Here is a 144,179-nt window from a genome sequence, read left to right as displayed (position 1 = left end):
GACTGGGGACAGCAAGGAGTCATCATGTCAGGTAGTCCTAGGGCATGGTCCTAGGGCTCAGGTCCTCCGAGAGAGAGAAAGAGAGAGAGAAGGAGAGAATTAGAGAACGCACACTTAGATTCACACAGGACACCGAATAGGACAGGAGAAGTACTCCAGATATAACAAACTGACCCTAGCCCCCCGTTATCACTGCATTGTCGGAACTAAAAGCACAAGCATTTCACTACACTCGCATTAACATCTGCTAACCATGTGTATGTGACAAATAAAATTTGATTTGAGATTTGATTTGATTTAGGCCCAGCCTCCCATGCAGCTACCTCTCTGAGATTCTGGAGTTGTAATCCAAATCCAGAATGGCTATTTTGAAAATATCTGCTTTTAAGACATTCATCTCAGAAATGTTGCTTCTTGTTTGATCTAGGAATTTGTATTTTAGAATTCACAGTGAAATCATGAAAGTACAAATAATGTAATCTCAGAATATTTAGAATATAATTCATTTTCATTTAAGATCTTAAGGTTTGTGTTCTAGTAATTGAAGCATCATCATTGTTAGGAGCATTATGTAACTGTTGCACACAACATCATTTGTGATTTTGGGAGCTGGGCATATAAACATGTTTTAATGGAACCATATAAGACAAATCTACAGTACTGGCCTAATTTTAACCCCTGACCCCAACATTCATGGATCTGTCTACACTCTCTTGTTTGATATATTTCACATTTGATGCTAAACTCATATTAAACTATATAATAAAACATATGGTTTTGCAGGTAGAAGCCATCTATCTCTCTCTATCTATCTATCTTCCCATGCCTATTCCAAATGATACAGCCAGACAGACACCTGTTGCCCTGAGCACACAAACACTTCATTAGAGCAACTGACAAGCCAACTGACAAGCCAAAGGCAAACTTGTAGTGTATTTGAGGTTTGAAAAGGCAACTAAAATGTGTAATTCCCACTTTAAATTTCAGACTTGATTTGTTATAACAAAAAAACATATCAACCCCTACAAAAACATTTCCATTAATTCTAATATAATAATTCACCTTTCCTGTTGCTGCAGGGTTATTTTACTGCTGTAGCAAACTGGTTAAAATTAAGGTCCTAGGTGTGTACAGCTTTGGTTGTGGTGTAGTCGTCTGACCACGGCTGGGCCTATAGCAGTCTGCATGGTCCTGAAGAGCTACTGCCCCCTAGAGTTAATTATGTCTCTGGTCAGTTATCATTTTGTTCTGATGGCCCACAAAGCAATTTTAGGTCCACTTTGATTTTACAAGACCTACTCACTTTTATGTTATAACGGGGCATAACAATAAGCTTTGAACAAAAGAAGTCTACGACTACAGAGTTTATGTTACTCTAGTTTCTATGGTAGGAAGGTCTTTCCTTCTTAATTAGAATCTTTACCCGATCAACTACACACTATCCACACATAGTTCAAAATCAATGTAGGAAGTATAATCATGTTTGCTCAATGCACAATCTGATCTGATTTGTCTTGCCATAACCATACTGAACGTAAACCTAAAATGCGTAAAAATGATCTTAAATATATTTAATGTTTCATGTGTAGACAACAACCAGTCTCAGTGGTTTGTATGTTGGAGCCCTGTGGCTGTGCTTTGCTGTCTATATCAAAGGAAAAAGGCCTTGGTGCAGATGCCAGAGGAGAGAGGTGTCAGGACATGAGCAGGAGGAGAGGAATGGGAGCAGCCGGTCCTTGTTTAATTAGTGATGGCTCCTTTCAATTGACCAGCGGAGGATTTGCCTTGTTTATAACCCAGATCCTGTTTTTCTAATTCTCCCCCTTTTGTTTCTTGGACAGGCAGCGGATCTGGCTCTTTTTAGACATTAAATAGAGAGCTAATTCAATCGGAGGAGACGCTCTCTCGCTCCCTCTCTCTCTCTGTCTCTCTCCATCTCTCCATCTCTCTCTCTGGGCCACGTCTGCCTTGATGCATAGCCTCTGCCAGACTCACTGAGGCCTATTGTATCCTAGCCCTCACTGCATGTGTCTTCACTCCCCGGGCTGGTCAGATTTTATTTGTCTTGTGGGGATAATCAGCTTGGAAGAGTGCAGTGTGATGTGGTGGGAACTGGAGCTGCTCGAGGGTCCTCTCTGAAGGTGTTTGTTGTTAAATAGAACAATTCAGCTCGCTCTTTAGAAAGCCTGACAAAAGCAAATACTCCCTGCTGAACATTTTCTTAGCCCGTCACACAAAGGCTCAAGTTTGTTTAAGAAATTGCTGCTAAAGAAAGCGTCAACCCATTAAGGTAATTATATGGAACCTGTGTCGTATAAAGGCTTAATTGATGTTAATGTTTGTCTAATTGGGGATTCAGGGAGAGCAAAGGACTAAAGGTCTTCATAGCACTTTCAGGCGAGCCTCTCACAAGGGTCTTTCTGGTTTTCACACTTTCCACAATGGCTACCCGTCTTTCTCACATTACAGCCTGTTTTCAGCTCCTTCCAGCATTCTGCAGTATTACTTAGAGCACAAAATAAGGGTGAAGAGCCATTGTCTAGTGCAAGCACTTCTCAAAGAGTGTTCCTGACAGGAATTGTTAAGGGACTCATGTAGGAGACAAGGGGGTGTGAGGGTGAAAGCCACAGTCATCCACTCCTGTCATGTCTCCACTGCTGCAGCAATAGGCTCCTAATTGCTGCATCTGTTTTTTTTTCTCCATTCCTCTATTCTTTTAAACAAATACTTCACCCAGGCTAGGAACCTCATGTTCTTCTACTCAGATTGTACAAGTTTTCTATTGTGACTGTCAATGTATTTGCATGTTTTTGTACAATGTGAATGTATAAGGGAACATTTGTTTAATTAAATGGTACATTTTCCCCCTTCGTTTTTTTTCTCCATATCTTTTAATGGGGAAAGATATTTCTGTAATCTAACACAGCAAGAAACAGAGAAGAACTCTCAAACTCTCTCACACACAAAGCAATCATTTTCTCTGGTTATTTTTATTCAGAGACATTACGTGACATAACGCTTATCTGCCTCTAGTTTGTTGCTGCTACATCATTGATATACACAGCTACAGAGTGATTAGTGGGGGTCAGTTGTTATTCACAAAAGACAATCATCATCAATGTGAAATATGTTCACCGTAAAGAGTAGTGTTAAAAACAAGAATTAGAACCCAGAGTAGTGTTAAAACCAAGAACTAGAACCCAGAGCAGTGTTAAAACCAATTATTAGAACCCAGAGTGGAGTTAGAACCCAGAGTTAGAACCCTGAGTATAGTTAGAACCCAGAGTTAGAACCCAGAGTGGAGTTAGAACCCAGAGTATAGTTAGACTCCATAATTAGAACCCAGAGTATAGTTAGAACCCAGAAATAGAATGCAGAGTGGAGTTACAACCCAGAGTTACAATTCACGGTGGAGTTAGAACCCAGAGTTAGAATTCACAGTGGGAAGTTAGAACCCAGAGTTAGAATTCACAGTGGGGAGTTAGAACCCAGAGTTAGAATTCAGAGTGGAGTTTACAACCCAGAGTTAGAATTCACAGTGGAGTTAGAACCCAGAGTTAGAATTCACAGCGGGGAGTTAGAACCCAGAGTTAGAATTCAGAGTGGGGAGTTAGAACCCAGAGTTAGAATTCAGAGTGGAGTTACAACCCAGAGTTAGAACCCAGAGTTAGAATTCACAGTGGGGAGTTAGAACCCAGAGTTAGATTTCAGAGTGGGGAGTTAGAACCCAGAGTTAGAATTCAGAGTGGAGTTACAACCCAGAGTTAGAATTCACAGTGGAGTTAAAACCCAGAGTTAGAATTCACAGTGGGGAGTTAGAACCCAGAGTTAGAATTCAGAGGGGAGTTATACAACCCAGAGTTAGAATTCACAGTGGAGTTAAAACCCAGAGTTAGAATTCAGAGTGGGGAGTTAGAACCCAGAGTTAGAATTCACAGTGGAGTTAAAACCCAGAGTTAGAATTCACAGTGGGGAGTTAGAACCCAGAGTTAGAATTCAGAGTGGAGTTACAACCCGGAATTATAACCCAAAGTGGGGGTAGAATCCAGATTACACCATACTCTTGTCTAATTCACCAGTTCCATAGTCTGTTTTGATCGACAGAGCAGGAAACAAAACAAATAAATGTTTCCCACATTTTACCCTAACCTGTCTTCATCTGATTCTGAAACATCTGTAAGGGTAAATCCAAGACGCTAGCTTAGTCTCTTTCAAATATTTCCTTTCCGTCTAATTGCTATAACCATGTGTTAAAACCAGCGCATGCTTTTCTATGTTAAGCTAAAATAGGAGCCGTGGTGAATGGAGAGGTGATTGTGCGGCTGTCAGACTCCCGCAGGAATCTCTCTTTGCAGACAGGGAGGAAGTGTGAGGGGAGGAAAATGAAAGGCACTTCATTTAACTTCCACCAAGCTGATTGGAGTGGAGAAGGCAATTCAGATCTTAAGTGGAGTTCACATCACAAACCTGACCCCCTTACCTAACCCCACCCCCTCTCACCCGTCTCACACTCACCCTGTCAGTCAAAGCTCACAAGGGAACCTTGGCCAAATTCAACTGTCTCCACCACCACCAACAGTGAGTAATGAATGGCCACTGAAGAACACCCTGTGTTGATCCCAAATGGCACCCTATTCCCTATATAGTGCACTACTTTTGACCAGGGTCCATATGTAGGGAATAGGGTGCCATTTGGGACATAGCACCAGCCATGGAGGTAACCCTGGGCCCGGGCATGATGCCGCTGTTCCCCTTCTTGATTAATTTCACCCATCAGAATGAGAGAAAGAGGTTGACAAGCAGTTTCCTCTACCCTCTCTCCTTCATGACCTGGAAACCAATACGTTACTGAGTGGTCAAGGGGATGTGAATTCATTAGTAGGCGAACAGAAGAGTGCCCTTCCCTCCTCGATAGCCAGCTTACATCAAGGATAGTCATGTGTATCCTACCTGAGTCCTTCATGGAAGAGTTTGCCATCCCCCCTTTGAATCAGCTCTCTGTCACGACTTCTGCCGAAGTCGTTGCCTCTCCTTGTTTGGGCGGTGCTCGGCGGTCGACGTCACCGGTCTTCTAGCCATCATTGATCCATTTTTCATTTTCCATTGGTTTTGTCTTGTCTTCCTACACACCTGGTTTCAATCCCATTCATTACCTGTTGTGTATTTAACCCTCTGTTTCCCCTCATGTCTTTGTCAGAGATTGTTTTATGTCAGTGTTGTTTATATGGTTGTATAGGTGGGCGACGGGGTCCTCGTACCCATGTTTATTTATGTATGTACATATTAGTGTTTGGAGCATGTTATGTGGGCCTTTATTAGAAGACATTTAGACTCCGTTTGACTCTCCTGCGCCTGACTTCCCTGCCACCTATACACACGACTCTGACACTCGTTTTGTCAGAGTAGAAAAGCATGCACACGTTTAAAAATGATATGCTACTTAGCATTTTTTCGATGTCTTCCCCAACAAACTTCATTTGTTTTGATAACTTCATACATTTATCTTGGGATCCCCCCATACAAACGCCATTTGCATGATGATGTGTGAGTGTGTGATATGTGAGTGGAGTCTCATTTCATACAATCACATTTTCGTCAACATTCCCTCTCTTCAATTACCTTTGAGCTTTTTCAAAAGGAGGCGAGAGAGGACGGAGGAGAGAGGACGCAAGAGTTGAGCAAATCCAATTGAGAAAAGGCCTATGTGTCTGCTTGGGCTATTCCACCTCCCTGGCTTGGCTGCTTGTCACAGCATGAAGCACAGACCTTGCTGCTGCTGGGCTGGCTGGCAAACCTCCATCTCCAGGCGAGAAGGGATTTTGAGACTCTCTTTACATTGACTGGCTTGCCACACCTGCGCCACCTACCCCTGTATTAGAAATATGTCAAATGCCTGTCACCAACACAATTACCAAATAACCAGGTACATTCACTATGCCTGGAAGAAAAATACCCTCAACTTAAAAATAAAAAAATCCATCAAAAAAATGTATTCTTGCAAGTTTAGGTTTATAATGACCTACTGACTAAGTGACTGTTATTCATGCCAAACTGTTAAATTTGTCAACAAGCCATGAGGCACTCTACCTACTCGGTGACAACAATCTCTCGCCATGAAATGAATTAAAAACATGGAACGTCATTACAAGCAGTTTGCACAATTCTGTGACCACAATGAGCCTTCTGATAGGTGCAGGCACTGGTTTTATACCCATGACATATTATTCATATTTTTTGATTGATTTGAAAAGCATATGGACTACTTAATACAAGTTGTTCACTTCCCCACCAAAAGTGTTTCTATCAAAATGTAATCCCTGGCAACAAGGAGTAACATAATCACAGTAGTTTGTTTGGAACAATTATCTGCAGACCCTTATCTACAAAGTGTCATGTTACTCATCAAAGTACTCTGCAGGTGAATAATGACCACAGGTCGCAACCCTTGACCTGTCTGGATGACCTCTGAGAATCTGCGAGTCAATATGCCCTGTCCATGCTGCTGCCTCCTCTTCTCCCCGAGCCCTGCCTCACTCCACAGAGAGAAAGTTGACTCCACATCAGCCCTGTAATCACGTTAGTACTGTTTTTGTTCATTTGGATGATCTAAAACAACTAGCAGGTGTTTGGAATCTCCAGCTTGTCTCAACATAATGAAGCATTCTGTAAACAAAAGCAGAGTTGTTATGTTGCTTCCAGCATGCTGGGGATATGCTCAAATGAAACAACTCATTTTCTTGATAACATACTGTAATCATGCTATTCCTCTACCCTGCACTGTGCTGCCCTGGATGACTGGAGAAAAAGCCTATTCATTCATTCTCCAGCAGTTCTCATGTAAAGAGAAAGAGGGCCCTCCTTCCAGGGCTAAGCTGCTATTAATCATTATACACATAGAGGAAAGAAGTGAACAATCATCAGGCTCGCCTGGGAAGAATGAAATTATTGTGATTATTTATTTATAATGCTCACGCCTCTGCATGTTTTTGTGTGGGGGATGCAGTCCACTTTTGACTGGTGCAGTGCTCCCTGATCAAATGCTATTTAGTAATGATCAACGCTGCTGAGCAGTAAACACCATTTGACTTAATTCAAGGTTGGTCCAAAAATAATATTGTGGCTATTTATTTGCCATGTAATTACCATCCGTATAATAGCATTTATAAAACTAAGAGTGGGCTGGTACACACTCTTAGTTTCAGAACACTTAGAAATTATTTAATCAACATTTTTTCGTTTAGCCTTTTTGTATTACTGCTTTTTAGCTAAGTGAAAATTGAATTATCCGAATAGGACAAATATAATGCACCATAACATCAATGATTTATATAATTACGAATAAAAAGTTTGATTTTCTATAATTATAAGTTACCAGCACTTTCCACTGATCTAAGCTTTGCAACTGTGAATCATCTTCAATAGATTGATGGAGTAGAGAGAGTTGGTTATCTCACCCTTCCATTTATCTCTCTGTCCCCTAGTCTGTCTCCCACCCTGTCCCCCAGTCTGTCCCCTAGTCCCTTTCATGCCCAGTCTTCTGTTCCCCAGTCCTACTGATGTCCAAGGGAAGTTCACATGGCATCAGCACAAACCATCCCAGTCTCAAGAGCTTCATGTCTGCCTCTTCACCTCCTTCAGGGTGTAGTTTAGAGAGAGAACAATAAATCTGTGGGTACTTAGTATCTCCCTTGTCTTGCTCTTTGTCCTGCACCTGTGGAGAATGGCCCTTGTGAACCAGTGGTGGAACAAGAGTCAGGTCAACGGTCAAAGGTCAGGGCACTGTCAAGAGGATGTTGTCTCTCAGAATAGAGAGTCACATATCATTCATCTAAAGTGACAGCCATCTGTCAATCAAGGAATTAGTTGTCCACTTAATGCAGCATTGTCACAGTAAGATACACTTCTATGTGCCTGAAATATGCTACATGAGCTCGACCATGGTTCATGTAACATAAAAACAGCAATTGTCTTGTAACTTCATTTCATTATTTATTACAGTTTTTTACAATCACTTTGGCACTAATTTCTGGAGGTCATTTTTCTAAACTCTAGACACAAAACTCAACGGTCATCACTTGTAACACAGGCGTCCAATGTTCAAAACATTGCATTGTGCATTCATATCTTTAAAGAAACCTTGGACTTGCAGAATCATTGGTTCGTACAATCATTAAATATTGTAGTAGAAAATATGTGATACATGTTCGTTATGCCACTACACGTAAATACATCACTGTAAAAGGACTAGTAGAGAGAATACTACAAACACAGTGGAATCATTGAACAAAATATGAAATGTATTGATGAAATACAATAAAATCACAGCATAGGTTTCTTTGAATCAAAGCAAAAATAATTAGCTACAAAAAAAGAAAAAAACTACAGTAAAACGTCAACTGCAGTGTTCCTCACCTGGCTTACTGTAAAACATCAACTGCAGTGTTCCTCACCTGGCTTACTGTAAAACATCAACCGCAGTGTTCCTCACCTGGCTTACTGTAAAACATCAACCGCAGTGTTCCTCACCTGGCTTACTGTAAAACATCAACCGCAGTGTTCCTCACCTGGCTTACTGTAAAACATCAACCGCAGTGTTCCTCACCTGGCTTACTGTAAAACATCAACCGCAGTGTTCCTCACCTGGCTTACTGTAAAACATCACTGCAGTGTTCCTCACCTGGCTTACTGTAAAACATCAACTGCAGTGTTCCTCACCTGGCTTACTGTAAAACATCAACCGCAGTGTTCCTCACCTGGCTTACTGTAAAACATCAACCGCAGTGTTCCTCACCTGGCTTACTGTAAAACATCAACCGCAGTGTTCCTCACCTGGCTTACTGTAAAACATCAACCGCAGTGTTCCTCACCTGGCTTACTGTAAAACATCAACCGCAGTGTTCCTCGCCTGGCTTACTGTAAAACATCACTGCAGTGTTCCTCACCTGGCTTACTGTAAAACATCAACCGCAGTGTTCCTCACCTGACTTACTGTAAAACATCACTGCAGTGTTCCTCACCTGGCTTACTGTAAAACATCACTGCAGTGTTCCTCACCTGGCTTACTGTAAAACATCAACTGCAGTGTTCCTCACCTGGCTTACTGTAAAACATCACTGCAGTGTTTCTCACCTGGCTTACTGTAAAATATCAACTGCAGTGTTCCTCACCTGGCTTACTGTAAAAAGCAAAACAAAGGATTGATTACTGTACTTCTATATTTCCCCCAACCCTGTCTTGTGGATTTGGCCATATGTTCTCATCCACATCACAATGGATGTTTTCGTTAGCCAAACATCTTGGGAAGAATCCAGGCCTGACACTGGTCTGCCGTGATGTCATTGTATGCGTCATCTATGGCCTGGAGAAGGGTGCCTTGTTCGTGAGGCGCCTATCATATACTTTCCACCTCCAAGGAGAGAAAAATTCCTCAATCGGGTTAAGCAAAGGAGTATATGGGGGTAAGTACAGGGTGGTAAATTGTGGATGGGCCTGAAACCATGCTTGCACCATTTGAGCATGGTGGAACCTGACATTATCCCACACAATGACATAGGTCATGTCATCAGCTCTACAGACCTGATTTAGCTCATCAAGGAAGGTTACATTCGAACAGCGAATCATGTGGCTGCCTGCAACTCAATATATAGAGTATATAGAGTATAGAGCTTTAGATGTTGTTCGATCAAACATTTGAACAGGGAAGATGAGTAATCTAAGCAACTTTGGCCCTGGTATCATTGTTGATGCCACACATGGTGATTCCAGCATCCCAGAAACAGCTGCCTTCCTGGGATTTTTATGCACTACAGTCTCTAGAGTTTACAGAGAATGGTGTGATAAACAGAACACATTCAGTGAGCGGTAGTTCTGTGGTCAAAAACACCTTGTTAATGAGAGAGGTCAGAGGAGAATGTCCAGACTCATTCAAGCTAACAGAAAGGACACAAACGCTCAAATAACAGCTGTTTAAAACAGTGGTGTGCAGAAGGGCATCTCTTAATGTACCACACCGTGAATAATTCAGGCTGATGTGGAGGCAAAAGGGGGTCCTGCCCAGTACTAGATAGGTGTACCTAATAAAGTCAAATCTGAAAACATGGTCTGGAAAAGTGGTACATGTGACCATAGAAACAGTGTCTAATAAAGAATGATGATGAAATATTACATCCATAGATAATGAAGTCCAAACGGTTCATGTTCCACGGTAATTGATGTCAATGGATCTTGTTATCCTAAAACGTTCACGATCTAAACATGGAATATTGTTTGTCAGTTTCCATAAAACTATGCATTAAGAGTAAGGCAATAGTTACTTATCATTTTGAGCAGTTGTATCAATTGATAGTTAGATCATTGTAATGAAACGAATAGACAGTCATCTCAGATGTAATGTGTGAATTGATAGTTAGATCATTGTAATGAAACGAATAGACAGTCATCTCAGATGTAATGTGTGAATTGATAGTTAGATCATTGTAATGAAACGAATAGACAGTCATCTCAGATGTAATGTGTGAATTGCATTTTGAAATGGTAATACATTGATGTTATGTTGTGTCATTTTGAACAGGTCATTTTAGTTCAATGAACAAATGATCTTAGCTTTCTGTGTATTGTATCCAAGCAATTGGAAAAAGTGTTAGAGCTTTGAAAAATTTGCATTTTGATCATTGGTTGTGAGTTTTGTGTCTAGAGTTTTGAAAAAATGACATCAAGGTTCAGAAATTAGTGCAAACCCATGTTGTGATTTCATCAATAGTAGTAGTATTGTAGTATTCTCTCTACAAGTCCTTTTACAGTGATGTGTTTATGTGTAGTAGCATAATGAAACATGTATCACATATGTTCTACAACAATATTTAATGATTGTACAAACACCTACACAGTGAAACTATCAGTATCTTGTGTGTGGGTGATCTAAATGATAATTGAGTTATTTGAAAAAAAAAAATCTGCAAGAGTGCATGGTTTCTTTAAAGATATGAATGCACAATGCAATGTTTTGAACATTGGACACCCTGTGTTACAAAGTGATGACCATTTTGAGTTTTGTGTCCAGAGTTTTGAAAAATGACCACAATGTTCTTAGTGCCAAAGTAATTGTAAAAAACTGTAAAATCCCCTGTTGAGTGCAGTGCAGACGAGTGGCAGCACGGCAGAGCGTCAGGGGGACCGTGGGAAAGGATCTGACTTGTCCCCTCCCATCAGGCAGGCAGTGTGACTGTGACAGACAGGGGTTGAGGCTCACTGAGTGTGTGTGTGCGTGTGTGTGCGAGCCAGCAGGCGAGTGAGACAAGTCAGGTAGACAGGAGAAGACAGATCAGCAGCTGGGTGTTCCTCCCTCCCTCTCCTCCTGTATTTGCTCAGGTGGCATACTGGTGTCAGGTATAACCTTCACAATGCACCATGTTTGGAAACAAACATGACTCTCCAGCTTCTCAAATGAACTCTCATTAAAAGGTGTTAGGGAACTACCTCTGGCTGGGTGAGACAATACTTTGAAGTGACCATACCAAAAATAACCTATCATACTAATTTCTATGTCCTGGACTTACAGTTGAAGTCAGAAGTTTACACCTTAGCCAAATACATTTAAACTCAGTTTTTCACAATTCCTGACATTTAATCCAAGTAAAATTCCCTGTCTTCGGTCAGTTAGGATCACCACGTTATTATAAGAATGTGAAATGTCAGAATAATAGTAGATAGAATTATTTCTTTCAGCTTTTATTTCTTTCATCACATTCCCAGTGGGTCAGAAGTTTACATACACTCAATTTGTATTTGGTAGCATTGCCTTTAAATTTGTTTAACTTGGGTCAAACGTTTCAGGTAGCCTTCCACAACAAGTTGGGTGAATTTTGGCCCATTCCTCCTGACAGAGCTGGTGTAACTGAGTCAGTTTTGTAGGCCTTCTTCCTCGCACATGCTTTTTCAGTTCTGCCCACAAATGCTCTATATAATTAAGGGCTTTGTGATGGCCACTTGACTTGGTTGTCCTTAAGCCATTTTGACAAAACTTTGGAATTATGCTTGGGGTCATTGTCCATTTGGAATACCCAAGACCCATTTTTCCTCCAAACCTAACGATGGTCATTATGAGCAAACAGTTCTATTTTTGTTTCGTCAGACCAGAGGACATTTCTCCAAAGGGTACGATCTTAGTCCCCATGTGCAGTTGCAAACTGTCGTCTGTTTTTTTTATGGTGGTTTGGAGCAGTGGCTTCTTCCTTGCTGAGCGGCCTTTCAGGTTATATCGATATAGGACTCGTTTTACTGTGGATATAGATACTTATGTACCGGCTTCCTCCAGCATCTTCACAAGGTATTTTTGCTGTTGTTCTGGGATTGATTTGTACTTTTCGCACCAAAGTACATTAATCTCTAGGAGACAGAACGCGTTATTCATAGTTGCGTACTATTGTTTGTACAGATGAACGTGGTACCTTTAGGTGTTTGGAAATTGCTCCCAAGGATGAACCAGACTTGTGGAGGCCTACACTTGGCTGATTTCTTTTGATTTTCCCATGATGTCAAAGAGGCACTGCGTTTGAAGGTAAGTCTTGAAATACAACCACAAGTACACCTCCCATTGACTCAAATGATGTCAATTAGCTTATCAGAAACTTCTAAAGCCATGACATCATTTTCTGGAATTTTCCAAGCTGTTTAAAGGCACAGTCAATTTAGTGTATGTAAACTTCTGACCCACTGGAATTGTGATACAGTGACTTAGATGTGAAATAATCTGTCTGTAAACAGTTGTTGGTAAATTTACTTGTGTCATTATCAAAGTAGATGTCCCAACCAACTTGCCAAAACGATAGTTTGCTAAGAAGAAATTTGTGGAGTGGTTAAAAAACTAGTTTTAATGACTCCAACCTAAGTGTATGTAAACTTCCGACTTCAACTGTACGTTTACCCTGTTACATCTTGTCTTGTCTCTAGAATAATGACTGTTTAGTTTTTTCCAGACTTTCCATCTCACATTGGATTGAGAGTCTAAATAATTAAATGATTCATCTTCCTTTGCTGACGTGTGTGTTTTTATCAATTGCTCCTCAATTAAGAACTATTTCTGATCTCATCTCAATACGAAATGGTGATCAAAACAGGCACCTGTGTAATTATTATTGACGGCACCCATCGGCTGAATTAACATTTGCTGTGTCTGGAAATCAGAGAGGGAATTACTGTGATGTGTGATAATAACATGCAGATGTGTTTTCCTTCCATGTAGTCAGTAATCAGAGCATAGAGAACACGGCTCAATGGTGCACACACACGTACACACATATATACATACACACACACACGCACACGCAAGCACACACACACACACACACACACACACACACACACACACACACACACACACACACACACACACACACACACACACACACACACACACACACACAATGAAAAAAGGAAATAAAAAATTAAAAGGAAACAGGTAATACTGCATGTTCATGACTGAAACCATCATAATGCAAGGAGAGTGATAATGTGTTCCATCATGTCACACTGAAATCGTCAATATACGAGGAGAATGATAATGTATTCCATCATACGAGGAGAGTGATAATGTGTTCCATCATGTCACACTGAAACAGTCAACATACGAGGAGAATGATAATGTATTCCATCATACGAGGAGAGTGATAATGTGTTCCATCATGTCACACTGAAACAGTCAACATACGAGGAGCGTGATAATGTATTCCATCATACGAGGAGAGTGATAATGTGTCCATCATACGAGGAGAGTGATGATGTGTTCCATCATACGAGGAGAGTGATAATGTGTTCCATCATACGAAGAGAGTGATAATGTGTACCATCATACGAGGAGAGTGATAATGTATTCCATCATGTCACCCTGAAACCGTCAATATACGAGGAGAATGATAATGTATTCCATCATATGAGGAGAGTGATAATGTGTTCCATCATACGAGGAGAGTGATAATGTGTTCCATCATACGAAGAGAGTGATAATGTGTTCCATCATACGAGGAGAGTGATAATGTGTTCCATCATACGAGGAGAGTGATAATGTGTTCCATCATACGAGGAGAGTGATAATGTGTTCCATCATACGAGGAGAGTGATAATGTGTTCCATCATACGAGGAGAGTGATGATGTGTTCCATCATATGAGGAGAGTGATAATGTGTTCCATCATACTAGGAGAGTGATAATGTGTTCCATCATGTCACACTGAAACCGTCAACATACGATGAGAGTGATAATGTGTTCCATCATACGAGGAGAGTGATAATGTGTTCCATCATGTCACACTGAAACCGTCAACATACGAGGAGAGTGATAATGTGTTCCATCATACGAGGAGAGTGATGATGTGTTCCATCATACGAGGAGAGTGCAAATGTGTTCCATTATACGAGGAGAGTGATAATGTGTCCATCATACGAGGAGAGTGATAATGTGTTCCATCATGTCACACTGAAACCATCAACATACGAGGATAGTGATAATGTGTTCCATCACACGAGGAGAGTGATAATGTGTTCCATTATGTCACACTGAAACCGTCAACATACGAGGAGAGTGATAATGTGTTCCATCATACGAGGAGAGTGATAATGTGTTCCATCATGTCACACTGAAACCGTCAACATACGAGGAGAGTGATAATGTATTCCATCATACGAGGAGAGTAATAATGTGTTCCATCACACGAGGAGAGTGATAATGTGTTCCATTATGTCACACTGAAACCGTCAACATACGAGGAGAGTGATAATGTGTTCCATCATACGAGGAGAGTGATAATGTGTTCCATCATGTCACACTGAAACCGTCAACATACGAGGAGAGTGATAATGTGTTCCATCATGTCACACTGAAACCGTCAACATACGAGGAGAGTGATAATGTGTTCCATCACACGAGGAGAGTGATAATGTGTTCCATCATGTCACACTGAAACCATAAACATACGAGGAGAGTGATAATGTATTCCATCACACGAGGAGAGTGATAATGTGTTCCATTATGTCACACTGAAACCGTCAACATACGAGGAGAGTGATAATGTATTCCATCATACGAGGAGAGTAATAATGTGTTCCATCACACGAGGAGAGTGATAATGTGTTCCATTATGTCACACTGAAACCGTCAACATACGAGGAGAGTGATAATGTGTTCCATCATACGAGGAGAGTGATAACGTGTTCCATCATGTCACACTGAAACCGTCAACATACGAGGAGAGTGATAATGTGTTCCATCATGTCACACTGAAACCGTCAACATACGAGGAGAGTGATAATGTGTTCCATCACACGAGGAGAGTGATAATGTGTTCCATCATGTCACACTGAAACCATAAACATACGAGGAGAGTGATAATGTATTCCATCACACGAGGAGAGTGATAATGTGTTCCATTATGTCACACTGAAACCGTCAACATACGAGGAGAGTGATAATGTGTTCCATCATACGAGGAGAGTGATAATGTGTCCCATCATGTCACACTGAAACCGTCAACATATGAGGAGAGTGATAATGTATTCCATCATACGAGGAGAGTAATAATGTGTTCCATCACACAAGGAGAGTGATAATGTGTCCATCATACGAAGAGAGTGATAATGTCTTCCATCATACGAGGAGAGTGATAATGTGTTCCATCATACGAGGAGAGTGATAATGTGTTCCATCGTACGAGGAGAGTGATAATGTGTTCCATCATACGAGGAGAGTGATAATGTGTTCCATCATACGAGGAGAGTGATAATGTGTTCCATCATACGAGGAGAGTGATGATGTGTTCCATCATATGAGGAGACTGATAATGTGTTCCATCATACTAGGAGAGTGATAATGTGTTCCATCATACAGGGAGAGTGATAATGTGTTCCATCATATGAGGAGAGTGATAATGTGTTCCATCATACGAGGAGAGTGATAATGTGTTCTATCATGTCACACTGAAACCGTCAACATACGATGAGAGTGATAATGTGTTCCATCATACGAGGAGAGTGATAATGTGTTCCATCATGTCACACTGAAACCGTCAACATACGAGGAGAGTGATAATGTGTTCCATCATACGAGGACAGTGATGATGTGTTCCATCATACGAGGAGAGTGAAAATGTGTTCCATTATACGAGGAGAGTGATAATGTGTTCCATCATACGAGGAGAGTGATAATGTGTTCCATCATGTCACACTGAAACCGTCAACATACGAGGAGAGTGATAATGTGTTCCATCATGTCACACTGAAACCATCAACATACGAGGAGAGTGATAATGTGTTCCATCACACGAGGAGAGTGATAATGTGTCCATCATGTCACACTGAAACCATCAACATACGAGGAGAGTGATAATGTGTTCCATCATGTCACACTGAAACCGTCAACATACGAGGAGAGTGATAATGTATTCCATCATACGAGGAGAGTAATAATGTGTTCCATCACACGAGGACAGTGATAATGTGTTCCATCATACGAAGAGAGTGATAAAGTGTTCCATCATACGAGGAGAGTGATAATGTGTTCCATCATACGAGGAGAGTGATAATGTGTTCCATCATACAAGGAGAGTGATAATGTGTTCCATCATACGAGGGGAGTGATGATGTGTTCCATCATACGAGGGGAGTGATGATGTGTTCCATCATACGAGGAGAGTGTTAATGTGTTCCATCATACGAGGAGAGTGATGATGTGTTCCATCATATGAGGAGAGTGTTAATGTGTTCCATCATACGAGGAGAGTGATGATGTGTTCCATCATATGAGGAGAGTGATAATGTGTTCCATCATACTAGGAGAGTGATAATGTGTTCCATCATGTCACACTGAAACCGTCAACATACGATGAGAGTGATAATGTGTTCCATCATACGAGGAGAGTGATAATGTGTTCCATCATGTCACACTGAAACCGTCAACATATGAGGAGAGTGATAATGTGTTCCATCATACGAGGAGAGTGATAATGTGTTCCATCATGTCACACTGAAACCGTCAACATACGAGGAGAGTGATAATGTGTTCCATCATACGAGGAGAGTGATGATGTGTCCCATCATGTCACATTGCTGTCTGCTTTTAATTGATTTTGCCCCAAATGGTTGTCGCCCAAATGGCACCCTATTCCTGATTTAGTGCACTACTGTTGACCAGGTCCCTCGTCTTCCGAGGAACAAAAATATAAATTAGCCAACAGGTGAAGCAGGTCAGAAAGTTTGAAATATTTCCAACCATCACACGACGAATACAAGTGTAATACAAGACGTGCATTTTATCTGATACAATATTATTTTTTATCTGATTCTATTATAGTATTTTGTTTTGTTACATTGAGTACTGCTAGTCATCTGCAAAAGAGTGGGACCCTAATTGGGAGAGTGTGGTCTGGTACACCCACTCTACCACCAATATCCGTCACCTCTAATTGCAGTTCATGAGGGAATATGTCGGGGGGAGATCAAGCAAACTTTTGCCTCACCATTATTTCATTTTCCCTCCGCATTTCCACTATGTGATTCCATGTTGCTTGACAGCAAATGGAAGGAGGGGTGGGAGGTGGTGGGGGGCTTGGAGGGCTGTGACACCTGCAGCTCGTCTGAAAGCCATGTTGTTTCAGTGCACTGTGGAGCCTGCTGCAGTACATTGTGTTCAGGGGGAGAAAGGATCAGACCCCCTTTACCTGACCAGCTGAGGCATTTGGGCCGCACAGGGACCCTTCTAACAGATTGGTAATGAGCCCCCTGGTTGTATCTGGGGTTTGCTAAGGCATTGCAGATTGTCGTCTTCTCCCCCCACCCCCCAACCTCCCTCCCCTCTCCACACCTCCAGGGAGACTGTGGTCGAGGATAATGAGAGGGCTATGTGTCCATGATTCACAGAGACCATCCGTGCGGATTAGTTTTCTCACCATGTACACAATGTCAATGTGGATTCCCAGGGTTTGGAAGAACACAGCCAGATTGGCCTGGTTCAGCCCTGGGGGTAGAAGGCCCTTTCCCAGAGTAGAAAAAACACCTCTCAGTGGGCCCATGTAGTTTGATGGTAAACCATACATACCTGTTGGCCCCCCAAAAATGGATTCGACAGATTCCTTGGAACACAAACACAAATACTACCTGCTAGATTAGCACATGAGACAGAACAATGGCCTCACCTTGCAAGCATTCACTATCAAGTTCATTTAAATGGATGGTGAGATAGAGTCAAGTGCAGTAAGTCAACGTCCCGTTAAGACATCGTCCGTGTGTCTTGAAGTATTAGCAACAATGCCAGTGTCACTGTAGTGTTCATCACTCTTTTCTCACTACCTTCTCCCTCTGATTTTCTCTACAAGGTGCCAGCAAGAAAAAAATGCAAAGGGCCTGAGGGACAAAGGAATGTGTAGGATTCAAAACAAACTCTCTCAATATGCTCCTTAGAACAATATGTTTAGGGTTTGGATTTTGTAAACAGAGACATGTCTTATCAAGAAGAATGGTTGTGCCAGTTATGGCCTTTGTACTCGGGCTATTAGAGTTACTTCTACAGCGGTTTGGCTGTTAATTGTCATTATGTTTGACATGAATTGGACTCTCTCACAATCCATCAATTATGTCCACTTTGTACTTTGATAGATTACATGATTAACTTACACAGAAGTGAATTAATTTCTACACTCGTCCGTTATCATTATGGAAGTGGTGGAGATAGACAACGCTGTGTACGGCAGCATTTTAAATCTATGGTTACAATGACTTTGTATTAACCTTAAAAATCTTCAGGTAATCACAAATATCCTGAGAAAAGCAATGAGACATCTATTTGTATTGTGTGTTGTTGAGAGCGATCCATGTCACTACAAAAATCTAAGTGATAGATATTCAGTTGTTAGAAGTCTGAAAATGTCTCAGATTTAGTAAAGGCACTTATGTGTGTGCGCAATCCATGAGTATCCACAGTAGCAACTTTCTGCATCCCTTTTTAAAATCTGTATAGGTACGATATCTTATGCATAAATACAATATTCTCACTGCATCATTCCATTCCACCTTTTATTCGAAAATTCATTAAAATCCCCATTGCAGTTTTTACATACTTCAGATACTGTGCAATGTGATTGCAATGGTGGTTTTGTCGCTCGTTGTGACACTAATTTGGTGAATATGTAATAATTTACCAATATCCCTCAAGGAGGAAATGGACTCTTTGATTAGCACTGATTTGCACAGAAAGCACAGACAAAGGGCCAGTGTAATATTATGATGTTCAGACTACATACTCCAATTATTTAATAGCCCCTTACAAGAATGAGAGATTGTGTTACCACCCTCCTCTCACAGTGCAACTTTGGAACACATACAATACCTGTTAAGATCACAACAATAGAAACAATAATAAACCTAGTTTACAAGACTCTGCACTACATCCTTCCAACCTGCTCGCTCTGCTCTCGATGTTTTTGCATAGCTGAACTGGAATAGGCTGGCCTGCCCTAGGCACAATAATAATCATCTTAATACAGCAGCTACTAAGCCGAAATAGAGTAGGGTAGGCCTAGGCTAGTTTCCCACTGCATGGCAAGGAGTTGTGGTATCCCAGAATTACTTGCTAAGCCCCAAGGTCAAGATTATAATCAGGTTATAAGGCAGAGAATCAGTCAGCTCCTAGATAACTCTCTCTCTCTCTTTCTTTATCCCCCCCCCTTCTCTCCCTCTCTCTCTCTACCCCCACTCTATCTCTTCTCTCTCTACTCCACCCTCTCTCTCCCACCTTTCTCTCTCTACCCCTTTCTCTCCCTCTCTCTCTCTACTTCCCCTTTCTCTCCTCTCTCTCTCTATCCCCACTCTTTCTCTTCTCTCTCTACTCCACCCTCTCTCTCCCACCTTTCTCTCTCTACCCCTTTTTCTCTCCTCTCTCTCTACCCGCCCCTTTTTTCTCTCTCTCTACCCATCCCCCTTTCTCTAATTTCTCTCTCTTTTTCTCACCTCTCTCTCCAGCCTCTCTCCTCAGGCTGAACTCATCGTGAGCCACCAGAGTGTTATTTATCTTCTCTAGCCAGGAAACCAGTCTCTTCAGATACCTCTGCTGGCTGTTGATTAATGCTGTTGGACTGCTGCTATAAACAACCATGACCAAGTCAACATGCCTGGGATCAGAATATTTGTAAACAGTCAGGCGTCTAGATGACATTGTCAGCAGTAGTGTCAGTTCACCTCTAGCTCAGTCAGCTGGGGAGAATATGGCTGCCGATATCTCCAAGGTAGACAAAATAGCTAGAATATTTTTTTAATGTTATGTTCAGGTCAAATATACTCATCATTCAATGATGCTGATGCAAAACCTGTAATAGCTGCAAAGATTTTATGTTAGGTAATGTTCACGAAGAGGTCAAATACAGAGTACTTGGATTCAAATATGCTGAGGCAAACCGGCAATCAGGTGAACCATTCCTATTATCAGTACAGTATACAAATCACACTAATGGTGCTGTTGTTCCCATGGAAAGTCTGAAGTTATAAAAGTCATCATACAGACCATCTCTTGCGACAAGAAAAACGTAACATGGCATAATGAGAATGTCGGAACGAAACTATCACACAAATATTTACAGACTAATAAACATCCACCACAAACCCATCTGAACAAACCCCAGGTTAGTTCGTATCAAACTGTCCAGGCTACAAGAGGGAGGTTGTCAAAGCAGTCGTTTGAAAAGGTGTTTGATATGTTGAAACATCAGGTAAAACCCTTCAGTCACAGAACCCAACCGCTGTTTCTAAGCCATGTGACACGACTTAAAATGAAGAACACAGAGGCTTTCTTCATGTGACTGTCTAATTAGATTCCTCTAAGCAGGAGTAATGTCAGAAAGTGAAACTATTTGTGACGCTTGGTTGAAAAAGAATGTGTTTCATGTAAATAATCATTACTTTGTGGCCAATTACATTGACTTCAAGTCGTTTTATTTTTTTTTAACTATTCTCCTGTCTGAAAATAAGATACAGAAGGTAATCCTGTACACAACAAGAATATAATGACAAGTACATATTGTAACTCTAGCTTTAGCTCCCACCAGAGTAATGTCATGTCAAGTCAGCCAATAAACTGAGAGTGATTTCGTGAAGCGCCCAATTTGGATTTTCAGCAGGACACCATGATGACAAAACAAACCTATTCTTTGAGGTGCCAATCTCTTTTCAGAAAACACAGTACGGCCAAAAGCATGAAGCTTAACGCAATAGTAGTCAGTAATTTGCAAACAAGTCCACTTTTCATATTTTTTTTACAAAAACAAGTTCATGTTACCATGGTTTCTGTATACCCACAGGCAACATATAGAAAGAGATTGTATTGCATTTCTAAAAGTCTTCTTCGCTCAACACAGTCTCCATGCTGCTGTAAGGACCTTAAATTGAAGTTGAAATTGAAGAAACTTGAAGTTGAAGGTAAGTTGAAATTGAAGTTAACTTCAAGTTGAAGGTAAGTTAGTCTTACCTCAAGAAAGTACCCTCTACACAGTTTAAGATTCTAGACAGCACCTTTTTTAGGGGTGTATAAAACTTCATGAGAATGTTCTATTTCTGATTGAAGTCAAAGTAGCACTCTCTCAGTCAGCCCTACTGTGAGAAAAAAGAATAACATTAAAAGACAGCATATAGAGAACAATTAGGTAACCATTTAGAACTCAATTTAGAACTTGCATGCCAAACGGGTATTTTATCCTGAAACGTTATACCAAGGACACGCCAGAGAAACCAATCAAGGGACTTTATTATTTTTCCTTTAGTTCCTGTTCAAATTTGAGCTTTCCTGGGGTCTCTGTAATGGACAGTTATCCAATCTCCCTCACTCTGATTGAAATAATGATGCTCATATGAAAGTAACTCTCATTTCATGCCTTTAGAACATTGGTTTGTAATAGGGGCCCTTTATTAAAGCTCCGGACTAATGTTCTCTTTCTAACTTACAGTAGGGGCTTTTTTTTATGGTTACCATAGACACAGCTTCAGCAAACAGGGATGGTGTCACCGAGGTGAATAAGAAAGATAGCAAGGTGAATTTGACCGGGGGAAATTGCATGCCATTACTGTTAATATTTACTCATTAAAAGATCCAGGGAACTGGAGGGATGCTTGCGTAATTCCTAATTTGTCAAATCAACTGCTGAACATACCCTTCATTGTGACCCTGCCACTCATTGTGCTCTCGCTCTCTCGTTCTCTCTCTCAATGGACATTACAAGTGAGATGGAATTGAGTCCATTACATTATAGTCATTTTTCCCCATTGCTTTTTATATAGAAACAACAACTTTGATGCCAGTGTTTTACTTGTCATCTAAATGATACCGTTGAAAGACTTTGGAAGAATCTGGTTTAATATGTTACATCATTTTAGGAATTGCTATTGGGATTCTTAATTTTTGAGTCTATGCTGTACTTGACAGGCTCACTGTAAGATTAATGTGCAGTGATAGAAAATATAGATGAAATGATCTTTTCAATACTTGCTTTTATTGTGTCAACAATGTATAGTGTAAAATAAACAACAGTTAATGACAATCTATTTATTGAATCAAATCAACTATCTAGTACTCATATTGACTACTTTTCTGGCGGAGGTCTTTTTCAGGGTTCCTTGGGGGTCAAAAACATATTTGCACTCCATCTTAAGTGTGAGACTCAGAGTTCCTACATCGTAAGGCAGCCAAACACCTGTCAAACTGGAGGGAAACTACCCTTCCACTTAAGATGAAAAACAGCTATTTTATACATCACCGCATTCTTATATGGAATATTGCAAATGTTATTTTAATTTAACCTTTGATTTATACGGATTATTCTCATTGAGATCAAATCTATTTTACAAGACAGACCTGTTCTAAGGTTATATTAATGTTCTGTGAAATGTGTATATAAGTTCTACTACTGTATGACATGTGTTTATAGACTCTAGTGTATTTGATGAGATGTGTGACATGTGTATATAGACTCTACTACTGTATTTGATGAGATGTGTGACATAGACTCTACTACTGTATTTGATGAGATGTATGAAATGTGTTTATAGACTACTACTGTATTTGATGAGATGTATGAAATGTGTATATAGACTCTACTACTGTATTTGATGAGATGTATGAAATGTGTTTATAGACTCTAGTGTATTTGATGAGATGTGTGACATGTGTATATAGACTCTACTACTGTATTTGATGAGATGTGTGACATAGACTCTACTACTGTATTTGATGAGATGTATGAAATGTGTTTATAAACTACTACTGTATTTGATGAGATGTATGAAATGTGTATATAGACTCTACTACTGTATTTGATGAGATGTATGAAATGTGTTTATAGACTCTAGTGTATTTGATGAGATGTGTGACATGTGTATATAGACTCTACTACTGTATTTGATGAGATGTATGAAATGTGTATATAGGCTCTACTACTGTATTTGATGAGATGTGTGAAATGTGTATATAGGCTCTACTACTGTATTTGATGAGATGTGTGAAATGTGTATATAGGCTCTACTACTGTATTTGATGAGATGTATGAAATGTGTATATAGGCTCTACTACTGTATTTGATGAGATGTGTGAAATGTGTATATAGGCTCTACTACTGTATTTGATGAGATGTATGAAATGTGTATATAGGCTCTATTACTGTATTTGATGAGATGTGTGAAATGTGTATATAGACTCTATTACTGTATTTGATGAGATGTATGAAATGTGTATATAGGCTCTACTACTGTATTTGATGAGATGTATGAAATGTGTATATAGGCTCTACTACTGTATTTGATGAGATGTATGACATGTGTTTATAGACTCTCCTACTGTATTTGATGAGATGTATGAAATGTGTATATAGGCTCTCCTACTGTATTTGATGAGATGTATGAAATGTGTATATATGCTCTACTACTGTATTTGATGAGATGTATGAAATGTGTATATAGGCTCTCCTACTGTATTTGATGAGATGTATGAAATGTGTATATAGGCTCTACTACTGTATTTGATGAGTGGACTCTCATGATATTTCTACAGCTTTTTCCCTCCAGACAGAATCACCCAGGTCCATCATTATTCTACTGTCTGTACCTGACCTACATTCCCACCAACTGGCACACAGACTTGAGAATTCATCTGAATAAAATAGCTCCATGACATAGTCACTGACTGACTGAGCGGGAGATAGAATGGGTGACTGACAGACCTAAAAGACACCTCAGTGACACGAAGAAAGCTGCTCAGAGTGTATGTATGCAGCCTAACAGGCCCAGCCCAGTTAGAGTTGGGAGGACCAACATTTATGTTCTTCTTAATTGCCGATGAGAAGAAGAGCATGCTTGGGGGAAGAAGCAGGATCAACAGACAGCACTGAGGGCAGATTCAGGCAGACCCGTGCGAAGTAGTGGACCACTAACATTGGCATGCTGTGTCTGTGCAGAGCCAGAAAGGAAGGTTTGTTTAATCCCTAAACCCTCCTCCCTCTGCCAAACCCGTAATCCCACTAATCTCCACCACATTGCCCAAGAACACACAGAGACTCAAAAAATCCCCATACAGCTAGTCATCCAATCCCTGCCTCCCTCAATCCCAGCAGAGTGCAACCACTCGCTTGGTCAGTATTGCATCCCTGGCAGCTAAACACAAACACACAGGGAATTTGTAGTGTTGGTGGTGTAACTGCACAGTTTGTTGTATTGGTGGTGGACGGTGGTGGTGGGGCCAAATAAGGGAAATGTTACCCTGCTCGACCACTTCCGCTCCTGGCCCCTTGCGTGCGAGGCAGGGTGTGCTCATTGATGCCAACTATTGAATTGTAGACACAGAGGGGCTTCTCGCTCGCCGGGTGGCTCTGCTCTGGCTGCCGGAGAGAGAGAAGTGGTGACCCAGAATAACTTCATCTAACCACTACTAGGAGAGTATGGTGGAATAATCAGGGCTATTTCGCTCTCTCGCTCTTTTCTAGTCAGATACACTTTGCAACAGAGTGAACGTTGAGCGATCAGCACAGAAATTCTCTCTGAGCCTCTTAACTACTCTGTTGGCCAAACAGCTAGCACTACCATAACAAACAAAAGTATATGAGCATAAACAGGCCTGGTGTGAAATAATCCCAGGAAAACAGACTTTGAGGGAGAGGGGAGAGAGAGCCTGTGAACCTGAATCTGTCTCTCGATTAATTGACATACAAATAGCTTATTGACTTTCCAGATTCTCTCTCTCCGACTAGAGGCAACAGCGCTCATTGGATAGAGACAACAGCACATTTGTTTTTGGGCTAAATAAATTCCCATGATGCTCTCTGGCACAGTGCGGTGCAGTGCAGCGAGGTTGATTCCCCACCACTAGCTCCCTGACATTTCCATGAGCCATGCACTTGAAATGTTGCACAGTAATTGATGTTGAGCCTAACATGTGTTCAGACTCCACTACAAATTAGAAGGGAAAAGGTTATCATAATATTTAGCTAGCCCAATTTGTAGAACTTGAACTGTTCCCTGTGGAGACATCCAGAGGAAAAATATATGTTTTAAAGTTTAACTTTTGACTAAGGGGATAGCAATATTGCTGAAATATTAAACAGATTAGAGCACTCCAAAAATAATTTGGAGGCCTGACTGTAGGGATGGAAGGCTTGAGCACTCCAACACCAACACCGGAAGGGCTTCTCAGAGGGAGTGAAGCATAGTGCAAAGTTCAGCCTAAAAAAAAAAAACTTTTTGTGGATTGTGTGCTGCCCCTCCCTTACCCAACCCCATTTAACAAACCTCCAACTAATGGAATTAGGTATTCCATCTGTGTATTTTACTACATTTGAATCATAATTATTCTACCAACTATTGTACTTTAAAAATGTTCGTCTTTATTAGATTAAAAACTATTTGACACGTTTTTTCAGAGCTAGGGCATAAGTTACACAAGCAGTGAGTGAGACATTGTATTCAGGTCCATTGGTGGAGTCGTTTAATCTAGGTGATACTGTTGAATAATTGGAATGAACGGAATGTTTATTGGATGTAATATATTTTGATTGACAACACCACTGGTGGAGTGTGTGATTTGTAAAGTTATTCATTCAATTTGTCTGCGTGTCATGCTCTTTAGATGAGCTATTCCTGGTTTCAGTTGGAACCGATGTTTTTATACTTTAGATGTGATCTGTCTTTTATTCGTTCCACTTGTCCTCGTGCACGACCTAGCAACCTCTAGCGCTATATAGCCTATTCATTGGACAAGTAAGTTTCATTTGTGAAACTAATATTAAAATATATTTCCTCTTCTGCAGACAAAAAAGGGAATATTCCATGCACGAATGGGTGTTGTCATATTGTGATCAAATTCAAACAGACTAAAATGTGCAAAATACTTTTTGTCTTCCCAATATATTGGGAATAAGTGTATTATTTATGAAGACCCTATCAAAATCGGCATGTGCAGGAAATTAAGTTATATAGGGATGAGGTCTCATAATTACCAAAAAGAGTGCAAGTTGTAGACAGAATTACAAACGAAAAGAAATAATATGAAAATTCTTTCATTTTGCGAAAATAAATGTAGGCCTATTTTTTTTCTGTGGGATATATTTAAAGAGGGGTGTAATTTAAAACTCAGTGTTATGTGTCGGCAATATGTGTGTTGAAGGCCTGTTTATAAGTTATGCTTGAAAAGTTGTCTCCTGCTGTCGTCGCTCACTGACCGATGCGACCACGGTTGTTGTAAAGAATGTGTTTGGAGTTGCAGAGTGACGGATGGCAGAGTACAACTGCAGGTGTACATTCTTCAGACAGCGAACTGGCATCCACTCAGCACCACGCTATTTCCGCGCGCTAATGGAGTCGTCTCTGTTCACGTGGGCTCAGTGAGCCTCCGCCGCTATAGTACGGCGCTCATGGGCAACCAACACTGATCTATAAATGTACTTGTGATGTTGTGTCAAATAAACACCAACTGACGCATTAATGGTCACCAAGCATTGTATATTCAAAGTTGAGAAACTCTTTTCAAATTATCCTTTGGGGGCAACCTGGAAAGGAAAACAGTCCTGACATAAAATCAATATCAGAGGAGGAATACAAGCCACCACTAAACGGTGCAGGAAGAGAAAGACCACATACTAGTGTAGTGTAGTGTAGCCTACATGAAGAAGTCTCGTTTGGTATAGGCTATGGTCTCAAAATTGACATAACCTCCTCAATTTGCAAAGGGACTTTTTTGGTTCTTGTTGTCTAACAGAAGTACTACATCATTTAGCTTTTTTCTTTTCCTTTTGGTGGAATTATTATTTGTGCCAACAATTTGAAAATAAAGAATAAACGAGTTAGGCTACTAATGCCACAATCCCATTCAGCATGTTATCTGGAAACAGAACATACGGTTTATCATCCGTAGAACTTGTGATTTCTCATTAGCATATACACTAGTCTACATATCTTCTACGGCAAAACCCGCTATTACATAGCCTACACGTTGTCGACAGCTCTATTATTTTGTTAATAAAACGCCACAAACAGAAGTAGAATATGCAGATTAATTCATGAATTTATGTGAATGTGATTTATTTAGGCCCATTTATTTTGCAGACATGGGGGCCACTGCCGATGAGGGCTATTCGAGGTGAGATTTTCATTCACCAGTAGGGCCTAAACATTGGTTCCATCCTTTGTATCATGTTTCATACAGTTCCCTGTTTGAATTGATGATCATTATTGAGATATCTGTTTGATTCTCTTTGATTGATCGTGCACGCTGTGTCGGAAGGCTAGACACAAGATTTGAATTCTCGTTTATTTGTGGAATATCTCCCGCAAAATAAATATCATTATCATGTTATAATGTTTAATGTATTTTTGATGCATTAGTAAATCTTCTTTGAAAATAATGGTATGAAGATTATGATAGCCTATTAAAATAACAATAATGATCTTATAATAACAGCAACAAAAATAACATTGTTAATAATAATGTAGGCCTAATAATAATTAATTATAAATTATAATCAATAATACAATCAGTTAAATGTCTAAGTAATAATAACAATAGGCTAATGGTAATACAATATTTAATAAAAACAATAACAATTACAATTGTGCTAAATTAGTTTCTTATTTCAAGCATCTGAATATTGGTAATGACCGGTGTCTCGAATTTCGTCCTTTAATTAATCAAATCCTCGGGAGACTAAACTGTAATTTTTGTTGCATTATTGTTATATTATTATTATATTATTATTGTTATACCCGAAGAATCGTGTAGGCACACCCAAATTAGAGTATAACCTATAACCAGCCATAACTTGTGAATATCCTGCCTTTCCAAAAATGTATTGCTGACTCTTATCGAATATGGCTACAGTTTACAATTTGTGATATGTTTGTAATAATGTTTGCAGTAAGTCAACAATACTAATTATTAATTATTTCAAAAAGCAATCCTTATAGAGGAGATGGCTTCTCTGCTGCATTTTTCTCCTTCGATATGCCACATACCGGTAGGTAATCTTGATTTGACCAAGCTTTCAAAGAAGGCAAAGTGTACAACCTCGTCCACTATTTTGACAATCATGCCGAGAAGTACACACTATTGCACACAGCATTCCTTTATGTTCAACAGAAACTAAGAGATAAATCAAAAATATTTGCGCTGGTTCTAATCCACTCAATAAAATACTTTTAAGAAATTAACTTGGTAATTGAAGTTTATGGTAGTTTTAGCAGGGTAGTATTTATGGTAGGATGCACTTTTAACGTGTTATTTTCCCTAATAGTTAAATGTTCGATGGAAACATACGTTTTAGCGTTTGCAAATCATTTTACTTGAAGCAATCACTTCTGCTCTTATTTGTTTGGGTTTCCTATATAGTCACAAGGCTGGTAATTCATAATATTCCTATTTTTGTCTTGTATGGAATGCATGTTTTCATTGACCGTCTTTCTTCAATTTGTATGTTTTTCTTGTGGCCCTTGGTGTCCAACTAAACACAGAAGAAGGTATGCGTGGACCCTGATCCATTGACTAACGGAAAAGATTTGGTATTTTTTCTTGTGGCCCTTGGTGTCCAACTAAACACAGAAGAAGGTATGCGTGGACCCTGATCCATTGACTAACGGAAAAGATTTGGTATTTTTTCTTGTGGCCCTTGGTGTCCAACTAAACACAGAAGAAGGTATGCGTGGACCCTGATCCATTGACTAACGGAAAACATTTTGTATTGAGCGCCATCTCATGGTAGAATAGTAATTGTTGTACATTCAACAGTGCGTGTAACTTTCCAATGTGCCAGTATAAACCAGATTAAGTTGTTATGTGCCTTCATATCTCCAAAGTATGAAAACGGATAACTTATCTCTTAAATAATAATAAATAAATAAATGTATTGCTCTGGAAATTGATTACGAATTAGTCCCCAGAATGAATTACCCAACCTACTGTACCTAGGCCTTCATACCAATAATAAACCATCCGATTCAACCAGCTCTCAATCATATAAATGTAATCTCAACATGAATCTCCAAGTGAATGATAGTGTCTCTCTCTCTCATCAGTGGCATTCAGCCAATGTGCATATGGGTTTGTCTCACCTCTGGCTTGACTTTCTTCTCCCAGTATGGGGAATGGCTCTTTTCCCCTCATCTTTCTCCCTGATTCTCCATGCTCATTCTTCATGCAGTCCCCCTAAACTATGGATGAAGATGCAGCATGAGTATGGGTGCCATGTTTAAAATAACTTGCAATTTGCAAACATATGTTCTCAATAACTCCTGTTGCCAGTGTACTCAAATGTAGGTCAAAATATAAGGCATGAGGCATTGGGGTGTATGTGTAAAGCAAACTCACAAATCATGTAATAAATCCATGGTATTAAAGACTTACATATCAGCTTTGAAATATATTTATTTAAATGTGTAGCCAGAGAAAATAATGTATTCCCTGTAGGCAAAAATGCATTAAAGGCTGGTTGCAATCGCGCAAAGAGCACACACATACTGTACAGTAGCCACATACGCAACATTCAGCATCACATCATGAACACATTTCAACACTATAGACTAGAAAAGCAGCTAGCTCATGATGAGAACAAATGCTTACAGGTATTCTACATTCACTGTTTCTCTGTATCCAGGCCTCAGGATTTTGCCTCCACACTCTTGAAGCCGACAGCGTCCGCTCTCTATCTCCCTCTCTGTCTTTGTCTTTCCACCATTTCTGGCTATACTGGTTTTCTGTGAATTCTTATCATGTCATCATATAAAGGTACATTCAAGAGTGAGATAAAACTTGAGTAATAATAGTATCAGTTCTCACTCTTAATACCGCTAAGGTTAGTCCTGAGCTGTCTCGTTGGGTCGCACCCAATCACAGTGAAACACATCTCATTTTGGTTTTGACTAAATCGTTTAGCTGGCTTTTTGGGGGTGATTGTTTGCTGCTGTTGACTTAACATACAGTACACCTGGATGATCCTTCACACCCAGAGTTTTACAGTATAAGAAGTTAGATTGTCTTTCATGAGGCAGGGAGGCAATACACCTGATTGACTCATATACAGACAATTAGAAATTGGATTATTTGTTAGTTAGGCAGTTAGTTTAAAGGCAGAGTTTGGATATTGAGCCCCTAGCTGCTGGCTGGGAATGGAGGGCTCAGTCAGTCAGTCAGTCAGTCAGTTAGTTGTGTTGTGGAGGGAGTGAGACGGCTCTTAAGGGGGCAGAGGCAGCAGTGTTCAGTACTACAGCACGTTGACTCTTAAGGGGACAGTATCCCTGCATTTACAGTATTCACATCACGCTGACTCTGTCGCTGAGGGCCGCCATGGAGTCCACCTCCTCTGACTCGTGGTCAGGCTCTACCCCCTCGCTAACGTCGGCGTGTGGGTTGACGAGGTGGGCGGGGTACGTCAGGCCGTGCTGCTCAGCGTGGCGTTCCCAGCGGGTGTCATCGCTCTCATGCGTGACGTAGCGCTCGTGCATCTTCCATTCTAGGCCACGTAGGTCCAGCCACATTTGGTAGTCCTGAAAAGGGCATCATTAGCAGGGACACAGTAGTTAGCATTAGCCTAAGGTTTCAATTGTATTCTTTTGATTGTGTAAAAAAATAATGTGTAGGATTTTTTGCGGCTGTTGGATGACAAACTCATGTCTCTCATCTCTATTGCTGTAGGGCTTACCTGTATCCAGGAGTGTCTGAGAGACTTAGTGTAGCCAGGGGGGTCTAACAGACTTACCGTAGCCAAGGGGGTCTGACAGACTTAGTGTAGCCAGGGGGGTCTGACAGACTTAGTGTAGCCAGGGGGGTCTGACAGACTTACCGTAGCCAGGGGGGTCTGACAGACTTAGTGTAGCCAGGGGGGTCTGACAGACTTACCGTAGCCAGGGGGGTCTGACAGACTTACCGTAGCCAGGGGGGTCTGACAGACTTAAGTGTAGCCAGGGGGATCTGACAGACTTAGTGTAGCCAGGGGGATCTGACAGACTTAGTGTAGCCAGGGGGATCTGACAGACTTAAGTGTAGCCAGGGGGATCTGACAGACTTAGTATAGCCAGGGGGATCTGACAGACTTAGTGTAGCCAGGGAGGTCTGACAGACTTAGTGTAGCCAGAGGGGTCTGACAGACTTAAGTGTAGCCAGGGGGATCTGACAGACTTAGTGTAGCCAGGGGGATCTGACAGACTTAGTGTAGCCAGGGGGGTCTGACAGACTTAGTGTAGCCAGCGGGGTCTGACAGACTTAGTGTAGCCATGGGGGGTCTGACAGACTTACTGTGGCCGGCCTCCCGAGTGGCGCAGTGGTCTAAGGCATTGCAACGCAGTGCTAGCTGTGCCACTAGATATTCTGGGTTTGAGTCCAGGCTCTGTCGCAGCCGGCCACGACCGGGAGACGCATAGGGCGGCGCACAATTGGCCCAGTGTCATCCGGATTAGGGGAGGGTTTTGGCAGGCAGGGATGTCCTTGTCCCATCGTACACTAGAGACTCCTGTGGCGGGCCGGGCGCTGTGCACACTGACACGATCGCCAGGAGCACGTGTTTCCTCCGACACATTGGTGCGGCTGGCTTCTGGGTTAAGTGGGCATTGCGTCAAGAAGCAGTGCGGCTTATTGCAGCGAGGAGACAAGACTGTAAGTACCAATTGGATACCATGAAATTGGGGAGAAAACGGGGTTAAAAATAAAAAACGAAAACATTATATGAAATACTTACTGTAGCCATGGATGGCTGACAGACTTATCCAAATACAATAAGTCTTCTTACTCCTTTGTGATATGTACAGTACCATTTTATTTATTTGATCTGTTACATTGTCTGTTAAAGTTCTAATTTAAAGGAGTTTTTACCCCCCCACGTTGTAGACACACTGTACTAGTAAAGGCCCAGTGCACTACTTTTGTGATTTTTTGTATTACTGTTTACCATCATTTCTAATTTGAGTCTGATGATTATTTGAACAAAACAGTTGATCTGATAATACTTGTGGAATATAAAAATACTTGCTTGATATACAATACCAGTCAAAAGTTTGGACACACCTACTTATTCAAGGGTTTTTCTTTATTTTTACTATTTTCTACATTGTAGAATAATAGTGAAGAGATCGAAAGTATGAAACAACCCATACGGAATCATGTAGTAACCAAAAAAGTGTTTAACAAATGAAAACAAGCCTCCCGGGTGGCGCAGCGGTTAAGGGCGCTGTACTGCAGCGTCAGCTGTGCCATCAGAGACTCTGGGTTTGCGCCCAGGCTCTGTCGTAACCGGGAGATGTAGCGATGAGACAAGATAGTAGTTACTAAAAACAATTGGATACCACGAAAAAGGGGTCAAATTCAAACAAACAAACAAAAAACGAAAACATATTTAATATTTGAGATTCTACGAAGTAGAACCCTTTGCCTTGATGACACCTTTGCACACTCTTGGCATTCTCTCAACCAGCTTCATGAGGTAGTCACCTGGAATGCATTTCAATTAACGGGTGTGCCTTGTTAACTTGTGGAATTTCTTTCCTTCTTAATGCCTTTGAGCCAATCAGTTGTGTTGTGAGAAGGTAGGGTAGGTATTCAGATAGCCCTATTTGGTAAAAGACCAAGTCCATATTATGGCAAGAACAGCTCAAATAAGCAAAGAGAAACGACAGTCCATCATTACTTTAAGACATGAAAGTCAGTCAATGAGGAAAATTGAGGAGGAAAGTTTATTTCCAGTGCAGTCGCAAAAACCATCAAGCGCTATGATGAAACTGGCTCTCACGAGGACCGCCACAGGAAAGGAAGACCCAGAGTTACCTCTGCTGCAGAGGATAAGTTCAATAGAGTTAACTGCACCTCAGATTGCAACCCAAATAAACGCTTCACAGTGTTCAAGTAACAGACACATCTCAGCATCAACTGTTCAGCGGAGTCTGCATGAATCAAGCCTTCGTGGTCGAATTTCTGCAAAGAAACCACTACTAAAGGACACCAATAAGAAGGAGAGACTTGCTTGGGCCAAGAAACATGAGCAATGGACATTAGCCCGGTAAAAATCTGACCTTTGGTCTGATGAGTCCAAATTTGAGATTTTTGGTTCCAACCGCCATGTCTTTGTGAGACAGCTGATCTCCGCATGTGTGGTTTCACCGTGAAGCATGGAGGAGGAGGTGTGATGGTTTGGGGGTGCTTTGCTGGTGACACTGTCAGTGATTTATTTAGAATTCAAGGCACACTTAACCAGCATGGCTACCACAACATTCTGGCTGTGTAAGGGCTATTTGACCAAGAAGGAGAGTGATGGAGTGTTGCATCAAATGACCTGGCCTCCACAATCACCCAGACTCAACCCAATTGAAATGGTTTAGGATGAGTTGGACCACAGACTGACGGAAAAGCAGCCAACAAGTATTCAGCAAATGTGGGAACTTCTTCAAGACTGTTGGAAAAGCATTCCAGGTGATGCTGGTTGAGAGAATGCCAAGAGTGTGCAAAGATGTCATCAAGGCAAAGGGTGGCTATTTGAAGAATATCATATATACAATACATTTTTAATTTGTATAAGACTTTTTTGGTTACTACATGATTCCAAATGTGTTATTTCATAATGTTGATGTCTTCACTATTATTCTATAACATAGAAAATAGTAAAAATAAAGAAAAACCCTTGAATGAGTAATTGTGTCCAAACTTTTGACAGGTACTGCATGTTATCCAGTTTCTTGAAATACTTCGCAAATGCAACTTCTTTCTACGTGAAAACTGAAAAGTTTTATTCATTCCTTTTCACTAGTGAGTGGATACATTTTCACATGTTCGGTCCCCCATGGGAATCAAACCCACAACCCTAGCATTGCAAGTGCCACACTATACCAACGGAGCCACATTCTCACATGACAAACCACTTATGTCTCAATGTACTCAATTACTGCATTGTGCATTGTTTTTCATCATGGTGATAGAAAGTCTACAGGTCCAAACCTAGATAACCAGCCTATGTACAATGCAGTAACATACCTTTACATTAAGTGGTTTGTAAGGATAGTAATTTAATATTGCACAAAAAGTGATGTTATTTGATCAAGAAAACGATTTAATTTGATGTGGATGTTTTGTGTGTTTGCCCATAACTTTGCACCTTTTGATGTAAATCTTTGAGGAAAGGGTTTTGTTCTTTCTGGATTCCATTAGAGTGACAATAGCAGAGAAAGGGGCATGGGAACTACTCGTACAATATCAACTATTGAATCCTGCAAGATACTGTTCTTAATTATACAACTAAGTGGAGATGCAGATTTTTTTCTCTCCATGCATTACAGACATCTATATCAGTGGAGGCTGCTGAGGGGAGGACGGCTCATAATAATAGCTGAAACGGAGAAAAATGGAATGGCATCAAACACATGGAAACTATATGTTTGATGTATGTGATACCATTCCACTCATTCCGCTTCAGCCATTGCCACGAGCCTGTCCTCCCCAATTAAGGTCCACCAACCTCCTGTGGTCTATATCAGCCCGATAATACTACTAAAGGCCCAGTACTTTTGTGAAAAAAAATATATTTTTATGAATATATGTTTTTATTAATATATTTTTTAAATTGTGATTTTTCAGGGGGTGCTGCAGCAAGCACCCTCAGCACCCATACTTTCCGCAGCTATGGAAGGGTAGCTTATCTGTAGCCAGGGATGGCTGAAAGACAGGCCGAAAATGTCTTATTTTTAAAACTATTTTGTGATATATGCAGTATGGAGTGTACGTAGTAGGGAGAGCTTACCTGTAGCCAGGCATGGCTGAGCGACTTGTCCACGCTGTAGCGCTTCCTCATCTTGACTTGCAGCAAGTTATTAATGAGGTCAATTGCTGGAACAACAAAGCAGGCCGTCAGAGGATAACTCATGGTGGGAAACCTAGAGGATTTGGTGCAGGCCCCTTTCAGAGCCATGCAAGGGCTAATGAGCAAAGCCAACATCATGTTAAGATTATTTCAGGGGTCATGGTTCTCTGAGTCCCAGTTGGGATTCTTGACCTTTAGGCCACTCCTCTATAGTACCAGGGATCGCTTGACATTATGCACATGAATAGGCTGCAACAAGAATTGGTTCTCTCTCTCACACACTCTCTCTCTTCCCCCCCTCTGTCTATTCCTCCCTCTCTCTCAAGCACACACACACTCTCCCTCTGTTGCTTTCTCTTCCCTCTGTCTCACTCACACACACACACACACACACACACACACACACACACACACACACACACACACACACACACACACACACACACACACACACACACACACACACACACACACACACACACACACACACACACACACACTCTCTCTCTCTCTCACTCTCACACACACACACTTTCTTTCCTTCCTTTTCCCCTCTGTCTATTCCTCCCTCGGACAATGACTCTGTCTCACTCACACACACACACACACACACACACACACACACACACACACACACACACACACACACACACACACACACACACACACACACACACACACACACACACACACACACAGCCATCCGCTCTCACTTCAATAGCAGCATAGTTTCTTTCCTTCCTTTTCCATCTCTCGGACAATGACGCATGCCATCCGCTCAATTCAATAGCAGCATAGTTGTTAGGGCCAGGATATGTGTTGTAGGCTTTCAAAGTGGTTTTGTGAGCCACTGAGCACTAGAGGTGAGAAAATTTGTGATAAGAGAGGTTCCTATGCTAGACAGGCCCTAACACAAATCTATTCTAAAAAATCTGCAGACTCCCTCAGATAAACATAAAACTGACTCATTGACCTCGTAAATGCATGTATTAATGTGAAAACATATATTTTTTAATTTATCATTCGTCTCTGTGTTTCATAATTTCTTTTCAATTTGCAAGAGGCTGAATGTATCTCGCCGGAGAAAGCATCTGAGTGAGCGAAACAGCGTCCCTCTGTTTCTGTATGTGTATGACATCTATCTGATTCTGTCTGGTCCTAAAGAGTATGACATTGTTGCCCCCTGTACCATTGAATGCAAGGGAAGTCAGTGAGCATTTGGCCTCCCTTGACAAAAAAGTATAAAGTAATAGCCAATCAGCTTTGAGCTAAACTGAGAGAGCACAACAGTGAATGGTCCTGGCACACTAAAAAAAGTGTCAAGGGAAGCCAGTTTGGATTTTGCTTCACTCCTATTACATTGCTTAAAAAGAAATACGTAATTGATAGAAACAACTTAAATTGTTGCATCTAGTTGTGTTGTGTTCCTCCGGTGGCTAGATAAAATTGTCCCTTTCCTAAATTAGCCATGGATGGAGGTAGGGATTTGGGCCTGTGATTTTACTTCATTCTCAGTACTGGCCAATGATTATAATGCTGATTCGAATCCAACCATAAATTCATACATTGTACCCCTGGACTGAGAGGACGGAAGTTCAATATGTAGCTAGATGTTGAATGCTAATGTTAACTAGAGCAAACAACGCAATTATCACAACACATAGGTTGGAATATGGCTTTTATTTCTGGCTAGGGTTCCCCAGTGATTTTACCAACGCACCGCTACTAAATCAGATTATCATAAAAGGCATTCTGACCGTGTAGCAAACATTCACTATATGATTACAAAATCCAACAGAGACTCAGGAAGAGGCTATTCTAGTCTGATTTTCCGAGTAATGATGTATCATTCCAACACAACTATATCAAATATTATTTTACAGTAAAGGAGTTATCACAGTAATGCATGAGTCATTGCTGCTCGGCAGACACCCACCTTCCTGGGACACCTTCTTCCAGGGGTTGGGCGGGTACATGAAGGCAGCATTCTGGATCTGGTCGTGAATGTCCTCGTCCTCGTTGAAGGGGAAGGTGCCGCTGAGGCTGACGTAGATGATGACCCCCACAGACCACATGTCCAGGGAGCGGTTGTAGCCTTTATTCCTCAGGACCTCAGGGGCCAGGTAGGCCGGAGTGCCCACCACTGACCGGCGGAAAGACTTCTCTCCAATGATGCGGGCAAAGCCAAAGTCGCACAACTTCACCTGAGACACAGATAGGGTGTGTCTCAAATTATATCAGTGACGTTTGAGACAAGGTCATGTGTGGTAGTGAATATTACACAAGATTCCCCACTATGTTGGGAATATCAGTGACGTTTGAGACAAGGTCATGTGTGGTAGTGAATATTACACTAGATTCCCCACTAGGTTGGGAATATCAGTGACGTTTGAGACAAGGTCATGTGTGGTAGTGAATATTACACTGCCACAGTTCCAAGTCTCGTATTCACTTGAACATGAGAAAGTGCGGTGGTAATCAAGGGTTTCCTACTAGAGTAACTGGACTAAGACTTGTTAGAGAAGGCTAATACATAACATCCTGTATGTTCGCCATCCAAACAGTTGGTTCCACAGACATAATAATAATCAGCTGGCAAGGATTACCCAAAAGGCCACTTAACGTTATCACACTGTCTGTTCCACATGGACACGATATGGTCTACAGATGATTTACTGTAGCTACAGAAATCTACCAAAATAGACTTTGGCAAGACTGCAGAGGATGTCAGTTCTCAGCACTATAATGACGCCAGTGATGTTGCCAGAGGATGTCAGTTCTCAGCACTATAATGACGCCAGTGATGTTGCCAGAGGATGTCAGTTCTCAGCACTATAATGACGCCAGTGATGTTGCCAGAGGATGTCAGTTCTCAGCACTATAATGACGCCAGTGATGTTGCCAGAGGATGTCAGTTCTCAGCACTATAATGACGCCAGTGATGTTGCCAGAGGATGTCAGTTCTCAGCACTATAATGACGCCAGTGATGTTGCCAGAGGATGTCAGTTCTCAGCACTATAATGACGCCAGTGATGTTGCCAGAGGATGTCAGTTCTCAGCACTATAATGACGCCAGTGATGTTGCCAGAGGATGTCAGTTCTCAGCACTATAATGACGCCAGTGATGTTGCCAGAGCATATTTGGGGAAATGAAATACAGATATATAAGAACGGACTCTCTTTCTTCCCTTTCAGAAAATATTTGTTGTAAATAACACAAATGCAATTTGTTTAACACCCATCCAATGCCTGGCCATGCCTAAGACAGTGACTCATAGTACAGTACAGACAGAGCAGTACTGGGCTATGGCTATGGAGAGAAGGGCAGTATAATTGGGAGTGTATCATTAAAATCAAGAGACATAGAACATTGTAGAGACACTGAGCGTGCAGTTTCCATAATCATCCACATTATCTTAGAGTAGACTGATAGATGAATGTCTGTTTATGTCTTTGAAATTGATGTTTCTGTTTTGGCTTGTTTGGAGGATGAGCTGGAGGTTTTCCTACTTGTGGAAAAGCGTCTGCGGACGCCAGTAAAACGTTTTCTGGTTTGAGGTCACAGTGGACGATATTCTTGAAGTGGAGATGACGAAGAGCCTGAAGAATCTGAAAAATATTTGAAATGAATGATTTGTACACGTTGAATGATTACTTTAATTAGGGATGATTAAAACATTTAATATAATCTGGTCATTTGCATTTATATACTGTCAAACATTACTGAAATGAGCTAAATCAGGTTCACACTGACTGTTTCTTGGTAGTCTTAAACAAATCTACTTTTAAACAAAAGCATACAACTAAAACACATGGTTATGGGCTTTAAAAAAAGAAGACACCTGTACCATGTCAGATATAGAGTTGAAATCTATTACATTGAGAGTTTGCATCCTAATATTACACTATATACATCACAGAAGTCTGAAATATAACAAAAATATTTGTTTGACATAGAAACACCAGATTTTCTGCGTTTAAAAACAAATCATGTTTAAAAATATGAATAACATTCCAGCCATGAGGCCACTAGGTCATTTGACTACAGCAAAGAGCAACTAATACATTGCATATCATAGTGAAAAGTGCAACAACACGTGATTAAACAAATATTATAATATTATTATCAGAAAAATACATAAGCATACCTGTAAACCTTTTACTTCACTGACTGTGTTTCTATACAGTATACAGTATGTGAGTGTCACAGTAAAAGGAGGTGTGTGGCACTGCTACAGCACATCCGTCCATTGTCTGTGAGCGACAACGCTTGTCAGCCAGGGTTACCTGTGAGACGAAGAACTTGGTGATGCGTTCAGGCAGCCTCCCCTTCTCACTGGACAGGATCATCTCCAGCATGTCTCCGTGGAGCTTCTCCATGACAACGAAGACGCGCTCCGGCGTCTCAAACATGCACTCCAGGTTCACTACCCCAGGGTGGTGCAGGTTCTAGGAAGTAAAAACAGAAACACAGGAGCCTTTTAAAGGAAGCAGGCAGAGAGCTCAACAGGCTCTCCAAACACCCACGGTGTTGTCATGATAATAACTTCATTATTTACCTCCTGAGACAACATCTCTATTTTTGTCTTTAGTTCTGTTGTTTTTCCTCTCATGTGTTCATCATAACGTGTGTCTGGCAACATCTGAGAAAAAGGTTCTAATAGTGTGTGTTTCATAGGAGCACACAGGACCACGCGTACTGGTGTGTTTACCTGAAGGATGGCGACCTCATTGCGTAGCTGGCTCTCCTGCTTGGTGGGGAAGCGTAACTTGTCAATGATCTTAATTGCTACATCCCGGCCAGTTTTTCGGTGCTTTCCTGTAGTATGGAGACATTATATTATGGACAAATCAATGGCAGGTTACAGATTTAAACAGGCTTTACTTCTCTCAAATACTTTTTCAAAAGATAAAAATTGATCTGATGAACACCTTTTAACAATGTACTGCATTATTTCACAATATAATAAACACCTTCTTGGTCATGCAAATATTTTTCTGGCATGAGATCAGGAGAGAATTGTTATAAAAGGCTGTGTCCCTCGTGCAATCAAGTGAACACTTTTTTTGCCAGGTTATCAGTGTGACAAGGAGGTACAAATGCATCACCTCCATAAACAATCCCAAATTGGCCCGATCCAAGGACTTCATCCGGGAATATCTGATACACTGAGCTGATATCCTGTAGGTGTGAAAATCCAGTCAATGGGTTTAAATATGTATACTGTCACAAATATTTAGTTTTTGGTTTGTCTACAACCATTTTTATCTCTTCTCACATGACAACTTAATACCCACTAATCTCATACACGACTGGAAGAATTACCCAGAAATATAATTATAACCAGTGGTACTGTGACTAATTATCGAGAGTAGCTATGGCAACTGCTCGGCTGAGTGGGTAATCAAAATCATCTCCATTTGAGCTACTTAGAAGATGATGTCACCTCAGAAATCTAACCACGCATTCAGCTTTTTTCTTTATGTTGACGGTTGGACAGTCCCAGCCACTGTCATGTCTCGTTTAGTGGATCCATGTCTGTGGAATGTTAAGTTGTCGACTGTCTTTTGTCTATTATTTTTCTACAAAATTATCTAACCATGCAAGAGGAGCAGGCATGAACCGCAATATATTATTACCGCAATATTATATATAATATAGATATATTATGACCAACATTATAGTCACTAAATCTGAAAATAAAAATATACCCAAAGTCGTTCAAATAACGTGAGACCAAATTCTACTTACCACATTCTCTTGAATCTGGCAGTTGGACACTGAAATACTGATTGAAACATCCTCTGTTGGTGTAAGGGAAATGTTAAGAGTATTCCATAAGAGTTAAGAGTATTCCATAAGAGTTAAGAGTATTCCATAAGAGTTAAGAGTATTCCATAAGAGTTAATAGTCTTCCATATTATAACCTTGAGAGTGTTCCTTCCTAATGCTGTAGGGTTACAAAATTCTGGTAACTTTCCCCAAATTCCCAGAAATCCTGGTTGGAGGCTTTAGGATTTCCTGCCTATTCCCCTCCTGATTCCAGGAATCTTCCAAGCAGGATTTCTGGAAAACCTGGGAATTTTGGGAACGTTACCAGAATTTTTCAACCCTAGTGCTGAGTAAAACAAGGTTGCTTCAATAAAATGACATTCATTTCTATAAGAGTCCATCTATCCAATTAACTCTGCTTATACTTACTGTGGCCACTGTGACGTGACCCGTGTGACAGTCCTTTAGAGATGGCCGGCATGAGGGCATGCTGGATGGCCATCTCCCACATCCTGGCCACATCCGGCCCGACCCCGCTGACCAGCATACTGCTGTGGGCCGACATGCTCCCCGGGCCCTCCGGCCTCGCCAGGTTCTCCCCTACGTAGTAGACCAGGCTGCCCGTGGCGATCTCAAAGCAGTGGGCGTTTGAGCCCTCAGACAGCAGGTTGAAGGTCTTCGCTGGGTCCAGAGACAACACCTCTGACAACGGAATTTCCTGCCACACAGCAGAGGTGGTATTGCTCTTTGCTGTTTGGGGACTAGGCCGGGTTACTGTCAAGTGCTTTGGGGCGGCAGGGTAGCCTAGTGGTTAGAGCATTGGACTAGTAATTGGAAGGTTACAAGTTCAAATCCCCGAGCTGACAAGGTACAAATCTGTTGTTCTACCCCTGAACAGGCAGTTAACCCACTGTTCCTAGGCCGTCATTGAAAATAAGAATTTGTTCTTAACTGACTTGCCTAGTAAAATAAAGGTAAAAAAAACAACAGCTGTTGTACAAAGTGCTTTATGAAATACAATTGATTGATTGTTGTAGTAGCAGTGGTTAGAGCACTTGCATTTCAATATAAACATGATATTTCAATCTGATCAATCTTGGTCCATTAACTTCAGTTCTTAGGTTCCATTCACCCTACACCCATAATAATCTATATAACATTTCAATTGATTTCTTACCTTGTAGTATTTGCTGCCTGTGTCATTCTGGAAAAGGGTGATGCATTTGCTGTCCAGCCTCCAGTAGTGTCTTTTCCTCTGAAGTGGAAACAGATAGAGAGCCTTGCACAGACTGGGACTACATAACATATTTTCCTGGTGGGTTCCCCCTCTTGGCAATGGGGGTTTGCCATCTACTCATACAGCATCTATTATGCAATAGGTCAGTGCCCATAGCAGATTTGACTAAATGAAAACAACATTTAACATTTAAAAGACATACATTCACAAAATAACTTACACAAAACACACAAAACATTACAAAAAAACACAGAAAAGATGATGAAGTCTATAAAATGGCAGAACATTACTGTTGCAAATTTTCAGTACATTTTCCAAAATTTGCAGGTTTTCCAGAAATCATGGAATTTTGCCACTCTACAGCAGATTGATTAGTTGGTGTGATAAAAATACATTAATATAATCAGACTTACCAGAGTGTCTTTGCTGCTGAAGTGCACTAGCCAACCTTCCTTCATGATATTGCTACTTTTCCTCTTGGTGTTTTTGACTGACTGGACCACTCGCATAAGTGGGATGTTGTTGCTAGTAGATGGGCTTTGAAATGAAGGGAGTCAAACATAAAAACTCTGGCCGTGTGAATGCTTTTCTTCTCAACTTCAGGACTCAGTTACGGTTACGGATTGGGTCAGGGTTGAGCTGAGGTGTGGACATGAAGTTAGGGTTAGGTTAGAACTGGGATGTGGATATGAAACTATGGTTAGGGTTGTGGTTGTGGTTAAGGCTAAGGGTTGAACCGGAATGTGGACATGAAGCTAGGGTTAGGGTTGTGGTTAAGGCTAAGGGTTGAACCGGAATGTGGACATGAAGCTAGGGTTAGGGTTGAGGTTAAGGCTAAGGGTTGAACCGGAATGTGGACATGAAGCTAGGGTTAGGGTTGAGGTTAAGGCTAAGGGTTGAACCGGAATGTGGACATGAAGCTAGGGTTAGGGTTGAGGTTAAGGCTAAGGGTTGAACCGGAATGTGGACATGAAGCTAGGGTTAGGGTTGAGGTTAAGGCTAAGGGTTGAACCGGAATGTGGACATGAAGCTAGGGTTAGGGTTGTGGTTAAGGCTAAGGGTTGAACCGGAATGTGGACATGAAGCTAGGGTTAGGGTTGTGGTTAAGGCTAAGGGTTGAACCGGAATGTGGACATGAAGCTAGGGTTAGGGTTGTGGTTAAGGCTAAGGGTTGAACCGGAATGTGGACATGAAGCTAGGGTTAGGGTTGTGGTTAAGGCTAAGGGTTGAACCGGAATGTGGACATGAAGCTAGGGTTAGGGTTGAGGTTAAGGCTAAGGGTTAAACAGGAATGTGGACATGAAGCTAGGGTTAGGGTTGTGGTTAAGACTAAGGGTTGAACCGGAATGTGGACATGAAGCTAGGGTTAGGGTTGAGGTTAAGGCTAAGGGTTGAACCGGAATGTGGACATGAAGCTAGGGTTAGGGTTGAGGTTAAGGCTAAGGGTTGAACCGGAATGTGGACATGAAGCTAGGGTTAGGGTTGAGGTTAAGGCTAAGGGTTGAACCGGAATGTGGACATGAAGCTAGGGTTAGGGTTGAGGTTAAGGCTAAGGGTTGAACCGGAATGTGGACATGAAGCTAGGGTTAACTAAGGGTTGAACCAGAATGTGGACATGAAGCTAGGGTTAGGGTTGAGGTTAAGGCTAAGGGTTGAACCGGAATGTGGACATGAAGCTAGGGTTAGGGTTGAGGTTAAGGCTAAGGGTTGAACCGGAATGTGGACATGAAGCTAGGGTTAGGGTTGTGGTTAAGGCTTAGGGTTGAACCGGAATGTGGACATGAAGCTAGGGCTAGGGTTATGGGAAGGGTAAGGGTTGAACCGGAATGTGGACATGAAGCTAGGGTTAGGGTTGTGGTTAAGGCTTAGGGTTGAACCGGAATGTGGACATGAAGCTAGGGTTAGGGTTGTGGTTAAGGCTTAGGGTTGAACCGGAATGTGGACATGAAGCTAGGGCTAGGGTTAGGGGGTTGAACCGGTTAAGGCTAAGGGTTGGGTAACCGGAATGTGGACATGAAGCTAGGGTTAGGGTTGTGGTTAAGGCTTAGGGTTGAACCGGAATGTGGACATGAAGCTAGGGTTAGGGTTGTGGTTAAGGCTTAGGGTTGAACCGGAATGTGGACATGAAGCTAGGGTTAGGGTTGAGGTTAAGGCTAAGGGTTGAACCGAATGTGGACATGAAGCTAGGGTTAGGGTTGAGGTTAAGGCTAAGGGTTGAACCGGAATGTGGACATGAAGCTAGGGTTAGGGTTGAGGTTAAGGCTAAGGGTTGAACCGGAATGTGGACATGAAGCTAGGGTTAGGGTTGTGGTTAAGGCTTAGGGTTGAACCGGTGGACATGAAGCTAGGGCTAGGGTTATGGGTAGGGTAAGGGTTGAACCGGAATGTGGACATGAAGCTAGGGTTAGTGTTGTGGTTAAGGCTTAGGGTTGAACCGAATGTGGACATGAAGCTAGGGTTAGGGTTGTGGTTAAGGCTAAGGGTTGAACCGGAATGTGGACATGAAGCTAGGGTTAGGGTTGTGGTTAAGGCTTAGGGTTGAACCGAATGTGGACATGAAGCTAGGGCTAGGGTTATGGGTAGGGTAAGGGTTGAACCGTGTGGACATGAAGCTAGGGTTAGTGTTGTTGGCTTAGGGTTGAACCGGAATGTGGACATGAAGCTAGGGTTAGGGTTGTGGTTAAGGCTATTGAACCGCATGAAGCTAGGGTTAGGGTTGTGGTTAAGGCTTAGGGTTGAACCGAATGTGGACATGAAGCTAGGGTTAGGGTTATGGGTAGGGTAAGGGTTGAACCGCATGAAGCTAGGGTTAGGGTTGTGGTTAAGGCTTAGGGTTGAACCGGAATGTGGACATGAAGCTAGGGCTAGGGTTATGGGTAGGGTAAGGGTTGAGCCGGGGTAAATTGCTTCATTCTAAGCAGTACGCTAGAATAGATATTTTAACAGGACCTATGACTACTGTACATATCCACAGCCATAGCCATTGGGGGTCCCCCTGTCCTAGTCCCAGGCCCAGTCAATCACCTTATAGCCCTGTTGCAGTCATCCTCTGGGTCATGGAGGTCTCCCAATTCCCCATGGCAAGCCTCCAACAGGCCCGAGTCAGGCACTATGGCCTCCTCCATGTCATCCATCAGACCACTGTTCATGTCACTGTCGTGGTCGTCACAACCCTCCCCAATCCCCACATCAGACTCCGCCCCTGAGCTCAGCAGATCTGGAGGAGGAGGAGCAACAGGTGGAAACACACAAGGTGTAGACAAAGAGAATAGTAGAAAATGAAGTATGACAGAGAAACCCTGTTTTTTAAAAGAAGAAATAAGGAACGAAAAGCGGAAAATACAAAGAATATCAGAGTGGTAGTGTGGGAGAGATTTTTAAATAAAACAGTGACATCATTTCACAGTCATAATTCTGTTGATATTTCAAGGAATATTCTGGTACTTCCAAGAATTCAGCTGGTGTCCTATATATGATTCTCTTCCTACAGTCTCTCATAACTGAAGTAAATGTTGCAGAATTGAAAGAAAAATATCTCAATCCTGTGACATTTCTTGGAAACTACATGAGATGGACCACCACTTACTAGGAAAAATCTGGCACACTTAAAGCAAATGACTATCTAAAGTGAAACTTGCCTTCAGTTTTAGACACTTCTCCAAGGCAGTTGTTTGGCACTTTGGGCGCACATCGTTTATGACAGTTGAATTTGCAATCTGTAACCGTGAGAGAGAAACAGAGAGAGTGAGAGAGTGTGTAAGATGGGAAGGAGAAAGATAGAGAAAGGAGAGAGAGAGAGAGAAAGGAGAGAAAGGAGAAAGAGAGAGAAAGAGAGAGAGATGGCCTGTCCATATGAAACCTGTCTAATAGCACTGTGAGTACAAACAGACCCTTATCTGTCTGCTAGAGTACCTAATGAACCGTCTCACACACGATACTATCACACTCTTTTCTGCTGAATATATAAAGTACAACTCTATTGAAGTGATAATGTCCGAGAAGCCGGTGTTTGGAGGATATACTATTGGAACGGGTGTTGTTAAGCCCATTGGCACGACTCCTACCGAAGGAGGCTCCTCTTCCTGTTCGGGTGGCGCTAGGCGGTCGTCGTGACCGGCCTACTAACTGCCACCGATCCCTTTTCCATTTTCTGTTGGTTTTGTCTGATTTGTTTGACCTGTTTCTTGTTTACATTTTGAGTTGGGCTATTTAAGCCGGTAGGCCCGCTTGCTCTTTGTGTGGGCTTGGTTCTTTTTCCCACTGTGTGATGTGTGGTAGTGCGTGTTGTTTAGTTACCTGTTTTGGGCATTTGTTTTATTACTCCCAGTTTCGTGGAGAGTGCCTCCTGCACCTGACTCCGCACCCACTACGCCTAGTGTGTTACACCCGAGACTAAGTCGAGGGCCGGCCAACCGTTCCAATATTTCCTCCTAACACCAGCGTTGAGGGCGTTAATCACTTGTATACAATGGGTTACCAACATATTCAAATAACGATTGACATATTCTTGTGTACACTGTAGTAACCATAGAGTTACAGTACATCTGTGAATTATATGACGTCTATGGTAGTCACAACACTGTTTCTGCATTTGCAATTACCATGTAATTATAAAGTTACAGGGCTCTCTATTAATCAGGCCACAATAGGTTTTTAAGATGTCACGAAGAAAGCTTGAGGTAGAAACAACTGCCATCTGTTAGCTTTGCCAACTCTGTGACAACAGAGTATTGAGCTTTCCAAAAATAATACCATAATAATATTGAGCTGGCGAAAGCCCACAGGTGAGTCACACAGTATTACAGTATGTACTTTGTGACTCACTATCATGCCCACCTCCTCCGACCAACCACTGGTAACCTCTCTCATTATTTCAAGTTTCTCTGAACCCCTACGGTACCTTTGCATTGCAGGCCCTGACGGAACAGGCCCTTGAGTAGCTTCTTGCAGTGCTGGCAGACGGTGGGGCGTGTGTAGGAGTGGATGACGAGGGTGTGAGGGACCTTAACTTTGGACAGGAGGATTTTGTCTAACTCTATAGGCCGGCCGATGTAGGAAGAGGACCTTCTCTCTCTGCCAGAAAAGAAGTCTGTCTGTGTCTTCTGCTGTGGAGGGTAAGCAGGGTAGACTAGTAAGTGTTGCTCTGATGCCCCACTCAGAGCAAGGCACATGGTAGGTAACAGATCAAAAGCAACAACAATCTAAGCTAAAATTATATTATTCAATCTCCTTTCTTTGTCTTATTTGTCTTATTTTGGCATATGACACAAAAAAACCAGGGAAACAGCGATGTGCTTCTGGTGATAATAGGCGTATTGATACTGAAATACGTGAGGGCAGGGTATTGGGGTACCTACCTCCATGCCGGGACTGACAGGAGACTGAGCATGCAGCGAGGAGAGAACAGGGACACACACAGGGAGGAGGTGAAGAGAGAGATCAGAGTTAAACAATAACAATATTCACACACATGCCTGACTGCTGCTGGAGTAAAGACCTGCTCCAACAGAATTCATAATGAAAACAACCAGCCACAAAGGCCTTCATAATCACATCAGGTCCTTTATATTAGGAACATGCTACTCATCATAATTCAACAATTTGCCATTGAGAGGTTGGGAATGTGTAGGCATGTACTGTAGTAATCTATGGTGTGTGTGTGTGTGCCTGCGTCTGTGTGTGTGTGTGCCTGGGTCCGTGCGTCCATCCATGCCCGTGTGAGCATGCACATGTGTGTGTGTAGCTCTTCATGATGACCCACAGTAACCAGGGTAAACTCACCAGTAACCAGGGGTAAACTCACCAGTAACCAGGGGAAAACTCACCAGTAACCAGGGTAAACTCACCAGTAACCAGGGTAAACTCATCAGTAACCAGGGTAAACTCACCAGTAACCAGGGGTAAACTCACCAGTAACCAGGGGAAAACTCACCAGTAACCAGGGAAAACTCACCAGTAACCAGGGTAAACTTATCAGTAACCAGGGAAAACTCACCAGTAACCAGGGGAAAACTCACCAGTAACCAGGGTAAACTCACCAGTAACCAGGGTCACCAGTAACCAGGGAAAACTCACCAGTAACCAGGGTAAACTCACCCAGGGAAAACTCACCAGTAACCAGGGTAAACTCACCAGTAACCAGGGGAAAACTCACCAGTAACCAGGGAAAACTCACCAGTAACCAGGGTAAACTCACCAGTAACCAGGGAAAACTCACCAGTAACCAGGGGAAAACTCACCAGTAACCAGGGTAAACTCACCAGTAACCAGGGTAAACTCACCAGTAACCAGGGTAAACTCACCAGTAACCAGGGGAAAACTCACCAGTAACCAGGGAAAACTCACCAGTAACCAGGGTAAACTCATCAGTAACCAGGGAAAACTCACCAGTAACCAGTGGAAAACTCACCAGTAACCAGGGTAAACTCACCAGTAACCAGGGTAAACTCACCAGTAACCAGGGGTAAACTCACCAGTAACCAGGGTAAACTCACCAGTAACCAGGGGTAAACTCACCAGTAACCAGGGATAAACTCACCAGTAACCAGGGGTAAACTCACCAGTAACCAGGGTAAACTCAAATCAAATCAAATCAAATGGCAGCATTCGCGTGAAACTGAAAGCGCGAACCACTGCTTTTAATCAGGGCAAGGTGACTGGTAACATGACCGAATACAAACAGTGCAGCTATTCCCTCCGCAAGGCTATCAAACAAGCTAAGCGTCAGTACAGAGACAAAGTAGAATCTCAATTCGACGGCTCAGACACAAGAGGCATGTGGCAGGGTCTACAGTCAATCACGGACTCACCAGTAACCAGGGGTAAACTCACCAGTAAACAGGGGTAGACTCATCAGTAACCAGGGGAAAACTCACCAGTAACCAGGGTAAACTCACCAGTAACCAGGGGTAAACTCACCAGTAACCAGGGTAAACTCACCAGTAACCAGGGGAAAACTCCCCAGTAACAAGGGGAAAACTCCCCAGTAACCAGGGTAAACTCACCAGTAACCAGGGGTAAACTCACCAGTAACCAGGGTAAACTCACCAGTAACCAGGGTAAACTCACCAGTAACCAGGATAAACTCACCAGTAACCAGGATAAACTCACCAGTAACCAGAGGTAAACTAACCAGTAACCAGGATAAACTCACCAGTAACCAGAGGTAAACTCACCAGTAACCCGGGTAAACTCACCAGTATTCAGGGGTAAACTCACCAGTAACCAGGGTAAACTCACCAGCAACCAGGATAAACTCACCAGTAAGGCCTCGTCGGAGGTGAAAGGCGAAGGTTCATTGGACCGTGTGGTGGTCAGTGTGGTCAAGCCGGTCAGAGAGACATTGGACAACCTCCGCTTGCGGATACCACTGCAGTTATTTGGGATTTTAAAGGCACAGCGCTTGTGATAGTTCAGACCACAACCTTCAGGGGAGAGAAACAGACGGTTTCAGAGCAAAGGTGAGTTCACGTGTAACGTGATCATTTTTATACTTGCATCAAACTTGTGAGAGACTGTCTTTATGGAACTACACTGAACAAAAATATAAATGGAACATGTCAACTGTTGGTCCCATGTTTCATGAACTGAAATAAAAGATCCCCATAAATGTTTCATACACACAGAAAGCTTATTTCTCTCAAATGTGGTGCACAAACTTGTTGACATTCCAGTTAGTGAACATTTGTTATTTGCCAAGGTAATCCATCCATCTGACAGGTGTGGCATATCAAGAAGCTGATTAAACAGCATGATCATTACACAGGTGCATTGCCATAGATGTCTCAGGTTTTTGAGGGAGCGTGCAATTGGCATGCTGACTGCAGGAATGTCCACCAGAACTGATGCCAGAGAATTTAATGTTAATTTATCTACTATTAGCCAGCTCCAACATTGTTTTAGAGAATTTGGCAGTACATTCAACCGGCCTCAAAACTGCAGACCACGTGTAACCACGCCAGCCCAGGACCCACACATCCGGCTTCTTCACCTGCGGGGTCATCTGAGAACAACCACCCAGACAGTTGGTGAATCAGTGGGTTTGCGTAACCAAAGAATTTCTGCATAAACTGTCAGAAACAGTCTCAGGGAATCTCATCTGCATTCTCGTCGTTCTTAGGGTCTTGACCTGACTGCAGTTCAGCGTCATAACCGACTTCAATGGGCAAATGCTTACCTTGAATGGCCACTGGTACGCTGGAGAAGTGTGCTCTTCACAGATGAATCCCGGTTTCAACTGTACCGAGCAGATGGCAGACAGTATGTATGGCGTCATGTGGGTGAGCGGTTTGCTGATGTCAACGTTGTGAACAGAATACCCCATGGTGGCGGTGGGGTTATGCTACGGACAACGAACATAAACTATGGACAACAAACACAATGCATTTTATTGATGGCAATTTGAATGCATATAGATACCCTGACAAGATCCTGTGGCCCATTGTCGTGCCATTCATCCGCCACCAACACCTCATGTTTCAGCATGATAATGCATGGCCCCATGTCGCAAGGATCACTACACAATTCTTGTAAGCTGAAAATGTTCCAGTTCTTCCACGGCCTGCATACTCACCAGACATGTCACGCATTGAACATGTATGGGTATGCTCTGGATTGACGCGATGACAGCTTGTTCCCACCAATATCCAGCAACTTCGCACAGCCATTGAAGATGAGTGGAACAACATTCCTCAGGCCACAATCAACAGCCTGATCAACTTTATGTGGAAGAGAGGTGTCGCGCTGCATGTGGCAAATGGTGGTCACACCAGAAACTGACAGGTTTTCTGATCTACGCCATTACTTTTTTTTAAGGTATCAGTGACCAACAGTGAAATCCATAGATTTGGGCTTAATTTATTTATTTAAATTTATTGATTTCCTTATATGAACCGAAACTCAGTAAAATCTTTGAAATTGTTGCATGTTGCATTCATATTTTTGTTCAGTATAAGTAGGAGTCATCTAATGGAACAAGTCATTCATGGATTGTTGAAACTTTGTCTTTGGGAAACTTTCCTTCATGAGCTCGCCACTATTCCAGTCAGACACCACATTATGTAATACTTTTATACATGTTAGGCTATTGTGTGTACCTTCATCCCCTCTATGCACGACCTTTCCAACCACTTTCCAACTGCCTCCAGCCTGACAGAAGACAAATTGTTTTCTTCTTCCCAACACTCTTCAAGCAGGGACTTTGCTGCTCATCGTGGACCCTGAAGAGACCTCTTCGGACCAGAGTACACCTGAGTGGCCTGTATCCAATGTACCCTGATAATATCCCCTCTTAGAAAGTTATGTAATGGTGTCAGAGTGGCTGGAACCTAATTACATTTCTTGAAATAGGTCCACGGCGGTGTCCAAAATTGTACCCTATTCCCTACAAAGTGCACTACTTCTCACCAGAGCTCTGGTCAAAAGTAGTGCACTATATGGGGAATAGGGTGCCACTTGAGACGCAGCCCAGAGCTCCTTCTATACAGTACCTACCTTCACACTTAAGACCCTGTCTCACCAGGCCCCACAGCATCTCTCCACAGTGGTCACAGAAGGCAGGGGACCGGTAGGAGTGGACAAACAAGCCATGGGGACGGATCTGGAAGTCCTCCACTGTGGCAGAGGCTAGAACAGGACAACGACAACGACAACAATAGTCAATGGTTCAATTCCAACATTTTCCTCACACTCCTAGATTTAAACAGTACTCAAGAACTGAGTTGTATTCTGTGAATAGTGATATAATAGTAGTGTAGTGGGACCGTGTTTTCAATGGATTAAAAATGAATGGCCGTTCCCTGGTACAGTATTTGTACATGTTGAGGTAACCAAGGCTTTTTGCTGCATATGGAGTTGTGATTTTCTGATTGGCTGGTAGGTACAGTTAGGCTGCATTGGGCCAATGGGATAGAGTGGAGAGCACAGCATGAGAGTAGACTGCCTCATCAAACACACATATCTCCCCACCAACATGCTTGTCTCAGCACGCTCAAGTAGAATACATTCTGATTAGCCATTCTGCTGGGTAAACTGCTTCAGTTTATTCAAATTATTGTTTTGCCTTTTGTTTAAAGGCCAATATATGTTTGGAAGTTTAACAACATGTAAACTGTCATTACATGCTTCAGAAAATTAGTGTGTATGTGAATGTGGAGTCTAGGTAGTCTTAATCTAAATATGTTTATTTGCATTTCAAAATTTGTTCCTATGTCAAATTAGTAGTTCTAGTGGCTTGCTTAGTACAGCATACTACAAGAACACAAACTTTACTGCGGTGGTAAAGACTGCTCACATCATACACAGTGTATCTACATTCATGTATGGTACAGTATTGATCATTTGACTCTTCCACTAAAGTGTTACAGTGTGCCACATTTCAGTGTACAAACAGGGCAGAAATCATTCTCATAGGACAGAGTTCAAGTTGGGTTCTTCCTCTCTTCCATATTTATGTTTACAGTATGGTGTACTGCTCGCATCCAGTAGCATCCTACGCCAACGTAACAAATGTATGCTGTTCGCACCCTCATGCTGACAACAGAAAAAGTGGTTTTAGCATCATATCCACCTTCACACTAATTAACTTGCTCTAGAAGTTGAAAAGCTCAAACGAGGAAACACAAATTGGGAGATCTTTGACAGTAAGACTGACTGGTGAAAACAACTCTCTGGGATGCAGTGTACCATACCGTAATGTTAATTTACCAACCATAAGCGTTTTTATTTCTCCTTGTACGTAGGAGATTTAACCCAAGTGATGATCTGTGAAGGGAATGAATGATTTTATTGATGAGTTCAATGGAGCTCAAGTGTACTGGATCTGTCAAGTTGGGAAGTGTTTATAGCAGCTGCTCTATTTTAGCATGATCACACTCACACTGTCTTCCCTCATATGTCTTCTAAGACTTATCAAGATTCAGGAACAGAAGAAGGTTATATCTTGTTTTGATCTTTTATCTCAAATGTGAGTGTGAGCATAAACTGAGATTAACTGAATAAAGACAGTAAGTAGTACACAAATAAATCCCCGTGCAGTAAGACATACCAATGTGAACCTTTACAACACGTGACCCTAACATAACACAATAGCTATACATTAGAATCAATGCAGTTCTCTGTTGTGATTCACTTTGCGCTGCCTGGCTGATGCAGAAACAGACACAGAAACACATGTCAACACACCACAGTCAACAGAGGACACATTTTGTTCAGATCAGCCACCTTGGTGGAAATGACCACAATTAATAACCACAGACTGTCTCGTCTTCACTTCTTCTTTCTGACAGTTGTAAGGTTTTCCCTGCGTTTCTTTTAGTGTGCTCACTGATCTATCAGCTGTTGAGTGTGTCATTAAAAAGTGTCATGACAGATGTCGGGGAGCATGTCTATGAGAATCTGTGCATCTGGGCGAGTAAATCACTAAATCACCTGAGCCGTCACCTTCCCAGTGAGGCGTGTAGCCAAGGTAACAGAGGTGTCGTTCTACCCCATGTCTCCCCTGTCGCTGTACCACAGACACAACTAAATGACCTGCCATACTGTAACACACAGAGGGGGAAGAGAAAACCTGCCAAGTGTTTAGAAAAACACTTTACCAGTGTCAAGATTGATACTTGGATCACGTCCTACTCCTGAGCTAAGATAAGCCCACCCCTGATTTCTCACCAGGTGAGGCATTTAAACTTTCCACAACAAGGGGAGCGGGTGGAGAGGGGCAGAACACTGCCAAAACAAAGCAAACCCACTAATCACAATGTTGTTTCCACGTCATTTCAATTCAATTGAAACAACGTAGAATAGACATCGGTGCCCAGTGGGGAGGGACATCACTGGACACACATAGATGAGCAACAATTTGTGTGACAACTTACTGTTTTGTTATTTCCATATTATTTCACAAGAGAGGGGCATCTGAGAGCTTACTGTCTTTGGTAAATGTACATATTGGGATAGCTCCAAATGTCTAGACCTTGACTTGTTCTGATTGGCAGCTAACCTTCTAGAGTTTTTATTATTATTTATTTAACTAGGCAAGTCCGTTAAAAACAAATTATTACTTACAATGATGACCTACCCTGGCCAAACCCTGGACGACGCTGCGCCAATTGTGCCCCTATGGGGTTCTCAATCACAGCCAGATGTGATACAGCCTGGACTTGAACCAGAGACTGTAGTGACACCTCTTGCACTGAGATGCAGTGCCTAAGACCGCTGCGCCTAAGACCGCTGCGCCTAAGACCGCTGCGCCTAAGACCACTGCGCCACTCTGGATATGTGGATAAATGATCTTTGATAGCAGGCTACATCAGCCAGCAGCAACATGCACTATAGTTCTGCATTTTGTCATGCAGACAATTATTCATGTTCTTGTCTGTTGTGTTGACTGACTTAACCATATAGCTATTAGCCAAGCACACTGAATACACACAAGCTTATGTCATGTAAATCCATTTCATAGTAACATTATGTCCTCACTATTATCATTGTGTCGTCTGATTAGTCCATTACTCTGGGTAACATCTCTCTCCTCCCTTTCAAGCTGCTATTATGGAGATGCTTTGTACTCTGTTCACAATCTGTATGAAGCTTGAACATGTTCTGCATTTTGAACACAACAAAAGGAACCTACCAATTTCTGCTGTTATTCAACCTCAAGGGTTCAAATGAGAGTTCACCTCTCTTCCCTATGTCAACTGGTCTATTCCAGAGGCTACATAACTGACAGAAAGGAGAGCTGAATAGAACCAGTGAATGCAATAGGCCTATGTTCAATTGCAAATGAAATCAGATCAAATCCAATTTTATTGGTCACATGCACATGGTTAGAACATGTTAATGTCAGTGTAGTGAAATGCTTGTGCTTCTAGTTCCAACAGTGCAGTAATATCTAACAAGTAATCTAACAATTCCCCAACAACTACCTAATGCACACAAATCTAAAGGGATGAATGAGAATATGTACATATAAGTATATGGATGAGCGATGGCCAAGTGGCATAGAAGTTGAGGAAGATGGTATAATTTACAGTATATACATGTGATATGAGTAATGTAAGATATGTAAACATTATTAAAGTGGCATTGTTTAAAGTGACTAGTGATCAATTTATTAAAGTGTCCAGTGATTGGGTCTCAATGTAGGCAGCAGCCTCTCTGAGTTAGTGATGGTTGTTTAACAGTCTGATGGCCTTGAGATAGAAGCTGTTTTTCAGTCTCTCGGTCCCAGCTTTGATGCACCTGTACTGACCTCGCCTTCTGGATGATAGGGGGGTGAACAGGCACTGCCTCGGGTTGTTGTTGTCCTTGATGATCTTTTTGGCCTTCCTGTGACATCGGGTGCTGTAGGTGTCATGGAGGGCAGGTAGTTTGCCCCCGGTGATGCGTTGTGCAGAACGCACCACCCTCTTGTCACGACTCCGACCGAAGGACACTCCCCTTCCCGTTCGGGTGGCGCTCGGCGGTCGTCGCCGGCTTACTAGCTGCCACTGATTATTTCCTCCCCCTCCTTATGTGTTTATTGAGTGCACCTGTTTTGAGTTAGGTAATATCGTAGTGAGGCTTTATTAGTCAGCCGGCACGCCTGGTTCCTTGTGCGGGATTAATTATTGTGACCGTCTGTTTGGTGTACTTGTGTGCACGTCTATGGGTTTCGTGTTTTCCCATTTTTGTGTTTTTTCCTGGACAGTTTAAGTCCCCCTGTTTGGGGCGTTTGTTTGTTCATTACGCCCTGTGTTTTCGTGGGGTTGGCTTATGTTCGCCGTTTCTTTGTGCATTAAAATAGCACTCCCCTGAACTCTCTGCTTCCTGCACCTGACTTCTCACCCACTACACTCAGATCGTTACACCTCTGGAGAGCCTTGAAGTGGTGGGCGGTACAGTTGCCGTACCAGGCTGTGATACAGCCGACAGGATGCTCTCGATTGTGCATCTGTAAAAGTATGTCAGGGTTTTGGGTGACAAGCCAAATTTCTTCAGCCTCCTGAGGTTGGGTGGACTATTTCAGTTTGTCTGTGATGTGTATGCTAAGGAACTTAAAACTTTCCACCTTCTCCACTGCTGTCCCATTGATGTGGATAGGGGGGTGCTCCCTCTGCTGTTTCCTGAAGTCCACAATCATCTCCTTTGTTTTGCTGACGTTGAGTGAAAGTTTGTTTTCCTGACACCCCACTCAGAATGCCCTCACCTGTAGGCCGTCTCGTTGTTGTTGGTGATCAAGACCACTACTGTTGTGTCGTCTGCAAACTTGATGATTGAGTTGAAGGTGTGCATGGCCGTGCAGTCGTGGGTGAACAGGGAGTACAGGAGAGGGCTGAGCAGACACCATTGTGGGGTGCGGCCCGTCAGAAAGTCCAGGACCCAGTTGCACAGGGAGGGGTTGAGACCCAGGGCCTCCAGCTTGATGATGAGCTTGTAGGGTACTATGGTGCTGAGTTGTAGTCAATGAACAGCATTCTTACATACAGTACATATTATTTTTGTCCAGATGGGATAGGGCAGGGTGCAGTGTGATGGCGATTGCGTCATCTGTGGACCTGTTGGGGCGGTATGCAAACTGAAGTGGGTCTTGGGTGGTCGGTAAGGTGTCAGTGATATGATCTGCATTATTGATATGCGTTAATATACTGTGGACAAAGGTTAAATGAATGTAGCCTATATGCAAAAAGAACACAGGTGAACAGAACTCACCCTCAAACAGGAGCATGCTGCATACTCAAATCTACATCTTGAGAAGTCCCACTTTAAATGATGAAGATAAGGTTGTGCCATGCGTAACCTTCTAAGGAGGGATAATTTTCATTAGGGAAACTGTAACAAAATGTTTTGAAACATTTTGCATCAGAAAACCAAAACAAATGTTTCCTATTGGTCAAGTTTGGGTATTTCCTCCCTATCTCAGTTTATTTTCTTACGTTTTGGGCTAATGGACAGAACCCTATTCTAGTGTGTACTGTAGTCTTATCTGACAGGACCACCTCAACCAGGTAGTGTGTATTGTGTAGTGAACATTGGTCTTACCTGACAGGACCACCTCAACCAGGTCTCCCTCTGTGATGTCTGTAGCACATTTCACCAACTGGAGGATGTTCTCTGAGCCTGGGTCGTGGCGGAACAGCAGGATCTTGTCATACATCCCATAGAAGCCACACTCGGGTAACTGTGTGTGAGAGACAAAAAAGAGTAGCTGCCGTTGGTTAACATTTGATAGGTTTTCTTGTTTGGTTGACTAGAGTTCTGTTCAAACCCAATTTGTTGTTATATTGCTTGTTGACTTAGTGGAGAGAAATGTACAATTATTTCCTTTCAAACTATTATAAAACATGATGTTTAATTGTCACATTAAAGAGGACCTTTTCTGCTTTCTTTGTATGCAACCCAAGAAGACAGCAGTCTCAATATAGGTCCTTCTGGGGGCATCTCACACAGCAGACTAGGACAGAGTGTACACTATAGTGTACGCTATTCTCCACATAGCTCACCCTAATATACATGCTACTGTACATACCATTTTCTTTTCAAGTTATATACCGTCTATACACACCATGTATTTATATTTATATTCTGGATTCTGACACTGCTCACTCTAATATATCTACGTGGAGAGTTAATTGGACTTGTTCTGACATTTCGTTGTTCATTGTTTTATTTTATTTGTGTATTAGTATTGTATTTGCTAGACATTCGACTGAACTGTTGGAACTAGTAACGTAAGCATTTCACTGCACCTGCTACATACAACACCTGCAAATCTGTGTACGTGACCAATAAACTTTGATATGATTTAGATTACATTAACCTTATAACATTTAGAGGAAGAGTGGAAGAGTGATGTTGTCTCTAAATTCAATTTAGAGAGCCCGTAGTTCAAATTTTCACAATTGATGATACTGTACTGTCTGATACCAAACTGACTATTGATGTAATAAATATACTAGCGCATTACTGAGTAGCTCCAATGGTTCTTCAGGGATATTTACAAAGCTGTTCATCACAGCCTCCATTCAGTAGTAATGCAAGTCACAGCTAAGTAATATGCCTCTTCAAAGTGGTTTTACCCTGCTGATTATGGAGCCCTATAATGATGCAGACTGTTATAAGCATGTTACGAGCCCATATTATGTCATATTATGCAGCTTATAATATGTTATATACAGTCTTTACCAAGTGGCAGAAGCCTATAGCCAACAAACAGACATGGCAATTGTCTTCCTTTGGTAAATGTAGGGTAGGTGTTAAACCAAACAGTCTTTTGCCAAGGAGCCCACATTAATTAACAGAGACCTTACTATATTTTAATGGAGTTAGAAAATGACCTGTGCTTAATACAAATAAATACCCAGGATACTAGAAAACAGCCCACAGCAAGGACACTAAACAAACCTGGGGTGATTTCAATTAGCTGAAACATGCAGAATATTGCAGAGAGAAACGCATTGGATAGAAGTGCACATGCTGTAATGTTTCACCCAGCTGAACAGACCCTTGGTATTTAGAAACATAGTAAAAGGAGACTGGTCTGTTTCACCATGTTCTGTAGTAGAACACTGGATTTCTCAAGGTCAGTTTTCACTAATCTATCCAAAGTCAAACTACTTGCACTACGTTTAAACACTATTTCTGTGGTTAGTTACAAAACAGTTTTAGGAATAACAGCCTGCCAATCAATCCAATGTCAAAGAAAAGAGCAACATATTGACTGACCTGTGTAGTGTGGTGAGGGAACCACTGCTGTGCATAACCCGCTATTGATCTACTCTGATGAGCTAGGTTACAGCATGTAGCCAATTCCACTACTTCACCATCTAGCCAAGCTCACATCACACACACACACACACACACACACACACACACACACACACACACACACACACACACACACACACACACACACACACACACACACACACACACACACACACACACACACACACACACACAGGGATACAGTCATTTGATCAACTGTTACCCTTAGAATAGTCACAAAGTAACACCGACAATGGACTGTTGCAATATTATTATTGTAATAACTCTGAGAGATAATTATATGTTTCGCAAAGGGAGCACCTGAGGATAACGATGCAACAGAAACAGCTAGAGGGAAAGAGACCTAGTAGATTTTTTTTTTATCAATGAGAATGAACAATGATAATATATTCCAAATATTGTCTAAGACAAAAAGAAAGAAGACTTCAAGTGGCATGGAAATTAACATATCTCTATCATTAAAAAAAGTTAAGCATCTCACAATTGTACTATGAGTCTAATATGTTAGCTAATCCTATTGTGAATAATGCGTCTTAATAGCAATATCACACATTTTAGGATGTTTTCACACTTGGTCACATTCAGACAATTTTTGTAAACCCAAATTTGTTGTGCAGTGTGAACACTCCAAAAGGAACTCAGACCACTTAAAAGAACCCCTGAAGAGAACCGAACTGAGACCATCGCAAGAGGTGGTCTGAGTTCGGTTCACTTTAATTACAAGGTCCGGCTCACTTTTTTAAGGTAATATGTACACAAAGGTCTCCAGGTTGGCTTGACATTATGCAACACCGTTTCCCTTGCCATAACACCTCTCATTGGTTCTGCAAAAGTGAGAAGATGATGATTCAGATCTGTGGAGAAAAAAAAGTATGTGTGGCGTTTTGTACTGACAAGATGTTTCTGATTATTTGTTTGCAATATGTGAGCTATAGGCTAAAAGAGCTTCATATGCTGTTTATTTGATTGTGGGGTATGAATAGTGTGAGAAGACAACAATATTTTGTGATAATCACAAGATAGGTTACAAAATCAACACTAGCTCTTAAAGGGGTAGTAACCTACATTGGGTTTTCAATTGCAGAAATATTTAATCTGCAATTATTATTTATTTTTCTCTTACCAAGCATATTTACATGTTAATATTATCTTCTGATTATAATTAGTATGTATTGTCTTTGAACTAAATGCAATCTATTAGCATCCAAATTGTAAATACAGTTGAAGTCGGAAGTGTACATACACCTTAGTTTTCACAATTCCTGACATTTAATCCTGGTAAAGAAATCCTTGTCTTAAGTCAGTGAGGATCACCACTTTATTTCAAGAATGTGAGATGTCAGAATAATTGTAGAGAGAATGATTTATTTCAGCTTTTATTTCTTTCATCACATTCCCAGTGGGTCTGAAGTTTACATACACTCAATTAGTATTTGGTAGCATTGCCTTCACATTGTTTAACTTGGGTCAAACATTTCAGGTAGCCTTCCACAAGCTCCCCACAAAACGTTGGGTGAATTTTGGCCCAGTCCTCCTGGCAGAGCTGGTGTAACTGAGTCAGGTTTGTAGGCCTCCTTGCTCGCACACACTTTTTCAGTTCTGCCCACAAATGTTCAGTAGGCTTGAGGTCAGGACTTTGTTATGGCAACTCCAATACCTTGACTTTGTTGTCCTTAAGCCATTTTGACACAACTTTGGAAGTATGCGTGGGGTCATTGTCCATTTGGAAGACCCATTTGCGACCAAGCTTTAACTTCCTGATTGATGTCTTGAGATGTTGCTTCAATATATCCACATAATTTCCCTCCCTCATGCTGCCATCTATTTTGTGAAGCGCGCCAGTCCCTCCTGCAGCAAAGCACCCCCACAACATGTTGCTGCCACCCCCGTGCTTCACGGTTGGGATGGTGTTCTTCGGCTTGCAAGCCTCCCCCTTTTTCCTCCAAACATAACGATGGTCATTATGGCCAAACAGTTCTATTTTTGTTTCATCAGACTAGAGGACATTTCTCCAAAAAGTGCGATCTTTGTCCCCATGTGCAGGTGCAAACCGTAGTCTGGCTTTTTATGGCGGTTTTGGAGCAGTGGCTTCTTCCTTGCTGAGCGGGCTTTCAGGTTATGTCGATATAGGACTCGTTTTACTATGGATACTGATACTTTTGTACCTGTTTTCTCCAGCATCTTCACAAGGTCCTTTGCTGTTGTTCGGGGATTTATTTGCACTTTTCGCACCAAAGTACGTTCATCTCTTGGAGACAGAATGCATCTCATTCCTGAGCGGTATGATGGCTGCGTGGTCCCATGGTGTTTATACTTGCATACTATTGTTTGTACAGATGAAAGTGGTACCTTCAGGCATTTGGAAATTGCTCCCAAGGATGAACCAGACTCGTGGAGGTCTACAATTTCTTTCTGAGGTCTTGGCTGACTTCTTTTGATTTTCCCATGATGTCAAGCAAAGAGGCATTGAGTTTGAAGGTAGGCCTTGAAATACATCCACAGTTACACCTTCAATTGACTCAAATGATGTCAATTAGCCTATCAGAAGCGTCTAAAGCCATGGCATCATTTTCTGGAATTTCCCAAGCTGTTAAAGGCACTGTCAACTTAGTGTATGTAAACTTCTGACCCACTAGATTTGTGATACAGTGAATTATAAGTGAAATAATCTGTCTGTAAACAATTGTTGGAGAATTTACTTGTGTCATGCACAAAGTAGATGTCCCAACCAACTTGCCAAAACTATAGTTTGTTAAGAAGAAATTTGTGGAGTGGTTGAAAAATGAGTTTTAATGACTCCAACCTAAGTGTATGTAAACTTCCGACTTCAACTGTAGGTATATCTAGCTGTCTGATAACACATTCTGATGGAATGACTTTTCCTGCACTTCATAAAAACCCAGAGTGCATTGAGTGAATGTTGGTAAAAGATATTGGTTCCTTTCATAGCAATGTGAATGCAAAGATAACTCAGACTACAAAATAGATGAGGTGAACTAGCAAAAGAGTTGAGTCCTCATTCAAAGGCAAGGGCAGTGTGAATACAAAGATAACTGAGTTATTTGACTCTTTTTTTACCCCAGAGTTCACTTTAATTAAAGAGGACTGAGATCACTTCTTTTAAGGAGGACTTAGCTTACCTTCAGAAAAGGTACAAATTTGACTTTTTAGGGTGCCACCACTGTGACAAAGCTGTGTGTTCCTTTTAAGTGGCAAAAAAATTACCTCTAAAAAGGTTTTTGGGTGTTGCTTTAACACTGTAGTGTGTAAAGCCTTATTTGCATATTTCCCAGGGTGCCTTTCAAACACATTTTTGAGTTACCAGTACCACCCATATGACTATGTGCTAGTGATAGAGATATGGTTGTAGCATTCAATGGCTTTCAGTCCTGTAGAGTGCCTAAATTAAAATTGTATCGTTGAAATTAAACTCTTTGTGACAATACATTACATATATCATAAGGCGATAACTTGACAGCCTAGTTTTACCGCAACACAGTGGTCTGAAACTCCTGGTTTGCAGGCCACATTAGGCAAGTCACATTATGCTGGCTTGCAAAGTGATATGTATTTCCTATTTGAATCCAGCCAAAGTTAGAATATCCATGAATGTTAACTTTTAATCACCTGAATTCTGCATTTATAATGACTGCCAAGGTAGGGAATAATAAAAAATGAGACTACGTAAACCATCTAAACGGGAACAACCATCTCAGTAACGGGTGCAATAAGTCCAAATACGAACAGATTGGATTAGTTTAGAAAAATGTATGATATTTATCTTTGTCTAGCATAAGATCAATCAATCAATGTGCATGCAAAAACACATATTGAAACAAACAAACAAAAATCGACCTGCAATAGAGCATGCTGGGAAATATGATAATGATGGGTGTGGTTTTTGAGAGTGTGTGATGATTGTGCCGTTATATTCAAAATATTGGGTACAAAAATGTACCATTATAGTAGATTATCCACACATGTACCCTAAAAGGTACCGAACAGTAGGCCTACCATGTAAGATTTTATCTGTACATTTGAAGATACATTATGTGATTTTAAAAAATATTTTTTTATATTTGTACTGTACCCTAACCATACCCTTATTTCTAAGAGTGTGGAAAATACAAATCTATATCTCAATTTTCTCTACCTACTTAATGGCAGTAGATATCTCTCCTGTCAGCCTCTAATGAGGTCTATACAAAAATATACAGAGGTAAGTGTGGTACTGAGGTCACCATGAGAGCAACCCCACTGTAATAGTAGGGTTGTCATGGCAGCGTAACCCAAGGCTCGATTCCTGATTGAAATTATATTCATTTATTTGACACAACGGATTCACATATATCTGCTGAATGTCTGAACCATCAAAAGAAAAGCAGAGAGAGACTGAACCTTGTCATTTACCCCCCTATGAGGGAGAGATGCTTATTTTAAAAGCACAGGACATTCACAGGCAACAGTACTAGCTATATTGCCTCTCTGGGGAGACTGATGTGGCACTTCCAAGATGGCCTTTCAACACTGTTATTTTCCTGCTTTATATTTTTTACGGATAAGTGCGATGTACAAAGAACATCAATTTGGAGGCCGTCTTCTCTCTCAAACAATAGGCGCAGTCAGTGGCGTAGCTAGCTGAAGTTCTGTTTTTAACACTGTTAGAAGCAGCTGCGGCTCAGTCTGTCGGCTGAGGGGGAAATAGCCTCTGAAAGCTATTCAGCCTGTGTGAATCACCAATGCAGCTCTAACTGCCGTTCTGCTCTCACACCTACGCCATAGACCAGTCTTATTGAGTTTCCCTTCCTTCTGAGAACATCAACCTAGGCTTTTCTTTCACCTTACACCTTGGTAGCAAACTCCACTGTGCAAAGGTTTAAATCTTGTTGTTGAGGTTTTCAAACAAGATATTTGTGACTACGGTCACTTTTCAAAGTCAAACAACATCATTCTTTCAAAAGGTGGATTGAGAGAGGAATAGTCTGGTCCTCTGTTGTTAGTGGGGATGTGTGTTTTTTTGTTTTCATGAATTCATTAACTAAATATAGGGTTGAATGCATGATGAATTCAAAAAAGCTATGAAAAAATGCAATATGGTACACAAACTGTGAAGTTGAACAATGTCATTGATTCATGACTGAGTGAACCTGTGCTATAAGTGTCTCAAGCCCCGTTTATACCTGGTTCTAACATGCATCCTTTGTCTTGATCTTGTCCTCATTCTGATTGTGCCCACATATTCAGACAGGTGTAGACGATTAAAAGATGCATTCTGATCTGATTGTGATCAGATATTCATGACCAGCTCTGGAGGTAGTCAAGCATGCATTGTGTCTGGATATCTTACAAGTGTAGACAGATATGGACAGTGAAACCATTTAATCATTATAATTATGTCTTAAAATAAATAAATAAATATGATGTTTTGAAAGAATAGGCCCAGGAAATCTGGTCACAATGTGGGCAAAGTGGACAGATATGAGACACATTTTAATACATTGTGTAGACATATTTCTGAAAATGTGTGCACAATCAAAATCCGGATATGATCAAGACAAAGGATGCATGTTAGCGGCAGGTATAAACAAGGCTTAAGTCAAGTTCCAAGTCCAAGTATAATCATGGCGAAATGATCTGATTTAAAATTGAATATGCACATCAGCTGCAATTGAACAAAAAGTGTCTAAGTGGTGGGAGAGCAGTCTGTTGCAGCAGTACTGTATACATCTCAGTGGATAGAAGTGTCTAAATGTACCGTGGTCATAACGTTTCTAAACTAAAGCCCGAGAATAGCAAAACCAAATGCTATACTGCTCTGACAAAGGAAGTACACAATGACTACACAACCTATTTCAAATCAAAACAAATCCAATTTTCACAGTTTTGTGGAAATGGGTGACTAAGCAGAATTGAGTGGGGAAAAAAGACGAAGAATAACACAAGCACTCTCAAAATGGACGTGGGTCGTTCCACGAAATGAGTGACTTTGATATTTTAAGTAGAAGTTGTGCATCAACATTACATTTAATTTTAAAAAGTGCCTTTTTGCATCTATCCAGTATATGTGACCAGAAATAATCATAATAATAATATATTAACCACATGGAGAATCAATCACATTCACAATTCAATAAGAATATTTATAAAATAAAGTGCAAAAAAGTGTCACATGTCCCTCTGTGCACCATCTGTGGACTTCTGGGAAGAGTTTAACCCCCCTAACCCCAAAATGTCTCCAGGTTTTCACCATCATTGTAAAGCCCTAGTTATTTTGTTGCTTTGAAAAAGTCATTTCTCAAGATCATTAGTTATTTGCTATATTGTATTTACTTTGCCACCATGGCCTTTTTTGCCTTTACCTCCCTTCTCACCTAATTTGCTCACATTGTATATAGACTTGTTAATACTGTATTATTGACTGTATGTTTGTTTTACTCCATGTGTAACTCTGTGTCGTTGTATCTGTCGAACTGCTTTGCTTTATCTTGGCCAGGTCGCAATTGTAAATGAGAACTTGTTCTCAACTTGCCTACCTGGTTAAATAAAGGTGAAATAAAATAAAATAAAGAAAATAAAATGTAATGTGATTAGTGATTCATTTGAAGGAGAAAAAAATTAAGTGTCCCTCATTTTAAGATTAACCCTGTCACGTGACCTAAACTCTCATTTTAATATTGTGAAACTATTACTTTTTTCCCCAAAAGAAACATTGAACATCTGATGGTCAAATATTGGCGTAAAAGCAGGTAAGCTGGTTCTACTCTTTTTGGGCATTTCTTGGTGTTTTGTGGTGGAAGACTGAGTGGGTTGAGCATAACACGTCAACCCTGTTACCCATAGATAGACAGGCTAGAATAACACGTTAACCCTGCTACCCATAGATAGACAGGCTAGAATAACACGTTAACCCTGTTACCCATAGATAGACAGGCTGGAATAACACGTCAACCCTGCTACCCATAGATAGACAGACTGGAATAACACGTTAACCCTGCTACCCATAGATAGACAGGCTAGAATAACACGCCCTGCTACCCATAGATAGACAGGCTGGAATAACACGTCAACCCTGCTACCCATAGATAGACAGGCTAGAATAACACGTTAACCCTGCTACCCATAGATAGACAGGTTGAATAACACATCAACCCTGTTACCCATAGATAGACAGGCTGAATAACACATCAACCCTGTTACCCATAGATAGACAGGCTAGAATAACACGTTAACCCTGCTACCCATAGATAGACAGGCTGAATAACACGTCAACCCTGTTACCCATAGATAGACAGGCTGGAATAACACATCAACCCTGCTACCCATAGATAGACAGGCTAGAATAACACGTTAACCCTGCTAGATAGACAGGCTAATAACCCAACCCTGTTACCCATAGATAGACAGGCTGGAATAACACGTTAACCCTGCTACCCATAGATAGACAGGCTGGAATAACACTGTCAACCCTGTTACCCATAGATAGACAGGCTAGAATAACACGTTAACCCTGCCCATAGATAGACAGGCTAGAATAACATAGATAGACAGGCTAGAATAACACATTAACCCTGCTACCCATAGATAGACAGGCTGGAATAACACCCATTTAACCCTGTTACCTATAGATAGACAGGCTAGAATAACACGTTAACCCTGTTACCTATAGATAGACAGGCTAGAATAACACGTTAACCCTGCTACCCATAGATAGACAGGCTGGAATAACACGTTAACCCTGCTACCCATAGATAGACAGGCTAGAATAACACGTTAACCCTGCTACCCATAGATACCCTGCTACCCATAGATAGACAGGCTAGAATAACACGTTAACCCTGCTACCCATAGATAGACAGGCTGGAATAACACGTTAACCCTGTTACCCATAGATAGACAGGCTAGAATAACACGTTAACCCTGCTACCCATAGATAGACAGGCTGGAATAACACATTAACCCTAACCCTACCCATAGATAGACAGGCTAGAATAACAGATAGACAGGCTTAACCCTGCTACCCATAGATAGACAGGCTAGAATAACACATTAACCCTGCTACCCATAGATAGACAGGCTGGAATAACACGTTAACCCTACTACCCATACCCATAGATAGACAGGCTAGAATAACACGTTAACCCTGCTACCCATAGATAGACAGGCTGGAATAACACGTTAACCCTGATAGACAGGCTACCCCCTGCTACCCATAGATAGACAGGCTAGAATAACACGTTAACCCTGTCCCAAGATAGACCCTGTTACCCATAGATAGACAGGCTGGAATAACACGTTAACCCTACTACCCATAGATAGACAGGCTAGAATAACACGTTAACCCTGATAGACAGGCTACCCATAGATAGACAGGCTGAATAACACGTTAACCCTACTACCCATAGATAGACAGGCTGAGATAGACAGGCTGGAATAACACGTTAACCCTGTTACCCATAGATAGACAGGCTAGAATAACACGTTAACCCTGTTACCCATAGATAGACAGGCTGGAATAACACGTTAACCCTACTACCCATAGATAGACAGGCTAGAATAACACGTTAACCCTGACCCATAGATAGACAGGCTGTAACACGTCAACCCTGCTACCCATAGATAGACAGGCTAGAATAACACGTCAACCCTGCTACCCATAGATAGACAGGCTAGAATAACACGTTAACCCTGTTAGCCATAGATAGACAGGCTGGAATAACACGTTAACCCTGTTACCCATAGATAGACAGGCTGGAATAACACGTTAACCCTGTTACCCATAGATAGACAGGCTAGAATAACACGTTAACCCTGCTACCCATAGATAGACAGGCTAGAATAACAAGTTAACCCTGCTACCCATAGATACCCTGCTACCCATAGATAGACAGGCTAGAATAACACGTTAACCCTGCTACCCATAGATAGACAGGCTAGAATAACACGTTAACCCTGCTACCCATAGATAGACAGGCTAGAATAACACGTTAACCCTGCCCACCCATAGATAGACAGGCTAGAATAACACGTTAACCCTGCTACCCATAGATAGACAGGCTGCACGTTACCCTGCATAGATAGACAGGCTGGAATAACACGTTAACCCTACTACCCATAGATAGACAGGCTAGAATAACACGTTAACCCTGCTGCCCATACCTGGAATAACATAGATAGACAGGCTAGAATAACACGTTAACCCTGCTACCCATAGATAGACAGGCTAGAATAACACGTTAACCCTGCTACCCATAGATAGACAGGCTAGAATAACACGTTAACCCTGTTACCCATAGATAGACAGGCTAGAATAACACGTTAACCCTGCTACCCATAGATAGACAGGCTAGAATAACACGTTAACCCTGCTACCCATAGATACCCTGCTACCCATAGATAGACAGGCTGGAATAACACGTTAACCCTGCTACCCATAGATAGACAGGCTAGAATAACACGTTAACCCTGCTACCCATAGATAGACAGGCTGGAATAACACGTTAACCCTACTACCCATAGATAGACAGGCTAGAATAACACGTTAACCCTGCTACCCATAGATAGACAGGCTGGAATAACACGTTAACCCTGCTACCCATAGATAGACAGGCTGGAATAACACGTTAACCCTGCTACCCATAGATAGACAGGCTAGAATAACACGTTAACCCTGCTACCCATAGATAGACAGGCTAGAATAACACGTTAACCCTGCTACCCATAGATAGACAGGCTAGAATAACACGTTAACCCTACCCATAGATAGACAGGCTAGAATAACACGTCAACCCTGCTACCCATAGATAGACAGGCTGGAATAACACGTTAACCCTACTACCCATAGATAGACAGGCTAGAATAACACATTAACCCTGCTACCCATAGATAGACAGGCTGGAATAACACGTTAACCCTACTACCCATAGATAGACAGGCTAGAATAACACGTTAACCCTGCTACCCATAGATAGACAGGCTAGAATAACACGTTAACCCTGCTACCCATAGATAGACAGGCTAGAATAACACGTTAACCCTGTTAGCCATAGATAGACAGGCTGGAATAACACGTTAACCCTGCTACCCATAGATAGACAGGCTAGAATAACACGTTAACCCTGTTACCCATAGATAGACAGGCTAGAATAACACGTTAACCCTGTTAGCCATAGATAGACAGGCTAGAATAAAACGTCAACCCTGCTACCCATAGATAGACAGGCAAGAATAACACGTTAACCCTGCTACCCATAGATAGACAGGCTAGAATAACACGCTAACCCTGCTACCCATAGATACCCTGCTACCCATAGATAGACAGGCTAGAATAAAACGTCAACCCTGCTACCCATAGATAGACAGGCAAGAATAAAACGTTAACCCTGCTACCCATAAATAGACAGGCTAGAATAACACGCTAACCCTGTTACCCATAGATAGACAGGCTAGAATAACACGCTAACCCTGTTACCCATAGATAGACAGGCTAGAAATGTTTTAACGATACATTTGTTGCCCCTCCTGGTTTAACACAACAAGCTTCCATTCCCCTTGTCACAAGGGGATGGCTGATTTAAGCTTTTAAAAATGGTAAACCCTGTTACTTTTTTGGGCACTTTACAAGTATACTATAATACCATATCTATATATTTTTATTTATTTAACCTCTTGATATGGAAAAACTTGTTTTTAATGAAGTTGATCATGTGCTCTTTATGACAGAATGTTAAAATAAGGTTAAAGCAACTGTTTTTTTCCCCTCAAAGTTACAGTACACTTCTCAAAAGGCACCAAATTGGTGGAACGACCCACATAACAGGCTCATTGCTCTGATATCAATTTCCTCTTCGTTTTGTTAATGTATTTTTGTTTCATGTTATGGATCAGTTTCCAGTGCCTGTACCTCACGACTATACTGTGGGCGTATATTGCTGACTATTTCGTTTTAATAATGGAGTTACTGTAAATATAAGCCTTGCATCACATAGAATGGACACCATTTCAATCGAATAGCAACTTACAAATCCTGACAATCTTATAGGATCACCTTCCTCTCATGAGAAATGGCATGTACTCCCAAAATACAGTGCATTACGCAAAAAGTTATACACCTTTCCTTGTGTTTACTAACTGACACCTTTACCCCAGAGATAGTGTGGTCTTTGGTTCAGAGTCCTGACTGAGTTGTGTAAATGGAAAGGAACTCCCTATCAAGAGACAGAGGTGTGGATGTGGCTTGGGTGATACTAAATAGCACACACAATATAGCACATACAGCTAGAGACGCCTCAAGATTGCCTGACTTGTCCAAGCCCTTGTCACCACCGAAGGTGAGATATTGTCAAACTCGACTGTACAAAGCATTACATTTCAAAAGGACCCCAAAAGGGTTCTGTGCAGAGGGATAGGGTTGTGCCGTTTTCATCTGAAGAACCCTTTTTAGTAGACGAGGGTTATTTGTAAGTCAAAGGGTTCTTTCTACCTTAAACAACATAAGAACCGTTTTGGAAGAAAGGGTACATTGATTATTATTTGTAATCCTTTTGAATTTGAATAAGCTTTTTTATTGTAATGTTTTTTTCTTTCTTTGAAATAGTGCCAGAGCATTAGTGTTTACCTCAGTGTTTAAACTTTAACATCAGGAGTTTGGGTAATATGATACATTTAAAAATATAGGTGAGAATGTTTTCAACTGTACCTACATGGGAATATTTGTACATGTATATATTATTCCCTTCATCCTTTTACATATACAGTACTGATGTACAGTAGTTGATATCTTTGCCATGATTTCTGTCTTTCAGTGTAGCACTTTGATGATTTTATTGAGCAGAAAGTAGGAGAATATTGGGCCCCGTTACTAAGATGGTTGTTCCAGTTTAGATGACTTGATTAATCAATCCGCTCTACCCTGGCAGTCATTCTGAATGCAGGTTGAGGTTGATTAAAAGTTCCAATTGTTGGATATCCTCACTCTGGCTGGATTCCAATAGGAATTACACATCACTTTGCAAGCGAGCATAATGTGACTTGCAGGGCTGATGTGGCTTGTAAACCAGGAATTTATAACTAGGTGTTGCAACTAGGTCCTCAAAGAAAGTTTTTATGATACAGTATACAAGATGTCATGTATTGTCATTTTTTATTTTATAGGCAAATAGAGTAGGAGTATGACAATGTATGCACTCACTACTGTAAGTCATTCTGGATAAGAGTGTCTGCTAAAATGTAAACATCTTCAGCCAGGTTATTGTCCCTGTATGGTATGAGCAGAGGTTGATCATGTGTTTCTCACTGTGAGTATTGCTGGCTGTGGTGTGACAACCACTGGTCAATACTGTTACACTTCTGGGCTTTTGTTTCTCTGCCTCACTCTGTACACACAAACCCCTATGACTGGCGGACATAGAAGAGCTGTTGCTGCAGCTATTGCCATTATTTTAGCCCTCAGAGTGATACGAGGTGCAGTACACATAAACGCTCACAACACATACAATTGCAATTCAAAGGCAAACTCTCTAGTCTAGACTAACCCTGCCACGTTTTTTTATTTTTATTATGTGATTTATGTAACTCTTCAGGGATACTAGTGCATTTGAATATAGTTGCAAAATTCCAGTAACTATCTCCAAATTCCTAGGTTTTTCAGAAATATCGGTTGGAAAATTCGCAGAATCAGAAGGGAATAAACAGGAAATCTGGAACCCTTTAACCGGTATTAATTTGGGGAAAGTTAATATTTTATAACTCTAGACTTGAATGCATGCATTAAGAGAGAATGTCTGATATGAAAGCTAGAGAGATAGCTACTAAAGAGCTGAGAAATGATTGGTACCATGGGGTATGATGGGTGGGCGTCCATAACCAGTAGAGAAAAGAAAATCATTGTTATTATAAAGACTAATTACCGGAACAAAATCAATTAACATGTCTCACTGTAAATGAAATTCCTACTTGTTATTATACTGTACTTTTCATTTTACAGTGAATAATCAAGGGTCTGGAGTGCTCACTCACTTAGTTAAATAAGTACGCATACTGTATATGCACTGTATGTTTACTGGATGTACACTGTATGTATATTGTATGTATATAAAACAGATCTTATGCAGTATGGACTGTACTAATTAACAAACACTTGAGATATGTAACACCTGAATCTAACATGGACTAATCTAATGTACTGTACCCTCTACTAATCTCTTATGCTCTTTCTCCCAGACACAACTATAGTCGACAAAGAGAATACGTTCTTGGTTAATAATTTCACACCATATTTAATCATAGTTCTCTTTTAAGACGGTTTCTCATTGTCACCATAACAGAGATACTTTTTAGGAGATGGGAAACTCAATTGGAATCGTTTTCACGGCCATTGTGTATGTGTAACAACCCTTCAAGCGTAAAAATGGTTTGAAGTCTATCTAGTCAACGCGGCCCGTTGATGATGTGTGGCCAACATACACAATGGCCGTTAATAAGATTCCAATGGAGTTTCCCATCTCCTAAAAAGTTGATTCTGGGACAAGGAGTGCACTCCGCAAGGAGTGAATGGGAGTCAATTGGGCATTAGCTCAAAAACCCAACATTAGCATGAATTACGTCAACAAGAAGTACAGCTGTAAAAGCCTCCAGCAACAGGAAAGGTGAGTTATCATGTGGATTATAATTCATGGACATCTTTGTAGAGGTTTACAATTTTTTTTTACACATCGAAAGGGAAAATCACATCTGAAATTCCAAAGTGGAAATGACAAACTTCAGAAGCCTTTTAAAACCTCAAAAAAGTTGTTGCAGGAATGTTCTCCTGCAACACAGTGATCAAAGCTTGGCCCCAGTGATGTACGGGGCCTTACGCATTACCCTCTGTAGTGCCTTACGGTCAGAGGCCGAACAGTTGCTATACCAGGCGGTGATGCAACCGGTCAGGATACTCTCGATGGTGCAGCTGTAGAAATTTTGGAGGATCTGGGGACCCATGCAAATCTTTTCAGTCTCTTGTGGGATAATAGGCATTGTCGTGCCCTCTTCACAACTGTATTGGTGTATTTGGACCATGATAGTTTGTTGGTGATGTGGACACTAAGGAACTTGAAGCTCTCTTACCGCTCTCCTACATCCCCATCGATATGAATGGGGACATGTTCAGCCCTCCTTCTCCGGTAGTCCATGATCAGCTTCTTTGTCTTGCTCACATTGAGGAAGAGGTTGTTGTCCAAGCACCACACTGCCAGGTCTCTGACCTCCTCCCTATAGGCTGTCTCATCATGGTCGGTGATCAAGCCTACAACCGTTGTGTCGTCAGCAAACTTAATGATGACGATGCAGTCGTGGGTGAACAGGGAGTAGAGGAGGGGACTAAGCACGCACCCCTGAGGGGCCCCAGTGTTTAGTATCAGTGTGGCAGATGTGTCGTTGCCTACCCTTACCACCTGGGGGTGGCCCATCAGGAAATCCAGGATCCAGTTTCAGAGGGAGGTGTTTAGTCCCAGAGTCCTTAGCTTAGTGATGTGCTTTGTGGGCACTATGGTGTTAAACGCTGAGCTGTAGTCAATGAATAGCATTCTCATATAGGCGTTCCTTTTGTCCAGGTGGCAAAGGGCAGTGTGGAGTCCAATTGAGATTGCGTCATCTGTGGATCTGTTGGGGAGGTATGCGAATTGGAGTGGGTCTAGTATTTCCGGGATGATGGTGTTAATGGGAGCCATGACCAGCCTTTCAAAGCACTTCATGGCTACAGACGTGAGTGCAATGAGGCTTGTAGTATCGATTTGAATTTTTCCCAACACTGACAGAAACCACAGCTTAATTTTTGTAATTTCAATTATTGAGAGTGCAGTGTTTACTTAACTACTAAAGTAATTAACAGTCAGGCAGAGGTATTTTGTTGCCTTTCTCTACCTGTTCTCAGTGGTGAGGATCAGTACAATGCTCGTTAATGGGGGGGTCACAAGCATAAATATTAAATATTAAAGGGGCAATCCAGAATTGGTATAAATTATTTATTTTTACTTTTAAATGTATGTTATATAGCTATTAATATTATTCATATGTCATGACACTCCATCAGAACCCAAAGGGTAATAATATTTTACTCCATTGTTTGCAAGTGTAAACAAACACATTACTGCATCTCATGGATGGTCAATCCTTGCATCCATAGTGGCATCTATGTAATTTTAGTACAGTTCCATTCCTCCAGTTGTTTACAAGTGTTTTGTTGTTGTTTAAGTTACGGACTGCAGCTTTAAAGGGTGCAACCAGAGAGAATGAATATTAGTCTGTAAGAACACACTAGATAACACAAAGTCGACACTACAGATTTATACTGTACATCCTAGTTAATTAGCAGATGAGACCAAAGAAGGCTTTTATGGTGCCGACACTAAGGGGAGAGCACTCATGAGAGTTCTGGGGCAGAAAAGGTCCATGATCCTCAAAGGGAATGGTGACCCTCTACACAGCATCTATTTTATGCTAATGAAGATGCATGGTGCTTAGAATGCTTTCCAAAACAGCTGCCCCACAATGGCCTATGCACATCGCACAACCTTCATCTTCGGTTCTGTTCTTCCCAAGGTGTGTGTGTGTGTGTGTGTGTGTGTGTGTGTGTGTGTGTGTGTGTGTGTGTGTGTGTGTGTGTGTGTGTGTGTGTGTGTGTGTGTGTGTGTGTGTGTGCGTGTGTGTGTGTGTGCGCGCGCGCGTCTGCTAGTACGTGACCCTGCTGCACATGGCTCTCATCAGGATAATGGCACTCATATGGATACTTCACAGGCAATCAAAATCAGTTGCCAAGCAACTGGGGGACCATTCTCTAACTAGGAGACAAACCTTGGGGAGCTGACCACAGAATGTAATCATTTTGCTAATTAATTTCCTCTTGGGGACACGTATAGTAAACTATAACTTGATAATGTTTGTTTAATGTTTCTCATTTGTATAACACCAGGGATGAAAGTTCAAAACTACCAGATGTATACCATACAGTCGTAGCAAAAAAGGGAAATAGAACTGGCTATCATCATGACATAAAAATCACCATCTTTATCTCCAAATACATAACATACATTACTTCTGTTTCTCAAACCATATTCACGACATTATGAATTCATGAGAGCATCCCAGTGTTGAATATGAGTGGTTATTATTGTGGGTGAAGAAATAAAGAAAGCTTGGTGTGAAGAAGAAGTAGAAGAATTGTAATGGAAGGTTGAGGTTGGTTGAAGGACTTGTGGGATGGATGCTTAGTCTATGTGGTCATCACAGCTCCCATCACAGCTCTACTTATGGACTGACACAGACTGAACAAGGAAGTTAGCACTTCCTGTGAGGAACTAACATGGTGCCACCTGATTAATAAGGACACTTGAATGAAAAGAGCAGTGAAGAGCGGTAATGTAAAAAGGTGGTAAAACTTCAAACAAAGGCAACCATCCGTTTAATTAGTCCTGATAACGCTTGGCTCTAGTGGATTCCAATGTGATGGCCTGTTAACAGTCTATTAGGTCTATAGACAGCCTTTTGATGGGAACCAGGACCCTGGTTGAAGAAGTAATGAAGAGATCAAGGCGGTGACTGCCCATCCTCGTTTCTCTGTCCAACATCGGGTGAATTTATTAAAGGACTGTTCAACACTCATACATGTCATGTCAATAGTAATGGTTATGCTGGTTCATGGTTGCAAGATCTTATTTGGATCAGGACTTGCATGTTAGGTGGAGGATGACACGACAATCCGATATACATCATGGACACCTACATCTGCATACTATACAGATCTTAATTTGATCAACCTGTTGCAGGATAACTTTCCTGGTTAAAAAGGCTTCTGAAGTTTGTAATTTCCACTTTGAAATTTCAGACTTGATTTTCCATTACGAAAAATATATCAACCCCTACAAAAATGTCCATTAATTATAATAATAATTAACATTTGCTTTTGCTGTGGGATTATTTTCCTGCTGTAAGAAACGGGCTCAAATTAAGATTCTACATCTGGATCTCTGTTTGTTTAACTACAGATTACTACTGTAAATCTTCATTCCGCATGTCATTTTATAACTGTAATAAAAACAACACAACATAATTGAAAGGCAGAGCTTTACAGTGAGTATGTTTACATGCACACTAATAATTCAAAATTAAACTCATTATGGCAGGAGGCAGATTATACAATAGATTATACAATAAACACCTTACTCTGCTTATCTTAATTGGCGTACGGTTAAAATTGAATTAAGCATACGCAGATTAAAACACCTGCTTTTCTGAACAATCTGTTGAATTATTAAGACATGTAAACATCTTAACCATCATTCCAGCGGTGTATTTGATCTGCACAGCGGTGTATTTGATCTGCACAGCGGTGTATTTGATCTGCACAGCGGTGTATTTGATCTGCACAGCGGTGTATTTGATCTGCACAGCGGTGTATTTGATCTGCACAGCGGTGGATTTGATCTGCACAGCGGTGTATTTGATCTGCACAGCGGTGCATTTGATCTGTACAGCGGTGTATTTGATCTGCACAGCGGTGTATTTGATCTGCACAGCGGTGTATTTGATCTGCACAGCGGTGGATTTGATCTGCACAGCGGTGTATTTGATCTGCACAGCGGTGCATTTGATCTGTACAGCGGTGTATTTGTTCTGCACAGTGGTGTATTTGATCTGCATAGCGGTGTATTTGATCTGCACAGCGGTGTATTTGATCTGCACAGCGGTGTATTTGATCTGCACAGCGGTGTATTTGATCTGCACAGCAGTGTATTTGTTCTGCACAGTGGTGTATTTGATCTGCATAGCGGTGTATTTGATCTGCACAGCGGTGTATTTGATCTGCACAGCGGTGTATTTGATCTGCACAGCGGTGTATTTGATCTGCACAGCGGTGTATTTGATCTGCACAGTGGTGTATTTGATCTGCACAGCGGTGTATTTGATCTGCACAGCGGTGTATTTGATCTGCACAGCGGTGTATTTGATCTGCACAGCGGTGTATTTGATCTGCACAGCGGTGTATTTGATCTGCACAGTGGTGTATTTGATCTGCACAGCGGTGTATTTGATCTGCACAGCGGTGTATTTGATCTGCACATGTGCTAGCACCAGCCGAACGAGCCTCCCTCTTTAGCGCGAGTGAAGTTCGGAACAACAATGTATGCGCCATACAAGTAGTTTTCACATACAAACTTTATATGTCTGAACTCAGAAAGAAATATGCTTCCTAAAAACAACATGTTCACTGTGGTATAATGTCTATTTTCATTGGCAGTATCATCAGGTAGCCTGATTTCCAATGTGCCCATGGAAACAGGATAATAGTTATTTTTTTATTTAACTCGGCAAGTCAGTTAAGAACATTCTTAACGACGGCCTAGGAACAGTGGGCCTACTTCAGGAGCAGAACGACAGATTTGTACCTTGTCAGCTCGGGGATTTGAACTTGCAACCTTTCAGTTACTAGTCCAACGCTCTAACCACTGGGCTACCCTGCCGCCTCTTCCTGCAAAGCATGCAATCGTTTTAATTAACTATTACATTAATCTAACTACATACAATAATCACATTATTCTGTGCATGTAACTGCACTCAGTGTCTGAATCAGTATAAGTATCAGTTTCAGACAGACAGACAGCCATTGAAGGTTATTGACATGTCCATCAAAGCTATAACAAGACCCTTTCAAGGAACTTCTCTTTGGACATGACTATCAATGTCATCATTGCCCTTAAATGATCTAACTCTCTCTTTGCCACAAAGAAGACCCAGAGAGCTGCCAGAGTAGTGCTGTAAACTTTGATTGGACCTTGAATTGGTCAAGCATTCGATGCAACCACTCCCAAGGAGGTCATTTATCCTGGAAAGACCAATCATCGTGCCAAACTAGCTTTTAGTACAGTTGCAATTTGATTACTAATTCTAGGCATTTAGGGCCAAATCTTAACTTCTATAAAGTCAACTTGATTCATCCCAGGACATGCTAATGTGAAATCAAACTTACTTTCTCATAATCCACAGTGTTTAGGCCCTGTTGCATACTGTTAGCTTTGTCACTTTATACACCCCCCCACACACACACACACACACACATATATTTAAGATCTCACCTCACTTCGTAATATTTAAATGAGTGTTTCTGAGCATCTATACACGAGAGGGAACCTCTCTGTGATAAAATGTGTCTACAACAAGGTGTTGAGGTACAACCTCCTGTAGTTCATATATATTTTGTGCTTTACTTAATTAAGAATTGAGTGTGATTTTCCCACACACACTAATAACCCTGGGACAGAAGGTGTTTCTGCTTTCTAGTGTCATGTCAGTATTACTACTGTAACCCTTAGACAACAACAAAAGCCTACATTTTAACACCCATGCTTCAGAGGATGACAGACGTGCAACCCAGGAACATTATATGTGTTACAGATAACTTCTCATATGACCAATTACAATAACCTGGGCCTGTGGAAACGGTATCATGTTGAAAAGGAAATAAACAAATGAAGGGAGACTATACCCACTGGGCACACAATGGATGAATCAACGTTGCTGCCACGTCATTTCAATGAAATGGCGTTGTACCAATGTAGAATAGACGTTATATTGAAGTCTGTGCCCAGTGGGTAAAGACGTCATCACCATATTAAACTATCAAGTTACAACATATGTAGGCCTACATAAAATTGTCTTTGAGAGATAGTTTTCAGGTGGGTTTTAACAAACTGTGTTTTTTAGCCCATACCCTTTTCAGATATAAACAAAATACGGTAGCCTATAAAGAAGATGCTATGATAAAGAATAGGTGTTTTTCCTCTAGATATGAAAGGGGTTTATACGACCTCAGATCTTGGAGTAATAGATGGTCATACATACACCATGTCGGCTACAACAGGCCTGATGATTATGGAGGAAGGAGGTGATCACCACATGCTCGAATGGTAGATAATTGTCTTGTTATTCAAAACTGTTCTACAATGTCAGTGATCTCCGTGCATGGAATGTACTATAACTCCTCACCATGCTCACAACACACATAGTTCGCATCCCAAATGGCACCCTATTCCCTATGGGTCCAGGTCAAAAGTAGTACACTATATTGGGATTAGGGTGCCATTTGCGACGCATCCATAGGCACAGTATAGAACATTATAATATAAACCTTCACAGTCAAAACTTAAACATCCTCCCCCTCTGAGCCTGTCATTATTAATGAGCACACTATAGACTAGGCTCAAGCAGAGCCAGTAGTGTAGGCCTACTGAGAGTCTGCACTGGGGTGGTGCTGGCATGCCAGCAGTACAGCAAAGAGCTGTTAAATAGTCTCTAATAAAGTGTGAACATACAGCTATTAAGAGATACTTACAGATGTGGGATCTTAATTTGATCACTGTGTTGCAGGAGAACATTCCTGAAATGCAGGAAATGTAAAACTTGTAGAGTATTTGAGGTTTTAAAAGGCTTCTGAAGTTTGTCATTTCCACTTTGACATTTCAGACTTGATTTTCCCTTACAAAAAAATGTATCAACCTGTTGCTGCAGGATTAGTTTCCTGCTGAAGCAAACAGGCTCAATTTAAGATTCTACACCTGTAGTTACCATGTTGTTAATCAGTGATCAATTACAACTTTATTAAACATCTGGATTCTTAATGTCCTTAGCTTGTTTAACGTTTCCTTTCTTATGATGAACTTTTCCTTTCTCGTAATGATAAAACCCTCTTTATAGGTATATATTTCCATGACCAATACATTTGTGGGGTAGCTGCCCACCCCCCTGTAATTCTATCAGAAACCACTTCCTCTCACCAGTCTCTTTCCCTTGCTGCCACTACTCTTGCTCAACTGGGGGGTCTAAAAAAAGTGTACACTGTAGCCACTTATTTCCTTCTTGGTTATTTAGCCTAAGAATGACCATGGACTTTTCTGAGTTGTTCATCCTATCAGAATGGAACCACAAAAAAATGTAATGTTTAGGCAAACATGACCTACTGTGTGGCTCTGGGTCAGATCTCACTGGGCATTCACTGGTTGAATTAACTTTGTTTCTATGTAATTGCAATACAATATATGTTCAACCAACGTGGAATAAACGTTGAATTGACGTATGTGACCAGTGGTATGGATTATGTCACGCAATATAATAGACTGAAATCTGTATACCCGAATGTAAACATGTAGGCAAAAGTTAATAGTTCACTAATACCTAGCCTATATCTGTGCATGACATGTAAATCCCTAATAAGAATGGCGCTACAGAAGTTATAGGATATTACCTTCTGGTCCACGATGGAGCATGCCATCTCCCGGACCTGAGCGAGGCTGAAGTCGACAGAGTCCAAAAGAACAGGCTCGCGGCTCAACCCGATCTGTATCTGGAAAGATATGCCATTGGACCCCGGGGACAGGGGACTTGGCGGTCGGATCACTGGCGGAGCGCTCATATGAATCTCCCGGGAGTCAAAACAATACCGATTTGACATAGGTGAGTAAATCTACGTACTTGTCTAACCGCTAAACAGCCGCCTGTTTTGAATATCAAACTAAAATGTCAAATATCCGACCATGTCATGAACGCAAAATATGACGAGATTATAAGGATAATAAAACGAATGATAGAAATCAGAGAGATTATGAAAAATCTCTTAAATCATTTGAGAGGTGAAAGACGATGAAGTATAGCCTACGTCAGTTATGTTTGATTGTTCGGATGTGATCAGAGCCCGCCTCCTGCCTGGCTGACTGATGATAGATCTCATCATCAGTGAGACAGGGTGATGCGAGAGGAAAGAAGAGCTGAGCGGTGACGAGGAGCGAAATGGATGGTAGGCTACTCCTCATCCTCTCTTCTTTAAAAGTTTAATTATAGGTTTGGGTACCAATGTGGCTGAACAAGAGCTGTCCTCTCAAACATCCGAAATGTTGACTCAATGGAAATATTACCACCGACTAGACTTCCATTCTGTTACAGCCAAGAGCGAAATCTAGAAGTACATTTTATGGATAAGGCAATGGGACAATCATATGTAGAAATAAAAAATAAAAGACGTGACTAATTATGGCTAAAAAAGAAAAATATTTTGTACAAGTGATGAGAGGAGCTATTCAACACCTGTAGTTTCCAATTCACACATGTATATTAATACACACTTGTACATGTGTGAAATAGGACAGGTATAATCACCCACCAACGTATCATTATTATTATTATTACCTGGTCCTTATGAGTGATTCTGCAGGGGGAACTGATCTCAAACCTGCCCCCAGGGATAACTTTCTAGTGGTCCATAACAGCATTGCAGTAAAACAGTAAAATAAATACAGTTGAAGTTGGAAGTACACATACACCTTAGCCAAATACATTTAAACTCAGTTTTCACAATTCCTAACATGTAATCCTAGTAAAAAATCCCTGTTTTAGGTCAGTTAGGATCACCACTTTATTTTAAGAATGTTAAATGTCAGAATAATATTAGAGAGAATGATTTACTTCAGCTTTTATTTCTTTCACCACATTGCCAGTGGGTCAGAAGTTTACATACACTCAATTAGTATTTGGTAGCATTGCCTTCACATTGTTTAACTTGGGTCAAACTTTTCGGGTAACCTTCCACAAGCTTCCCATTCCTCCTGACAGAACTGGTGTCACTGAGTCAGGTTTGTAGGCCTCCTTGCTCGCACACACTTTTTCAGTTTTTCCCACAAATGTTCTATAGGTTTGAGGTCAGGGCTTTGTGATGGCCACTCCAATACCTTGACTTTGTTGTCCTTAGGCCATTTTGCCACAACTTTGGAAGTATGCTTGGGGTCATTGTCCATTTGGAAGACCGATTTGCGACCAAGCTTTAACTTCCTGATTGATGTCTTGAGATCAAGTTGCTTGAGTTGCTTCAATATATCCACATACTTCTCCTCCCTCATGATGCCATTTATTTTATGACGTGCACCAGTCCCTCCTGCAGCAAAGCACCCCCACAATATGATGCTGTAACCCCCGTGTTTCACGGTTGGGATGGTGTTCTTCAGCTTGCAAGCATCACCATTTTTCCTCCAAACATAACGATGGTCATTATGACCAAACTGTTTTATTTTTGTTTCATCAGACCAGAGGACATTTCCCCAAAAAGTATGATATTTGTCCCGATGTGCAGTTGCAAAGCGTAGTCTGGCTTTTTTATGGCCGTTTTGGAGCAGTGGCTTCTTCCTTGCTAAACAGCCTTTCAGGTTATGTCGATATAGAACTCGTTTTACTGTGGATATAGATACTTATGTACCTGTTTCCTCCAGCATCTTCACAAGGTCCTTTGCTGTTGTTCTGGGATTGATTTGAACTTTTCGCACCAAAGTACATTCATCTCTAGGAGACAGAACGCGTCTCCTTCCTGAGCGGTATGACGGCTGCGTGGTCCCATGGTTTTTATACTTGCGTACTATTGTTTGTACAAATGAATGTGGTACATTCAGGCATTTGGAAATTGCTCCCAAGGATGAACCAGACTTGTGGAGGTGTACCTTTTTTTCTGAGGTCTTGGCTGATTTCTTTTTATTTTCCCATGATGTCAAGCAAAGAGGCACTGAGTTTGAAGGTAGGCCTTGAAATACATCCACAGGTGTTATACACAAAGTACATGTCCTAACCAACTTGCCAAAACTATAGTTTGTTAACAAGAAATTTGTGGAGTGGTTGAAAAATGAGTTTTAATGACTCCAACTGTATATAGGGCAGGTAATCAAGGAGGTGATGGAGTCCAGGTGAGTGTCATAATGTGCTGATGCGCGTAACAATGGTGACAGGTGTGCGACATAACGAGCAGCCTGGTGACAGAGGGAGGCCGGAGAGGGAGCACATGTGACAGACATACTGTGGATTTGCTAAACAGTATTCTTAGAACAGTAAGAAATACTATGGATTTGCTAAACAGTATTCTTAGAACAGTAAGAAATTCTGTGGATTTGCTAAACAGTATTTTTAGAACAGTAAGAAATACTGTGGATTTGCTAAACAGTATTTTTAGAACAGTAAGAAATACTGTGGATTTGCTAAACAGTATTCTTAGATCAGTAAGAAATACTGTGGATTTGCTAAACAGTATTCTTAGAACAGTACGAAATACTGTGGATTTTCTAAACAGTATTCTTACAACAGTAAGAAATACTGTGGATTTGCTAAACAGTATTCTTAGAACAGTACGAAATACTGTGGATTTGCTAAACAGTATTCTTAGAATAGTAAGAAATACTGTAGATTTGCTAAACAGTGTTCTTAGAACAGTCAGAAATACTGTGGATTTGCTAAACAGTGTTCTTAGAACAGTAAGAAATACTGTGGATTTGCTAAACAGTATTCCTAGAACAGTAAGAAATACTGTGGATTTGCTAAACAGTGTTCTTAGAACAGTAAGAAATAATGTGGATTTGCTAAACAGTATTCCTAGAACAGTAAGAAATACTGTAGATTTTCTAAACAGTATTCTTACAACAGTAAGAAATACTGTGGATTTGCTAAACAGTATTCTTAGAACAGTACGAAATACTGTGGATTTGCTAAACAGTATTCTTAGAATAGTAAGAAATACTGTAGATTTGCTAAACAGTGTTCTTAGAACAGTCAGAAATACTGTGGATTTGCTAAACAGTGTTCTTAGAACAGTAAGAAATACTGTGGATTTGCTAAACAGTATTCCTAGAACAGTAAGAAATACTGTGGATTTGCTAAACAGTGTTCTTAGAACAGTAAGAAATAATGTGGATTTGCTAAACAGTATTCCTAGAACAGTAAGAAATACTGTAGATTTGATAAACAGTGTTCTTAGAACAGTAAGAAATACTGTGGATTTGCTAAACAATGTTCTTAGAACAGTAAGAAATACTGTGGATTTGCTAAACAGTGTTCCTAGAACAGTAAGAAATACTGTAGATTTGCTAAACAGTGTTCTTAGAACAGTAAGAAATACTGTGGATTTGCTAAACAGTGTTCTTAGAACAGTAAGAAATAATGTGGATTTGCTAAACAGTGTTCCTAGAACAGTAAGAAATACTGTAGATTTGCTAAACAGTGTTCCTAGAACAGCATGTGTGCTGGCATGTTGGTAACAGGCTGGGAGAGCTCAAGACTAGTGGTTGCTAGGAGAGAGAGAGAGGACAGCTGATGCTTCTCCTCCTACGCTTCAACCTTGTACACATTAATGCTTCAGCTCAGCTGTAATACATTTACACCAGCAGATATGCTTTTCCATCATATCAGCTTTGAGTATTTTACGGGCAGCTTGCAGCTGATTAAGGCATAGAGACATCACAGCAGTAAATTTACAGTGCCCCGAGTGACACTGCAATAGAGATTTATCTCTATGAACAATGTATCCAAAATTATACTTTGAACCTCAACCCATTTTCATGGTCAAACTGCATACAAATATATGTAGCATTATGTGATTTAATAGCTAGCATAATGCATCATGATATATTACATAAGCCAAAAGATATCGAAAGAGACTAGAGAGATGTTTTTCAGCCCTTGCACTTTACCTATTTCAAGAGATGTAAGTGTCTAATCTGTTTCCAGTTATAGATGTGTGTGTCACTTTAGGTCATAGGTCACCTTAGCGAACTAAACTTCACACTATGGTGAAGGAAGTTTCCTATAGACTTCATCAACGGCGTGGAGCCAAAACTAGGCTTTGTGGAATCGAGCTCCGATTATATTGATTCTCCCAAGGTCAATACTTAAAAAATATGAAACGTCCATCTTGTACCTATGTTTGTCCCAGTGGAGGCTGCTGAGGGGAGGACAGCTCATAATAATGGCTGGAATAGAGGAAACTATGTGTTTGATGTATTTGATACCATTCTACTCATTCCACTTCAGCCATTACCGAATCATCAAATCAAATGACATTTTATTGGTCACATACACATGGTTAACAGATGTTATTGCGAGTGTAGTGAAATGCTTGTGCTTCTAGTTCCGAGAGTGCAGCAATATCTAACAAGTAATATCTAACAATTCCACAAAAAATACCAAATACACACAAATCTATGTAAAGGAATGGAATAAGAATATATAAATATAAATATGTGGATGAGCAATGTCAGAGCGGCATAGGCTAAGGTGCAATAGGCTAAGGTGCAATGGAATGGAGTATATACATATGAAATGAGCAATGCAAGATATGTAAATATTATTAAAGTGCCATTATTAAAGTGACTAGTGTTCCATTTATTAGTGGCCAATGATTTCAAGTCTGTATGTTTTTTGGTCCCAGCATTGATGATCCTGTACTGACCTCGCCTTATGGATGGTGAACAGGCAGTGGATCGGGTGGTTGTTGTCCTTGATGATCTTTTCGGCCTTCCTGTGACATCAGGTGCTGTAGGTGTCCTGGAGGGCAGATAGTTTGTCCCCGGTGATGCGTTTTGCAGACCGCACCACCCTCTGGAGATCCCTGCAGTTGTGGGCGGTGCAGTTGCCGTACCAGGCTGTGTAAAAGTTTGTGAGGGTTATAGGTGACAAGCCACATTTCTTTGGCGCCTTCTTCACCACACTGTCTGTATGGGTGGACCATTTCGGTTTGTCAGTGATATGTATGCAGAGGAACTTTCCACCTTCTCCACTGCTGTCCCGTCGATGTGGATAGGGGGGTGCTCCCCCTGCTGTTTCCTGAAGTCCACGATCATCTCCTTTGTTTTGTTGAGAGATTTTCCTGACACCACACTCTGAGAGCCCTCACCTCCTCCCTGTAGGCTGTCTCGTCGTTGTTGTTTTCTACCTTCACCACCTGGGGGCGGCCCGTCAGGAAGACCAGGACCCAGTTGCACAGAGTGGGATCGAGACCCAGGGCCTCAAGCTTATTGATGAGCTTGGAGGGTACTATAGTGTTGAATGCTAAGCTAGTCAATTAACAGCATTCTTACATAGGTATTCCTCTTATCCAGACGGGATAGGTCAGTGTGCAGTGTGATGGCGATTGCATCGTCTGTGGACCTTTTTGGGCAGTAAGCAAATTGAAGTGGGTCTTAGGGCAAGGGGGGTAACAAAGTAGAGGTGAAGGTCGAGGAGAGGCGAAGGTCGAGAATCCTCTGAAACTTGACCTAGCCAAGCCGCACTGCTTCTTAACACAATGCCTGCTTAACTAGGAAGCCAGGCGCACCAATGTGTCGGAAGAAAGACCGTACACCTGGTGACCGTGTCAGCGTGCATGCGCCTGGCTCGCCACAGGAGTCGCTACAGCGCGATAGGACAAGGAAAACCCGGCCTGCCAAACCCTCTCCTAACCCGGACGACGCTGGGCCAATTGTGCGCCGCCTCATGGGTCTCTCAGTCACTGCCAACTGTGACACAGCCTGAGATCGAACCCAGGTCTGTAGTGATGCCACAAGCACTGTGATGCAGTGCCTTAGACTCTTAGACTGCTTTACCACTCAGGAGGCTCCAGCAATTGATTTTAACAATCAATTGATCCCCCAAAAAATCGATCCCTTCGTTGAATTTCAAAATCCCGATGTGGCCCTCGAGCCCAAAGGTTTGCCCACCCCTGGTCTAAGGTGACAGGTAAGGTGGAGGTGATATGACTAGTCTCTGAAAGCACTTCATGATGACAGAAGTGAGTGCTACGGGGCGATAGTCATTTAGTTCAGTTACCTTTGCATTCTTGGGTACAGGAACGATGGTGGCCATCTTGAAGCATGTGGGGACAGCAGACTGGGATAGGGAGAGATTGAATATGTCCACAAACACACCAGCCAGCTGGCCTGCGCATCCTCTGAGGACGCGGCTAGGGATGCCGGCTGGGCTGGCAGCCTGGCGAGGGTTAACACATTTAAATGTCTTACTCATTTCGGCCATGGAGAAGGAGTGCCCACAATCCTTGGTAGCGGGCTGCATCGGTGGCACTGTATTATCCTCAAAGCATGCAGAGAAGGTGTTTAGTTTGTCTGGAAGCAAGACGGCGGTGTCTGCGACGTGGTTGGTTTCCTTTTGTAGTAGTCCATAATTGTCTGTAGACCCTGCCACATATGTCTCATGTCTGAGCCGTTGAATTGCGACTGCACTTTGTCTCAATACTGACGTTGTGCCTGTTTGATTGCCTTGCGGAGAGAATGACTACTCTGCTTGTTTTCTGTCAAATTCCCAGTCGCCTTGCCATGGTTAAATGCGGTGGTATGCGCTTTCAGTTTTGCGCGAATGCTGCCATCCATCCACAGTTTCTGGTTAGGGTAGGTTTTTATAGTCACAGTGGGTACAACATCTCCTATACACTTCCTTATAAACTCACTCACCGAATCAGCGTATACATCAATATTATTCTCTGAGGCTACCCGGGACATATTCCAGTCTTGGAGCGTGGATTCCGATTGGTCAGACCAGCGTTGAATAGTCCTTAGCACGGGTACTTCCTGTTTGAGTTTCTGCCTATGGGAAGGGAGGAGCATAATGGAGTCGTGGTCAGGATTGAAAAAACAGGGCGGGGGAGGGCCCTGTATGCATCGCGAAAGTTAGAGTAACAATGGTCCAGTGTTTTTCCAGTGCGAGTGCTACAGTCGATATGCTGATAGAATTTAGGTAGCCTTTTTTCTCAAATTTGCTTTGTTAAAATCCCCAGCTACAGTAAATGCAGCCTCGGGATATATGGTTTCCAGTTTGCATAAAGTCCAGTGAAGTTCCTTGAGGGCCGTTGTTGTATCAGCTTGAGAGGGGATATACACAGCTGTGACAATAACAGAAGAGAATTCTCTTGGGAGATAATACGGTCGGCATTTGACTGTGAGAAATTCTAGTTCAGGTGAACAAAATGACAAAAGGGGATTTTAAGCACGTACAGTTGAAGTCAGAAGTTTACATACACTTAGGTTGGAGTCATTAAAACTCGTTTTTCAACCACTCCACAAATTTCTTGTTAACAAACTATAGTTTTGGCAAGTCGTTCAGGATATCTACTTTGTGCATGACAAGTAATTTTTCCAACAATTGTTTACAGATAGATTATTTCATTTATAATTCACTGTATCACAATTCCAGTGGGTCAGAAGTTTACATACACTAAGTTGACTGTGCCTTTAAACAGCTTGGAACATTCCAGAAAACGATGTCATGGCTTTAGAAGCTTCTGATAGGCTAACTGACATCCTTTGAGTCAATTGGAGGTGTACCTGTAGATGTATTTCAAGGCCTACCTTCAAACTTAGTGCCTCTGCTTGACATCATGGGAAAATCAAAAGAAATCAGCCAAGACCTCAGAAAGAAATAGTAGACCTCCACGAGTCTGGTTCATCCTTGGGAGCAATTTCCAAACACCTGAAGGTACCACATTCATCTGTGCAAACAATAGTACGCAAGTATAAACACCATGGGACCACGCAGTTATACCGCTCAGGAAGGAGACGCGTTCTGTCTTCTAGAGATGAACGTACTTTGGTGCGAAAAGTGCAAATAAATCCCAGAACAGCAGCAAAGGACCTTGTGAAGATGCTGGAGGAAACATGTACAAAAGTATCTATATCCACAGTAAAACATGTCCTATATCGACATAATCTGAAAGGCCGCTCAGCAAGGAAGAAGCCAGTGCTCCAAAACTGCCATAAAACGGTTTGCAACTGCACATGGGGACAAAAATAGCACTTTTTGGAGAAATGTCCTCTGGTCTGATGAAACAAAAATAGAACTGTTTGGCCATAATAACGATCGTTATATTTGGAGGAAAAAGGGGGATGCTTGCAAGCTGAAAAACACCATCCCAACCGTGAAACACGGGGGTTACAGCATCATATTGTGGGGGTGCTTTGCTGCAGGAGGGACTGGTGCACGTCATAAAATAAATGGCATCATGAGGGAGGAGAAGTATGTGGATATATTGAAGCAACTCAAGCAACTTGATCTCAAGACATCAATCAGGAAGTTAAAGCTTGGTCGCAAATCGGTCTTCCAAATGGACAATGACCCCAAGCATACTTCCAAAGTTGTGGCAAAATGGCTTAAGGACAACAAAGTCAATGTATTGGAATTGTCATCACAAAACCCTGACCTCAATCCTATAGAACATTTGTGGGAAAAACTGGCAATGTGATGAAAGAAATAAAAGCTGAAATAAATCATTCTCTCTACTATTATTCTGACATTTCACATTCTTAAAATAAAGTGGTGATCCTAACTGAACGAAGACAGGGATTTTTTTACTAGGATTAAATGTCAGGAATTGTGAAAACTGAGTTTAAATGTATTTGGCTAAGGTGTATGTAAATTTCTGACTTCAACTGTAAATCTGGGTGGGCAAAAAAACAAACAAAAAAACAAGTGGGGTGCATGCCAGCAAAGCCACTACGCAACACAAAGCTAAACAATACATGAATTGCACTATAACAGTGACAAACCGTGCCCACAAATTGTTATGGCCTACATAAAGCTGTCCCAACAGCAGTCCCAACACCTTACCACTGCTACACCTGGCTATCAGCGGACTCTCGTCTGGCAGTGAAACAGTTAATTCAGCCTCATTTACTGACTTTAAAAAATACATAGCTGATATGGCTGACTTGTTTAAACAAATGTGGTTTCTAATGACATTTGAGATGTACAAACTATGGCATAAGGGGACGACAAGCAGATAAGAGACAATCCGTAATTTCATTTAAGACATTAATGAGCGAGCTAGGACAGACGTAGTCAATTTAACTATTTGTTTAGCACCTTTGAAATGTACAGTGACAGAATTCAGAACATGGGCCATTCTTACAGTACACAAAGTCAGAACTGTAGGATAAATAATGGGTGCATATAAGCAGACAATGAAAGCTCTAACAAAATTTGATGATTACATTTCTCTAAAAAGGGTTATAGGCTACATGTGTACCACCGAGTCAGAAAAGTAGGTGAAATTAAGAGGAGTAAATAGATTACATTATTAGGGTGAGGCACATGGGCTACTAATAGCTTAAAAAACAACATACACTTAGTATTACTTTCTTAGCTACAGTATACATATCAACCTGGCAACCTGGCATATTAAATATTTTATGCAGCATCATACAATACATTTTTAGACATTTTAGACTCACCTTGTTGTGCTGTGCTCACTTGAACAGGAAGCTGGAACGGCGGTCCTTCGTGGGCAAATTTTGTCATCAAAGTCTGGCATTCTCTGTATTTATGGTGCTTTCAAGGCAACTGGGAACTCGGGGAAAAAAACAAGGTCTAATCATGATGATTTCATTGATCTTCAGGTCGTAGCTCTAGAAAGAGCCCCGACTTCCCCACTTTCAAAGTCCGAGTTGGATGACCATTCCAAACATATTTTCCAGTCAGGGCTAGTTTTTTTCTGGAATTCCCACTTGTCTTGAACTCACTGAAGTCAAGTTTTCGCTACTGTAGATATAATGTGATTTGATGTCATGTTATCTGTGGCCAATTACCTTGAGCCATCTTGGATGGACACTTTTAATGTAACTCTATGGTAGCACCCAAGGGGCTTGAATCTTTGAGGTCTACCCTTAGACTTGGCGGTGACGTACTCTCCCCAAGAGTGACAGAACACTGAGCTAATCATGGTGCAACTAGAGAACATTACCAACACCTACGCTCCGTATTTTCCGCTGGCAGCCCCACCACCACAGAAAGCACTTAGCTAGGCTGAAACAGCTGCATTTCAAAGCAGCCTTACTCAAGAAAGTAAAAAAGAGACCATGTTTGTATGCGGCTTTATTAACTCAATGATTTTTTTTGTTTTACATTGTTTGCAAACTGATATGTGACATGTATTAAGGCCAAAATAACATTCTTTTTTTTTTTTTGCTAAGAATGTGGGGCTCAAAATAGGTCCTGAGTGATGGGTCGCCACTGGATGTTGCTTTTAAGATGACAACTCCAATCCACAAAGCCTGCTCTCGGCCCCACATCGTTGGTGAGGTTCATCAGAAACTTTCATCACCATGGAGTAGAGTTTAGTCCACTGTAGTTACCTATATTTTTTTGTTAACGAGGCAAGTCAGTTAAGAACAAATTCTTATTTACAATGACAGCCTACACTGGCTAAACCTGGGCCAATGTGTACCACCCTATGGAACTCCCAATTACTGCCAGTTGTGATACAGCCTGGATTAGAACCAGGGTGTCTGTAGTGACCCCTCTAGCACTGGGATGCAGTGCCTTAGACCGCTGCGCCACTCAGGAGCCAAAACACAATAAATTATTGTTGTTCTTTCTGTTTTAGTCTGGTGAATAATGTTGGATATTTATCGATAATTTTGTATAGTTCAGTTCGATTTTCCACTCATTGGTTTTGAACATTACATGGGCATTAAACAACATATTATTCAGTTTGATCCAAGTAAACAATATACCGGTATTTCTATTTCAGGTGATTAACCTTTGAAATGACTGCATGTCATTTCATGTTTGATTCCATAAAGTCTCCGCAATTACATATAATTTCTCTCCCCAACAACAGGAACTAACATTATTCTACTGATAAATACGTAAAATAAAATTTTTGAAATCTGTCTACATTAGAGTAGATCGGAATCAAAAGATTATCTTTGCATGTCACACAGGAACCAAATGCAATGTCAATTGGCAACATTTGTCAAAGCATCTCACGGAGGATAATAAGGCCTCTCTCTGTATGAGAAATTACAGGTCAACACCCCCTGTTCCATGTCGTGATGACTCCTAATTACAATTTATGTAATAAGCAGGAGAGAGTTTTGCAAGCATGCAGAAAAGGAGAAAGAGTTGTTATGGTTGTCAGTTATGACAGTTTTCATTTAAGAGCCTCCCTTTTTCAGTGTTCTCTAGTGGTAGCACTGCTGTCCTCTCACTTAGCAAATAACTTGGCTCTCATTAATCACAAGGTACAAGATCATCTCTACATTGTACATCGGAGTGGGGAAGACATGTAGTTAGTCTGCTGCTGCTGCTGAGAAGTCCTGTGTAGCTCAGTTGGTAGAGCATGGTGCTTGCAGAGGTTATGGGTTCAACAAGGGGTTAGGGATTCAACAAGGGTTCTTCTAAGACCCTCAAAGTTCCTTGAAGAGCCTTAGGGTTCTTGGCACTGAAAATGTTCCCCAAAGTTTTCTTCCAAGAACCACATAGGAGGTGGGTTAATCAAGGATCCTCTTTAGTTCTTGGGGGTTCTTTCTGGAACCTAACTGCCCAGGCACTTAACTGAAAAATCTTAAGATCTCCTCAATTCAGGGTTTCTCTCTTTATGATCCAAATGTATATTGTTTTCATATTTGTGCAAATAGTTGTGTTATTTGACAATTTCTCCCTTTTTAAAATTATTATTTTTAAATGGACACAATTCAATGGATATGAATCAACAAAGAAGTAATACTATTTTAAGAATATGTCAAAGGCTATAGCTGCATAGGGTGCAGATGACTGAACTGCTCACTTATTTGTTTGTGTCTGTGTCTGCAGGTAGACTTCCGGCGCTGACAGAGATGGCCGCCTCACTTCGCGTTCCTAGGAAACTATGCAGTATTTCGTTTTTTTATGTGTTATTTCTTACATTATATTTCTTACACAGGAAATATTATGTTTTATTACATACAGTCGGGAGCAACTATTGGATATAAGAGCAACATCAACTCACCAACATTACGACCAAGAATACAACTTTTTCGAAGCGGATCCTCTGTTTGGTCCACCACCCAGGACAATGGAACGTGTCCCAGCCGGCAACCCAAAACAACAGCGCCGCAGAAGGGGCAGACGAAAGGTCTTCTGGTCAGGCTCCGTAGATGGGCACATCATGCACCGTTCCCGAGCATACTACTCGCCAATGTCCAGTCTCTTGACCACAAGGTAGACGAAATCCGAGCAAGTATTGCCTTCCAGAGAGACATCAGAGACTGTAACGTTCTTTGTTTCACGGAAACATGGCTCACTCTGGATACGTCATCAGAGTCGGTACAGCCACCCGGCTTCTTCACGCATCACGCAGACAGAAACAAACATCTCTCTGGTAAGAAGAAGGGTGGGGGTGTATGCCTTATGATTAACGAGACATGGTGGGATCATAACAACATACAGGAACTCAAGTCCTTTTGTTCACCTGACCTAGAATTCCTTACAATGAAATGCCGACCGCATTATATACCAAGAGAATTCTAAGGATTTTAACAAGGATAATCTGAAAACAAGGCTCCCTAAATTTTATCAGCATATAGAATGCACCATCCGAGCTGGCAAAACCCTGGATTATTGTTATTCTAACTTCCACAACGCATATAAAGCTCTCCCCCGCCCTCCTTTTGGAAAATCTGACCACAACTCCATTTTGATGCAGCCTATAGACAGAAACTAAAACAGGAAGCGCCCGTGCTCAGGTCTGTTCAACGCTGGTCAGAACAATCTGATTCCACGCTTCAAGATTGCTTCGATCACGTGGACTGGGATATGTTCCACATAGTGTCGGACAATGACATTGATGAATACGCTGATTCGGTGAGCGAGTTTATTAGCAAGTGCATCGTGATGTTGTACCCACAGCGTCGACTAAAACATTCCCCAAACAGAAACCGTAGATTGATGGCAGCATTCGCGCAAAACTGAAAGCACGAACCACTGCTTTTAATCAGGGCAAGGTGACCGGAAACATGACCGAATACAAACAGTGTAGCTATTCCCTCCGCAAGGCAATTAAACAAGCTAAGCGTCAGTATAGAGACAAAGTAGAGTCACAATTCAACGGCTCAAACACGAGACGTATGTGGAAGGGACTACAGTCAATCACGGACTACAAAAGGAAAAGCAGCCCCGTCGCAGACAAACTAAACAACTTCTTTGCTCTCTTTGAGGACAACACAGTGCCACTGACACAGCCCGCTAACAAAACCTGTGGGCTCTACTTCACTGCAGCCAACGTGAGTGAAACATTTAAACGTGTCAACCCTCGCAATGCTGCTGGCCCAGACGGCATCCCCAGTCACATCCTCAGAGTATGCGCAGACCAGCTGGTTGGTGTGTTTACGGACATATTCAATCAATCCTTATCCCAGTCTGCTGTTCCCAAATGCTTCAAGAGGGACACCATTGTTCCTGAGCTAAATGACTATCGCCCCGTAGCACTCACTTCCGTAATCATGACGTGCTTTGAGAGACTACCCAAGGACCATATCACCTCCACCCTACCTGTCACCCTTGATTACCAACAACGACAAGACGGCCTACAGGGAGGAGGTGAGGGCCCTCGGAGTGTGGTGTGAAGAAAATAACCTCACACTCAATGTCAACAAAAGAAAGGAGATGATCGTGGACTTCAGGAAACAACAGAGAGAGCAGCCCCCTATCCACATCGACGGGACAGTGGTGGAGAGGGTGGAAAGTTTTATGTTCCTGGGCGTACACATCACGGACAAACTGAATTGGTCCACCCACACAGACAGCGTGGTGAAGAAGGCGCAGCACCGCCTCTTCAACCTCAGGAGGCAGAAGAAATTTGGCTTGTCACCAAAAACACTCACAAACCTTTATGCACAGTCGAGAGCATCCTGTCGGCCTGTATCACTGCTTGGTACGGCAACTGCTCCGCCCACAACCGTAAGGCTCTCCAGAGGGTAGTGAGGTCTGCACGACGCATCACCGGGGGCAAACTACCTGCCCTCCAGGACACCTACACCACCCAATGTCACAGGCAGGCCAAAAAGATCATCAAGGACAACAACCACCCGAGCCACTGCATGTTCACCCCCCTATCATCCAGAAGGCGAGGTCAGTACAGGTGCATCAAAGCGGGGACCAAGAGACTGAAAAACAGCTTCTATCTCAAGGCCATGTTTACATACCCTTCGTTACTCATCTCATATGTATATACTGTACTCTATACCATCTACTGCATCTTGCCTATGCCGTTCGGCCATCGCTCATTCATATATTTTTATGTACATATTCTTATTATTTCCTTTACACTTGTGTGTATAAGATAGTTGTTGTGAGATTGTTAGGTTAGATTACTTGTTAGATATTACTGCATGGTCGGAACTAGAAGCACAAGCATTTCGCTACACTCGCATTAACATCTGCTAACCATGTGTATGTGACCAATAAAATTAGATTTGATTTGATACTGAGGAGGAGGCACAAGGTATGTACAATTGGTATTGGTTTGTCTCATAATGTTATGCAGATCACATGTATCATCTACAATTAATTTTGAATTAATGGTTTCTCTGAAAGCTTATAGGACTCAGTCACAGCAGCAATCTTCCTCCTCCCTTGCCTTTTCACTGAAGATCCCAGAGGCCTCAACATTATGGACAAGGTGTGTGTATGAAAACTGTTGTCAAAAGTCAACAGTTTTTTCATTCACATAATTTTTGCCACAAACACCAAGATATGAATACTGTTGTGTGCACGTTCTGTTTATCATCTCTGTATAATTAGATATTTTTTGTATTCAGACTTCACCCTCCCTACACATCTGATGACTATAACAGGAAACCTATTAACCTGCAGTGCAAAATCATTGTGGCTATGGATAGCCTACAGAGGACATCAACATCACAACACGCAAGAGGATATACAGTAGCTATTGGACTTGGGGCTGGTAGTATTTAGATTTTTCAATTCTGCTTTGCCACTAAAATCATAATAAACATTGACAACTAAATTATTTTTGTTATTGTTATTTTTATTATAATAATTGGGGGGGGGGGGGCACTTCATAAATGAACCCTAAAAGGGTTCTTCAAAAAACCTTTTGGGGTTCCCGCACAGTTTCAATTTGAAGAATCCCTAAAGGACCGTCCAGGAACCTTTACTTTTAGAGTGTACGCATGCAGGGATGGAAACTAAGGATTTTGGCCACTGGCCAGCCGGGCTTGAACACTGCAATTTTTTAGAAGCCTTGTTCCAAAATCTGTGCCATGCAATATTTGAAAAGACAACATTTCACTTGCTGGCGGAGCTTGTTGGTCACATGTTCCATATTTTCTTATTTCTTATTGTTGTTACTATCATGTTTCAGATATGACCCAGACACAGACAGTGTTGAAGAAACAAACGTTTATTTCTACAACAGGGGCAAGCAAACGACAGGTCAAAGGCAGGCAGGGATCAATACTCCTGAGAAGGTGCAAAGGGTCCAGAATGGCAGGCAGGCTCAGGGTCAGGGCAGGCAGGGGTCAATAGTCCAGTAAAGTGGGGTAAGATATAGAAACGGCAGGCAGGCTCAGGGTCAGGGCAGGCAGAATGGTCAAAAACAGGATGGACTAGAAAACAGGAACAAGAAACAAGCAGGAGCAGGGGAACAAAAAGCTGGTAGGTTTCACGAAAACAAACTAATGTGTGTGTGTGTGTGTGTACGTGCTTGAGTAGGTGCATGTGCTCTAAGGTGTGGAGAATCAGAGCAGGTGGTCAGGCCAGTTCAAGTGTTCAGCAGTCGGAAGCTTTGAGGATAGAAACTGTCTCTGAGCCTGTTGGTCCGAGACCCGATGCTGCGATACCTGCCCATCGGTAAAGGAGTCAACAGTCCGTGATTGGAGCGTGTGTGGTCCTTGATGATGCTGCAGGACTTCCTCAGGCACCGTTTTGAGTAGATGTACTGGGCCGTCTTCACCACCCGCTGGAGGGCCTCATGTCCTGTGATGCAGCCGATAACCCCTGGAGATGAAGCTAGCAAAGATCTGGACCTAGAACTAAAGTCTATTACAACTACAATACCCAATACACCAACTGCCATACAAAGGTTGTGATTACTGTAAGATGACAATATTGGAAAAAGTCAGAGATTATCAGAGTGTGTCTCCTCTGGCCATACCCTGTTATTGCAAGGCTGACGTTGCAATGAGTTTATCTTGTACTGTACTATCCCTATAGTGTTGTATCTTCCTTACAAGGGTACATTTTGGCTCTACTTTAAATCCCTATGGTGAAGACACACTATCTGTTATGACACATTGGTGGTAACAGCACAAACAGTTCCTGTTTGTAAGTTATCACTGTCTGCCATTGTTATTCTTACCATGGGTGATATTCAGAGCACAATGGGAAGCATGCATTTAGGTGTAAAAACGTCATAGCACTTGATGCTATGTTGTTTTGGGTGAAGTTTGTTTACTTGTTGTCATCAATGCACACAAGATGCAAAGGGCAGCATAGTAGTAAGAAACACTATGTCTGTGCACTCTCTATCCCAGATAACAGACCCTTAAACAGACCCTACTTTTATACAGACTTTAATATTGAACATTAAGCATTTACACACTAGACAGAGTGTGTGCTGGTGACCTGTGGGGACAAGAAGACTAATGCTTCTGTATGGTGCGTATGCTCCAGCCAAGTCACGTGTGTTTGGAACTGTTGGCTGACTTAATTTGTTGCACTGGGAATCCTTCTTTGAGCTAAACCACAAGAATGAATTTCTCCTCCATCAATGGCTGATACCATACAGCCATCCGTAGATCAGTGGTAAAACTGCATCCTCAAACACAGCCATTGTTTATGATTATGGAGCCAACAGGTTTGATCCACACAACTAAGTAGATAAACATGTTATTGCCATGTTATATTGGCGGGGTAAGAATAAAACAAGGGATAATGTCTTAAAATTTAGTAATTTGTACCCTTGGTTTCATTAACCCTGGTATATTGCTCAGCTGCAAAGGGGATATGTGAATCATGTAGCTTTTTCTGATTATGGAAATGTGAAAAATATTACATTTGGGGAGACATTTCCGCCCATGCAAAAGAGCACAGACCTGCACAAAATTACTGTAGAAGTCGTTTTAAGTCATTGCTATTGCATGTGCAGATGTTGGTTGAGAGATTGGCTAGTGAAACACAACATGAACAATATTTCAAGTTCTCCTGTTACTTTGAGATATGTGAATAGTATACTACAAGAAAACAAATTATGGGAGCACTCTGAACCTTAGTTAAGATAAATGTACAGAAGCCCCACATTTATAATCAGTGTATAACCTAACTTGCCGTTTGATGACAGCTGACAGCTCTGTTAAAAACACCACACATAACATCTTGTTGATGAACCTCGCCTTCTCCGTGGGTCTACACACTCATCAATGTTTACTCACTGGCAGTTGTGAAACATAATATTGCCATCCTCTCATACTTCTACATAGATATAAACATATGCCTTGTTTCTCCCCCACCATAAAGACGTGTGTGATTAAATGTGATTGGTGTAGAATGTAAATTCTCCACGTAATTGCACCTCTCTCTCACATGAGGAATAACAACAAACTCTCCAGCTTTCATAATAGGGGGCAATGAACGCTAGAAGCCTATTTTTGATACTTAAGTGGGAAATTGAATAGCAAACAGAAGAAAACATATTGCAACAGTGCCAGGGGCAGCCCTCACCCAACCCAAATAAAAAACAACAAAGTGCACCTTTAATTATTTTGTGTCTCCCACAAACAACTTTAATTGAGTCGGAGGAAGCAGGGGAGGGACTGCCAACACACTGGCTTGTGTTCATTAGGGATTTTACTGTCCCCTAACAGATCTTTTCTGTGACTACATAGTCACAGGCGGATAATGACCCTGTTGTCACCCCTCTCGTTAGCTGAGGCCAGGCCCCAACAGGCAGGCAGGCACACTCTGCCCAGGGCTACTGATAACAGTAATTGGATGGTGTGCTGCCTGGGTGTGGCCACAAGAGGGGTGGTGGTGGCGGTGGCGGTGGGTGGAGTATTCCATCAGAGCACGGGTCAGTAAACTTGATAATAAACCCCTATGAGACACACTATATCCATCTACAGTTTCAAACCTGCTAATTGAACTGTCCACTGGAGGAAGAGGGTCTCTATAGAGCTTTTATCATTCAATACATTTAAAAAAGGTGGGGGGGGGGGGTAATTTAGGATTGTAGAACTTGAAATGTTTCTGATCTTCACTAAATGCACTGTAATGTGTCTGGCATTTTCAGTCAAGAAACAATCGACTAACAGATCCAGACACATTGAACTCAAGCTTGTAGAAATAATATATAAGATGTAGCAGAGAGGATATTCAATGTGGTAAACCAGTCAAATGAATGGGTTGGCAGCAGGACCACAATTCAGGGTCTCCTTGTCCTTTGTTGATTGGATGTTGGCCTTGTGGTTTCTTCTGTTGCCTTGGCAACCTGTAATCGTAACAATTGGTGCAATATCCTGACAGTGATTTTCTAATGGTTTTGTTGGGCCACTGGTTGCTACAGTGACTACTTTAGCAGCATAAGATCAAGAAGGTGTGTGTAGTGGAGAGAGAAAGCTGTCTGATCTGACAGTCTCTCACTCATAGCATATGTCATGTCCACCATGAGAATAATAGAGCCTCAATCACTTTGATATCATATGAAGTATTGTTTATCCTGCACTGAGTGATCCACTTAAGGCCACAATCCTGAGTTTGTGTCTCAGGTAAACGGCATCCTTGCCAGAGGCAAGTGGCTTGGGAAAATGTAACCGCTCTCAAATTCAAAGATGGATGAAAGTTCTGACAGTCCATGTGATCTAAAAAGCCCTGGACCTAAGATAACAGAAACCTTACCCTTAGTTCAGCACAGGGTTGTATATCATGTTCATTGGCCCACCGCCCTTCAAACAGCCGACACACACACACACACACGCACACACACACGCACACACACACACACACACACACACACACACACACACACACACACACACACACACACACACACACACACACACACACACACACACACACACACACACACACACACACACACACACACACACACACACACGATATGTATCTGGTTAATTGCAAATCATCTGTGATGTACACGACTGCTTCACTAATTGCTGCTGGAAGCTGTGCTCATTAGTGGTTCTCATCTGGCTTGGTGCACAAGCTAAACAACCTGCAAACGATCCAGCAATTACTGCTATTTTACCACTCCAGGGCCGGGAGTGTATCAGGAAAATAGCTGAGGTAAATAACAAAGGGGCGTTTGGCCCGCCACAGAGTGAGAAGAGAAGCACCTCATTAATGAGTACTTGTGTGTGTTTTAAAGGAGCCACACCAGGGTAGTCCTGAAGGTCTTTACCAAGGCTCTCTGCAGTACAGCAACACCCATTCAAATTAGTGGATTCTGCTATTTCAGCCAAACTCGTTTCTGACAGGTGTATAAAATCAAGCACACTGCATAGACAGACATTGGCAGTAGAATGGCCTTACAGATGAGCTAATTGACTTTCAACTTGGATGCCACCTTTCCAACAAGTCAGTTGTCAAATTTCTGCCCTGCTAGAGCTGCCCCGGTCAACTGTAAGGGCTGTTATTGTGAATTGGAAACGTCTAGGAGCAACAACGTCTCAGCCCCGAAGTGGTAGGCCACACAAGCTCACGGAACGGGACCAATGAGTGCTGAAGCGCGGAAAAATTATCTGTCCTTAGTTGCAACACTCACTACCAAGTTCCAAACTGCCTCTGGAAGCAACGTCAGCACAATAACTGTTCGTCGGGAGCTTCATGTAAGCGGTTTCCATGGCCGAGCAGCCGCACACAAGCCTAAGATCACCATGTGCAATGCAAAGTGTTAGGCTGAAGTGTGTAAAGCTCGCAGTCATTGGAATCTGAAGCATTGGAAATGCATTTTCTGGAGTGATGAATCACGCTTCACCATCTGGCAGTCTGGGTTTGGCTGACGCCAGGAGAACACTACCTGCCCGAATGCATAGTGCCAACTGTAAAGTTTTGTGGAGGAGGAATAATGGGGCTGTTTTTCATGGTTCGGGCTAAGCCCCTTAGTTCCAGTGAAGGGAAATCTTAATGCTACAGCATACAATGACATTCTAAACGATTCTGTGCTTCCAGCTTTGTGGCAACAGTTTGGGTAAGGCCCTTTCTTGACCACGTCCCAGTCGCAATATTCCATCATCTAGTGGAAAGCCTTCCCAGACGAGTGGAGGCTGTTTGGGCAGCAAAGAGGGGGACCAACTCCATATTAATGCCCATGATTTTGGAATGAGATGTTCGACGAGCAGGTATCCACATTCTTTTGGTCATGTAGTGTATCATTTATTGACCAAACTGAGTTTTCTTGTTTACCAATAAAGTGGTGCTACATTGACATTGTGTGGTCATACAGTGCCTTGCGAAAGTATTCGGCCCCCTTGAACTTTGCGACCTTTTGCCACATTTCAGGCTTCAAACATAAAGATATAAAAGAATCAACAACAAGTGGGACAGAATCATGAAGTGGAACGACATTTATTGGATATTTCAAAAAATTTTAACAAATCAAAAACTGAAAAATTGGGCGTGCAAAATTATTCAGCCCCTTTACTTTCAGTGCAGCAAACTCTCTCCAGAAGTTCAGTGAGGATCTCTGAATGATCCAATGTTGACCTAAATGACTAATTATGATAAATACAATCCACCTGTGTGTAATCAAGTCTCCGTATAAATGCACCTGCACTGTGATACTCTCAGAGGTCCGTTAAAAGCGCAGAGAGCATCATGAAGAACAAGCAACACACCAGGCAGGTCCGAGATACTGTTGTGAAGAAGTTTAAAGCCAGATTTGGATACAAAAAGATTTCCCAAGCTTTAAACATCCCAAGGAGCACTGTGCAAGCGATAATATTGAAATGGAAGGAGTATCAGACCACTGCAAATCTACCAAGACCTGGCCGTCCCTCTAAACTTTCAGCTCATACAAGGAGAAGACTGATCAGAGATGCAGCCAAGAGGCCCATGATCACTCTGGATTAACTGCAGAGATCTACAGCTGAGGTGGGAGACTCTGTCCATAGGACAACAATCAGTCGTATATTGCACAAATCTGGCCTTTATGGAAGAGTGGCAAGAAGAAAGCTATTTCTTAAAGATATCCATAAAAAGTGTTGTTTAAAGTTTGCCCCAAGCCACCTGGGAGACACACCAAACATGTGGAAGAAGGTGCTCTGGTCAGATGAAACCAAAATTGAACTTTTTGGCAACAATGCAAAACGTTATGTTTGGCGTAAAAGCAACACAGCTCATCACCCTGAACACACCATCCCCACTGTCAAACATGGTGGTGGCAGCATCATGGTTTGGGCCTGCTTTTCTTCAGCAGGGACAGGGAAGATGGTTAAAATTGATGGGAAGATGGATGGAGCCAAATACAGGACCATTCTGGAAGAAAACCTGATGGAGTCTGCAAAAGACCTGAGACTGGGACGGAGATTTGTCTTCCAACAAGACAATGATCCAAAACATAAAGCAAAATCTACAATGGAATGGTTCAAAAATAAACCTATCCAGCTGTTAGAATGGCCAAGTCAAAGTCCAGACCTGAATCCAATCGAGAATCTGTGGAAAGAACTGAAAACTGCTGTTCACAAATGCTCTCCATCCAACCTCACTGAGCTCGAGCTGTTTTGCAAGGAGGAATGGGAAAAAAAGTCAGTCTCTCGATGTGCAAAACTGATAGAGACATACCCCAAGTGACTTACAGCTGTAATCGCAGCAAAAGGTGGCACTACAAAGTATTAACTTAAGGGGGCTGAATAATTTTGCACGCCCAATTTTTCAGTTTTTGATTTGTTAAAAAAGTTTGAAATATCCAATAAATGTCGTTCCACTTCATGATTGTGTCCCACTTGTTGTTGATTCTTCACAAAAAAATACAGTTTTATATCTTTATGTTTGAAACCTGAAATGTGGCAAAAGGTCGCAAAGTTCAAGGGGGCCGAATACTTTCGCAAGGCACTGTATATCGTAGCGTCATTTGAGTCACAGGCATAAGTCTCGACAAAAACATCTCTAGTCTACACAGCTGGGTGACCACAGATGCTTCCTTTTTTGTGTATATTTACACAGTCATTATCGAGTGTATCATTAACATTTACTGTATGTCTTGTTTTTGGGCAAAACATAACTAACAGCTCTCAAAACACAACTACTAAGCATGCAGGGTCACGTACTATCAGACACACACACACACACACATCGGTTAATGCTGCTCCCTCCCTCACTACCATCCCCACCTTTCTCCCTCTCTGTGTGTCTTTCTCTTCCTCCCTGTCTCTCTCCATATCTCTCTTTCAATTCAATTCAATTCCATTCAAGGGGCTTTATTGGCATGGGAAACATATATTTACATTGCCAAAGAAAGTGAAATAGATAATAAACAAAAGTCAAATAAACAATAAAAATTAACAGTAAACATTACACTCACAAAAGTTCCAAAGAATAAAGACATTTCAAATGTCATATTATATCTATATACAGTGTTGTAACAACGTGCAAATAGTTAAAGTAAAAAAGGGAAAATAAACCAACATAAATATGGGTTGCATTTACAATGGTGTTTGTTCTTTCCCTCACATACACATTACACAAACAAAGAGGGAACTCATAGGGTCCGTACTCAAGAATCCGTGCCTTTATTTTATTTTGAATTTCAGTTTACCTATTCTTTCTTATTCCTTTTAAAACAGGATTTTACAGAAAAGCCAGCTGTCCGCCCACACAAAATCTATTTTCCCCCCATCACTCTTTACAATGGGAAATAATGGCTCAAAGGTAGGATTTTGAAATGATTTGATAAACACATTACAGTGGGTCCATACTAGCGAACATAAGCAATACTTTTTATCAGCCAATTAAAAGTGTCGATTTACTTACACCTGACAGAACGCTAAATTGTAGCTGGCCCCATCAGATAACATGGCACATGTTAGCCCTATGCTAACCTCACCAGGTGTCACTGATTATATCCTGGCACGAGTTCTGCATCAGCCAATTAAAATCATTGATGTGGTTGGACATGTTCCAACACTTGTTCATGGAAGTGTCTTTAACATACTGTACCTCAGTCCAACAGCACGTTCTGATCATCAAAGCAACTATAGCGTGTATTTTACTGACTGCTCAGATGGCTCTCTGTGTAAAGTGCCTAGTCCACGTAATTATCTCAGATTGTGGCTGGCGTTCGAATCTCACGAGTTCCATCCCCCTTAAAATGTAGATGTATGTGTATTGTGTTAGTGCATAGGCTATATTACATGGACGTGTTGGCCTACAACATTTTGTATGCATTTTTATAATCATTTGCTTTGTCACAAATGGGTTATTTGACTCGAGGAGGATGAGTATTACAAAGCGTACAGTAGGACTGTAGTTTGCACTCTCGATATCGTTCTACAGATGGCAGTACTGCAGTTCTTTTAAAATAAGTTAATCACGAGTCCGAAATTGACAGTCTTTGTCTAGGAAGACACTTGGCTGTTACTATTATATTCTTATTTATAAACTGGGTGGTTTGAGCCCTGAATTCTGATTGGCTGAAGGCTATGTTATATCAGACCGTATACCAAGGGTATGACAAAACATTTAGGTTTAGTGCTCTAATTACATTGGTAACCAGTTCATAATAGCAATAAGGCTCCTCAGGGGTTTGTGATATATGGCCAATATACCACAGCTAAGGGCTGTGCCCACATTGCGTGGTACCTAAGAACAGCCCTTAGCCGTGGTATATTGGCCATATACCACATCTTCTCTGGTCTTATTGCTTAAGTAGGCTACACATACTGTACATGCATGCCTACAAGGTTTTATCGGCTATGCATTACTATAACTATCCACCTCGTCACATGTTTTGAATCGAGCACCAAGGACCGGCAGTGAACAGTTTTTTCCTCAACAAAAAAGCTTGAGGCGAGGGTGGCTCGAACCCACCCATTTAAGTGTACTAGAATCAGCCACTTTAGCAGTGTGTGCCACCTAAAAGTTATGACAATAATAGCCTACATGACTGCTATTTGACAAATCCATAAGGCTCTTCAATTTTTTACGATGTACGATAAACATACATGTAAGTACCTCATTTATATTTTTGTTCCATAAAAGCACATGGTTGTGTATAAATCAAAAACAAAAACACTATATTTTGTCATATATGCAAAAACATGAAAATGTCAACTAATGTTAGTAGTAGCTAGTTTCCTAGTCAAGGATGCATCAATGCAATAACGGCACACAACATTTGTTACAGACCAACGGAACAATTGGTAGGTTTAAAATATCCCTCTAGTGGCCAGAGTTGACCTGTTTTAAGAAATGCCATTGGTTGGTGGATATAAAGTCTAAGATCTTTGATAGGTTGATGAATAATTTGTGCCAGAATATACGTAATTAGTGCCACCTGTTGAGGTTAGCATAGGGCTAACGTGTGCCATGTTATCTGATGGGACCAGCTACAATTTAGCATTATGTCACATGCAAGTAAATCACAGATTTGAATTGGCTGATTCGCATTTTGTGCCAGAGTACCTGTTTAAATTTAAATGATTGCTTATGTTCGCTAGTATGGACCCACTATAATGTGTTGATCAAATGTAAAGCAATACATTTCAAAATCCTACCTTTGAGCCATTATTTCCCATTGTAAAGAGTGATGGGAGAAAATACTGTTTTAAAAGGGATGAGAAAGAATAGGATAAGCTGACATTTATTTGAAAGAAATGCACAGATTCGAGAATGGGAGTGGTGGAGGCTGTAAGTGGGGATATGATTGGCAGATACAAGGACACTCTGTACCAAAGACCAGGGCAATTATCCCAGGTGTCATCTATGCTTTGTGTATGCGTGTGTGTCTGTGTCTGTGTGTGTTGTGTGTGTGTGCCTGTGAGCATGAAATAAAAATGTAGACTGCCTCTCTCTTGACCTTTTCCCTCTTTGTAAAGGTTTGTTATTAGATATATTCACATGTGACTATCCACATGTCCTCACCTTTAGTAATTAGAGAACATGCAATATCATTGCCCAGAGAGCATGAGTTAAAAGTATCAGACTGGGGAGTGTTGGTTGAATCCAATCCTGTTGGTCCTGTTCTGGAGTCCAGACCTGGGTTCAAATATTATTTGATCGTTTCAAATAATGTATATGCTGGATTCAATCAAATTTAATCAAATGTATTTAGAAAGCCCTTCTTATATACGCTGATGTCACAAAGTACTATACAGAAACCCAGCCTAAAACCCCAGGTGTAGAAGTACATTGGCTAGGAAAAACTCCCTAGAATGTTTTTGGACTGACAGTCAATGTCTTCGGATTGACCTTGTCTGGTATAATGGATCAATAGAATAGTCCAGAAGTACAAACCCCACACATCTGGCACTCCAGGCATGCTCAAGCAAAATCTCAAAGTATTTTAAAGATTTCAAATAGCATTTGATGTTGTGATGTGGTGTTGGTGCAGTACATAGAAAAGGCTATCTGTGGTGCTGGTACCACAGCCATTGGCCAGTCGGGGAGGAAATAAGCTGACTAAGGCCCTAATGAAGTGCCCCAGGCAGCAGGTTGTTTGTCATCACCACCACCAGCAGCAGCTTTCACACCTCCCCCCAAAACTCAGGGGAATCAATTTAAACAAATAAAGAACATATTGTAACTGAGCTCATTGCAGCGTTAATGAATGTAGCAGACACTAAGAACACAAAGTCCCAATTACCAGGGGAACTGGCAAGAGCCCATTTGCCATTTGTTATATTAAGTATTTAGAATTAGCACCCGTCCAAGTATAATTAAAAATGCTGCCACTTTCACCTTCAACATGTGGAAACTTGTTAATTTACAACTTCTTTCATTTCACCCTGGTGATTTCAACAGATGGCATGGGAAAATGGGAAACTAGATGAAGTAAAATACTTTTTTTACAAATATATAAATGTTGAAGTTAATGTAGTGAATAGCTGGTAAATCAGGTTTTGGCAACAGTAATGTGTTTGACATCAGAAGAGAGGGTAACGAGCGGGGATGAGAGGTCTCTAGACACTTTCTGCAGTTTATGTTGAATCCAACAAGTTATATCCAGAAACAAGTCAGTGAAGTATAGACACTTTGAGAACCTTGTTACAGCATCATCTCCTGATCACTATATTTAACGTATGACTCTGGGTGCTTGTATTTTCTGCCATGATTACCACCACACTATCCATAGAGGCGTAGCTTTCTCAATCTGGACTACTTTGGCTGGAATTCAACACAACCCACCATAGCACATTTACACAGCAAATGTCTTTGTTTACAAACTTCTACCACCATGCATACACACTACATCTACATGTGATTATCTGGGGGAATAAAACAAGTAAGGAGGCCAGTTTAAATTGAATTCAGCCCTTTGTATTGTCCAGCAGTCGTGTTTCTTGAATGGTCTATATCTGCTCAGAGCAGCCTCAGTGTTTGAATGGTCTGTATCTGCTCAGAGCAGCCTCAGTGTTTGAATGGTCTGTATCTGCTCAGAGCAGCCTCAGTGTTTGAATGGTCTATATCTGCTCAGTGCAGCCTCAGTGTTTGAATGGTCTGTCTCTGCTCAGAGCAGCCTCAGTGTTTGAATGGTCTGTATCTGCTCAGTGCAGCCTCAGTGTTTGAATGGTCTGTATCTGCTCAGAGCAGCCTCAGTGTTTGAATGGTCTATATCTGCTCAGAGCAGCCTCAGTGTTTGAATGGTCTATATCTGCTCAGAGCAGCCTCAGTGTTTGAAAGGGTCTGTATCTGCTCAGTGCAGCCTCAGTGTTTGAATGGTCTATATCTGCTCAGTGCAGCCTCAGTGTTTGAATGGTCTGTATCTGCTCAGAGCAGCCTCAGTGTTTGAATGGTCTGTATCTGCTCAGAGCAGCCTCAGTGTTTGAATGGTCTATATCTGCTCAGTGCAGCCTCAGTGTTTGAATGGTCTGTATCTGCTCAGAGCAGCCTCAGTGTTTGAATGGTCTGTATCTGCTCAGAGCAGCCTCAGTGTTTGAATGGCCTGTATCTGCTCAGAGCAGCCTCAGTGTTTGAATGGTCTATATCTGCTCAGAGCAGCCTCAGTGTTTGAATGGTCTGTATCTGCTCAGAGCAGCCTCAGTGTTTGAATGGCCTGTATCTGCTCAGAGCAGCCTCAGTGTTTGAATGGTCTGTATCTGCTCAGAGCAGCCTCAGTGTTTGAATGGTCTGTATCTGCTCAGAGCAGCCTCAGTGTTTGAATGGCCTGTATCTGCTCAGAGCAGCCTCAGTGTTTGAATGGTCTGTATCTGCTCAGAGCAGCCTCAGTGTTTGAATGGTCTGTATCTGCTCAGAGCAGCCTCAGTGTTTGAATGGTCTGTATCTGCTCAGAGCAGCCTCAGTGTTTGAATGGTCTGTATCTGCTCAGTGCAGCCTCAGTGTTTGAATGGTCTATATCTGCTCAGAGCAGCCTCAGTGTTTGAATGGTCTGTATCTGCTCAGAGCAGCCTCAGTGTTTGAATGGTCTGTATCTGCTCAGATCAGCCTCAGTGTTTGAATGGTCTGTATCTGCTCAGAGCAGCCTCAGTGTTTGAATGGTCTGTATCTGCTCAGAGCAGCCTCAGTGTTTGAATGGTCTGTATCTGCTCAGAGCAGCCTCAGTGTTTGAATGGTCTGTATCTGCTCAGAGCAGCCTCAGTGTTTGAATGGTCTGTATCTGCTCAGATCAGCCTCAGTGTTTGAATGGTCTGTATCTGCTCAGAGCAGCCTCAGTGTTTGAATGGTCTGTATCTGCTCTGAGCAGCCTCAGTGTTTGAATGGTCTGTATCTGCTCAGAGCAGCCTCAGTGTTTGAATGGTCTGTATCTGCTCAGTGCAGCCTCAGTGTTTGAATGGTCTGTATCTGCTCAGTGCAGCCTCAGTGTTTGTAAAATGGTGGTGCTTGTGATGGTGAAAGGGTTGCGCAATTTGATTAACTTTCCCCAAATTCCCAGGTTTTCTAGAAATGTTGGTTGGAGGATCTCCTGATTATTTATTCCTGATTGCAGAAATATTCCACAATTGCTGGAATAAACATTTTGCAACATAGGTGGTTGTATGTTTGCAGTGACGTCAGTGCAGCCTCAGTGTTTGAATGGTCTATATCTGCTCAGTGCAGCCTCAGTGTTTGAATCTGCTCAGTGCAGCCTCAGTGTTTGAATGGTCTGTATCTGCTCAGTGCAGCCTCAGTGTTTGAATGGTCTATATCTGCTCAGTGCAGCCTCAGTGTTTGAATCTGCTCAGTGCAGCCTCAGTGTTTGAATGGTCCATATCTGCTCAGTGCAGCCTCAGTGTTTGAATCTGCTCAGTGCAGCCTCAGTGTTTGAATGGTCTGTATCTGCTCAGTGCAGCCTCAGTGTTTGAATGGTCTGTATCTGCTCAGTGCAGCCTCAGTGTTTGAATGGTCTATTTCTGCTCAGTGCAGCCACAGTGTTTGAATGGTCTATTTCTGCTCAGTGCAGCCACAGTGTTTGAATCTGCTCAGTGCAGCCACAGTGTTTGAATCTGCTCAGTGCAGCCACAGTGTTTGAATAGTCTATTTCTGCTCAGTGCAGCCACAGTGTTTGAATAGTCTATTTCTGCTCAGTGCAGCCACAGTGTTTGAATAGTCTATATATGCTCAGTGCCGCCTCAGTGTTTGTAAAATGGTGGTGCGTGTGATGGTGAAAGGGTTGCGCAATTTGATTAACTTTCCCCAAATTCACAGGTTTTCTAGAAATGTTGGTTGGAGGATCTCCTGATTATTTCTTCCTGATTGCAGAAATATTCCACAATTGCTGGAATAAACATTTTGCAACATAGGTGGTTGTATGTTTGCAGTGACGTCAGTGTGACTCAGTGACACAGGGACGTCATGGCAGTGCTCAGTGCTAGGGTCATTTGGCACATTGGGCTCTAACATACAGACTGCTCCTCTGAAACCATGTTGACATCCATGAATCAGATCTGGGTTCAAATAGTATTGATTTTCTTTCAAAATACTTTGTGTCTAATTGAGTCTGCCTGGAGTGCCAGATGGGTTGGGGCAGAGCCATGCATTTAGAGGGTTGGGGCCATAGAATTAGGGATTAGAAAACTAGAATGGACATGAATCTTCTTATGATTGTCCAAAGGTCAGCCATGTTGGTCAAGGAGTTGGTCAACCATAGTCCCAGTCGGTATTAAATAGAATGACCCTGCCCGCATGTGGGGAAAACAACCTGTGATTACCTACAGTTGAAGTCGGAAGATTACATGCACTTAGGTTGGAGTCAATAAAACCACTCCACAAATGTCTTGTTAACAAACTATAGTTTTGGCAAGTCGGTTAGGACATATACTTTGTGCATGACACAAGTCAATTTTCCGACAATTGTTTACAGACAGATTATTTCACTGATAATTCACTGTATCACAATTCCAGTGGGTCAGAAGCTTACATACACTAAGTTGACTGTGCCTTTAAACAGCTTGGAAAATTCCAGAAAATGATGTCATGGCTTTAGAAGCGTCTGATAGGCTAATTGACATAATTTGAGTCAATTGGAGGTGTACCCGTTGATGTATTTCAAGGCCTACTTTGAAACTCAGTGCCTCTTTGCTTGACATCATGACAAAATCTAAAGAAATCAGCCAAGACCTCATAAAAAAATAGTAGACCTCCACAAGTCTGGTTCATCCTTGGGAGCAATTTCCAAATGCCTGAAGGTACCACGTTCATCTGTACAAACAATAGTAAGCAAGTATAAACACCATGGGACCAGGCAGCCATCATACCGCTCAGGAAGGACACCTTGTGAAGATTCTGGGGGAAACAGGTACAAAAGTATCTATATCCACAGTAAAATGAGTCCTATATCAACATAAACTGAAAGGCAGCTCAGCAAGGAAGAAGCCACTGCTCCAGAGCCGCAATAAAAAAGCCAGACTACGGTTTGCAACTGCAGATGGGGACAAAGATCATACTTTTTGGAGAAATGTCCTCTGGTCTGATGAAACAAAAATAGAACTGTTTGGCCATAATGACCATCATTATGTTTGGAGGAAAAGGGGGGAAGATTGCAAGCCGAAGAACACCATCCCAACCGTGAAGCACGGGGATGGCAGCATCGTGTTGTGGGGGTGCTTTGCTGCAGGAGGGACTGGTGCACTTCACAAAATAGATGGCATCATGAGGGAGGGGAAATTATGTGGGTATATTGAAGCAACATCTCAAGACATCAGTCAGGAAGTTAAAGCTTGGTTGCAAATGAGTCTTCCAAATGGACAATGACCCCAAGCATACATCCAAAGTTGTGGCAAAATGGCTTAAGGACAACAAATTGGAGATGTCAAGATATTGGAGTTGCCATCACAAAGCCCTCAATCCTATAGAACATTTGTGGGCAGAACTGAAAAAGTGTGTGCCAGCAAGGAGGGCAACAAACCTGACTCAGTTACACCAGCTCTGTCAGGAGGAATGGGCCAAAATTCAGGCAACTTACTGTGGGAAGGCTACCCGAAAAGTTTGACCCAAGTTAAAGAATTTATAGGCAATGCTACCAAATACTAATTGAGTGTATGTAAACTTCTGACCCACTGGGAATGTGATGAAAGAAATAAAAGCTTAAATAAATCATTCTCTCTACTATTATTCTGACATTTCACATTCCTAAAATAAAGTGGTGATCCTAACTGACCTAAGACAGGGAATTTTTACTAGGATTAAATGTTAGGAATTGTGAAAACGGAGTTTTAATGTATTTGGCTAAGGTGTATGTAAACTTCTGACTTCAACTGTAGGTTCACAGCAAAAACTTGACCTTTTTGAAATGCAATTTTTGTTTTTAGTCAATTACAAAACTACATTTAACCCTAGGATGTATATGGGTCAAAATGACCCGGCATAATGTTTTTTTGCTGTATTGATCCCCCCCAAAATGTTATCGTCTAATATTCCAGGAATTCATTGAATAATGTATCTTTAATGTTCTAACCTAGTTTTGTTTTTTAAGTAAAAATTGTTTTTGTATCACTACCCCAAGTTTTCATATGTGGATCAAATATGGCTCATATGTATTTCCTATTGAATTCACTGCATTGCACTCGTTACAACAATAAAATCAAAGTAATTAATAACATATTTATTATTTATCTGGTGTTTAATGTTCATTAATCACCATTTTCATTTCTCCTTTTTAACTCATTGTCACGCCCTGGTCGAAGTATTTTGTGTTTATCTTCATGTTTGGGTCAGGCCAGGGTGTGGCATGGGGTTTTTGTATTGTGGTGTGTTTTGTCTTAGGGTTTTGGTATGTATTGGGATTGTAGCTAGTGGGGTGATCTAGCAAAGTCTATGGCTGTCTGGAGTGGTTCTCAATCAGAGGCAGGTGTTTATCGTTGTCTCTGATTGGGAACCATATTTAGGCAGCCATATTCTTTGGTTGGTTTGTGGGTGATTGTCCTTAGTGTCTGTGTCTGTGTCTGTGTCTGTGTCTGTGTCTGTGTCTGTGTCTGTGTCTGTGTCTGTGTCTGTGTCTGTGTCTGTGTCTGTGTCTGTGTCTGTGTCTGTGTCTGTGTCTGTGTCTGTGTCTGTGTCTGTGTCTGTGTTCACTAGTATAGGCTGTTTCGGTTTTCGTTACGTTCTTTGTTTTGTAGTATTTGTATTTTAGATTCGTGTTACGTTTTTTGTTCATTAAACATGGATCGCAATCTACACGCTGCGTTTTGGTCCGACTCTCCTTCACCACACCTAGAAAACCGTTACACTCATTGAGTAGAAGGAGTTTCATAAGGATGCTCATAAGAATGTTGCCAGATATACAACCAAAGTGGTTTTTACAGATGCTGGATGAGGAAGCCATTGGTGCCTCTGACTCAGAATGTGAGGAATCCAATTCAGATGACACAGACTATGTGCCTGTGGGTCAAGTTGGAGTTGTGGATGCACCTGGCAGTCCAGCTGTCCTAGATGATTCTACAGATGGGGAGGACTCCTCCTCTGAGGAGAGTTGTGTCACCAAAGGTTGCCTGGGAGCTGTTCATTAGTGACAACATTATTGACGAGGTCCTAAAGTGTACAAAATTAGAAGTACGGAGAATAGAGACAGAAAAAGAGACAGAGTGGAGAGAGGTCAACAAAGAGGAACTAAAGGCCTTCTCTAAAGGTGTTCTCAGTGCAACACTCCGGTCTGCAAATAGCACAGTCACATGCTTGTGGTTTGTAACAAATGCATGGATTAAAACAGCATAAGTAAGCATCACACACATGCACACTTTGTTCATTTTAATGTTCATGTTTTCTAAATTCACAATTGTTAGTGTTGTCTTTTATATATGCCAGCAGCGTACCACCCTGCATACCACTGCTGGCTTGCTTCTGAAGCTAAGCAGGGTTGGTCATGGTCAGTCCCTGGATGGGAGACCAGATGCTGCTGGAAGTGGTGTTGGAGGGCCAGTAGGAGGCACTCTTTCCTCTGATCAAAAGAAAATGTCCCCATTCCCCAGGGCAGTGATTGGGGACATTGTCCTGTGTAGGGTGCCTTCTTTCAGGTGGGATGTTAAACGGGTGTCCTGACTCTCTGAAGTGGCACTTATTGTAGGTGTGTTAACCCTGGTGTCCTGGCTAAATTCCTAATCTGACCCTCAAACCATCCTGGTTGCCTAAAAATCCCCAGTTTACAATTGGCTCATTCATCCCCCTCCTCTCCCATGTAACTATTCCCCAGATCATTGCTGCAAATAAGAACTTGTTCTCAGTCAACTTACCTGGTGAAATAACAGATAAACAAAATATTGATGATGTTCAAATAAAGGTTTTGAAATATTATAAAACATGCTTAAGGTGGTTTGATTTTGTTCTTCAGACTAACAGGTTGAATGTGAAACTTTGATTGTAAGAAAAATATGCTAATGTTTTCTATAGCCATTACGAAATTTCATAAATATGTCAAATCAAATTTAATTGGTCACATACATGGTTAGCAGAAATGCTTGTGCTTCTAGTTCCGGCCATGCAGTAACATCTAACAAGTAATCTAACAATTTCTAACAAGTAATCTAACAATTTCACAACAACTACCTTATACACACAAGTGTAAAGGAATGATTAAGAATATGTACATATGAGCAATGGCCGAACGGCATAGGCAAGATGCAGTAGATGGTATAGAGAACAGTATATACATATATGAGTAATGAAGGGTAGGTAAACATTAGATAAAGTGGCATTGTTTAAGTGATATATTTATTACATCCAATTCTAAATTATTAAAGTGGCTAGAGATTGATTACGTATGTTGGCAGCAGCCACTCAATGTTAGTGATGGCTGGTTAACAGTCTGATGGCCTTGAGATTGAAAAACAGCTTCTGTCTCTCTCTCCCAGCTTTGATGCACCTGTACTGACCTCGCCTTCTGGATGATAGAGGGGGGAACAGGCAGTGGCTCGGTGGTTGTTGTCCTTGATGATCTTTTTGGCCTTCCTGTGACATTGGGTGGTGTAAGTGTCCTGGAGGGCAGGTAGTTTGCCCCCGGTGATGCGTCGTGCAGACGGCACTACCCTCTGGAGAGCCTTGCGGTTGTGGGCGGACCAGTTGCCGTACCAGGCGGTGATACAGCCCGACAGGATGCTCTCGATTGTGCATCTGTAAAAGTTTGTGAGTGTTTGTGAGTTTGTGAGTGTAGGTGACAAGCCGAATTTCTTCTGCTGTTGAAGAGGCGCTGTTGCGTCTTTTTCACCACGCTGTCTGTGTGGGTGGACCATTTCAGTTTGTCCATGATGTGTACGCCCAGGAAGTTAAAACTTTCCACCTTCTCCACTACTGTCCCGTCGATGTGGATAGGGGGGTGTTCCCTCTGCTGTTTCCTGAAGTCCACAATCATCTCCTTTGTTTTGTTGCCATTGAGTGTGAGGTTATTTTCTTGGCACCACACCCTCACCTCCTCCCTGTAGGCCGTCTCGTCGTTGTTGATAATCAAGCCTACCACTGTAGTGTCGTCTGCAAACTTGATAATTGAGTTGGAGTGCATGGCCACGCAGTCATGGGTGAACAGAGAGTACAGGAGAGGGCTGAGAACGCACCTGTGTGGGGGCCAAAGTGTTGAGGATCAGCAGGGTGGAGATGTTGTTTCCTAACCTCACCACTTGGGGGCGGCCCGTCAGAAAGCCCAGGACCCAGTTGCACAGGGCGGGGTCGAGACCGAGGGTCTTGAGGCTTAATGACGAGTTTGGAGGGTACTCTGGTGCTGAATGCTGAGCTGTAGTCGATGAACAGCATTCTCGCATAGGTATTCCTCTTGTCCAGGTGGCATAGGACAGTGTGTAGTGTGATTGCGATTGCATCGTCTGTGGACCTATTGGGGCGGTATGCAAATTGGAGTGGGTCTAGGGTGTCAGGTAGGGTGGATGTGATATGATCCTTGACTAGTCTGTCAAAGCACTTTATGATGATGGAAGTTAGTGCTACAGGGCTATAGTCATTTAGCTCAGTTACCTTCTTTTTCTTGGGAACAAGAACAATGGTGGCCCTCTTGAAGCATGTGGGAACAGCAGACTGGGAAAGGGATTGATTGAATAAGTCTGTAAACACACCAGCCAGCTGGTCTGCGCATGCTCTGAGTACGCGGCTAGGGATGCTGTCTGGGCCGGCAGCCTTGCGAGGGTTAACGCGTTTAAATGTTTTACTCGCGTTGGCTGCGGTGAAGGAGAGCCTGCATGTTTAGGTAGTGGGCCGTGTCAGTGGCACTATATTGTACTCAAAGCAAGCAAAGAAGTTGTTTAGTTGGTCTGGGAGCAGGACATCGGTATCCGCGACGGGGCTGGTTTTCTTTTTGTAGTCCGTGATTGACTGTAGACCCTGCCACATACATCTCGTGTCTGAGCAGTTGAATTGTGACTCTACTTTGTCTCTACACTGACGCTTAGCTTGTTTGATTGCCTTGCGGAGGGAATAGCTACACTGTTTGTATTCAGTTATGTTTCCGGTTGCCCTGCCATGATTAAAAACATTTCAAACAATAAAATCATTATTGAAAGGTCCAAAAATAATGATGTTCCACAAAATGGATAATATTTTAGACCCATATAAATAAAACACAGATATTACATTATCAGATTCTTTTGATCCGGCATATGCATTCTTGAGGCACCTAGGGTTATGAAAAGTACAACATGTCTAAAGATGACTTGTCAACACGCCTTCTCCTAAGTGTGCTCACTACTCAGAAACGCATAATACTGTAGTGCTTCCCTTATGCCCCTTTTCATCACGTGAGTGAGTGAGTGAGTGAGTGAGTGAGTGAGTGAGTGAGTGAGTGAGTGAGTGAGTGAGTGAGTGAGTGAGTGAGTGAGTGAGTGAGTGCTAGCTGGCTACTAACCGGAACATTAAGCTAGCCAAGACCAACAACACAAACAAATGGACTGTACAGCTACAAGTAGTGAGTGAAGTTACAAACATACTGTACTAAACAAGTTAAATGTCTTACCTGTGATGAAATGTTTTCCACACACACATAACTACATGTAGCCTACTTGGACACTGCGTCCCCACATTTCCCACTCTCCTGCACCGAATAGCCTGAAGCCACAGGGCTTTTCTCGCAGGCTCTATTTCCCTACATGGAAGCATTGCGAACCGTAGGTAGGGATTTTTCACCTGGCTACATGTACATTCAATAACACAGCAGCTTTTCAGCATGTTTTGTTATTTCTGTATCACAACAAATCTACGCCGAAGTAGGATCTTTTACAATGAGGGTCAATAGGAAAGAATGTTTGTTTCCCCCAATTTGTGGAAATGGTTGAGGGGAATTCCTTATTATTATGTGAATACCAACTGGGACTATGGTTTGCCAGTGCTGTGATAAGATATGGTGTAAAACAATGAATGTGAAGAATGTATCTGTACTGTATGTGTATTAGATAGATAGCCAGACAGTTTAAGAAGAATGATTGCATTAATATTTCAAATTAACTGCCAATATGTCAACATTCCATTCAAACCATGCAGTCAATCCACAGCCGTACACTGACTGAAACCAGTTGATGACAGGACATAGACAAGTTGGAAATACAACAAGTACTGATATTGTATCATATAATAGCACTCACAACTTTCCAATAAAACAAAATCTGAGACATTAAATTGGTAATAAATTGGTATAAAACCTGTATAAACTGGAAAATATAAACTTAATAATTATATTTATGTTGACTATAATTCCATCACACAATTTCTGATACACAACATGCTTTACTTTTATTTTCCTGCATAGGTAAAAGCAGGAACTGCATCACCTACTGTATTCCTCTACTGGCATTCATTCCAATTAGACTGGTTTGGGATTCCTCCCTGGCTGTTATGGCTGCCATTTTCACCTTATTATGGAACTTTTATGGTTTATGAAATAGCCACTCCAGAATAGGATCTCTATGGTTAGGACATTCAGGTTTTGCATTATGGTGCATTTTCATGACACTACAACATTCTATGGCAGCCATGTTAGCTCCTCATTAACATAACATGTGCAATGCTATGTAACTGAATGTCCAGAATTAGAACAATATTCAAAATTCGAAAAGTTGTCCCAACTCTCTCAATATAAGGCTCTGGGTTGGGGTTGCACTATTCCACTGGTTCCATTGCACTAGTTAAACTCAATCAAGTGAAGCTAAAGTATTAAAGGAAGACAAATAGGACCTACTATTTAAATCTAGGTCTGTTCCCTTTAGAACAGTTGAACACATTTCACCAAGTTGTTTATAGAGATTAAATGTTACTGAGATTCAGATATCTATGCTTATTATGTTTTACTGTCTGGAATTTATACAGGTCTACTCTAAGTGTATTATAGTTGTATAATCCTCCTCTGAAATGTCATGTCACTGTTTAAACACTCCTCCTCCCTTACGATAAAGGACAGCTTTATTGTATTTCAAATCAAATGTATTTATATAGCCCTTCGTACATCAGCTGATATCTCAAAGTGCTGCACAGAAACCCAGCCTAAAACCCCAAACAGCAAGCAATGCAGGTGTAGAAGCTCCCTAGAAAGGCCAAAACCTAGGAAGAAACCTAGAGAGGAACCAGGCTATGAGGGGTGGCCAGTCCTCTTCTGGCTGTGGCGGGTGGAGATTATAACAGAACATGGCCAAGATGTTCAAATGTTCATAAATGACCAGCATGGTCAATTAATAATAATCACAGTAGTTGTCGAGGGTGCAGCAAGTCAGCACCTCAGGAGTAGATGTCAGTTGGCTTTTCATAGCCGATCATTAAAAGTATCTCTACCACTCCTGCTGTCTCTAGAGAGAAACAGCAGGTCTGGGACAGGTAGCACGTCCCGTAAACAGGTCAGGATTCCATAGCCGCAGGCAGAACAGTTGAAACTGGAGCAGCAGCACGGCCAGGTGGACTGGGGACAGCAAGGAGTCATCATGCCAGGTAGTCCCGGGCATGGTCCTAGGGCTCAGGTCCTCAGAGAGAGAGAAAGAGAGAATTATAGAGAGCATACTTAAATTCACACAGGACATCGGATAAGACAGGAGAAGTACTCCAGATATAACAAACTGACCCTTGCCCCCCCAACACATAAACTACTGCAGCATAAATACTGGAGGCTGAGACAGGAGGGGCCAGGAGAAACTGTGGCCCTATCCGATGATACCCCTGGACAGGGCCAAACAGGAAGGTTATAACCCCACCCACTTTGCCAAGGCACAGCCCCCACACCACTAGAGGGATATCTTCAACCACCAACTTACCATCCTGAGACAAGGTCGAGTATAGCCCACAAAGATCTCCGCCACGGCACAACCCAAGGGGGGGCGCCAACCCAGACAGGAAGATCACACCAGTGATCACATATTTCAAGTGAATAAAACATATAGTAGAGACATCTTTCCTGTTTCAAACAGACACACCAGTCTTCTTACATGGTAACTGAATGAGGATGGTACTGAGAGAAATAATTAGGTGAAATGCACATTGGCGGAACCTCACACATCTGTAGCGTAGACAGTAGATGATGTTCCTTAGGTCAGGCAAGACTGAGATCGACAACAAGGAGTCAGAAAGAAATGGTAACATCATCACAAATTCTACTCTGACCCAAGCAGGCAAACAGCAGCAGTCTGCCAGTGTCTCAGAGGCTGCCTGGCTCACTCATAGAGTAGTGTGGACTGACTGGAGTGTGTTTTCCTTCTATTACCATGACAACGGCTCCCTGCCTTTCAAAGGCTGTGTGTGTGTTCACAATATGTATGCCAATACCCATGTTTGAATGTTTAGGATCTCTCTCGTATCAGTGTCCCCCATAAACACAGCTTGCTTAATTATTGTTTGTCATTTTAGATAGAAATAAATAAGACATAAGAGTGTGTATGTGGTATGGACAGGGCCGGTTGCAGGCATAAGTGACATAAGCGGTCACTTAGGGGCCCCCATTGATTTTGTTTGTCATTCTCACTCATATTAACATGGCATATGTCTTAGAAAATTAGCTTTAAACTGAAAAATGTCTCTCCCCCCATTGCAACATGTAGAATTGCAGGAAATTCAATTTAAAACATATTTCTCTCCACCTTCAAGAGAGGGGCCACTAAAATGTTTTGTCATGAGGTGGGGGGACCACTAACCAAGTTTTGCTTAGGGCACCCAAAAGGCTAGAGTCGGCCCTGGGTATGGATGCTTTCACGGACTTGTATGATGAGGTAGTGTGAGATGAACTAACATTGGTCCACGCCTGCTGCCTTGATTTGCATAGAGGCAATATGAAGATACAGTACTGATATTGGACTGATTATGTTAGACTCATCATACTGTAGCTACTAGCTAGTATAATTAGACTCAAACCAATAAAGGTGATTGAAGCACATATCTTCTGTTCAGTAACCAGGATATCTCAACCCAGTGTTTGACTTGACCTAACCAAATTCATACTACTGCAAGGCAAGCTGCATCCCTTTTTATTCCTCAGTCTTCCCTCCCCCCATTTGTCTACTTGGCATTTTACACCGTGCTTCTTGCCTGACAGCCACCCCCATGGGCTTTTTATTCACACGACACAATGGGGGTAAATAGAGCAACTTAATCACCGAGACGATTTCTGAAAATGAGTCGATGTCTGGTAGAGGCTGAGTCTGAGTGAGGCAGATTTAGGACTGACCGCACACTGCTAATGAAAACCACTGATCCTTGTGTATCATTTCCTGTTTAATTCCAGTGTTTGCCCCGTGCACAGTGATAGTTGTGCATGTTCAACCATAAAGAGCTATGTCTAGGCAAGTCATGTACAATACAGTGGTAGTACAGCCTATGTAGCTTTGCTCAAGCCAAGAAGAATGTTATGTCCATATAATTAGAATGCATTTGATTTATATGGAAGCTCCATCTACAGGGGAGACAGGATTTGAAGATTCAGTCATCCAGCCATTAGTGACTCACTCCACCGAACTGATGGGTGGGTATATCTACCCTTAAATGGTAATGTACTCTTATAATCTCCACCTGGCAAAGCAAGAAGAGGACTGGCCACACCTCAGAGCCTGGTTCCTCTCTAGGTTTCTTTCTAGGTTCCTACCTTTCTAGGGAGATTTCCTAGCCACTGTGCTTCGACATCTGCATTGCTTGCTGTTTGGGATGTCTGTATAAGCACTTTGTGACAATTGATGATGTAAAAATGACTTTATGAAATACATTAAATAAATACAATTAAATTCATCTATTTTAGACTGAGTTAATCATCTGAACTTTTTTTTTACCATCTATACCGCCATCACACTATGCTAAACAGATGTTATTAGATACCTTTAAATTAGTCTAGTTCCATTTCCCAGTTCGTATTGCACTCAGTGATAATACAAAGCCATTCATAGAATTAGTGAGGAATTCATTTCATTATTTCGTGTAGGATTTAAGATGTTGTTGTTGTAAATAATGTTGCTTGATTTGGTATTCTTTAATAATTTATATAAATGTTATGCCAAGCATAGCTGTCACTCAATTTGTGTTCTGCACTGCCATCTACTGTCTGTTGTTGAGCACACGTACAGTACTGTGTGTTTGGTTATATCTCTAATTCATCTGGTGACGCCTAGATTATTCTTAATTCAGAATTTTGCACAATAACAGATCAATATTATTTGGACTGTATCCTCCTGTAGGAGTTGGTTTGTTTAAATATTGATTACTGGATAAGCCCAAACCTATTGCTGACAGTAATTCATGTCTCTGCTCTGAGGCATCCTCCCCAACAGGGGGCACTGTTTTCCATAGTTAATTTACCACTGAGAATCTCACAGACCCTCCTAGACCCTGACAGAATCAACAGAATCATAACACGCATGTACAACAAAAATAGTCAAGGGATTAATATTATGCTTCATACCTGTTTGGTACATTGGTTGTCTGGCCAAAACTCTGTAGAGGAATCAAGAGATTATTTAACTTGTGTGGTTTGCATAGCATCTATAATAATGTGTCTACACATTGTTATATACTGTAACACCATATTGTCTCTCAACCTGTGTGACTTCTATAGGTTTGAGAATCACACCACTTGAGAATTTAACCCGCATCCTACATGTCTCAAGATACCACCCCTTAGAAACAGCTGTTGCAGGTCTGCCCTTTATGTAGGAAACAACTATTAACATATAAAATCCATATGTGAAGAAAAAAAACATGAATCATGTGAAAACCCACGTGTGAAAAACACAATGCACCTTTGTCAGGTCCTGGTGACAAAATGTGACAGCTATAAAAGAAGAGGTAAGTCAGACAGGAAATAGATTAGACACACAGGTGCAAGCCCCCAGTACAAATGCAAGGTGTTTATTTTTGTATTTTTTATTTCACCTTTATTTAACCAGGTAGGCTAGTTGAGAACAAGTTCTCATTAGCAACTGCGACCTCGCCAAGATAAAGCATAGCAGTGTGAACAGACAACACAGAAGTTACACATGGAGTGAACAATTAACAAGTCAATAACACAGTAGAAAAAAAGGGGAGTCTATATACATTGTGTGCAAAAGGCATGAGGAGGTAGGCAAATAATTAAAATTTTGCAGATTAACACTGGAGTGATAAATGATCAGATGGTCATGTACAGGTAGAGATATTGGTGTACAAAAGAGCAGAAAAGTAAATAAATAAAAACAGTATGGGGATGAGGTAGGTAAAAATGGGTGGGCTATTTACCAATAGACCATGTACAGCTGCAGCGATCGGTTAGCTGCTCAGATAGCAGATGTTTGAAGTTGGTGAGGGAGATAAAAGTCTCCAACTTCAGCGATTTTTGCAATTCGTTCCAGTCACAGGCAGCAGAGAACTGGAACGAAAGGCGGCCAAATGAGGTGTTGGCTTTAGGGATGAGTGTAAATGAGACTGACTCTTAAATATTATTTAGAATGTATGGACTGTCTAAAACAGCATGAAACCAATACTGGTTATAATTATTGAATTATACAATAATTTACTGTACAAAGGCTCCGTGTGAATATGTATATTTTAAGATTAAGATATACAGGAATAGGGAGTTAACTGTAATATTGGATTTACAGTAAGGTGAGTTACTCAAACACATTTCAGTTGAATGCATTCAGTTGTACAACTGACTAGGTATCCCCTTTCCCTCTCATTGAGTTATTTCCAGGAGTTTAACGGCATTCAGGAGGATTTGAATTCCTCATATGAGTTTTTACTCGTTTGTGTGACCTAGATGATCAGTGATGTTACATCAATGAGCAGTGGCCTGTTAAATACTTGTGTTATGTTTGGGCAGCTGACACACAGTAACACGCACACACAGTTCTATGGAAATCTCCACTGGCTGGGCTTTCTTTGCTTGTTTCAAGGTTATCCAGCCAGGCAGCCCTGGAAGCTATTTTGTTGACAAGTCTGTTTGTTTGCTAAGTTTGAGTCCTGTCATGCATGAGTCCTGTCCTGTCATGCATTTTCTTGAAAGTCCATTGTTGGTGTAATTTTTGTTAGTGTTTCACCAAAGGGTTAACAATTAACATTCAGTTGAACAATTCATCAATTAGTATATTTGTATTTTTTATTTCACCTTTATTTAACCAGGTAGGCTAGTTGAGAACAAGTTCTCATTTGCAACTGCGACCTGGCCAAGATAAAGTGTAGCAATTCGACACATACAACAACACAGAGTTACACATGGAGTAAACAAAACATACAGTCAATAATACAGTAGAACAAAAGAAAACAAAAAGTCTATATACAGTGAGTGCAAATGAGGTAAGTTAAGGAAATAAATAGGCCATGGTGGCGAAGTAATTACAATATAGCAATTAAACACTGGAATGGTAGATCGGCAGAAGATGAATGTGCAAGTAGAGATACTGGGGTGCAAAGGAGCAAAATAAATAAATAAATGAATACCAGTATGGGGATGAGGTAGGTAGATAGATGGGCTGTTTACAGATGGGCTATATACAGGTGCAGTGATCTGTGAGCTGCTCTGACAGCTGGTGCTTAAAGCTAGTGAGGGTTTTGAAATCAAATGAATCTATAGTTGCTATCAGGGCCTGGTACAAATTCAATTCAATCCCAAAATCCATAAAACATTCAACAAGCAAAAATAGATTTAATCCAGCCACAATAAATTATTTATAAATAAATTATTTGTTCTGATAAACAGAGACAATATCCCATACAAGTCTTTAAGATAGTTTTCACATGGCGTGTGAAAACTACACTTTTTAATCATAAACAGTTTTTTTAGCAATCAAACATTTCTGACCAAAACAAAATTACTCCTGACAGACCCAGAGAGGAAGAGGTGAAGCGAGAGGGTTTACTCCAACAAAATATGTCCACATAAGCATACCAATATGCAGGCTTATAAGCAGACCACCTGCCTTCCTGCCTTTAGGACAACGACTCCTACTGTTAGGGCTGTGACAAGACCATCTTGTCATTACATAAAGTGGGAGATTCTCGTTTGGGCAAAAGACCATCCTACGTCCTCTCTCCTTCGTGACCTGGAAACCAATAAGTGGTTGAGGATTGTGTCAGCTGTTAGGCTAACTGGAAGAGTGTCCTCCCCTTCTCGATAGTCATGTGAGTCCTTCGTGAAAGAGATTGGAAACCTGACACTTGAATCAGTTTTTGTTTTGTCGGAGGAGAAAAACATGCACACATTTAAAAACAACATGCTACTTATCGTTTTATCTATAAAATGTCTTGCACAAAACAAACCTAATTTGTTTTAAGCAATTTACACATTTATTTTGCCTAATGACTTGCTAGTAGAGAAGGACTGTCTCGTCCACGTTCACTCTCCTCGCCGACTCACCTTGATGTAACCTTTTCCAAAAGGAAGCGAGAGAGGAAGCAGGAGGTGAGGAAATCTAATTGATAAAAGCCCCCCCCATCTCTGACAGACCCAACTCAAACCAGGAAGTGACTATGCGTGTGGCTAGAGAGCAACTGGGGCGGAGCTCACAGCCTATATCTTAAGAAACCATGGAACCCGTTATGCAGCCAAGTGTGCGGTGTAGTCGTAAATACCAGTTGGATGCATTCACTTGCTTTGAACTCATTGAGAAACACTGATTGGATAATGGCCAACAACCATAAACTAAAAGTCCAGCTATCATGCTTGTAAACAAATTAGGCCACACTTTATTGGATAGTCCATCTGTAGATGCTATACATCTCGAGACATGCTGTTGAGATGCTACTAAATGGTTAAATGCATGCTGTTGAGATGCAACTGAAAGGCTAAAGACATGCTGTTGAGATGCAACTGAAAAGCTAAAGACATGCTGTTGAGATGCTACTAAATGGTTAAATGCATGCTGTTGAGATGCAACTGAAAGGCTAAATGCATGCTGTTGAGATGCAACTGAAAGGCTAAAGACATGCTGTTGAGATGCAACTGAAAGGCTAAAGACATGCTGTTGAGATGCTACTAAATGGTTAAATGCATGCTGTTGAGATGCAACTGAAAGGCTAAAGACATGCTGTTGAGATGCTACTAAATGGTTAAATGCATGCTGTTGAGATGCAACTGAAAGGCTAAAGACATGCTGTTGAGATGCTACTAAATGGTTAAATGCATGCTGTTGAGATGCAACTGAAAGGCTAAAGACATGCTGTTGAGATGCAACTGAAAGACTAAATACATGCTGTTGAGATGCAACTGAAAGGCTAAATGCATGCTGTTGAGATGCAACTAAATGGTTAAATGCATGCTGTTGAGATGCTACTAAATGGTTAAATGCATGCTGTTGAGATGCTACTAAATGGTTAAATGCATGCTGTTGAGATGCAACTGAAAGGCTAAAGACATGCTGTTGAGATGCTACTAAATGGTTAAATGCATGCTGTTGAGATGCAACTGAAAGGCTAAAGACATGCTGTTGAGATGCAACTGAAAGACTAAAGACATGCTGTTAAGATGCAACTGAAAGGCTAAAGACATGCTGTTGAGATGCAACTGAAAGGCTAAATGCATGCTGTTGAGATGCAACTGAAAGGCTAAATGCATGCTGTTGAGATGCAACTAAATGGTTAAATGCATGCTGTTGAGATGCTACTAAATGGTTAAATGCATGCTGTTGAGATGCTACTAAATGGTTAAATGCATGCTGTTGAGATGCTACTAAATGGTTAAATGCATGCTGTTGAGATGCTACTAAATGGTTAAATGCATGCTGTTGAGATGCTACTAAATGGTTAAATGCATGCTGTTGAGATGCTACTAAATGGTTAAATGCATGCTGTTGAGATGCAACTAAATGGTTAAATGCATGCTGTTGAGATGCTACTAAATGGTTAAATGCATGCTGTTGAGATGCTACTAAATGGTTAAATGCATGCTGTTGAGATGCAACTGAAAGGCTAAAGACATGCTGTTGAGATGCTACTAAATGGTTAAATGCATGCTGTTGAGATGCAACTGAAAGGCTAAAGACATGCTGTTGAGATGCTACTAAATGGTTAAATGCATGCTGTTGAGATGCAACTGAAAGGCTAAAGACATGCTGTTGAGATGCAACTGAAAGACTAAATACATGCTGTTGAGATGCAACTGAAAGGCTAAATGCATGCTGTTGAGATGCAACTAAATGGTTAAATGCATGCTGTTGAGATGCTACTAAATGGTTAAATGCATGCTGTTGAGATGCTACTAAATGGTTAAATGCATGCTGTTGAGATGCAACTGAAAGGCTAAAGACATGCTGTTGAGATGCTACTAAATGGTTAAATGCATGCTGTTGAGATGCAACTGAAAGGCTAAAGACATGCTGTTGAGATGCAACTGAAAGACTAAAGACATGCTGTTAAGATGCAACTGAAAGGCTAAAGACATGCTGTTGAGATGCAACTGAAAGGCTAAATGCATGCTGTTGAGATGCAACTAAATGGTTAAATGCATGCTGTTGAGATGCTACTAAATGGTTAAATGCATGCTGTTGAGATGCTACTAAATGGTTAAATGCATGCTGTTGAGATGCTACTAAATGGTTAAATGCATGCTGTTGAGATGCTACTAAATGGTTAAATGCATGCTGTTGAGATGCTACTAAATGGTTAAATGCATGCTGTTGAGATGCTACTAAATGGTTAAATGCATGCTGTTGAGATGCAACTAAATGGTTAAATGCATGCTGTTGAGATGCTACTAAATGGTTAAATGCATGCTGTTGAGATGCTACTAAATGGTTAAATGCATGCTGTTGAGATGCAACTAAATGGTTAAATGCATGCTGTTGAGATGCTACTAAATGGTTAAATGCATGCTGTTGAGATGCTACTAAATGGTTAAATGCATGCTGTTGAGATGCAACTGAAAGGCTAAAGACATGCTGTTGAGATGCTACTAAATGGTTAAATGCATGCTGTTGAGATGCAACTGAAAGGCTAAATGCATGCTGTTGAGATGCTACTAAATGGTTAAATGCATGCTGTTGAGATGCAACTGAAAGGCTAAAGACATGCTGTTGAGATGCTACTAAATGGTTAAATGCATGCTGTTGAGATGCAACTGAAAGGCTAAAGACATGCTGTTGAGATGCAACTGAAAGGCTAAAGACATGCTGTTGAGATGCAACTGAAAGACTAAAGACATGCTGTTGAGATGCAACTGAGAGGCTAAAGACATGCTGTTGAGATGCAACTGAAAGGCTAAATGCATGCTGTTGAGATGCAACTAAATGGTTAAATGCATGCTGTTGAGATGCTACTAAATGGTTAAATGCATGCTGTTGAGATGCTACTAAATGGTTAAATGCATGCTGTTGAGATGCTAATAAATGGTTAAATGCATGCTGTTGAGATGCTACTAAATGGTTAAATGCATGCTGTTGAGATGCTACTAAATGGTTAAATGCATGCTGTTGAGATGCTACTAAATGGTTAAATGCATGCTTTTGAGATGCTACTAAATGGTTAAATGCATGCTGTTGAGATGCAACTAAATGGTTAAATGCATGCTGTTGAGATGCTACTAAATGGTTAAATGCATGCTGTTGAGATGCTACTAAATGGTTAAATGCATGCTGTTGAGATGCAACTAAATGGTTAAATGCATGCTGTTGAGATGCTACTAAATGGTTAAATGCATGCTGTTGAGATGCTACTAAATGCTTAAATGCATGCTGTTGAGATGCAACTAAATGGTTAAATGCATGCTGTTGAGATGCAACTGAAAGGCTAAATGCATGCTGTTGAGATGCTACTAAATGGTTAAATGCATGCTGTTGAGATGCAACTGAAAGGCTAAATGCATGCTGTTGAGATGCTACTAAATGGTTAAATGCATGCTGTTGAGATGCTACTAAATGGTTAAATGCATGCTGTTGAGATGCTACTAAATGGTTAAATGCATGCTGTTGAGATGCAACTGAAAGGCTAAATGCATGCTGTTGAGATGCTACTAAATGGTTAAATGCATGCTGTTGAGATGCTACTAAATGGTTAAATGCATGCTGTTGAGATGCTACTAAATGGTTAAATGCATGCTGTTGAGATGCAACTGAAAGGCTAAATGCATGCTGTTGAGATGCTACTAAATGGTTAAATGCATGCTGTTGAGATGCTACTGATCTAAAATAAACTGTTAACTTACAGTCAGAGCTATAGCTGACATGCCTGCCATGTTAGCATGTCAACAGGGCCCAGGCCCTGAGGATTGGTGGCTCAGGTCAGAATGTGGACAGCAGCCATCAGCAGCCCACACACTCACACATGTGCACACACACACACATTCACGTGTGCGTGAACAAAGCACGCACACACACACACACACACACACACACACACACACACACACACACACACACACACACACACACACACACACACACACACACACACACACACACACACACACACACACACACACACACACACACACACAGAAAGACAACCACAACCACCCATCCATTGTATGAAGATATCCCTCTGACAAGGGTGGACCTGTCATCACACCGTTGATATAGAAACGGACGCGAATATCGAATCAGCAACACATATAACATGGAAGAAACTACCTTACTGTACACACCATGGCTATGTGAGTTTACAATGGTTGAAGTAGAATGTGTTTTTCTGGTATTTGATTAGGATCCCCATTAGCAGTTGTAAAAGCAGCAGCTACTCTTCCTGGGATCCACACAACACATGAAACATGACATAATACAGAACATTAATAGACAAGAACAGCTCAAGGACAGAACTACAGTACATCAAGTTGACTTATATAAAGTATAAAATAGGTATTATTAACAAAGGATGTTGCTATTGTTGTTATGTAATGTTACAGTATAAAAAGAGCAAGTATTTGAAATGACAATATACAGTAAATGCCTTATTAAACCACTGGTTGTTTCCAGTCCTTGCCGACTTGTGATCATGGCATAATGTGAGAGTTTGTCATTATTTCTAAGCAGCACAATTTCACACCCACTTAATGGCTTATATGCTTAGTGGAGCAAAAGGGCTTCGACCCAGGTTCAGGATACTGGATTTGAACCCAGAACACTATGTCCTCTTTCTCTGCTAGCTGATGGTAGATTAGCACAATCAGGATTATACTAACTGGTGAACTTCTGATCTGTCAACAGCTCGGAAATGGCACTCTATTACTTTTGTGCACTCATATTATAGGGAATAGGGTGGCATTTCGGACAGACTAGTTATTGTGTAAAATAAATAAAGCATTGAATTGGATTTGACATCTCCAGGATTCTGCCTCGTACCGCAAGTCCCCCAGAAATGAGAAAAGTAAACGAAACATGTCATGAAACAGACATATAACAAAAGTCCAGCTGTGAGCTTTAGAAACAGAATGAGGAAAACACTGAAAACGAAAAAAATCTCTAAAAGAAAATGTGTCAGAGTGTCAAGATTTCTGATTTCCATTTGAATCACTACATCTACAGTATAACACACACACACGCCACATTTTATAGTATGTAACATTATTTTAATGAATGTATTCTCTGGTTATTTATGTTTTATATGTTGCTATGAATGACAGACTGAATGAAAACTGGCCCAGAAACAGCAGGTGGTGTCTGGGATAGATAGAGCTACAGTACTGAGCACACAGGCACATTAATGTCCCATAATACACTCTGCTTCCTGTTGCTTCCTGTGCAAACATCCAACAACAGGGGAGCAGGACATTCCTTTTGGGGGAATTTCCTCAACCTCAGAGAAGTTTTTTTATTAGATATATCTTCCATTTGTACTCTGTTGCACGCCAAATACATTTTGATATGAAATATTTTAGTAGGCATATTGATTCATTAAAAGTGTATGCCTTTACCTGCATGCATTCCACAATAGGTATTCAGTTATTGACCTAGTGAAAGTTGGGGAGGAGGAGTATGGTTATTACAGCCACGTACATTCCTTATCCCTCTCCAAAGGTCTTTGTTTCCATTCATACAGTAGCATGTGATTGTTATGGTGTGTGTGTTTGGTTTTACCCTCCTTGTGGGGACTAGAGTTCCTCACAAGGATAGTCAAATAAAGAACATTCGGACAAGTGGGGACATTTTGCCAGTCCGCACAAGGACAAAGGCTATTTTAGGCTTAGGGTTTAGGGGTACAATTAAGGTTAGAATTAGAGTTTGTTTATCACGCTGGCGTATGAACTGGTTATAGAGCAAACAACACAATTATCACAACATAGATTGTAATATGGTATTTCTACTGGCTTTGCTTACTCAGTGATTTTACCCACACACCACTACTGAAAAAGAGAGCTGTGTTTACAACAAGGTTCTCTGTGCTAGTCTCATTCCAGAATGCCTTCCATCTCTCTTTGGACTTTACTGTATCTTTAAGTTGTTAGAGTGTATTGTATGCTGCTTTACTGTATCTTTAAGTTGTTAGAGTGTATTTTATGCTGCTTTACTGTATATTTAAGTTGTTAGAGTGTATTTTATGCTGCTTTACTGTATCTTTAAGTTGTTAGAGTGTATTTTATGCTGCTTTACTGTATCTTTAAGTTGTTAGAGTGTATTTTATGCTGCTTTACTGTATCTTTAAGTTGTTAGAGTGTATTTTATGCTGCTTTACTGTATCTTTAAGTTGTTAGAGTGTATTTTATGCTGCTTTACTGTATCTTTAAGTTGTTAGAGTGTATTTTATGCTGCTTTACTGTATCTTTAAGTTGTTAGAGTGTATTTTATGCTGCTTTACTGTATCTTTAAGTTGTTAGAGTGTATTTTATGCTGCTTTACTGTATCTTTAAGTTATTAGAGTGTATTTTATGCTGCTTTACTGTATCTTTAAGTTGTTAGAGTGTATTTTATGCTGCTTTACTGTATCTTTAAGTTGTTAGAGTGTATTTTATGCTGCTTTACTGTATCTTTAAGTTATTAGAGTGTATTTTATGCTGCTTTACTGTATCTTTAAGTTGTTAGAGTGTATTTTATGCTGCTTTACTGTATCTTTAAGTTGTTAGAGTGTATTTTATGCTGCTTTACTGTATCTTTAAGTTGTTAGAGTGTATTTTATGCTGCTTTACTGTATCTTTAAGTTATTAGAGTGTATTTTATGCTGCTTTACTGTATCTTTAAGTTGTTAGAGTGTATTTTATGCTGCTTTACTGTATCTTTAAGTTATTAGAGTGTATTTTATGCTGCTTTACTGTATCTTTAAGTTGTTAGAGTGTATTTTATGCTGCTTTACTGTATCTTTAAGTTGTTAGTGTTTTTTATGCTGCAGTTTGAAATGTTGTGTAAATATCCGGAGGGATTCATTGGTGAGCCTGCAGAGCTTTCACTTTATCTGCGCGAAATTGATTGAACTGGTCCTTTCATGGACACAAAGAGTTGTGATGTCCAAAAAGGCATTATTTCCATTTATACTGTCACAAAGCATAAGATCAGGTAGTAATAGTAACTGATACAATACAACCACGGTACACAGATATAGTGATTTTAATACCACTACAAATACAACCTAGACATGTTTTATTGCTGAATGCTTGTGGCATGTTATTTAAAAATGGCTCATGATTCTTTAACCATGTTTTCTAACACTTGTCATAATGCTTATACTCCAAAAGCCTTATGGTGTTTTAGTTCATTCAGTTACACACTAACATGTAATCCAATGCTACTGTGTACATTGTGGTATATTTTTGACCTGACAACTGGTGGGTGGGTTGTAAAATTGTAAATACAAAATTGAATTTATTTTCATTGCTTGAGGAGGGCTTCAACCAAGTTCAAATGTTGAGAAGAGTTGAATTCAGCTAAAGTAATTGTTTAGATTGATTTGATTCATGACATTTAGGGATTCACTCAGTGAGAGTAGGACCTTTTGTCTCTGTGTCACGGACCTGAATCGACAACTCCAATCCTGGAGCCTCTGAGAACATGATCATATATCTAAAATGACATATTTATGCATTGAAATTGCATTACATGAGCGTGTTTGATGTCTTGGATGTCCTTTTACCATTACTACTCTTAGATGTATCTATACCATTCACCTGCCAGAGGTTGTCCATGAATGAACATATAGTTGCGTGAGCTGAGCATCCACCCAACCCTCTGGAGGAGACATGATGTAATGTCACTGCCATGTGGTCGAGACAGCCAGAGACTGTGAGAAAACGTGACCTGGGATGTCAAGGATTAAATGGCGAGAGAAATGCTTTGTCAAATGAAAAAGGTCATTATTACCTTCACCTCCCCATTTGATTTCCCTCTGTATGGGGAACTGATGGTCCACCTAGAAAGGGAACTCAGACCCAGGGCCATGACGAGGGAGTAGATTGCCTAAAAAAGGGGGAGTCTCTCATTGAGTGACATCTTTGATGCCGAAAACCAATGAGATTGAGCAGAATGGGTGCTGGAGGACTTGGCTCCCATGCACTTTCAGGTTGATTATATTCTGTCACAGACACACGACTTGATTTTATCAATTCCATAATCAGGTTGTAAAGCTCAGGGGGTGGAGAGCAGGGAGCAGGAGGGGTACAGGCATTGATGGAGCGGGGATGGAGAGCAGGGAGAAGGAGGGGTACAGGCATTGATGGAGCGGGGATGGAGAGCAGGGAGAAGGAGGGGTACAGGCATTGATGGAGCGGGGATGGAGAGCAGGGAGAAGGAGGGGTACAGGCATTGATGGAGCGGGGGATGGAGAGCAGGGAGAAGGAGGGGTACAGGCATTGATGGAGCGGGGGATGGAGAGCAGGGAGAAGGAGGGGTACAGGCATTGATGGAGCGGGGATGGAGAGCAGGGAGAAGGAGGGGTACAGGCATTGATGGAGCGGAGGTGGAGAGCAGGGAGAAGGAGGGGTACAGGCATTGATGGAGCGGGGATGGAGAGCAGGGAGAAGGAGGGGTACAGGCATTGATGGAGCGGGTGATGGAGAGCAGGGAGAAGGAGGGGTACAGGCATTGATGGAGCGGGTGATGGAGAGCAGGGAGAAGGAGGGGTACAGGCATTGATGGAGCGGGTGATGGAGATCAGGGAGAAGGAGGGGTACAGGCATTGATGGAGCAGGTGGTGGGTACAGGCATTGATGGAGCGGGTGATGGAGAGCAGGGAGAAGGAGGGGTACAGGCATTGATGGAGCGGGTGCTGGGTACAGGCATTGATGGAGCGGGTGGTGGAGTGCAGGGAGAAGGAGGGGTACAGGCATTGATGGAGCGGGTGGTGGGTACAGGAATTGATGGAGCAGGTGATGGAGAGCAGGGAGAAGGAGGGGTACAGGCATTGATGGAGCGGGTGATGGAGAGCAGGGAGAAGGAGGGGTACAGGCATTGATGGAGCGGGTGATGGAGAGCAGGGAGAAGGAGGGGTACAGGCATTGATGGAGCGGGTGATGGAGAGCAGGGAGAAGGAGGGGTACAGGCATTGATGGAGCGGGTGATGGAGATCAGGGAGAAGGAGGGGTACAGGCATTGATGGAGCAGGTGGTGGGTACAGGCATTGATGGAGCGGGTGATGGAGAGCAGGGAGAAGGAGGGGTACAGGCATTGATGGAGCGGGTGCTGGGTACAGGCATTGATGGAGCGGGTGGTGGAGTGCAGGGAGAAGGAGGGGTACAGGCATTGATGGAGCGGGTGATGGAGAGCAGGGAGAAGGAGGGGTACAGGCATTGATGGAGCGGGTGGTGGGTACAGGCATTGATGGAGCGGGTGGTGGAGTGCAGGGAGAAGGAGGGGTACAGGCATTGATGGAGCAGGAGGGGTACAGGCATTGATGGAGCGGGTGATGGAGAGCAGGGAGAAGGAGGGGTACAGGCATTGATGGAGCAGGAGGGGTACAGGCATTGATGGAGCGGGTGATGGAGAGCAGGGAGAAGGAGGGGTACAGGCATTGATGGAGCAGGTGATGGAGAGCAGGGAGAAGGAGGGGTACAGACATTGATGGAGCAGGTGGTGGGTACAGACATTGATGGAGCGGGTGATGGAGAGCAGGGAGAAGGAGGGGTACAGGCATTGATGGAGCGGGTGGTGGGTACAGGCATTGATGGAGCGGGTGGTGGAGTGCAGGGAGAAGGAGGGGTACAGGCATTGATGGAGCGGGTGGTGGGTACAGGCATTGATGGAGCAGGGGGTGGAGAGACAGAGAGCACAAATGACTGTTTGATAATGGGCATTCCGCACACGGTGTGACATTTCTTACCCAGCTGTCCATCCATGGGGCTGTCTGACATTTAAGAACTAAGGTCTTTGTTTGGCCCTGGTCTGAAAGGAGGCCCTGAGCAGTTTCCCAGAGAGGAAACTGAGAGGCTAATAGACTAAGTGAGATGTGTTGCCAGGTTCTTTCATTATGTCTGTATATTCCAGGCAAGCAGTGTTAACGAGCCTCAGCCTCAGGTTGAGAGTAACAAGCTGTCTGTCACTCCACAGAGAAAGGGCCTGTCGCTAATGAGGGCCACAAGCACGATTGACACCCCCCTCTCCATCGTTACATGGTGGGACTCTCCAAGAAGAGGAGTGACAGGAAGGAGTGGTGATAAATGACATCGTGGTCGAACAGTGTTTTGTCTTACATAGACTACACACTGCCATGTCAAGGTTTCAGACACTTTCTTTTGACAGATAAATTAACCATTTTGCCACTTGGACACAAATTGAAATAGAGGGCTTAATTCTACATTTAATTCCATAGACATTTTTGGAACAAATTATGCACTGGTAGTAATGAGAAAATGTCAATGAAAAATGGTGTCACCATGTATAACTGAATGCCTATCAATTGACGACCCTGAAGAATATATTACAGACCACCCAGATTTAGCCAAAAATATGGTGTGATTTTAAAAGTGTTTTGGTGTAGTGGTGTATTTTTAAATTGGGTAGGTTGATCCCTTCTTAGCTGAGATGGTGAATTCACCCAGAAGTCCATATTATTTCCTCCACTCTCCTCTCAGGTGTCTTAAAGGGGCTGGTTCAAGCCAAGGGAGTTTAACACTGATTCACTTTAATACTACATGGCTGAATCATAGTTCAGAGGCTAATGGTTTTTGTGCATTGACCATATGACGAAACAAGGATATTCTCATCTATCCAACACTGGCCTTCTTCTGTCCCCAAATGGACATGTAGCTAGGCTGCATTTAGATTAACAATGTATGATGCAAATTATAGACTATAGACATTGTTTAAGGCAGTACTGAAATTGAATCTTTTATTTTTGGACATAATATTTCAAAATCCCCTCCACTCAGAGTCACTTGCAGGCCACAATCCAGGCCGTCCCCGCAGTGCCCTCGTCCACCACCCTACACAACACCAAAATAAGCCTGGGAAAAGAAGTAGCTACTGTAGTGCGTGTCTGGATCCCCTTACAGCTCTACACGGTGTTGCTGTTGTAAGAGGACCCAGCAGCAGCCACGCTGGCATTGATTTTCAGGTCAGGTCATTCATGCATTCAGAGGGAGCCGGGCGGCAACTCTCCTCGTGCTCCCTGCTCTCCCTCCTGCTTAGTCTGGCCGACTGGGTGGGGGGTGAGGCACTGAAGGAGCACAAACCCCAGGACAGCCCACAATACCACCAAACAACACTCTCACAACTATCAAATCAGAATAGGCTTGAACAGGAAATCATTCCGTGTGAGGATCCTATAGCTGTGGTGGATGCATTGACTGGATGGGCTGTAGGCTATTTCACTTTATTGAGGATAAGCCTGTCATTGTATTGTACATTACTGGGAAATTGATTGTTTGCTGATGGGCGAGTCAACAGTTCTTAGTTAGGCCTGTGAGTGTGTCTAGAATTTCTACAAAATAAAATGTTTAAAGGGGCTAAAGGGAGTCAGATTAAATTTAGTTTAAACAATTTGTTTTCAAAAGCACACTTTCTATTACAGTATTTCAACTAGAGGTCGACCAATTATGAATTTTTAACACCGATACGGATTATTGGAGGACAAAATAAAGACTATACCGATTATTCGGCCGATTTTTTACATGTATTTGTAATAATGACAATTACAACAATACTGAATGAACCCTTATTTTAACTTAATATAATACATCAATAAAATCAATTTAGGTCTCAAATGAATAATGAAACATGTTCAATTTGGTTTAAAAAAATGCAAAAACAAATGTTGAAGAATTAAGTAAAAGTGCAATATATGCCATGTAAGAAAGCTAACGTTTAAGTTCCTTGCTCAGAACATGAGAACATATGAAAGCTGGTGGTTCCTTTTAACATATACATACATATACCTTATATACATATATTCATATACCTTTGACTATTGGATGTTCTTATAGACACTTTAGTATTGCCAGTGTAACAGTATAGCTTCCGTCCCTCTCCTCGCCCCTACCGGGGCTCGAAGCAGGAACATAACGAAAACAGCCATCCTCAAGGCAGCGTTACCAATCAGAGCAAGAGGGAAAACTACTCCAAGTCTCAGAGCGAGTGACGTTTGAAACGCTATTAGCGCGCACCACGCTAACCATTTCATATCACATCGTTACACCAGCCTAATCTCGGGAGTTGATAGGCTTGAAGTCATAAACAGCAGAGCTGCTGGCAAAATGCACAAATGTGCTGTTTGAATGAATGCTTATGAGCCTGCTGGTGCCTACCATCGCTCAGTCAGACTGCTCTATCAAATCATAGACTTAATTATCACCTAATAACACACAGAAATGCGAGCCTTAGGTCATTAATATGGTCGGAAACTATCATCTCGAAAACAAGACGTTTATTCTTTCAGTGAAATACGGAACCGTTCCGTATTTTATCTAATGGGTGGCATCCAGAATCTAAATATTCCTGCTACATTGCACAACCTTCAATGTTATGTCATAATTACGTAAAATTCTGGCAAATTAGTTCGCAATTTGCCAGGCGGGCCAAACTGTTGCATATACCCTGACTCTGCGTGCAATGAACGCAAGAGAAGTGACAATTTCACCTGGTTAATATTGCCTGCTAACCTGGATTTCTTTTAGCTAAATATGCAGGTATAAAATATATACTTCTGTGTATTGATTTTAAGAAAGGCATTGGTGTTTATGGTTAGGTACATGTTGGAGCAACGACAGTCCTTTTTCGCGAATCAATGCATATCCATTATATGCAACGCAGGACACGATAGATAAACTAGTAATATCATCAACCATGTGTAGTTATAACTAGCGATTATGATTGATTAAGTTGAATGCTAACTAGCAACTTACCTTGGCTTCTTACTGCATTCGCGTAACAGGCGGGCTCCTCGTGAGGTGGTTAGAAACTTTGGACTAGTTAACCGTAAGGTTGCCAGATTGAATCCCTGAGCTGACAAGGTAAAAATCTGTCCTTCTGCCCCTGAACAAAGCAGTTAACCCGCCGTTCCTAGGCCAGTCATTGAAAATAAGAATGTGTTCTTAACCGACTTGCCTAGTTAAATAAAGATAAAAAAAAGGTGTAAAAAAAAATAATAATAATAATAATAGGCGTCCAAAATGACCGATTTCCGATTGTTATGAAAACTTGAAATCGGCCCCAATTAAATCGGCCATTCCGATTAATCGGTCGACCTCTAATTTCAACCATACCAATAGGCACACCACATCATTTCAATGTGGATAATATTTGTTTGAGATGCTGATCAATGAGATTACAACATATATTCACCCAAAAACAGAGCCAAAAATGTGATGAATTTTCAATGTGTTATCAGTGCGCTTTCAACCATTTAAAAGCACAGCAGAGATTAAATTGGAATACAACGTCAGATATTTTGCTTATGCTTCATCTAACATCTAGCACAACCAAATGACCTGGATTGCAGTTGAGATTACATTAAAAATTAATGGTAAAAGTGATCAATGCCATTTGAGATTCTGCTCAGATTACTATAGCAATCTCCAAAGACCTGCGATGACCTATGCATGCTAGCTCGAACATGCACACTGTATATGATTACATAAGAAGACATGTACACTCAGTAACCTCACCATGGATGTGTTACTCCTTATAAGGTTGAATGTTACATTACTTTGTAAGATAACGTTAGGCTATTTACTGTATTACAAAACTAATTTTGAATTGTGCTTAGTTTACCACGCAACCAAATATCAACATTTTAAGAAGATTTACCTTCTGCTTGGATAGTTCCATCAGGGCCACTTAATCTGGCTTTAACTCCAGTTTGTCTACAAGTGAATGATTGGTACGTTGAAGTCACATCTCCATCTCAACCGGAAATCGAAGTTAAAGAATAGGACTAAATCAAATCAAACTTTAAAATGCCATTTAAAATCAAGTTTGATTAGATTTAGTACTATTCTTTAACTTAGATAGTGGCAGTGATGGATCTATCCAAACATCTCCTTCAAATGTTGATATTTGGTTGAGTTGACAACTAAACACAATTCCACATCTCCAAATATCATTACACTTGAAATCAACCAGAGCTTGAAACCCTAGGCCTATTGTATGGTCTATTCTTAATTCAATTCTGGGTCAAATTTAAACAATAGCGGTTGAGGACTTTGCAAATGCTACAGTGCCTTGCGAAAGTATTCGGCCCCCTTGAACCTTGCAACCTTTTGCCACATTTCAGGCTTCAAACATAAAGATATAAAACTATATTTTTTTGTGAAGAATCAACAACAAGTGGGACACAATCATGAAGTGGAACGACATTTATTGGATATTTCAAACTTTTTTAACAAATCAAAAACTGAAAAATTGGGCGTGCAAAATTATTCAGCCCCTTTACTTTCAGGATTCAGGGAAAAATAATCAGAGCAAAGAGAGATTATTGATGAAGTCCTGAGCACTGTGGAGCAGGTTCTCAGACTGGGGTGAAGATTCACCTTCCAACAGGACAACAACCCGAAGCACACAGACAAGACAATGCAGGAGTGGCTTCGGGACAAGTCTCTGAACGTCCTTGAGTGGCCCAACCAGAGCCCGGACTTGAACCCGATCTAACATCTCTGGAGAGACCTGAAAATAGCTGTGCAGCGAAGCTCCCCATCAATATCCGACAAAGCTTGAGAGGCAGAGAAGAATGGGAGAAACTCCCCAAATACAGGTGTGCCAAGCTTGTAGCATCATACCCAAGAAGACAAGGCTGTAATCGTGGCCAAATGTGCTTCAACAAAGTACTGAGTAAAGAGTCTGAATACTTATTTTAATGTGATATTTCCGTTTTTGCTCTGTCAATATGCGGTGGTGTGTAGATTGATTAGGGGAAAAAAACAATTGAATCAATTTTAGAACAAGGCTGTAACATAGTCAGAATATTTTCCGAATGCACTGTACTTTTTTTTTAAAGGTTTCCGTGTCCAACACATGCATATCTGTATTCCAGTCATGTGAAATCCATAGATTAGGGTCTTATTCATCTATTTAAATTGACTGATTTCCTTATGAACTGCAACAGTTAAATCTTTGAAATTGTTGCATGTTGCATTTATATTTTTGTTCAGTGTATTTCGGTTTTAAGTGGAGATCTCTCAACAATCATTCTCATGATAGCACATTGCTAATAGTCAGTGACAAATATCATGGTAAAACCCTGGATGGGAGACTAAAGGGTAGATCTAAATAGATACATTCTCCAGTAGAAGGTGCTGCCCAGCCTATTGTTTTTTTTCTGATAGTGGACATAATGTTGAAGATCTGATGTTTGTTTTTACCCCTTTTTCTCCCCAATTTCGTGGTATCCAATTGTTTTTTAGTAGCTACTATCTTGTCTCATCGCTACAACTCCAGTACGGGCTCAGGAGAGACGAAGGTTGAAAGTCACGCGTCCTCCGATACACAACCCAACCAAGCCGCACTGCTTCTTAACACAGCGCGCATCCAACCCGGAAGCCAGTCGCACCAATGTGCTGGAGGAAACACCCGTGCTCCTGGCAACCTTGGTTAGCGCGCACTGCGCCCGGCCCGCCACAGGAGTCGCTGGTGCGCGATGAGACAAGGATTTCCCTACCTGCCAAATCCTCCCTAACCCGGACGACGCTAGGTCGCGGCCGGTTACGACAGAGCCTGGGCGCGAACCCAGAGTCTCTGGTGGCGCAGCTGGCGCTGCAGAACAGCACCCTTATGATGTTGTTTTAAAGGTACAAAATCAACATATTTAATCATTTGGTTAACATGATGACATTTCACCCTCAAAACAACAGTTTACGTTCATCATTTTCCACGTCACAATACTCTGACAAATTACATTAACAATGTTAATTCAACCAGTTTATGCCCAGTGGGCTTGCATTTCCCTAAAGCAATAAAAACACATTTGACCTTGTGCTTGAGCTTAATTACTATCATAATAATTCAAATCTGAAAACAACACTGACAATTTTATGCATGTAGAGTCATATGCAAAAACATTTAACCCAAAACACTCTTGGAGCAGGTGACAAACACTGACTAATTAGTTCGCCTCACTATGCCTCCATAGTTTGTTCTACTTTTAACCTCCATTATGTTCTGTCTCTGTAGGGCAACAGCGTCTTCCAACTCACATTAAGTCACATCAAACATGAACACTCAATCTAACACATCCCCCACGTGCTGAGGCAGGCAGCATTGAGGCAACATTTGTTATGGCAATCTGGCACAGTTGGGTGACCCAAGTAAACTGTAGCTAGTGTTGAAGAGGAACCCTTAACACAGAATATAAAATCAATTCAAAATGAATTAAATGAAATACATTTTCAGTTTGAATAAATTGGGTGAATACATTTTTGAGGCACCAATTTTGAGAAAATATGGAAAACTAGTAGAATATTTACTATATATTAGATCCCTCTTTTGGATCCATGTAATCTACTGTACACACCGAAACATCTCTGTCACTGTATGAATCAACAGGTAAAATCACTGACAAACCTTGATGGCCTAACCCTAGTCTGTAGTGTCCATTATCAACTTGACGACTGAGGATCAGTTTCAAATCATAAATCAATCCAGGAACAAACACATATGCCCCCCTTCATGATGCCAGATTAAGGGGCTCTGGGGGGGCTGTAGTTGGGTTACCTGACATGCTCCCTCTCCCCTGACCTTTTAGAACTGCTGTCCTTGTCACAACACATTTCCTCTGGGCTATGACCTGTTACTCCTCTGTCCACCCTCCCCTGGCTCAGGCAGGCTCGCTCGCTCTCTCTCCCTCTCTCTAGGCAGCTCAGGCCAGGCAGCACAATATCCAGCACACACACACTTGGCATTGATGGGAAGGCGCCTAGTGTATTTGGGGCAAGGATAATCCTCCCCGTATATCTCAGTATGGATCGCGGAGCGAGGACAGGCCAGTTTGGGTTAACTGACAAAGCCAGGCCCAATGCTAGAACTGTTTATCCTCAACTACAAATGGCAGGTTTCTGATTATAAAGATTCCCTTACTTCCTGTAAAGAGAAACTAGGAATTTTAAAATATGATCTGGGTATAAATCTAATTTTTATTGGTCACATACACATGGTTGACAGACGTTGTTGCGAGTCTAGCGAAATGCTTGTGCTTCTAGTTCCGACCATGCAGTAATATCTAAGATGTAATCTAACAGTTCCACAAAAACTACCTGATATATACAAATCTAAGTAAAGGGATGGAATAAGAATATATATACATATAAATATATGGATGAGCAATGACCGAGCGTCATAGGCAAATTGCAATAGATGGTATAAAATACAGAATATACATATGAGATGAGTAATGCAATATATGTAAACAATGTTATAGTGGCATTATTAAAGTGACTAGTGACCCATTTATTAAAGTGGCCAATGATTTCAAGTCTAAGTAGACAGCGGCCTCTCTGTGCTAGTGATGGCTGTTTAACAGTCCGATAGAAGCTGTTTCTCAGTCTCTCGGTCCCAGCATTGATGCACCTGTACTGACCTCGCCTTCTGCATGGTAGCGGGGTGAACAGGCAGTGGCTAAGCTGGTCATCAGTCCTTGATGATCTTTTTGGCCTTCCTGTGATGTCGGGTGCTGTAGGTGTCCTGGAAGGCAGGTAGTTTGGTATATACCTGAGGTTGTGACATCCTAACGGACACTATTCTGACATTCATTTGTTATTATTTGCATATGAAATGACTGTTATAGAACGAACATGTAGAAATAAATACTGTACTGCACTGAAATAAGGGATCTCGCTTTCCCTTTAAAAGTGTTTTCCTTTTAGACTTGCCAGACATCCTTAACACATCCTCCTCATGGTAGACTTACTGTACTGTTGTAGTCTGCTGAAGAATGGTTATTCAACATCCTGGCACCCCAGTCAGTTGTGGGACGTAACTCGACAGTACGTGGCACGCTATTCCCTATAAAGTGCACTACTTTTGACCAAAGCCCTATGGTCCCTGCTCAAAAGTTGTGAATTTCATAGGGATTAGGGTGCAAATTGGGACGCAAGACTGGAAGTCCTCTCATAACCACCATCTGTGTTGGAGTGAATTCAGGAGGTCATTGCGCATTAATGAACTGAAAGGAATGCGTCTACAGTAACATCAGAAAAAGTTAAACACACTCATGGTTTATCTACATGTACATTATACATTAGTAACTCTATTCACGTATACAGTAAAAACATGTTCAGAGTGCATGTGTTTTACTAATACAGTGTGATGATGAGATTTGGCACATAATGCAGTGTTCACATTGTATTATCTACCAAGAGAATTCTCTTCGATTATAATCACAGCCGTATATATTCACCCCCAGCAGACACATCGATGGCCCTGAACTAACTTTATTTGACTCTATGTAAACTGGAAACCATATATCCGGAGGCTGCATTCATTGTAGCTGGGGATTTTAACAAGGCTAATCTGAAAACAAGAATCCCTAAATTCTATCAGCATATCGATTGTGCTACCAGGGCTTGTAAAACCCTGGATCATTGTTATTCTAACTTCCGCGATGCATATAAGGCCCTCCCCCGCCCACCTTTCGGAAAAGCTGACCACGACTCCATTTTGTTGCTTCCAGCTTACAGACAGAAACTAAAACAAGAAGCTCCCGCGCTCAGGTCTGTTCAACGCTGGTTCGAACCAATCGGATTCCACGCTTCAAGATTGCTTCGATCACATGGATTGGTATATGTTCGGCATTGCGTCCAACAACAACATTGACGAATACGCCAATTCGGTGAGCGAGTTCATTAGAAAGTGTTACTAGCCACTTTAAACTAAGCCACTTATGTTTACATACCCTACATTAATCATCTCATCCTACATTAATCATCTCATATGTATATACTGTACTCGATACCATCTACTGCTTCTTGCCTATGCCGTTCTGTACCATCACTCATTCATATATCTTTATGTACATTTTCTTTATCCCTTTACACTTGTGTGTATAAGGTAGTAGTTGTGGCTATGTTAGGTTAGATTACTCGTTGGTTATTACTGCATTGTCGGAACTAGAAGCACAAGTATTTTGTTACACTCACATTAACATCTGCTAACCATGTGTATGTGACAAATCAAATTTGATTTTGATTTGAACCAGCATGAGCTTTTCTTATTCTGTGGTTTGCCTGGTCTGTGACATATGCTAAGCCAGTACCTGGCCAAAAAAGCAAAAACATTGATCCGGAAAATAGCAAAAATAGCATTATATACAGTCATTTTGATGTATCCAAAATGGTATCACTATAGATCGAAGATATTGAAGATCCTTAAAATTACACACAATTCTAGCGCTCATAGAACCACTGAAATATGTACCTAACTGCAGCTCCCAGATTACGTGCCATTCCAATTTGTGTAATATTTACAGTTACCAAATCAATCTATGATGATTTATCAAAATGTATGTGCAAAATGTACATGTAAACATTCAACCAACAAACCAACAAATAAATCAAGGCGAATAATTTGTAGTGGAGTAGGTATAGTAAATATACTGAGAATATCTACTGTAGTATATATATATATATACACAGTTGAAGTCGGAAGTTTACATACACCTTAACCAAATACATTTAAACTCAGTTTTTTACAATTCCTGACATTTAATCCGAGTAAAAATCCCCCGTCTTTGGTCAGTTGGGATCACCACTTTATTTTAAGAATGTGAAATGTCAGAATAATAGTAGAGATATTTATTTCAGCTTGTATTTCTTTCATTACATTCCCAGTGGGTCAGAAGTTTACATACACTCAACTAGTATTTGGCAGCATTGCCTTTAAATTGTATAACTTGGGTCAAACATTTTGGGTAGCCTTCCACAATAAGTTGAGTGAATTTTGGCCCATTCCCCGTGACAGAGCTGGTGTAACGGAGTCAGCTTTGTAGGCCTCCTTGCTCGCACACACTTTTTCAGTTCTGCCCACAAATGTTCTATGGGATTGAGGTCAGGGCTTTGTGATGGCCACTCCAATATCTTGACTTTGTTGTCCTTAAGCCATTTTGCCACAACTTTAGAAGTATGCTTGGAGTCATTGTCCATCTGGAAGACACATTTGCGACCAAGATTTAACTCCTGACTGATGTCTTG

At 41.5% G+C, this 144,179-nt stretch overlaps 1 protein-coding gene across 1 annotated transcript; it reads right to left on the bottom strand.

The window, feature by feature from the left end:
- Positions 1–29,904: 29,904 nt before the first annotated feature.
- Positions 29,905–80,822, bottom strand: LOC118372355 (serine/threonine-protein kinase D1-like). The gene is made up of 19 exons (XM_035758208.2): positions 80,376–80,822; positions 57,359–57,497; positions 51,836–51,967; positions 49,604–49,767; positions 47,701–47,724; positions 47,244–47,448; positions 45,982–46,059; positions 45,368–45,560; positions 42,757–42,880; positions 42,284–42,361; positions 41,536–41,824; positions 41,086–41,138; positions 40,443–40,515; positions 40,046–40,152; positions 39,621–39,782; positions 38,844–38,942; positions 37,269–37,536; positions 35,273–35,358; positions 29,905–31,040 (listed from the first exon to the last, which is right to left on the bottom strand). Exons 1-19 carry the CDS (start codon positions 80,580–80,582, stop codon positions 30,807–30,809), a joined length of 2,715 nt encoding a protein of 904 aa, XP_035614101.2. The 5' UTR covers positions 80,583–80,822; the 3' UTR covers positions 29,905–30,806.
- Positions 80,823–144,179: the final 63,357 nt, after the last annotated feature.

The sequence above is a fragment of the Oncorhynchus keta genome, chromosome 35 (assembly GCF_023373465.1).
Source record: "Oncorhynchus keta strain PuntledgeMale-10-30-2019 chromosome 35, Oket_V2, whole genome shotgun sequence".
NCBI classification, from domain to species: Eukaryota; Metazoa; Chordata; class Actinopteri; order Salmoniformes; family Salmonidae; genus Oncorhynchus; species Oncorhynchus keta.
Note: the sequence above shows the minus strand (reverse complement) of the source record. Positions and strands in the feature narration are given on the sequence as shown.

What these genes read in the sequence shown, in the direction of transcription:
- LOC118372355 (XM_035758208.2), bottom strand. Translation starts at nt 80,582, where the DNA reads ATGTCAAATCGGTATTGTTTTGACTCCCGGGAGATTCATATGAGCGCT. An exon ending in CAGGCAGCAAATACTACAAG is followed by an intron (nt 41,825 to 42,283) that starts GTAAGAAATCAA and finishes GCTGTGTGGCAG; the next exon opens with GAAATTCCGTTGTCAGAGGT. An exon ending in GTCACGTCACAGTGGCCACA is followed by an intron (nt 41,139 to 41,535) that starts GTAAGTATAAGC and finishes TTACACCAACAG; the next exon opens with AGGATGTTTCAATCAGTATT.